General features: G+C 41.3%; 3 long non-coding RNA genes across 3 annotated transcripts; 1 reads left to right on the plus strand and 2 right to left on the minus strand.

Annotated features, from left to right (window-relative positions):
• Positions 1 to 2255: 2255 nt before the first annotated feature.
• Positions 2256 to 115182, minus strand: LOC308701504. Its single transcript, XR_014031456.1, has 4 exons — positions 114955 to 115182; positions 5850 to 5897; positions 4714 to 4951; positions 2256 to 3293 (listed from the first exon to the last, which is right to left on the minus strand). It is a non-coding gene; the product is annotated as an uncharacterized lncRNA (long non-coding RNA).
• On the minus strand, positions 45417 to 59606 carry LOC308701506. Its single transcript, XR_014031458.1, has 4 exons — positions 59473 to 59606; positions 59141 to 59242; positions 58690 to 58894; positions 45417 to 47463 (listed from the first exon to the last, which is right to left on the minus strand). It is a non-coding gene; the product is annotated as an uncharacterized lncRNA (long non-coding RNA).
• Positions 115183 to 116620: 1438 nt separating the features above from the next.
• LOC308701487 lies at positions 116621 to 117202 on the plus strand. Its single transcript, XR_014031450.1, has 3 exons — positions 116621 to 116724; positions 116826 to 116881; positions 117135 to 117202. It is a non-coding gene; the product is annotated as an uncharacterized lncRNA (long non-coding RNA).
• The last annotated feature ends 26977 nt before the right edge of the window (positions 117203 to 144179 follow it).

The following is a 144179-nucleotide window of genomic DNA, read 5'->3' on the forward strand; positions in this document are numbered from 1 at the left end:
CACTCCGCTTTTACACAAACTAAACCACGTGTAGCAAAGTCTATTTATTTGATCATTGTTTTTAAATGTTGGTGTTTTAGCAAGATAATAACAATATTTAGGAATGTGCAAAAACTGTATTAAGACATAGGCTATCCATAATTTTGGTAACATGGTTGCAGTAATTGTGAACCAGATGGAAAATAAACAGAAAAAAATCTCAGATAATACTAATATTGACTTACAGATAATAAACATCGTGGTAAAAAAAAAAAAATGCACTTGGTTCATATTATTTGCTGCTTTCATTATAATTCACAACTAGATTTGTCCTACTATAACAGAGCTAAATCTGATGAACTGCTTTATAACCTTAATGTTCTTCAGCCTCAGTAATGAAGAATCAGGAATAAACGCCAACCTCTTTGTTCTTCAGTGTGTTTCATTCTGCAGTGTTCTGGATCTCTCATGTTCTCACTGTCCTTCAATAAACTCTGTCTTTGCAGATTTCAGCTCTTCCTGATGGTTTGATGCTCGTCTTCACTTGTAGCTGATGGGAATATTCCAGCACTTATTGGTGAATTGCAGTGGGAGGAGCTTCACAGAAGGAGGAGGAGCAGATCTGACAAAATCAAGAAGAAATCATTTACTGAGTAAAAAAAAATAGTCCACCCACCCACAAGTATTTATGGTCACATTATAAAAAATTAAAACATAAAAATATATTTACAGGTTTGCAAGAAACAAATGGCGCACCAATACAGTTAAAGGTATAGCAGAGGATTTTCTTTTTCCGGGTGGGTAGTGTAAACTATTGGTCCACCTAAGTGTCAATCATTCTGGTGATATGCTTACGTAAGGCTGTCATACGTGCTCGTCCCTTAGTTTTCGCTTTCTGCGCATGCGCACTTTCAGGTGTTTATGTGTGGTGAGCTAGAGCTAAGCCATTCATTGAAGCTCGCCGTTTCACCGGGTCCTTTGAAAATGTCTGAGGGTCGCAAGAGAAAAAGTTTGAACGAACTGTATGAGAAGAAGAGAAAGGCCTCAGAAGAGAGAAACAACATCAGAGTGTTTTTGGGAGATTGTTTCACACGATGGCGTGCGCTGGAAACACAGGTTGGGCTTCCCACTGATGCCTCAGTCGCGAAGTTTCTACTCGACAGGTAAAGTTTGGCATGCTATTTGGAGAAAAAGTGCAAATCTTCTTTTGGAAAGTAATCTTGTATGAGCGATGCCGACAGCAACTTGTAAACAGAGCGTGCACGAGGAGAACCTCGCACACGTTTAATAGGCGTTCCCTCTCGGGAGCAGGTAGTGTTGCGCATGTGCATTTTTTCAAAAAGTGGAGAGGGCGGCTCTTATCTAAAATTCGGAAAGATCCTCTGCTATACCTTTAACTCAACTTTTTTTTGTTTATTGTGTTGCATATGAAACATGGTTCAACACAGATTATTGAAATAAAAGCCATTATAATACTTACCTATAGGCCTACATCAAATAAGTAAGCTTGACCAGAGTTCTTGTGGGGAGAAGAATTTATTGAAGGTTTGTCGTGTAGCAGTCCGTCAGCAGCGATGTTAGCATGTCGCCCTTCAACAATCTTAATCCAGCGTTCTGTGTCTTGAGACAGAACTTTATACTTGAAGACATAGACTATGGGCTACAAACAATAGAAACCTGTTAGGACCTCCCACAGGAGATCGATCTAACTTGCTAATCCACTCTGAGCAAAGCTGATTCTTTTTATTCATTCACACCAATCAGTTTCTATGGGCCATACATCTGAATGGGGCATTCATCTGTATGGGCCATTTGGCACACACCTTTGCAGACACAGACAGAGTTGATTAAATCTAATGCACAGTAACCATGTAAATGCATCTTACTAAAGTTAACTGAAAATACACATAATCTTTCAGAACACTCAGGTAAGATGAAGTAACATTAGAATGGTCTTCTATCTGTACCGTTTTGACTTTGCTCGCTGTTTTGCTATTATTCTCATGCACTGACTCGTTCACTAAGCTGAACAGCCAATCAGAGTTCCCTCTTTCACCGACGGCCCGACGCCGATTCAATAAGTCGAATCGGCCGAAAAAAAGCCGACGAAGACCAATTTCAGCCGACGGTGCAGAACACACTGAGGAAACATAGTTGGTCGACGCACAAAAACTGCCCGACAGCCGACCGCCGGCTTGGTGTGTTCCAGGCTTTAGATATCCTTAAAATTAAGAAATTATTTATTCTTAATGCAAGAAAGAGCAGACAATAAAAATGGACAATAAAAGTTTAATACTTGGTGCAGAAAATACAAAAAGTGGAAACAAATAAGACAGATATCTCTCTTTATTGACTAACAAGATAATAAAGCATCTCAATCAGCCTCTTCTTCAGCTTCCTGAGCAAGAACAGTTAGTAAAAAAATTTTAAAAAAACACTTGTACTTTTAAACATATATATTATATTAAGCAAAATGATATATGCGATATTGCTCTTTGGGTAATTTTTTTCTTTATTTTCTGGTTAAGACAAACTAATAGGAAAGAGAGGTGGCATCGCACTTGAAAGTAAACTGAAGATAAGCTACTTAATGTGAGTTTTTGTGTGACTGTGTAGATTAGATGAACGAGTGAAGCTCTTCCCACATGCAGTGCAGTGATACGGTTTCTCTCCAGTGTGGATCCTCTCGTGTTTTTTCAGATGTTCTGACCGATTAAATCTCTTGTCACAGTGTGAACACTTGTAAGGTTTCTCTCCAGTGTGGATCCTCTTGTGTGTTTTCAGATGTTCTGACCGATTAAATCTCTTGTCGCAGTGTGAACACTTGTAAGGTTTCTCTCCAGTGTGAATTCTCTGGTGCCGTTTCAAATCTTCAGCTGTGATAAAAGTCTTCTCACACTCAAAGCACATATGATTTCTTACACCAGTGTGTGTTTTCTGATGTCCTTTTAAATCCTGCAGACGTGAAAAACTCTTTCCACACAAAGAACATGAATGTGGTTTCTCCTGTGAATGAACTGTCATGTGTTTCTTCAGGACTGAAGCCCTCAAAAATGTTTTGCCACATTGATCACATTCATGCAGTTTCTCTCCAGTGTGAATGAGCATGTGTTCCTGAAGGTGTCCTTTATGTGTAAAACTCTTCCCACACTGATCACATGAGAACGGTTTCTTTCCAGTGTGGATCCTCATGTGAATCTCGAGACTATGTTTGCGTGTGAAACTCTTTCCACACTGAGTGCAAGTGAAAGATTTCTGAGATCTTCTCTGATGTTTCTCCACTTCATTCACTTCTTCATTCTCATCCATCGGGCCTGAAATTAAAGTTAAAAAGTGCTCAGTGAATCAATAAAAGAACAATTATGTAGTGAAAAAAAAAAACTAGATCACAAGTGGACGTTCTAAACACTGGTGTAAACAGGGTCTAAAACAGTTTGAGCTTGTCCACTTTTGACCACTTCCAGAGGTAGTCGAAAACACATTCAGCCGGATTGCTTTGGTAGTGTAGACGCTCATGTGGTCGAGTGTGTTCAAACAGACACAAATGCGTAAACATTATGGGAAGCGCTGTAGCCAGACGGCATTTAAACTTTGTTGGCTGAAGACCCAAGTTTGGTTTGAAGAAGGAAAACTCTGTATTTGACGTGGACTTGCAGCTTTAAGAGCAGAAACAAAACTCTTTGTATATTTTTCTGTCCGTCTCTGGTCATGCTCACATGCAAATTGCATGAGCTTATTTCCCCCATTATACTGAAAAACACGTACATTTACCAGCTCAAAGACCGTCCCCTCAAAGAAACAGAACAAAAGTGGAAAAAAGAGATGGATTTGAAACACCAGGTGTAAACGGGAATGGGCCCTTGTATACTTGTGATCAACTGACCAAAACGCATCTTAACACCAGCTGTAGACAAAGCCTCACAATCTTCTTTAATCCTTTTGAACATGTGATTGAAACCAAATGTGAGACATTTAAACGGACCAATCAGCAGATTACAGCTTTCCCACATCGTACTGAAGGTGTGACATTTAGCAAACCTCAGATGTACACACACATCTTGGCCGACAGACCTTTATCACTATCAGCACTTCTTTACGGGTCACTAATGGCCCTTGTGGTAAGAAAGAGGGGGTTGGAGCAGGAAAGCAAACGTCTTTGTTCATTTGCTACCCTAAAGATCGCAAAAACAATGAAATATAGTTTTTCCATCACCATGTCCCTTTAGGGGCTCTGAGTAAATCACATTTTTGTATTGAGAACTATTAAATATTTGATAAACTATGCAAATACCTAAAATATTAACATTATAAAAATACGCAATAATGCTATAATTTTAACACTCCCTGTTTTTACACAAACTAAACCACGTGTAGCAAAGTCTATTTATTTGATCATTGTTTTTAAATGTTGGTGTTTTAGCAAGATAATAACAATATTTTGGAATGCGTAAAAACTGTATTAACCATATCCATAATTTTGGTAACATGGTTGCAGTAATTGTGAACCAGATGTAAAATAAACAGAAAGAAATGATCAGATAATACTTATATTGACTTACAGATAACAAACATTCTTGTTAAAAAAATAAATAATTGTACCCGGTTCATATTATTTGCTGCTTTAATTATAATTCAACTATTTGTCCTACTAGAACAGATCTAAATCTGATAAACTGCTTTATAACCTTAATGTTCTTCAGCCTCACTAATGAAGAATCAGGAATAAACACCAACCTCTGTTCTTCAGTGTGTTTCATTCTGCAGTGTTCTGGATCTCTCATGATCTCACTGTCCTTCAATAAACTCTGTCTTTGCAGATTTCAGCTCTTCCTGATGGTTTGATGCTCGTCTTCACTTGTAGCTGATGGGAATATTCCAGCATTTATTGGTGAATTGCAGTGGGAGGAGCTTCACTGAAGGAGGAGGGCTTCACTGAAGGAGGAGGGGCTTCACTGAAGGAGGAGGAGCTTCACTGAAGGAGGAGGAGCAGATCCAACAAAATCAAGAAGAAATCACTTACTGAGTTAAAAAACAATAGTCCACACCAGGGGCGTCACTAGGCCCTTTTTAGGGGGGCTTCAGCCCAAATACCCGTGTCCGTGTGGACTAGGCCTTAGATCAATAATGAATGTGTACATATTGTGAATGAATTTAATAAACTTAGTTACCTAGCTTTCCTGGTAGCTTTGTCTGAGAAAATGATTCGTAAATCAACCTATCAGTTGACCCTATGTTTACTTTCTTCACTGACAGACAAAAATGAAAAGCCTATATCAGTCAAAGCTCAGCTTTAGGAGGGGTAAAGACAGAGCAAGAGAAAAATAAAGAGAAAAAGAGTGTGATGCTGATGAGGTGAGAAAAAAAACAGCTGCCCGCACATGGTTTTAAAGCTATTGTTATCCAATTTTTTTGGCCTTCAAAACATCTTAAAATGCACATATGTAGATCAGAGAAATCAAAATTTTCTCGGGGGAGCATACCCCCGAACCGCCCTAAATACCTTACATTTGGGACCTCAGTGATTATAAAACCCTGCCATATGCATGTTACTGGATGAATGAATGAAACTAGTTAATAATGAGCATTAGACCATAAACTAACTTTTTTTTTCTAAATCATACCCTCATTGGGGGCTGAGCCCCGCTAAAATGAAAATCCTACAATCGCCCCTGGTCCACACACTAAGTATTTATGGTCACATTGTAAAAAAATTAAGAATAAAAAAAGATTAAAACATAAAAATATATTTACAGATTTGCAAGAAACAAATGCCGCACCAACTGAGTTAACTCAACTTGTTTGTTTACTGTGTTGCATATGAAACATGGTTCATCACAGATTATTGAAATAAAAGGCATTATAAAACTTACCTATATCTTGTAGATGTCACAATAGCTGATCGTGTCGATTGCTCAAATCTGTTGGCAATAAAATGAGCTTAATGTGTCAATTTACAGATCTGAAGACATCAGCATAATGAATGAGGAGAAAACAGGATCTACTGACATGAAATAAAGAGGCTTTTCAGCTGCTCTGATAATAGTGATGAGCCATAAACTATCAATACTCATTCAACAAGCCATTCAGGATCAGCAGATCATCTCACTTTATTATAAGTATTTGCTGCTAGAAACGGATTGTTTGAGTCAGAATATCTGCTGAAAGACTATTAAAATGCTTTAAAATGACTATTATTTCTCAAATGACACAGAAAACATAGTAATATGTTTAATAATAATAAGTGAACACTTTTTATAATCGTTTTAATATTCATGATTTTAGTGAGGAGCTGTCAGTTTTTAATAACGTTGCCCCTGGGCAAGGTAAAGTCCAGGTTGACAGAAACAAGGTCCTGACACTCTTCAGAGGTATAAAGGAAAGGAAAAGTCCTGGCCCCGATGGCATTGGAGGCCGTATATTAAAGAACTGTGCTGAACAGCTGGTAGACATTTTTTGTTTTATTTTCAAAATGTCCATACATCTCCACACCGTTCCTCGCATTCGGAAAGACTCAATTATTGTCCCGGTGCCTAAAAATAAGTGGCGCTTACGTCCCTTACTATGAAGACTTTAGAGAAGATTGTGAAGGACGAACTTTTGAACTCTGTCCAGGATTTACTAGATCCGTTTCAGTTTGCCTACAGACCAAACCGGGGAGTGGAAGACACAGTATGTACTCTTTTTAACTTGATCTATTCACATCTTGAGGATGCAAAGAGCTTTGTGCGGCTGCGTTTTATTGACTTTTCTTCAGCTTTTAATTGCATCCAACCACATATTTTAGCAGGGATTTTAAAGAGTACTTTTAATACGATCCTTGTCTCATCTGCTAATTGGTTGATGAACTTTTTAACTAACAGGTCTCAACGCGTGAGAGTGAATAGTATTTTATCCGATGTCCTCCTTTCCTCCACTGGTTCCCCCCACAGGGTATATGCAGGAATCTTGAAGATAATTTTAATACCTTTTCAAGACCTTCTCAATATTTTTTAAAACCTCACCGCCACTTCAAGCGTGGCCACGAATTAATAATACCTCAGCAGGTTATACTAATTTGTTCCCTCGTTTTACTATATTGTGGCCACGTTGTAAATTTGTAAAACGTCCTGAGGTATTATTAATTCGTGGCCACGAAACAATTCACCTGAATATTCACCAATTCACAAAAAACAAGTAATAAAAACTCGGTGAGTGTTTTAGCGCAATTTTCTCACCTCATGGGATCACAACACTAAGAGATAGTAAATCTTTTCCTGGATTTTTTTTGTGCGTTCCCGAGATTAGACCTTCCTTAACATAATGCCGAAAACCGAAAGTCTCTAGGTGGTCTGGTTGAGGAGTAGATAGAAGTGCAAGATTGGTGCGCACAGAACAGAAATCATGAGTTAACAATCGCAATTTGTCCGGTGGAAAATTGCGCTAAAAAGCGAGCAGATCACACCGGCGTGATTGCTGACCCCAGGGGGTTAATTTCATGTAAGATGAATTGACTATTTTCACTGAGGGAATCCATCTATCTTAGTTCAATTTTTCTGCCTAGGGATTTGTCTTGAATGTGTGATGCACAATTAATACAAGGACAAACAGTAAAAAAAAAAAAAAAAAAAGAATTTAGCAACAGAGTAGCAAAGCATAAACTTGTTGAGTAGAATGTGAAATATCTGATATTCAGATTCTCAAATATATGCTAATAAATGTATTTTGTGTTTCAATAAGTTTATTGTGATCTTAGTTGATTGCTTGTGATCAGGGTCTTGTGTGGTGCTATGCTGTCAAAGCCTGTCAGATCTACAACACTTAAATTCATCCATTCCTCTCAAAGTGGCTGGTGAACAGATAAATAGAGTAACACATTGTCTACACCTGCCGCTAACGGCGAGACTAAAAACAAAAAAAACTTTTATAATATGATTCTGTCTGTAACCCTGTAAAATAAAAAATAATTACAAAAAGGAATTAATTAAAGAGTTGTTAAAATAATAAAATAACCAGAAATTAGTAAAGAGTGTAAGGAATTGTGTGCTACATAAAAAGTGGCGAGCCAGCCAGGAGGTGTAATTAATAGCTTTATTCATACTTTACATCCAAAAAAATAAATAAAATAAAATCGACGAAAGAGACATTCAAATCAGTTTATTAGTGTGGCAAGTAAATTGACATTGAGGACATGGAAATAGTACAGAGGGAAAGTGTCAAAATTGTAAATGCTCATCTAGTCAGTGGACCAATTAACACTCTTGAGGATGAAGAGGTCCTTGATCTTCTAAAACGTCATGGTTCCATCTCAAGAGTCCTTCCCATTAACGATCCTGAGTCCAAGTATCATGACCACACCATTGTAGATCAGACCACAACTTTGGATCAGCTATTAAATTAATAAGTCCCTTGCTACCCCTTAGCTACACAGATAAAGACGACCCAAGCTTAACTTACCAGATAAGAGCCCTGAGCAGTGTCTACTCTTGTGAGGAGAGTTTTGGTGCCACAACCTCTTATTTATCCACCCTGAAAACCTTTGCTAAGCAAAGTGGAAAATCCTTTAATGCTCTGCTACGAGAAGAACTCTCACAGATCTCAAGCTCCTTAATTCCAGATGATCTTGATGAGCTCAATTCCATTAAAGAGCAGAATGCATCCAAGAGGAATGTCCAGAGTCCTTGTTCCATTCTCAATGAGCCAACAATCAAGATTACTTACCAAGAACTGAAAAACGGTTGTCAGGCACCATGAGTCACGTTCAGCTCAATCCTGCTGAGGTGCAGAAAGTTATTGTAGAGCATATAGTTAAGAGCGAAGTCGCTGCAGCAATTCCATCTACTGCTGTAGTTAGGCTCCACCCTTTCTCAGGGAGAATTCCCCAGCCCAATAATGAATCAGATTACGACACTTGGCGTTGTAATGTTGAATTACTCTTTGATGACCCTTCTGTGTCTGACTTACAAAGAGTAAGGAGAATTATGGAGAGTCTCTTACCTCCTGCCACTGATATCGTCAAGTCTTTAGGGCCTCGTGCTTCTCCCAGAGCTTACCTTAATGTGCTTGATGCAGCTTATGGTGCAATCGATGATGGTGACGAGTTGTTCTCAATATTCATGAACACATTTCAGAATGATGGAGAGAAAGCATCTAGCTTTCTCCAAAGACTTTAAGTTGCTTTGAGCAAGGCAGTCAGGGGAGGTGGAATTAAATCGTGTGAGGCCAACCATCATCTTCTGCGACAGTTTTGCAGAGGCTGCTGGGATGACATCCTTATTTCTGAGCTTCATCTCGAAACTCGTAGAGAGGACCCTTTCGAGTTCCAAGACTTACTGCGTTCCCTTAGAACTAGAGAAGACAAGAGTGCACAGAAATGGTTGCGCATGAGAAGCCACACCAGTGCTTTTAAGCAGAAACCACAAGCATCACCTAGATCTGCTCATGCTTATAGCCAAGATACTATCATTTCAAGCAAATACCCTCATGAGTCAAAATTGTTGTCTGAGACTGCTGAGTTGAATAAGCAAATTGCTGAGTTAAAGGAACAGTTAACTGCGTTGACTCTTCTAAAGCCCAGAAAGACTGTCAAAACCAAGCATAAGACATCGCCCTCTTCCACCACTCCTGAGTTTGTTGCTAAACAACCGTCCAAGTCAAACGGTGATCCTGTCACAAAATCCAGACCACACCCGGGTTACTGCTTCAGATGCGGTGAAGATGACCATATCTGTAACCTGTGAAAATTCTCTGAACCCCAGGCTAGTTGAAAAGAGAAGAAACAAACAGCGGTTGAAGCAACAGGAGTGGGATAGAGAGAACAGTCATGTTGGTGCCGTTTCTTTAAACGCCTAACAGCTCCAGTTGCGAGACCAACTGGAACAAGGGAACCTAAAGGTTGTCCCCCCAGAATGAACTCAGGCCCACACAACAATTCTCCTTCACACCAGAAATTCCGTATTCAGCATCTGGTCGGATCCAAGTGTACAGCGCAAGTCAGAATCTCAGGGACTGAATGTCATTGCTTACTTGACACAGGGTCGCAAGTGACCACAGTTCCTTGGTCCTTTTACCAAGCTTGCTTGATTAATCATACCATCAAACCCCTCAATCTTCTGCTTGAGGTCAGTGGAGCAAATGGTCAGCCAGTTCCATACAAAGGCTATGTCAAAATTACAATAACTTTTCCAGAAGACATGGTTGGATCTGAGGTTGAAATTTCCACACTGGCACTAGTCGTTCCTGACTTCAACCCAGAAAAACAATCTCAAGTCTTAATCGGGATGAATACGCTTGATTCTTTGTATGCTGAATGTTCTAACTTGAATATCCTTGAACACCATTCTCCACGATACGGGTACAGTGCTGTGCTTAAAACGCTGGAATTACGTCATAAACAGAATGCCAATGGATGTCTTGGACTGGTGAGACTACAAAGCAAGGAGCCCGTAGTGATTCCAGCACAGCAGACAGTTGCTCTCTGTGGAAAAGCAAATATGAGTTGCTTACCCACTAAAGAATGTGTTCTTTTGGAGCCCCCATCAAACTCCTCCCTCTTTAGAGGTGTTCTTTTCCCAAGAGGTGTAGTTCAAGTGTCATCGTTTCCAACACAAAAGTTGACTGTCCAGCTACGGAACAGAAGTCGCATCGGGATGTAGTACTGCAGCCAAATGCTGTTGTTTCTGAAGTGCATGCCATCGAGAGTATCATCCCTCAAGAACGCGAGGTGGGATCTGTAACTGCTGGTCAGAGCTGTTCCGAAGCAGTGATTACTTTTGACTTTGGGGACTCCCCGTTGCCTAAAGAGTGGAGGGATAGGATCAGTAAGAAGCTCAGTGATATGTCTGATGTGTTTGCTCAACATGACCTTGACTTTGGTCGAACATCCCAAGTCAAGCATCACATCAAGCTTTTTGACGAAACCCCTTTTAAACAAAGAGCCTGTCCTATCCACCCCCATGATCTGGCTGCTGTCAGACGGCACTTGCAAGAGTTAAAAGAGTGAGGAGTCATCCGGGAATCTGAGTCTCCTTTTGCATCTCCAAACTAAATGAGCTGACAATGAAAACCTGTTCAGCACTAATTAATCTTAGTGTTAAGTTAAGTGCTCTTCCTCTAGTGGATTTAGCTATTCTTGGCACTGTGTGGTAGCCACAATCAACTCAAGACAATGAACAGAGTGAACCTACTGAGGTGATGGCATGATCGGTGAAGGTCTTGGCGGATTCCGTTGGGCAGAGAGACCAGGCGACACTAAAGGACTAGGAGACCAAGGTGGAGCCGGGACAAGTGAGGATCGAGGCGGAACTGGAGTGTCCGGTGGAAAATTGCGCTAAAAAGGAATAAAAAGCTGTACGAGAATAGTCGGCCTTCACTGAAGAGCTATCTTCACAGGTAAGAAAAAACTTTTAATAATCAGTTTAATAAGTGTCCACGAAATAATTCACCTGAATATTCACCAATTCACAAAAAATAGGTCTTTAGCATTCACTAATTAATAGTATCAAACTGTTTTTGGCCATGTTGTAATTCGTTAAATCAAATTGAGGGAGGGAATTAGTTCAACGTGTCCACGATTTATTAAAACGAGGGAACAAATAAGTCGTCGAGACAACTAATTATTTAGATCAGTGAACAGGGCGCAAGAACAAACCGAGAGAGAGAGAGCCCCGGCCGTGCGCGCGCACTCTCACCGCCTTCAAACAACACGAGCGCTGTATTGCTCTCTCTCCCTCGCACATATCAACACAATAGAAGGTCGGAAGACCAATTGTGTTTTATAGATTAGTAGTTTGTTCATATAAAGTGTTTGCTTAGCAAATACATGTTAAGGAAATGCATAATACAAATTGTATGGGTTAATGTAACGGTAAACGGACTCTGCGGGTAAAACTGTTGTGATGAAACTGCGCATGCGTGGGGTAAAACTGCTGGGGTAAAACTGTGGCTCTGTGGACAGCTATTATTGCATTCTGTTCATGCGTTCACCAACCTTCTCTTAAAACATTTCGGTGCGTTGTAATACGCACTGGGAACGCCAGAGCGTACATTGTGCTTTTGAACTTCCGCCCGCCCGCTCTGGTGCTCTCAGAGGCAATTTACGCACCCACAATAGCCTAGTTTTTTATGTACCTGTTCGTTTTTTTTAATAAAAATGACTAAATTCACACACTTTTACGATGTTTTTGGGACTCAAACTGTTGGACAGCTAATTCAGAAAAAATACTTTCAAAATTTAAGACTTTATAAAGCCGTGATAAGACTTTTTAATACTTTTTATGGGTCTTAATTTTCCCAAAATTGATTTATCACCTTTTAATACTTTTCAAGACCCCGCGGATACCCTGCCCCAGGGCTGCGTCCTCTCCACGATCTTATTTATTTTATATACAAACGCATGCCAAAGCCAGCACACTAGGCGTCATATCATTAGCCGCGTTTCCACTGTCGGGCCAGGGCCAGGCCGGGCCGTGCTAGTGCGTGCCAGGGCCAGTCGCGTTTCCACTGTCACTTCTGGGGCTTGATCGGGGCTTACTAGGGGTCAACGGCCAGGATTTCTGGCCCGTCGAATACCTTGGGCCAAAGCGGGCCAGCTCGGGCTAGAGGAGTGGTTACCAACAGAGGCGGAGTTTACCGTCGGGAGACGCCAGCGCCAGATGATTCTGTCAGCATTAAAGACTTTTAAAATAATTTAACTTGCGTTCATGTTTGAATGCCTTCTGTTTGTGATGCAAAAGACTATGCGCACTAACCGTTACCATAGTAATACGCATAGTAAAAAAAAACACAGTGAACGCTTGAAGAAATCAGACCAATATTAAAGGCTATCACAGTCATGGTTTTATTTTATCTGTCAGTAGCCTACATATCGTCTGTGTATAATGGACTATCATAAAATAAAGCAACTTTTTTTTCGGGAGCTTCCTCTGTTTCTGACTGAAAATATCTGTATGGGAGTCGAGAGAGTGCTAAAGCTCCTCAGGTCGTATGGCATATATTTCTAGAAATGATCATTCTTTCTAAATGTGATGTAAATATGTCCTGTATCTACCAGATAAAGAAACAGAAACTTACTTTGACTGAAGAAGTAAGTGTGTCCTCTTTCTTTTGTGAAATAGACCTAACGTTAACGGTAATTTATTTGAGTGACTAATGTGCAATTTTGACATAAACTAATTCATTATGATCAATGTATCACTTTTTATTGTAAACCTGTGGTAAAACATCAATGCTTGGGTTTTAAATATTCAAGTAAACAAAAAAGAAATGCCAGCAAGCAGCCGCATTTATCATGTTTGTTTTCAATGCTGTTTCCAGTGATATTTGATTAGTTTTCTCATAAAACTTCTATTTGTTGGTGAAATGATGGGTTAGTGTGACGTTGTTCCAGAGAGGGCCCGTTTAAAGCCCTGGCTCGCACTGGCCCGACAGTGGAAACGCGGCTATTAAGTTTGCTGACAACTCAGTAATAGTGTCGCTGCTGACACACAAGGACCCTGAGCATGGCGCTATTTTAAACGATTTTATAGAGTCGTGTAAGTCGTCTTTTATTAATATTAACGTGGCAAAAACTAAAGAAATGTTGATCGATTTTAGAAAGAATCCCCCGCCCACCCTATTTTCTACCCTTATTAATGATCAAGCTATAGAAGTGGTGAAGCAATATAAATACCTTGGTATAATAATCGATGACAAACTCACCTTCGAGCCACAAGTTGACGCTGTCTGTAAGAAATCACATCAATGCATGTTTTTGTATCGTAAACTTCGCAATTTTAATGTCGATAAGACTTTTATGAGGATGTTTTATTGCTGTTTTATTGAATCCATTCTTTCTTTTGCCCTTGTGAGTTGGTTTGGGTCCCTTACGCTTAAAAACAAGAATAGGCTGCGATGTATAGTGAAAGTGTGTGGCAAAATTTCCCACAATTCTCTGACTGACTTAAATTCTGTATATGAGACAAGGACCCTCGGCACAATCAGTCCTGCCTGACCCAAGTCTCCCCCTGAACAGCTGCTTCATTTTGTTGCCGTCGGGCCGCAGATTCAGTCTGCCTAAATGCAGGACAAACAGATATAAAAATTCCTTTGTCCCTGTTGCTTTAGGTTGTTTAAATGAGTAAATGTAAGTTGTGGACTTCTGTGTAGTATGTATTTATTTAGTTTTTTACTGATTGTATGGTTGTTGTTTTGTATAATCTGTGTGTTACTTATGTCACATGCTGCTGCACAACGAATTACCGTATTTTTCGGACTATAAGTCGCTCCGGAGTTTAAGTCGCATCAGTCAAAAAATGCGTCATGAAGAGGAAAAAAACATATATAAGTCGCACTGGACTATAAGTCGCATTTATTTAGAAATTTATTTCACAAAATCCAAGACCAGGAACAGACATTTTTACCAGGAAAGGCAAGTTATTCAACTAACGTTACACAGCAGCACACAGAACAACATGCTGAGTAGGTGTTCGGTGTGTTAACGCAACACATTAACAGTTATTCAGCTACACAATAGCAAAAAAGAACATATACCTGGGAGGCTTGAATAGGCTAAATTAACATAAGCCAGCGAGTCCAACAAGAAATTTACCAGTAAACAAGTTCACCAAGCTCCCGCGATCTCATTCCAAAACATCTTCTTCCTCCCTTGGTGTCGCTTCTGAACAACTCCGCCAACTAGAGCGCCCTCTCGCGGCTGTAGACGGTAATGTTTTCTCTTGGTTCATCTCAGTCTGAATTAATTTTGATATATAAGTTGCACCTGATTATAAGTTGCAGGACCAGCCAAACTATGAAAAAAAGTGTGACTTATAGTCCGGAAAATACGGTACCCCTCTGGGATAATAAAGACTCCTTGAACCTTGAATAACATAAAGACAGACACTATGACACCCATCTTTATCAACCATTGTAATTTGTCTACATGAATCTAAATAAAGTTTGATTTCCTAATAACAACAAAGTAGTTCGCTAACATCTTACTGTTTTGTATGTGAAGAGAAACCAAATCATGAAGACTGTATTTTAGTTAGCAGACACACGAATCGCGCAATGTTTTACTCTTCAGTTAATTCTTAGCAGTGTTCTTGTGAGTAATTCTCAGTGTTCTTGTGAGTAATTCTCAGAGGCTTGATAAATACGGCCCAGACCTTTATCACTATCAGCACTTCTACCTTTACCCAGGGCTCGACATTAACGCGTGTCCGGGACAAGTGGATCTTTTGAAGAGACAAGTAAAAGAGAATTTGACTTGCTCGACCTGACAAGTAGCCTGATTAAAACGTCAATGACGGCAAAAGCAAAACTAACTAACCAAGGAATCACTAAACGAGAGAATTCTGATTTTATTACATTTATAGTAAGTTGTGATTGATAGTGATCGGATAATAAATGTATTACTGAAGGTAACAATGTTGTGCTGTTGAGGTTCGCAGCCTCTCGAGGAGAAATCTGAACAAATGAGTGCAGCTCGCACAAAGAAACTCAGTGAACAACCAAAATGTGGAGTTTTTATATTTTTAACATATGATACTGTTAAGCAACCTTACGCGCCGAGTGCTGCTTCCCGAATACCTTCACGATTGAAAATATGACATTGATTTCATACGACAGTTCAGTTAAAATTAAGTCACTAAGAGGAACCATTCCCCTTGGCAACAACTTCTCCCTTCTTATAACACCAGTTACAGCCATGTTCCCCATTAAATTGTTTTATATTTTGGACAGTGCAGTGAGCAACACACAGACAAGATTAAACACATGAACATTCAAGCTTTGTGCATTACTGTTAGACATTACTGCTCTAGCTAAATGATGAATCTAACATCTTTTCTTCCAATTGTTTTCTAATTGATACTAATTGTCTTTGATAAAAATGTCACCCGATTTAACAAGTGAGTTCATATCCCCGGGTTCAGACCCACATGAGGCACAGCTGAGATTTCATTTCCGAAGTAATGATGACATTCAGGGCAGATTTACATAATCTCAAAAGAGTTGCAATTAGATTTTAAGAAACATATATAGGCTACTGCCTTGACTTTTGGCTTGCTTATATGTAAACAATGAGGTACGAGAGGCTGTGCTGTATCGTGAATAAGTAACGGCTGAAGGGAGTGCCTGCAACCCCTTCAGCCGTTACTTATTCACGATACAGCACTTGCCTCGAGTACCTTATTGCTTTTATAAAACGGTTACCACACAATATTAAAGTTAAAAAAAATATTAGTGCAACTTTCACGAAGTTAAATCAATAAAAGCATTCCTTCTGCTATAAAAAAATAGTCCCTGACCGTGAACAACAACGTTCCAATGTGTAATGTGCGTAAAAACTCAAATAAAAACAACAAACCGTTCTCAAACTTTGTCTCATTCTTTTTCATAGGGTGCAGTGATAAATAGAACCGTAGGGTGAAGCGGTCATTGCCGTGTTTTATCATGAATAAAGCACAGCTATTGACCAATCAGAATCATGAATTGGACCCATCCGTTTTATAATCAACAATATTATTGATCTTCCTTACTTACAGTGGACGATGACGCAATTTTTCTTCTAGAAACAATCTTTGTTGTATTATTTTCATGTTAACACTGTAAAGCTGCTTTGATCTAATCTGTATTGTAAAAAAAACGCTATATAAATAAAGGTGATTTGACTTGACTACTAAGCCAATAAAATGGCGTCTACTATCCAGTGAGACAACCTTTACTTGGAGAGAGCCTTTCCCTTCAGCTTCCCACCATAACAGACAAAGAGCTGGTCTGAGGTCCTGAAACACTGCATTCTGTCTACATAAGCATGGAGGGCGCATACTGGACAGAGCAGTGCCAAGGCTGGGTCTGCCTCCTCCGAGGGCATCGCTTGAATGTTCACCACCTAATCCCTGAAAGGAGTGGTAGGAACCTTGGGCATGTCTCCAGGCCGAGGTCTCAAGATAATGTGAGAGTTAGCCAGCCCGAAATCCAGGCATGCCTTACCAACCGAAAATGCCTGCAGGTCCCCTGCCCTCTTGATGGAGGCCAAAGTGACCAGAAGCGCTGTCTTCATAGACAGGAACTTAAGCTCCACTTATTGCAATGGCTTAAAGGGAGCTCTCTGCAGAGCTGATAAGACCACTGCGAGGTCTGAAGAGGGTATAAGAGGAGAGCGAGGATTTAATCTTCTCGCCCCCCTCAGGAACCTGATGACTGGGTCATCCTGTCCACCTGTTTTCGACTCCACAAGGTCGGGGTGCACAGAGATTGCAGCCACGTAAACCTTCAGGGTGGAAGGAGACAGCCTTCGTTCTAACCATTCTTGGAGGAAGGAGAGCACGGACCCGACCGTGCATTTTCTGGGGTCTTCTCTGTGAGAACACCAGGAGACGAGGAGGTTCCACTTCAACGCAGTTTACGCAGTCAACGCATAGGAGTGTCTCCTGGATAGGGCTCTAGCGGAATTGGTGGTAGCCACCACCTGAGGTACTCAAACCTGCTGCATCCCGTCCAGGACCCACGCATGCAGGTACCACAGATCGGGACGTTGGTGCCAGAGGGTGTCCAGTCTCTGAGAAAGGAGGTCCTTCCTCAGAGGGATAGACAGATAGATAGATGCCTTTATTCATCCCCACAGGGGAAATTCCTATGTCCAGCAGCATATAGTGTGTGTTGGCTAAATAACAAGCATTCTCACTACAATACACTCATAAAAACACAGATGATAACAATTAGTCACCGAACAAACTACTATCATTAGTAGTAAATAATTAAAACACTTCAAACAGATCCATTATGCAGTCTTATGGTGGCCGGAACAAATGACCTCCTAAACCTCTCAGTCCTACAACTCATGGAGAGGAATCGGTCTCTGTGGCTGCTTTGCTGGGCAACCATAGTGTCATGCATTGGGTGGCTCCTATTTGTGAGGATGGATTCATCATGCTCCTCATTCTTTTCTCCACCAAAACTCCTACGGAGTCCACACTCCATCCCAACATTGACACACACTTCCTGACCAGTTTGTCAAGTCGGTTCCCCTCCCTGGCTGTCATACAACTGCCCCAGCACACCACTGCAAAAAACACAGCAATGGCCACAACCGACTGATAGAAAAGGTGCAGCATCTCATTACAGACTTGGAAGGATTTTAGCTTCCTGAGAAAAAAAAAAAGAGTCTGCTCTGACCTTTCCTATATGCTGCATTTACATGTACTGACCAGTCCAGTTTTTGGTTAAGGTGGACTCCCAGATATTTGTACGTCTGGACCACCTCAATGTCCTCTCCCTCAATTACCACAGGTAAATGATGTGACCTACGCCTCCCAAAGTCCACTATCATCTCCTTGGTTTTTGATGTATTAAGAATGAGACCATTGCACCTGCTCCAGGTCGCAAACTCTGAGATGACCCTCCTGTACTCCTCCTCGTCTCTTCCCCTCACACAAGCCGCCACCACTGTATCAGAATATTTTTGTATGTGGCATGATGATGTTCTGTACGAAAAGTCTGATGTGTATAGGGAGAAGAGGAAAGGGGATAGTACTGTTCCCTGAGGGGCCCCAATACTTATCAGTGTGTCTGAGACCGTATTCCCCAGTCTGACGTACTGTGGCTGCTCTGTCAGATAACTGATGATCCACTCGATGAGAGCAGGCTCCATGCCCAGGTTCTCGAGTTTTCCTCTCAAGATCTGAGGCTGGATGGTATTGAATGCACTCGAGAAATCAAAGAAAATCAACCGCACATATCCCCCTGTCCCATCAAGGAAGGAGAGGGCTCGATGAAGCAAGTAGAGGACAGCATCCTCCACTCCCATGTTTGCTCGATAGGCAAACTGCAGGGGGTCAAGTGCCTGCTGTAGTTGTGGGCCCAGGAGCCGGAGAAGGAGCCTCTCGAGGGTCTTCATGATCACAGACGTCAAGGCCACTGGTCTGTAATCCTTGACCCCGGATGGTCTCCCACCCTTAGGCACTGGCACAATGCAGGATGTCTTCCACTGCTTCGGCACCTGACTCTTCTGGAGACTCCAGTTAAAAAGTGAGTGCAGAGGAACTGCCAACTCCACAGCACAGTCCTTCAGAAGCCTCGGTGGTATTCCATCCGATCCAGCTGACTTGCCAGGGCGCAATCTTCTAAGCTCCGTCCTCACCTCCTCCATGCTAAAAAAAACCACTGTTGGGTACTTCAGCTAAGCATGAGGCAGCAGCAGAGATGGAACAGCCACTGAGTGAAGCAGGGCCGGAGGCAGCAGCAGAGGAGGAACAGCCGCTGAGTGGAGCAGGGCAGGAGGCAGCAGCAGAGGAGGAACAGCCGCTAGGTGGAGCAGGGCAGGAGGCAGCAGCAGAGGAGGAACAGCCGCTAGGTGGAGCAAGGCAGGAGACAGCAGCAAAAGTGGAACAGCTGTTGGATAGAGCAGGGCAGGGGACAGCAGCAGAGGTGGAACAGCCTCTGGGTGGAGCAGGGCAGGAGACAGCCACAAAAGTGGAGGAGCTGTTTGATGGTGTGGCGCAGGAGGCAGCAGTAGAAATGGAACTGGCACTGGGTGGAGCAGGGGAGGAGGCAACAGCAGAGATGAAACAGCCAGTGAGTGGCGCAGGGCAGGAGTCAGCAGCAGAGGTGAAAAAAGCCGCTGAGTGGAACAGGGCAGGAGACATCAGCAGAGCTGAAACAGCCACTAGGTTGAGCAGGGCAAGAAGCAGCATCAGGGATGGAACAGCCGCTGAGCGGAGCAGGGCAGTAGGCAGCAGCAGAGATGGAACAGCCACTGGATGGAGCAGGGCAGTAGGCAGCAGCAGAGATAGAACAGCCACTGGGTGAAGCGGGGCAGGAGGCAGCAGCAGACGTGGAGCAACCTCTGAGTGGAGCAATGCAGTAGGCAGCAGCAGAGATGGAACAGCCACTGGATTTAGCAGAGCAGGAGGCAGCAGCAGAGACGGAACAGCTGCTAGATGGAGCAGGGCAGCAGGCGCAAGAGAAGGCAGCAGCAGAGATGGAACAGCCATTTGATTTAGCAGAGCAGGAGGCAGCAGCATAGGTAGAACAGCCACTGGGTAGAGCAAGGCAGGAGGCAGCAGCATAGATGGACCAACCGCTGGATGGAGCAGGGCAGGGGGTAGCAGCAGGAGTAAAACAAGCGCTGGATGGAGCAGGGCAGGAGGCAGCAGCATAGATGGAACAACCGCTGGGTGGAGCAGGGCAGGGGGTAGTAGCAGAAGTAAAACAACCGCTGGATGGAACAGGGCAGGAGGCAGCAGCAGAGGTAAAACAGCCACTCGGTGGGCATAGTGGAGAGTCACAAACAGGAGCAAACCTACTTTAAAAGTGGTTGAACTCGTTAGCCAACGAGACATCTCCTTGAGTCACCCTACCATTCTCCTTATAGACAGAAATCACTCTCATGGAAGGCCACACCTCTCTTCAGCTGTTATGCTGCAGTTTTTTCTCCAGCTTTTCCTTGTAGTCTTTTTTAGCTTGTCTTATGGCCTTCTTCAAGTCACGTTGGGCATCTCTGGTCCTTTTCCTGTCCCCAGCTTTGAAAGCCTCCCTCTTCTTGACCCTCCCTCACCACATCCATGCAAAAATTAACTTAATCAGTCACACATTCAACCGCCCCATCAATATTATTGTCTGACCTGTGGGTGTCCATAAGTGTGTTCCAATCAGTAGACTGGAAGCAGTCCCTCAGAGCTTCGCTAGTCTCCGGGGTCCACCTCCTGCAGGATCTGGTGGTTGCAGGCAGTCTCATTACACAAGGTCTGTAGGACGACCTGAGATGGATCAGGTTGTGGTCTGACTTGCCGAGCGGGGGCAGGGCGAATACACTATAAGCATTTTCCACATTGATGTAGCAGAGATCCAGAATGCTGTTATGCCTCGTGTGACAGTTGACATACTGTGTAAAGCCGGCCACAGATGAGCTAATGTCAACATGATTCTAATCTCCCGAAATGGCAATCAGCGCATCTGAGTGTTGTGACTGTATTCTTGCAACTGCGTCCTGGATGACATCACACGCTACTGAAGGATCTGCGCGCGGTGGAATGTAAACAGTGATGGCGACGATGTGAGAAAACTCCCGCGGCACATAGTAAGGTCTTAAACTCACCGCTAGTACCTCCACATCCCGGCATCAGATTTTTTTCTTAACAGTTATATGACTGGAGCGGCACCATCTGTCGTTCATGAGCAGCACCAGTCCTCCTCCTTTCGTCTTTCCACACTTCTCCGACTGTCTGTCCGCCCGCACCATGGTGAAACCAGGTACGTTGATAACTGAGTCAGGGACAGCATCGGTGAGCCACGTCTCCGTAATACAGTATAGACTGCATTCCCAATATATCCGATCAGTTTTTATCAGGGCCTCCACCTCCTCACACTTATTAGGCAGCGAGTTAACGTTGCCCATAATGATCGATGGCAAAAAAGGCTTATGAGCTCCAGCCCGGCATCCACGGAAGGTTTTTCGCAAAGCACGCGGGATCTGGTGAATAATCCCATTAGATTTTCCTTGTGGTCGCAGGTGAAGAAGTTTGTCACGTGAATATGTTATTTAACACATTTTATACCACAATCAAACACCATTTAAAGATGCATTTACTCAGCACAACACAGAGCTTTCCGAACTTGCTGCCAGCACAGTTGGCACATGCGCACGATAGAGATAGAGAAAGGCCAGGAAAGAGCTGTCATGAGGAGCACCAGTTTGGAGAACTAAGTCCGGGTGAGCCAATGAGGCGCAACCAAAAGGACCTGCTCTTCATTCTTCCTGATTTTGCACAGGACCTAGGCTCACTGGGGGAAACGCATACTTGCAGAGGCCCCGCGGCCAGCTGTGTGCCAGTGCATCCGTGCCGAGAGTCCCCTCAGTCAGGGTATAATACACGGGGCAGTGGGAAGAGTCTAGGGAGGCAAAGATATCAACCTGTGCATTTTCAAACTGTTCCCAAATCAGCTGAACTGTCTAGGGATGGAGTCTCCATTCTCCAGGAAGTGGCTGAACCCATGAGAGCTTGTGGGCCGCACGGTTCAGCTCTCCCGGAATGAGAATGGCTTGAAGCAACCTCAGATGCTTCTGACTCCATAGGAGGAGATGGCGGGCGAGTTGCGACATACAGCGGCAATGTAGACCACCTTGTCAGTTGATGTACGCTACTGTCGCCGTGTTGTCTGACCGGACTACTACGTGTTGGTCCTTGAGCTACGCCTAGAAGCGGTGCAGAGCCAAGCATACAAGCATAACTGAAGGCCCCAACGGGCGCCGTGCCAGAGCACCATGACCCTGTGTTCGCAAACCTGGTCTCGAGAGTGAACTAGGATCACCCTAGTTCACTGGAAAATTGGCTGTGTAACCACACAGATTAAAGCCTATATATCGACTCTAGAAACTAACTCTACAAACATTTGTAAAATAGTGATAGATGGGTCTCTTAACCTTTACGCTGAGGAGAAAATCCAATGAAAATCTCAACTTTGAAGGGACCAAGAGAAACATGATTATGTATTTCTACTCAGCATGACTTTTAGATGCAACTAAAGTGAAATTATGAAATTATTTATTCTTGATGCAAGGAGGAGCAGACAATAAAAATGGACAATAAAAGTTTAATACTTGGTGCAGAAAATACAAAAAGAAAGTAAAATTGGAAACAAATAAGACAGATCTTTCTTTATCGACTAACAAGATAGCAAAGCATCTTAATCAGCCTCTTCTTCAGCTTCCTGAGCAAGAACAGTTAGTAAAAAAAACACTTGTACTTTTAAACATATAGATTATATAAAGCAATATTATATATGCGATATTGCTCTTTAAGAAGGAACTTTATCTTTAAGTTGATATCATGAATATCACAGTTAAAACTGCTGTTCTTAAAGATAAACTATTTAATGTGACAAATTTTGACAATGTTTTGTTTATACTTTCGATTGCTGTGGCCAGGGCTGAAGAGTTTTAGAATCGCTCCCCCGAGAAAATTTTGATTTCTCTAATTTACATATGTGCATTTCAATACATATGAAGGCTAAACAAATTATAGTAATAGCTTTAAAATCATGTCAGAAGCAGTAGATTGTTTGTTAATATATGCTCTCTCTTCATCTCCATCACTCTCTTTTTCTCTCAGTCTCTCTACTATGGTCTGGCTCTTCCCCTCCTAAAGCTGAACATTCTCTGATATTCTTTTGATTTTTTTCTCTGTCAGTGAAGAAAGTAAACATAGGCTGAACTGATATTTATATACATCAGTTTTCCTGATTATTTTTGTCGGTTGTTTAACATTTCTATCCTAAAATAGCTGTCAAATATGAAATGTTTAGTTTAGCTATATTTGATCTCACACTTCATGACGGTTAACTGAAGCGCTAGATCATGCGCTCAGCAGCTTCTGTGAACATAAAGCCTGTCTACTTTAATTTGATTGGTCATCTCAATATTCTGATGTTGATGAGCGGCGACAGACCGCAGAGCTCAGATGAGAAGATCTTGGAGCTGTGCAATATCCTTGCAGCACTAAAGTAGAGTTAATACTATATTAGAGAATTATTTCACAACCTTTGTTATATACACCTCAGAAATATACTGAAGTCTGGAGCTCGGTGACTTCATAACTGGCTACAGCCGTGGTTGAGGCTGGTTTAGACAAACTAATAGTAAAGAGAGGTGGCATCACACTTGAAAGTGCTGGAACTGAAGATAAGCTACTTAATGTGAGTTTTTGTATGACTGTGTAGATTAGATGCATGAGTGAAGCTCTTCCCACATGCAGTGCAGTGATACGGTTTCTCTCCAGTGTGGATCCTCTCATGTGTTTTCAGATGTTCTGACTGACTGAATCTCTTGTCGCAGTGTGAACACTTGTAAGGTTTCTCTCCAGTGTGGATCCTCTCGTGTGTTTTCAGGAATTCTGACCGACTGAATGTCTTGTCGCAGTGTGAACACTTGTAAGGTTTCTCTCCAGTGTGGATCATCTTGTGTGTTTTCAGATGTCCTGACTGACTGAATCTCTTGTCGCAGTGTGAACACTTGTAAGGTTTCTCTCCAGTGTGAATTCTCTGGTGCCGTTTCAAACCAGCCGCTGTGATAAAAGTCTTCTCACACTCAAAGCACACATGATTTTTTACACCAGTGTGTATTTTCTGATGTTCTTTTAAATCCTGCGGACGTGAAAAACTCTTTCCACACAAAAAACATGAATGTGGTTTCTCCTGTGAATGAACATTCATGTGTTTCTTCAGGGCTGAAGCCGACAAAAATGTTTTACCACATTGATTACATTCATGCATTTTCTCTCCAGTGTGGATCCTCATGTGCTCCTGAAGGTTTCTTTGATGTCTAAAACTCTTCCCACACTGATCACATGTGAACGGTTTCTCTCCAGTGTGGATCCTCATGTGAATCTCAAGACCATGTTTGCGTGTGAAACTCTTTCCACACTGAGTGCAAGTGAAAGATTTCTGAGATCTTCTTTGATGTTTCTCCACTTCATTCACTTCTTCATTTTCATCCATCGGGTCTGAAACTAAAGTTAAAAAAAGCTCAGTAAATCAATAAAAGAACAATTATGTAGTGAAAAATAACAACAACAAAAAAAAAAACCCAGATGTAATAGCAGAAAGTATTGAGTTTTGTTCAAACAACAGTTATACAAGATAATGATGATTTTGATCCATTATGTCCCAGGAATTTTCCATGAAAGGGGTGCATTAATGTACTAGACATTATTTTTATTTATTCATTTATTCATTAAAGACACAAATCTATAGAGCCCCTAATAATTGGATATTATGATGGGAGGAAATAATATTTCAATACTTTTGTGTTCCCGCAAGAAACTTTTTGATACTCGCAAAACGTACTTGGTTACTTATGTAACCTCGGTTCCCTTAGAGATAAGGGAACGAGTACTGCGTTGCAAACGCTGTGGGAAAACTCCTTTTCTCGAGAATATTGAAGCCTTTATTTTAAAACTCATTGCTTGCAGCACAGGCGAGAGCATCATGCTCGCGCGAGCTTGCTGATAGGCTGTGCTGTAGGGCAGGCAACTGCACGAACCAATGGCGAGAGAGCAGAGGCGCGCAAACCAATCAGAGAGCTTGGCGCCCTGCCATACTCGAGCGTGCCAAATAGGGCGTGGCATGAGAGTATAAATACAGAGAAATCTCGCCATAAAACAGGTCTAATCGACTGAACGAAAAATACCTGATGTTAGAGAAATAGCACGGCAGGGCAACGCAGTACTCGTTCCCTTATCTCTAAGGGAACCGAGGTTACATAAGAAACCAAGTACGTTCCCTTACGAGAATGTTCTCTCGTACTGCGTTGCAAACGCTGTGGGAACACTTTTTAAAACGCTGTGCTATAAGTCTCATGGCTACTCTGAAATCCAGGAATCCCGGGATTAGGAAAGAGTAGCCAAAATACCACAGACCAGAACATCGGGCCTAGAGATATCATAGGGTGTACATAGACTGGAGCAAAGGGCCAGCCTATGTAAAGTTCCCTATAACTCAGAGAACAGCCGAGTATCTGAGCCAAAAATTAGCCTGGGTCCATAGAGCCAGGGCTAGATGGAGAGAACTCGTGCTTGTAAAGCAGGGACCTCTAAGTTATAAAATCTTGCAAATGTGGACAGAGCTGACCAGCCGGCCGCCGCACAAAATGTCTTCAATAGGGACACCACTGGTCCAAGCCCACGAGCAGGCGATGCCTCTCGTAGAGTGAGCCCTAACACCTATGGGACAAGAGAGGCCCAGTGAGGTGTATGCTAGAGCAATAGCGTCAACTATCCATCTGGATAGCGTGAGTTTCGTGACCGGAAGACCCTTGGTCCGGCCCCCGAAACAGAAAAAGAGCTGTTCAGACTGTCGAAACGAGGCCGAACGCTCCAAGTATATTTTCAGCGCTCTAACAGGGCAGAGCGTGTGAGCATCACTGTCTTCTCCCGATGTTGGGAGAGCTGACAGAGAAATTACCTGTGCTCTGAACGGAGTCGAGAGCACCTTAGGCACATAACCATGTCTTGGCTTCAAAAGGACTTTAGAGTCGTTTGGGCCAAACTCAAGACAGGAAGCGCTCGTAGAAAGCGCATGTAAGTCCCCTACTCTTTTAACTGACGCCAGTGCCAATAACAGAGCGGTTTTCAAGGAGAGGGGCTTTAGGTCCGCCGACTGAAGTGGTTCAAAGGGGGGTCCCTTAAGGGCTCGTAGAACCAGGGAAAGATCCCAGGCCAGCACTGAAGGTGGCCGCGGCGGGTTGAGCCTTCTAGCTCCTTTAAGGAAGCGAACAATAAGGTCGCTTTTTCCTAAAGAAGATCCAGCCACCATAACGTGAAAAGCCGCAATGGCTGCCACATATACTTTGAGCGTGGACGGGGAGCGTCCCGCGTCCAACATCTCCTGAAGGAAGGAAAGTACCATAGGCACTTCACAAGTATACGGGTCGAGGTCTCGAGCCAGACACCAGCTGGAGAACACTGACCACTTAAGGTGGTAGAGACGTCTAGTGGATGGAGCTCTAGCCTCCAGAATAGTATTTAGGAGTATTTAGGTCCTGGGGTACCCGTTGAGTGGCCATGCATGTAGGGCCCACAAGTCGAGACGGGGGTGCCAGATCGTTCTGTTCGCTTGAGCCAAGAGGTCGCTCCTCAGAGGAATTGGCCAAGGGTCTGAAACAGACAGCTGCATCAGCTCTGGGAACCAGGTTTGGGTCCGCCAAAGGGGAGCTATCAAGAGGATCGCACATCCCGTGTTCCTGATCCGTTCGATAACCTGAGGTAGCATCGAGACCGGAGGGAACGCGTAAAGGGGAAGGTTGGGCCAGTCGTGGGCCAGCGCGTCCTTCTTCTTTGAGAAGAAGATTGGGCAGTGACAGTTGTCTTCTGTGTCTCCTATTAGACTTCCCATAATAGGAGAACTGTCTGAGGGTGGAGTGACCATTCCTCTGGGGGAACGTTGCCCCGAGAGACCATGTCTGCTCCTGTGTTCGACATACCCGGCACGTGAGCTGCCCTGAGCGAGCGCAGATTGGTCTGAGCCCATAGTAGCAACTGAGTGGCTATGGCGAACAGATTGCGAGATCTGAGGCCGCCCTGGCGATTTATGTAGGAGACCACTGACATGTTGTCCGTCCGGACCAAGACATGGTGTCCCGCCAGGTATGGAAGGAAGGTTTTTAGGGCTAGAAAAACCGCTCTCATCTCGAGGCAGTTGATGTGTAGGCGTTTCTCCGAGCTCGACCAGAGGCCGGACGCAGGCCTGCCCTCGTACAGGGCTCCCCAACCTGAGTTGGAGGCATCTGTCGAAATGACCCTCCTTTCTGAGACCACTCCCATGCTTACACCCTGCTGGTACCAGGTGGCGTTCCTCCAGGGGGCCAGAGCCTGAATGCAGTGCTGGTCCACCCTGATATTTAAGAGGCCCGAACGCCAGGCGTGAGGTGGTACCTGAGGTGCTAGCCACAGCTGAAGAGGACGCATGCGCAGTATGCCTAGTTGGAGTACTGAAGATGCCGAAGCCATAAGGCCCAAAATCCTCTGATACGTTCGGAGGGGTACGGAAGCGCCCTTCGCGAACGACGCGGCGAGCCGCTGAATCGAGAGAGCACGGGCTGGTGTGGGCCATGCTCTCATAAGTACAGAGTTGAGAACTGTTCCCAGGAACGTGATACGTTGGCCAGAATACCAGAATACTCTTGGAGAGGTTTACTCTGAGCCCCAGGCATTCCAGATGACTGAGGAGCCAGGCTTTGTGAGTATGGGACTCCGCCTCTGACTGAGTCAGAATGAGCCAGTCGTCGAGGTAGTTCAGAATGCGCATTCCCCGCTGTCTTAGGGGGGAGAGAGCTGCATCCATGCATTTCGTAAACGTACGAGGTGCCAGTGCCAGTCCAAAAGGTAGAACTGTGTACTGGTATGTCTGCCCCTCGAAGGCGAATCTCAAGAATGGCCTGTGGTGGGGGTTCACTTGAATGTGAAAATACGCGTCTTTTAGATCCACTGAAAAGAACCAGTCGCCTGGGCGAATCTGCGCCAGGATGTGTCTGGTTGTAAGCATTCTGAATGGCCGTGACATGAGAGCCTTGTTCAGATGTCTGAAATCTAAAATGGGTCTTAGGCCGCCGTCCTTCTTCGGAACGAGGAAGTAACGGCTGTAAAACCCTGACTCGCTTTGTGAAGCGGGAACTATCTCGATAGCCCCCTTCGCCAGCAGACCTTGTACTTCGGTGCGGAGGACGTAAGACAACATGCTCCTTACCGAGGTTTGAATAACGGCTCGAAAGCGTGGGGGTCTGCGGGCGAACTGAAGCGAGTAACCGCGCTTTATTATGTTCATCACCCACTCTGAGACTCCGGGAATGGCCTGCCACGCTTGAGCCCGATGAGCCAGAGGTATGATCATATCTGAAGACTGAGCGCCCGGCGTCGGGGGTTCGACTAGACATGAGTTTAAGTGAGAAATTTTGCTCGATTTGTGCTTTTTGTGGGTCGCTGTTAAAACAGTGTTTGGGTGCAGCGGTGCGTGAAGAATAACAGGCCCTTTTTCTGCATGTAAAACTACTCCAGCCGCCTGAACTGAATAGGGGGCTGTGAGTAGCACTCGAGCGGTCTTCGGGGCTGGTCCGGCCGCGGCGGGACATGAACCCCTTTTCTTGTCGGTTAGGACGGCTTCTTAGGCTCGTGGTCGAGCGTGAGCTTCGGCCTGGGTCCCTGGTGCTTAGGGAACGGGTACCGTTTCGCCGGCTTTAGGTGCTGACTGGTTTCAGCCGCTGGGCGGGGCTGGTGAACCTGTGGCACTGACTTCTCTGGCCGCGGCGTGCTCTTGGGGTGCCGTGAAGCCGAGCTGGAGCGTTTAGGTAAAAAGTGCTTCATAGCACTTGAAGCCTTCTGCGCTTCGGTGAATCGCTCCGCGAAGCCGTTCACGGATGGGCCGAAAAGACCGGACGTGGAGATCGGAGAATCCAGGAAGGCGGTTCTGTCTGCATCCCTGATTTCTGTCAAATTGAGCCATAGATGGTGCTCAAGCACGATCAAACTGGCCATGCTGCGGCCGATGGCCTGTGCAGTGGTCTTCGTGGCCCGCAGGGCCAAATCTGAAGCACTACGGAGGTCCTTCAGGGCGTCTGGGTGAGGGCCTGACTCATCCAAGGAGCGGAGGAGCTTGGCTTGGAACGCCTGAAGTAAAGCCATGGCGTGAATCCCCGAAGCGGCTTGACCAGCGGCAGCATATGCACGGCTGGCTAAGGCCGAGGTAGCCCTGCATGGCTTGGAAGGGTGAGCCGACTTAGACCTCCAACCTACAGCAGTGGGAGGGCATAAATGAGCGGCGACCGCTTCCTCGATGGGGGGAAGAGACACGTAGCCCTTCTCTTCAGCGCCGTCGACAGAAGAGAGTGTGGCAGAGGCTGATGAGTGCGCTCGCGCTGAAAAGGGCGCGCGCCAGCTTTCATGCTGTGTTCACACCAAACGCGAATATGCGTCAAAATTCGCGACTGCCGCGTCTAGTTATACGCGTGACCACTTTGTGTGCATTCGCGCGTCAAGAGCAAAATTGACGCGCGTAAAATCAAAAGTTTGAAGCAAAATTTACGCGCGTCAAAGACGAAGTCCGGGGGCGAAAGTTTCAAAACCTGTTGGCGGCCATCTTTTTTTAGATGTTTATCGAGCATTAGCAATAGCATTAATCGAGAGAGTCACCGCTCGTATATGCTCTGGAGAGCAGAAACAGCTGCGTAGAGGACATCGTCGCAGTACTCGGGTCCACCAAACCCTCCGGTGGGTTTCAGGAGTTTCACAATTTGCTTCTAGAGGTAGGTTTGGTGGACCGAACGGTGAGGACGCTGACGAGGACAGCGTAGGCCGTATAAAGCCTCGGCCTCGAGTGGTCGCTGCATGACGAGCCCGCACTGTACAGCCCGGCGCGAGGTTCACCCTCACCCGCACCTAATCTGTCATTTATTTTTGTTTTGATAATAAATGGAGCCAGCCTCCAAAAGTGAAACCTGTCCTGTGATTTTTTTTTATAGAAATTGTGTTTGTTGTCTTTACATTAGATTAATAATGTTTCATATAATCTAGAATAGATATGGAATAAATAGCATTCAATACAAAATGAGTATCTCTCATATATTGAAATCGAGTTTTATGTTTTTATTTGCTTTATTGTGCATTTTAGTCATATTACAAAATAATTTATTGAGGCCAAACATAAAATAACATTATAAACTGTCACTTCACCACGTTACAGCAGCATGCAAGCAGGCTCCTGATTGGTTAACGCGGCGCGAATTGACGCAGAAGTTCAGATTTTTCAACTCGGGCGGCAGACGCGAATTCGCGTCAAACGCGTGAATGCACATATAGCACATAAAATCATTCGCGCGTACCGCGCTTAACGCGCCAGACGCTCAATTCGCGTCATTCGCGCGAACTTGACGCGCGAATGAGGCGAATTCGCGTCTACCGCGCCGCACTAAACGCCTCATTCGCGCCGCAGGAATTTTTTACGCGCGTAACGCGTCTTTGCATTGACTTAACATTGAAACCACTCGCGCCTGACGCGCTAAACGCGTCCGGTGTGAACGCACCATCAGTGAGCTCTTCGTGGACCTTAGGCAGAAAGGGAGCGGCGTGCTGGCGGGGGGCCGGTTGGCGGCCCGGCAGGTACCACTCATCGAGGCGGCCTCTAGCAGGTTCAGCTAGAGAAAGCCAGCTGAGGCCTAGCTCGTCGACAGCGCGAGACATGACGCGGAAGAGTTCGGCGTCAACATTAGCAAGTGTGTCAGGACGATCGCACAGAGAGGAGGGGGCGGGGTCCGCGGAGCCCGACCAGTCCTCGCTCTCAGATGCCGCCACAGAGACTGCATCATCCAGGTCCTCAGCGGATCCGCCGAAAGAAACGAGTCCAGCCGCTTCGAGAGAGGGGCGTTGATCGTTTCTCGCGAACAGAACCGGAAATGGGGGGGTGGGTGAAGCACGCGGGGAAGGACCCGGCGTGAACTCTCCAATCTCACCGCGTTCGGGGATCCTCTGATCTCACTGCTTTTTCCTGCGGGGCTCGCGGGGCGCCGAAGAAGGAAGCGAGGCGGGTTCGCCCTCTGAAGTAGCGAGGGCAAGGCGTGATCGGAGGACGGCCATAGTCATGCTGTCACAGTGTGGACAGCCGCCTTTAGTGAGCGCTGAATCGGTGTGCTCAGGACCGAGGCAGACAGCGCACAGAGTGTGTCTGTCAGACACATGCAGGGAAACCCCGCAGGACTCACAGACAGGCATTTGAAACAACGCCGTACGGTGTGAAAACAGCGATTTGCTTTTTTAGGAAATAGCAAAAAGGATACTCGTCGGATGCCACAGGGAAACGCTCAGCCGGCGATCTGCCAAGACGCAAAGCTGTTCCGATGAAGGGCTTTTCCACGGCGAGTAGCTTCTCTCTGGAGAATTCAGCGAAGAGGTGAGTCTTGAAGCTGAAGGAGATTAGATCTGTTTTATGGCGAGATTTCTCTGTATTTATACTCTCATGCCACGCCCTATTTGGCGCGCTCGAGTATGGCAGGGCGCCAAGCTCTCTGATTGGTTCGCGTGCCTCTGCTATCTCGCCATTGGTTCGTGCAGTTGCCTACAGCACAGCCTATCAGCAAGCTCGCGCGAGCATGATGCTCTCGCCTGTGCTGCAAGCAATGCGTTTTAAAATAAAGGCTTCAATATTCTTGAGAAAAGGAGTTTTCCCACAGCGTTTGCAACGCAGTACGAGAGAACGTTCTCGTAAGGGAACCTCAGAGATATTTGTGAGCAAAAGCAAAATTTCTTGTGGGAAGGCAAACGCTTTTGCGAGGGAGATGTACGGGCGTCCTCAGGCAGTGGTTCAGGCTTTAGGATTGTCCAATAAAGAAACATTATCAGCATGCTGGTGTAAAACTGTATATTTCTCATCTATTACCACCCATCGCTACCAGTTAGTACCAGTTAGTATAGTAAAAAATATGTGGGAGAGCATTGCCAGTTTGTGACTATATTCTAGGGGTGCAACAGTACATGTATTCACACAGAACCGTTCGGTACGGATGTCATGGTTCGCCGCATGCAGTTGTACGACAAATACATTAAGTCAAAGGCGATCCAGGCTTAAATCCAGAAGGTGGCGCATGCTCTAATACTGCTTGCTAACACTAAAAAGTGCAGAAGAATAAGAGACAATTGATTGGTATGTTTACGTCTCTCAACCAGTGTTTCAACTGCGGAAAAATATCAATAAAACAGCTTGAGAATAATTACCTCCAGCTTTTAGTGTTGCATTTAGAGAGGCATTTCATATATGCACTATATTAGTCTATTCATTATATTTACTTAACCTGTTAATAATGTTTTGATTATTTATTATATGTTTAAATAAATTTGTCATGAAAACAACAGCCACTGAGTGAATGATTCCATTTCTGTCCAATGACTTGGGACTAGAAAATGCACTTTATAATTAGATTTAGCAATCAAAACCGTATGTGCAATTTATAGTACATTTTTTTATTTGAGTGTTGATTATTATATCTAAAAATCAATAGCACATAGTTTGAGCTCTGTTGTTAATTGCAACATTGTAATTCTAACATTGGATTATAGAAGTCTATAATGTGTTATGTGAAAGCTAGGCCAAAGAGATGTGTTTTTAGTCTAGCTTTGAACTGACAGAGTGTGTCTGCTTCCTGGAAAATGGTAGGAAGATTTTTCCAGAGTTTTGGTGCTAAATAGGAAAAGGATCTACCGCCAGCAGTCGATTTTGAGATCGCAATAGAAGTGAAGGACTATAACAGGGTTCCTGCAGGTTTCAGTTAGTCAAATTTAAGACCTTTTTAAGACCTTTTAAGACCATAAAGATTGAAATTTAAGACCTACACGACGCATTGCCAAAACATATTCAAATCAAAGAATTTATTTTATTTCAATGAATTCAGTAATTGAAAAAGCATTAACTTAATTTACAGATAAAGCAATCACATTAGTAACCTTCCAGACCCAACAACGCGTCAGAGAAAATAACAGAATCAGATATTTTTTTTTAATAGAAAATTGTACTTTGCATATTATAGGCTAGGCCTAATGTAAAAAACACATAATAAGATGATTTTATCATAGTTGATCATAACTAGAGATGAAATGGCATGAACATTTCACTTAATTATTATAGTGCCAAAAATTATCACTGTTATCACAGAATCCTGTTCAAAAGTACTAATACTACACAATGAAATCAATTCACCAAGTTTTATGTCGAAAAACAGCAAATAACAAATAAAATTAGTATCAATACGCACTAACATAAACGTTAAAATAATACGATTAAAAATGATAGCCAGATTTTAAAAGTGTCTTGCAACATTATATACTAACATGTACAAGTTCAAATTAAGTTGACAAAAAAGGTTTTTATAAAAAGATAAACCTCACATATTTCAGACTTTAATTTATCTTTTTTGACTCATTCTTTTAATAAAAAAAAAATGAATTAGTGACATTTACAATACACTTTAGCTTATCTTTTATTATTAAAGCTCCAGTATGTGACTTTGGTATTTGACCACAAGAGGGCGCAGTTTCCAACAATAACAAAGGCGAAGCTTGATGACGCTATGAAGGAGGTGACGATGGGAGATGTCGTTTTTAATGCGTTTTCACAATCTAGCGATATATACACATGGAATTAATGAATCATGATCACGGATGAGGTAATTTATTCGTTTTTGTATTACCTGTATGTCTGATCGTATTATTTTATGTCATCATAATTAATGAACTGCAAGGAACGTGAAATGTTATGCTATATTATCCCGTTACAACATACAGCTATTTGTCAAATGATTTGTTTGGTTAATGTTGTGCAGTTTTACGTTTTTTATGGTTAATGCCGTGTTGCTTAACGTGTTCAAACCAATATCTAAAAGTAAATTTGAACGAACATTTGCAAGTAATGACTAAATATATTTTTTTAACATCATATCCGATTGTATTTAATTGTACTGCCATAATCTCGGTCACCACACGTGATAAAAAGCCTTACCAAAGTACAAAGAGCAAAATAACTGTTTATAAGTGCTATTATTGACAGTTGCATGTCTTACCTGTCTACAATACACTCGCGAGAGCAGATCGTCTCTGTCAAGTCCAAGATTGTCGCGCAGCTCTCTCCATCTCGAAAACGCCTGCCGATATTTATCCGGGTTTTATTCCTCCGTTTGTCACACAGTCCGCGACTCCGCGTGTATCCTAATATGGACGCTTTCGTTTTGTTGGCACTTTAATACTCGCCAAAGAGTTCGTGATCCATAACAGCTATAACCATAGACCAATTTCAAGCCGACGTCACAGTTACGTCACGGCGCTAGCTGGTGGCAAAAGGAAGGGAAAACTGAAGGCGGGCAATACAAACCAGCACAGATTCGGCTACATGATAAGGAGCTTAAATTATTATTATTGTTATTAAATGTAATCTTGTTGTGTTGTTGGGTGCAAGAATCAACGGAGTACAGGCTCCAATTTGAAATTTTATCGCATAATGTCTTCTAAATGATTGTGATTATTTGTGAATCATCTATGATTTTATACATAGTTTTGATTGATTGTGACTATACTTTTTGAAGAACCTGGTAAAAAACGGTAATCAAATACATAGTTAAAAAATGAATATGCTGTATCTGGAATTTTTATTTAATCACATCGTTAAAATTGCACGCACCGTAATGTCACTTACATCGTCTTTGTGTCTGGCCGTGGCGCTGGCTAGGCAGAACTGCGGATCATAGGCTACCACACAAGGCTTAAATTGTACGTTACCATTACAGTTATAGGCATCTAAAGATGTATATGCCCTCAGTTTCTCTTTACACTCAGTTTCTCTATCGGGTAGGTGTAGAAGTCAGGCCACTCAACCGGAGCTAGCGTTGACGTTAATCCTGTCAGATCGTCCATTCATTGACTGAGCGCTTACAGGTCAGCCAATCTGGGATGTACGTTAAAATAAAATTTTCCAAATAACAATCGCGGTCCTGGACAGTGAGTGACCTTGTACATCAAGATAAAATCGGATTTTCTCCAGTCATTATTAAAAAAACAAGCTTACAAAACTTGCAAACCAACGTTAGTAAAGCGGCCAGAGGGATCGTTCTGCCACCACCTAAGCTCAGCCCACACAAAAACGTCACCATGTTTACCAACTGAAAATTGGTCTATACAGTCTATGGCTATAACGCTTTAACCACCACTTCCGCATTTGACCATGCGATATTCCGGTGTGGTGGGGCATATTTTTTATTTTATTCTTTTTTTTATTCTTTGTCAGACGTCTTTATTGTTTATGGTGATAAGAAAAAAACCTCAATAAAGTTGTTGTAAAAAAAAAAAAAAAAAATCCGGTGTGGTGGAATATCCTATCACATGGTCCACACCGCAAAAATGAGCGAGCGGACATTGCGTCACTGAGGCGCGCCATTTCTTTTCCGGGACGGCCAGTTATTTAAAATCGGAATTTCTCTGAAATAAAAAATCTTTGGAGACTTTTGAGATATTGTAAGTACACAACTGGAGGAAATATATCACACTGTGCAAGTTATTTTTGAAAATTTCCTACAGATTGGAGCTTTAATAGTGAAATTCGGTCCGATTTTCCCGTGGTGTCTGTCGTTGCTATGCAACTCCACAATGACAAAAAAGTTTTAGTGGCACATGGATTTCCACCGCCGAAAAACACTCTCTGTTACAAAATTTATTCATGTTTTTTTTCATGTCTTTTTTCATGTTGCTGCGCCAGGAAATAAACGAGCGCGTCGCTTCAGTTAAGTGCGCTTACCGCGCGCCTACATTTGAATGAACTTGAGCGTGAAAAAGACGCGATATGTGAACTGCCTCTTGGCGAGCGACTTCAATACTTTTTTGCAACTTTGTAATAACTTTCTGCGGCCAGCGTTTCTGAAAATGAACGACGGTAAAACCTTTTTTAAGACCTGACTAAATTAAATTTAAGACGCGGATGAAGAAAGACGCTGGCTGTTTTTAAGACGTTTTAAGGCCTTAAATTTAAAGTTCAGAATTTAAGACTTTTTAAGACCCCGCGGGAACCCTGTATAATGCGTTAAGAGCTCGCTCAAGTACTGCGGAGCTAAACCATTCAGTGCTTTGTAAGTGATAAGCAATATTTTAAAATGTATGCGATGTTTAATAGGGAGCCAGTGCAGTTTTGCCAGAACTGGGCTAATATGGTCATACTTCCTGGCTCTGGTAAGAACTCGAACTGCTGCGTTTTGAACGAGCTGTAGTTTGTTTATTAAGCGTGCAGGGCAACCACCCAGTAGAGCATTCCAATAATCTAGCCTTGAGCTCATGAACGCATGAACTAATTGTTCCGCATTTGTCAATGAGAGCATCTGACGTAATTTAGATATATTTTTAAGATGGAAAAATGCAGTTTTACAGATACTAGACACATGACTTTCCAATGAAAGATTGGTATCAAAGAGCTAGGGATGTTAACCGATGACCGATCAAAGTTGTCAGCAGTCGGTAAAAAAAAAAAAAAAAGTGATCTCTAAATTAGGCTATTATAGACAGTGGACTTAACGCTTCTTCAGTTAGCCATCTAATTCCAAGATCTTTTCGTGTGAATTGAACAAAGTATCCCTCACACTCAATTTTTCATAACTCGCCTGTTTGTACGTAATAAACCAATAAAAACATTTTTCGCGCAGTCAGTGTTTGGGTTCGCAGCGCGCGCTCACAAAGTTTGTGAAAAATAAAAGCTACAAAACACTCGAGGTTAGAGCCAGGGCAGATGACAGGATGAAGCGTGCAAATTTGGAAATACATTACATCTACATTTGAGGAAGGATCATCAATGGTAGCAGATCAGGTGATGATGATATTTCTTTATTATTGTTAACTTAGCACTACCTCAAACTAAAGTGGCGTCTCTTGGGAGCTGTCATTTTCTTAAAGGTGCCGTAGAATGGATTATTTTATAATGTTTCCTGGGGTGCCCTTATAATGTTAGCATGTTTCATAGATCAAAATTTGTTATAATTTAGAAATAAAAGGCATATTTCCTAGCCTGATTTCATCCATTGATTTGAACACTCTGTTTGAGGGGGCGTGTCTGCTGTGAGACTGCAGTGTTGTTGCCCACTGCTGTGATTGGCTGACATGCTTGCATATGAAATATCTGGCATTACATGTAGAGCTATCTGAAAAACTTTTACTATTACAGATTTTATACGTTTTTACTATTACAGCTATCGGGATTAACGAATCATGAGAAAAAACAATATCACGCTGGATCTAGATAACACAGTGTAAATTATCGTTAATAGAATCACTACTTACCGCTTGCGGGAATATAACGTTAGTTGAAATTGCCCTCTTCGTCCGTTTGAGACGCCGAGAGATGCCTGGCTGCTTGATATTGTTCCAGGTTAGAAAAACAGTCCGTGGTGAAATGGCCAGAGCAACTAACAACTTCGAATTAAACTGTAGCGGTATCCGATTATAGATCTGCCATTTTCCCTATGATCCTCCTCCTGCTTGTTTCTTCACCTGCAGAACTTCTGATGATTCGGCTGCGCAGTTTCGCCTGGCACTGAGCATGGGCTGGCATATGCAAATTTTTGGAGGAGTACATATTAATGATCCCGACTGTTGCGTCACAGTCAGTGTTATGTGGAGATTCGCCTGTTTTTCAGGGGTGTTTTTCAAAAACGAGATTTAAATAAGAAAGAGAAAACTATGGTGTTTGAGACTCACTGTATGTCATGTCCATGTACTGAACTCTTGTTATTTAACTATGCCAAGATAAATTCAATTTCACATTCTTGGGCACCTTTAAATGAGCCGCGGCTTCTAACGCTAGACAAACGCATTTTGTACCCAAAACCATTTCGAAACTAAGGAGCCATTTATCCCCCGATTTCACACACAACTCCTCGGCTGAGTCAGTGCCACGTTTGCGCTGTAGGGGATTTTAAAAAAGTACCGTGAGTGGAAGGGCGGCACCGGGCAGTGTGTGCGTGAGTGGGAGGCAGGGATCATGCGACAGAGTAGCGAAATTGCAGGCGCGGCTCAAAATGGCTGTTATTTCAAATAGTGCGTAGTATATTTTAAACTAACCGGTTAACCGGTTTCAACCGGCTAATGAGCCTCGGTGGTCGGTCAAGAAAATGTTTAGTTTTCGCCATCCCTACAAAGAGCACACACAGGTTCCTAACCGACGACGAAGAATTGACAGAGCAGCCATCAAGTGTTAGACAGTATTCTAGGTTATTACGTGAGGAAGTTTTTTGTCCAATAATTAGAAACTCTGTTGTATGTAACCCTTTTCTTAACTCTAGGGGTTAATTTTAATGTTTCCCAATTAAGAAAAAAAACTGGATTCCCAGCAGTGAAGGGTGAATTTGGCCGGTATTTTTTCTTTAAATGAAAATTAACGTAAAGTATATTTTTCCCTATACCAATTACACAATACTTTTACTAAAATAATAAATTAAACAGTTCTTAATTCTAGTTTCCTAGAAATCAGTACCTTGTTAAATGAATGAACTTGCCAAACTCCAAAGAAATACCAGAATACAAATGTTAATGGTAAAAGAAAATAACAAATATTTATTTGTTTTACATTAATGTAATAAGAAAAAAAAAAAAAAAAACAAGGAACCACCTTTTTTATATGAAGACAGATAAACACTTATACCCAATGGTATGTAAATTACTTATTCTTTTTGTAAATAAAATGTACAAATCACCTGTTCAGTCTCAGAACTGTTCCTTGTCTCCCTTATGTTTGTTTTTACACTTGCATTTTACCTTTTTCCTTTTCTACTTTAAAACCCTGTCCTCAATCAGCATACAAGTGTGACTCTAATGAGAGCAGTCTCGGTACTATGGTACGGTCTAAATCCTGACTAGAAATCCTCACAGATATCATTTCTTTCTAAAAATGAACAGTTGTGAAGATACTGCCTTTTCTAGTATCTTTGACAGATAAGGTAGATTCGAGATCGGCCTGTAATTGACTAATTCTGTAGGATCAAGTTGTGTTTTTTTAACAAGCAGTTTAATCATAGCCAGCTTAAAATTTTTGGTACGTATCCCAGAGACAAAGATGAATTAATTATATTAAGAAGAGGATCTATGAAGCATCTCTTTCAGTATCTTAGTCGGTATAGGGTCTAACATACATGTTGTAGATTTAGATTATTTAACGAGTTTAGTAAATTCTTCCTCTCCTATAGCAACGAATGAATCAAATTTTTTTTGATTCATGCCAAATGCGGCCCGCCAATCATCTCCGTGCGGCCCGACGTCAGAACGGCACCAACCTCCCTCCTCCTCTTTTCCTGGCGGTGCGGCTAATTCAGTTTGATACTCGCTCCGATTGACCTAAGAAACGTTTTACGTGCGAATATTTCAGCAGTTATTATATGTGTCCCGAATTTATGTCGACTGAACCAGCGATAGGCTACCAATCATTCGTGAATGAAACATTCTTTTGGTTCGATTCTAAACTCGCTTCATGCATAACGGTCTAAAACTATTCGGATTCATTCGGACCGCTCCGTCACTGAATCATCTGAAGCGGTTTCTCGTTCAGTACAGTATAACAACAAATAGCGATGTTTTCAGTTGTTTCACTAATTGTTTCAACACAGCCCAGCACGGAGTTGCGTTTACTCCCGATCCCGGACACTATATTAAACTGCGTTGCGACAACCAGTGGGAAGTGTTTCAGTTCGACAGAAACCTCTCTGTTACAAATCACTCGATGATTTAATTAGTATTAAATCGGATGAAACAGCCTCAACATTCCCAAGACTGATGAGGAAAGCAGGAGAAACATTGTGGCATGAACGAAATTAGAAGACTTTAAATCCCCTAATCACCCTTACAAACATTTACCATGTACTGTAGTAATTTACCATGGTTGGCAGAAATGTGCAATATTTATATTGAATACTATGTATGTAGTAATAAATAAATATAGTAAATATATATATACTATAATATTATATAGTATAATAGTAAATGATTTATATTGCATTAGTTTTATTAGGTGGGTAGAGGAATATATAATGCTTGTTATGAAATTATGTCAGTTTCTTTGTAAAGGTGCATATAGTTTTTAACTTGTGTTTAGGCATTTTTTATACAGTGGGAACGAGTAGTCTGTGGTTAACAAGTCTCACTGTCAGAATATTTTCATTTAAGCAAAACAATTATAAATAAAATAATTATTATTTCTCACCAACAGCTATACGTTTGTATAAATAATTTATTTGTTCCAAGGAAAATAGTTGTACACAGCTGTAAATTATCAAGTTTTTTTTATTTATTATGGTTTTATATATTTGCATACTGTTGGGTACCACATTTCCAAGTAAATACCAAATTTTTTTTAGGGTTACTTTAACTTATTTATTGAAACTGTTATGTTTCAATAAATAAGCTAAACCCCCAAACCAACCCACCGGCCCACCTCAACTTTTTGATTTGAGAATGCGGCCCGCGAATGAAACTAATTGAATAGCCCTGACCTAGGGTTTTGTTTATTTTCTTCTAATAGGGTTGAAAAATAAGCAGATCTAGCAGCTTTTAAAGCCTCTCTGTATGCAATTGAGCTCTCTTTCCATGAAATGCGAAATACCTCTAGTTTTGTTTTCTTCCAGTTGCGCTCCATTTTTCTGGCTTGTGTTTTGAATATATGTTCCCCTGCACTTTAGGCATTTTGCACACATTTGCTCCTCATCTTGTGACTTGATTCTGATTTATTTCGTTTTGCATTTTTATTTATTAGAAAGGTATATTCTGTTCTAATTTAATTTAGTAAATTAATTGTTTATATTTTCGGTGCATTGATGTTGTGCTGTATAAATTCATCTGACACTCATGCACATTTTCATTATGTGTTAAAATTGTAATCTTAGTTCAAATGGAACATTATTATTATGTACAACTGTATACATTATTTAAAGAAGCATGATGTATTTATTGTCTAATGCCCAGGTGGTGTAGGATTACAAATGTATTTAATGTTTAATTTAGTTTTTCCACTGCAATAGTAGGCTATATAAACTGCAAGAGCAAGAGTCTCCTTTCCGGCCAGTCCTGTTTTCTCTATTGTGTTTTAAATGAGTCAGATCACTGAGATTCTCACCTTTCGGAGGCCAAATGGCTTTCGGAGCCCCTGGCCCGTTGAAGCGTTAGATTGATTGGATTAGCTGTAGGGGAGACTTTCACCTTTTGTCTAAAAAATCCTGAGCCTGAACTTTCTGTGGCTCAACCAGGACTTTTACCAAGCCCGTTTCAGGCATGAAAATGGGTCAGGGGTGAAAAAGGTGAGAAGGATATTACCCCTTTAGGGGGGTCCGGGGGCATGATCCCCCGGAAAGAATATTTTGAAAATTCCATATTTTAAAAGCATTAATCTGATGCATTTTGAGATGCATTTTTTTGCCAACCTTGGGAGAGCTGGAGAAACTTAACTTCAGCCATGAGTCAAAAATATTATGGCCTCCTTACTTAGTATTATGCAAGCCATTTATGCCAGCCTGTCACTGGGTCTAACATTTACAGTATATGAGGCACAATGTGGTAAGGGCACCACAAATGGCTTAATGCAAAACCCCCACAAGATATGGTGGACATGCTGTAACTCGTCTACTCTCCCATCGTGATTGATCTATCTATCTATCTATCTATCTATCTATCTATCTATCTATCTATCTATCTATCTATCTATCTAGGCTTATCTGATGTGTGTGTGTGTGTGAGAGAGAGGGAGAGGTAGATTTTTTTTCATTTCATTTTTTTCAAAAATTGTACTTTTGCATATTGTACTGTAAAAAAACAATTATTGTTAATTTTAGTTGATCATAGTTGATCATAACTAGAGAGGAAATGATGAGATGATTAAAGTGACCAAAGTTATCACAGTTATCACTGAATCCTGTTCAAAAAGTATTAATACTACAGTGTCTTGCAGCATGTTATCTACTAACATGTACAAGTTCAAAGAAAGTTTTGACAAAAAAGGTTTTATACAAAGATAAACCTCATATTTCAGCCTTTAAATAATTTTTTTATAAAAAGAATGAGTCAAAAAAGATACATTACTGACATTTACACATTAGCTTATATTTATTATTAGTGTTTGGGTGCACCCCCATCCTTCATGTTGACTGCGCTTTCAATGTTGTTATGGAAAGGGGTGATTGGTTGGTTCCTGTCACATGACCTGCGGTGCGTTTGCGGCATCCTGAAAAGTTGAGTTTTTTTCATCTCGTTACGCCTGGTAAAAAAATTACACCTACATTTGAACAAACTTGAGCGCGCAAAAGATCCGATATGTGAACGGCCTCTGGTGAGCTAGCTCATTTCAAGCCACGAGCGACTGGAGCACGCGAGCGACGTGTTGGAGACCCCTGATCCAGCGCTCCGCTTTGTAGGCTACAACTCCATACTTTTTTGCTACTTTGTAATAACTTTCTGCGGCCCGCGTTTCAGGAAGTGAACGAGGGTAAACACTTTTTTAGACCTGACTAAATGAAATTTAAGACCTAGGATGAAAATCTGGCCGTTTTTAAGAAAACCTGGTCCGACACCGTGCTCTCGTGTGGGGTACCAGGGATGGACAGATCCAATGCAGCGAATGAATTCATGAGAGCGACAGAGCCTTTTAGTGCTTATTTTAGCGCCGGTGATGAGCGCGGCGACGCAGCGACCCCGTTCACCCGACTTTATTCCACAGAATAAGCAAAACTCTACACTCACTGTGGATCAGTCGTAGAACTTGCTGCTCTTCGCCTCTTTATCCGATGACTCGTCTGGTCGATCATTAGCGTCCATTTTGCAAAACTTCTTTTGCATAATCCACAACAACAGGCCTGTCTTCCACCTGCCCTAGCCCATCGCCTCTTCTTTTAGATGTTTAAAGTTGTAAATAAGCCATTAACACTAGCTACAGCATCCACGTAGTCATTGTTTTGGTTTCCGAGAGAAGCACGTTAGAGCGAGGCTGCGTGTGAGATGCATTCAGGGACCTCAAGAAGTGCGGGAAAGGCGAGTTTTTTTTCACAAAAGCGCGGAAAATCGGGACAAATATATAACAGTCGAGTTCTCCACCGGGTGGCAATAGTGGTGACAGGTAGGTTGAAGGGGACCGGTGTGTTATTCAAGTCAGATTAAAGTGCCTCCGACTGTAATTTGCAGCCTGATAAATAAATTTTGCCTGCGCCGGAGGCCGGACCTGCCCTCATGCCGGAATACTTTAAGCCCTGAATTAGGCTGTGTAGTTGACATGGAGATAAGACGTCGGAGCGCAAAAATGTGGTTTCTCCTGTCCAACAACAACCAGACCGTTATTTCCGGCGTGATGATCGAGTCTGTCCCAAAAATACCTCTCAATGCGCCCTCGTGGACTCACGCCAAGGGCCCTATAGGTGTGCACTACATGACGTCACCAAAGTGTGGAGTCTGAGGAGGTCCACAAGTCCGGAGTGTGCCATTTGGGACAGGGCCATGATGTTTTCAAGTTTTCCCTGGTGTCTGCGCGCGCAGTGAATGGGCGCGGCCAATTTGATAATTTTTCATCTTGACGTCACAACAAAAAGGAAAATGACTCATTGGAAAAACGATTCATTAAATTGACTCAGAGTCGACTCCTACTTTTGAAAGACAATAACTTTTTTTACGGTGAACTTTCATATATAAAACTTTGCAGGATGTTTTTGTTCACTTAGATCTATGTTACACACTACATAATGTTCTTCAGCCTCACTAATGAAGAATCAGGAATAAACACCAACCTCTTTGTTCTTCAGTGTGTTTCATTCTGCAGTGTTCTGGATCTCTCATGTTCTCACTGTCCTTCAATAAACTCTGTCTTTGCAGATTTCAGCTCTTCCTGATGGTTTGATGCTCGTCTTCACTTGTAGCTGATGGGAAAATTCCAGCACTTATTGGTGAATTGCAGTGGGAGGAGCTTCACTGAAGGAGCAGGAGCTTCACTGAAGGAGGAGGAGCAGATCCAACTAAATCAAAAAGAAATCACTTACTGAGTAAAAAAAAAAAATAGTCCACACACTTTAAGTATTTATGGTCACATAAAAAATTAAGAATAAAAAAAAAAGATTAAAACATAAAAATAAGTTTACAGGTTTGCAAGAAACAAATGGCGCACCAATACAGTTAACTCAACTTTTTTTGTTTTGTTTATTGAGTTGCATATGAAACATGGTTCATCACAGATTATTGAAATAAAAGCCATTATGAAACTTACCTATATCTTGCAGATGTCACAATAGCTGATCGTGTCGTTTGCTCAAATCTGTTGACAATAAAAATTAGCTTAATGTGTGAATTTACAGATCTGAAGACATCAGCATAATGAATGAGGAGAAAACAGGATCTATTGACATGAAATAAAGAGGCTTTTCAGCTGCTCTGATAATAGTGATGAGCCACAGACTATCAATACTCATTCAACAAGAATATAGATAATACAATAATGATACAGTAAAATATAACAACAGTAATATAAATGTAAATATAAAGACAGCCGCTGATGACATTATTATCAACCCTTGTAATTTGTCCACATGAATCTGATTCCCTAAATTCATAACAACAAAGTAGTTCGCTAACATCTTACCGTTTTGTATGGGAAAAGAAAGACACACGATGAAAACCTTTCTGAATAGACCGCGTAAAATGTAGAGTAAACCGTGTAAACTTTATAGTAGTTACGTGATTTAACGTGTGAACTGTTTACCTCAAGACTCGGAAAGCGCGCGTCGGCGAAAGATGTGACGTCATCACCGCGAGACGAAATTCTTTTTCTCCACTCAACTCTGTGATTTGGAACAAAAAAATATATTACGTTTAAAAATAAATCTTTATTTTACAGAAACTGGTACAATAACGGTATAATTTTGGTCAGACAGTTATTTAAGAATAATGAACATCTCTTTACTGTGAATTCCTTAATCATTATAAGATCCCTGTAAACTAAAGAGTTTGTTGTAGTATTTGATGCCATTTCCAGTGGCCTTATTCAACTTTTCAGGCATGTTTTTAAAAGTCTCTTCTGCTCACAAAGGCTGCATTTAAAAAAACAGTAATGTTGTGAAATGTTATTAGGCTACAATAAAAAAAAAAAAAAGTATAATTTGTTCCTGAGACCAAAGCTGAATTTTAGCATCATTACTCCAGTCTTCAGTGTCACATGATCCTTTAGAAATCACTCTAATATGAGGATTTGATGCTAATTTTTTTTTCAGGATTCTTTGATTAATAGAAAGTTACAAAGAACAGAAATATAAATCTTTTGTAATATTAATCACTACCGTTCAAAAGTTTGGGATCAGTAAGAAATTGTATTTATGTTTTGGCTGGGGAAAGAAATAAAATAAATCAATGGGAAATCAATGAATCCCTAAAATGGGATCATCAACATGTGAAAAACTACTCAAACCCAAAATCGTATCAATTTATTTAGAGATTTCTGTAACTTATCCAACCATACACAGAACAGATCAGACATCCAAGAAATGCATGCTTACTCAAAATGACATTGCACTAAACATGATGCAAGTAGTTTTACATTTTGTTTACCCAGAAAACTAACATATCTAGCATGAAGTTTTGTTCTAGCATTAGCCTTACCTAAAGTTTTCATAGCCATACTTGCACCTCTTAAATCATTGTCAAGGACACAGCCAAGATAATTAACACTATTTCTGTTTGATATTACACAATCCCCTACCTTGACACACAGGTTAGGAACCTTGTTCAGTTTACTTTTAGACTCACATAACATGATCCCGTTTCTTACCTAAATGCAATAAGAGTTTATTTTCAGAGAGCCAGTCTCTTACTTTATAAAACTCCTCATATCACTTGTATTTTACCTCCATCAATCTGCTTCCTTATAAAATCTGTTAAAATACAAAAAGAAAGTAAAACTGGAAACAAATAAGACAGATCTCTCTCTTTATTGACTAACAAGATAATAAAGCATCTCAATCAGCCTCTTCTTCAGCTTCCTGAGCAAGAACAGTTAGTAAAAAAAGTAAAAAAAAAACACTTGTACTTTTAAGCAAAATGATATATGCGATATTGCTCTTTGGGGAGGAACTTTATCTTTGAGTTGATGTGAATCTCACAGTTAAATATAAACTATTTAATGTGACAAATGTTGACAATGTTTCTTTTATACTGTCGATGGTTGTGGCCAGGGCTGAAGAGTTCTAGAATCACCGGTGTCCCAGATATGAGGTAGTTCAGGGGGTTTGGGGTCATGAACATAAGCTCAACTGATATTTATATACATCAGTTTTCCTGATTATTTTTGTCGGTTGTTTATCATTTCTATCCTAAAATAGCTGTCAAATATGAAATGTTTAGTTTAGCTATATTTGATCTCACACTTCATGACGGTTAACTGAAGGCTAGATCATGCGCTCAGCAGCTTCTGTGAACATAAAGCCTGTCTACTTTAATTTGATTGGTCATCTCAATATTCTGATGTTGATGAGCGGCGACAGACCGCAGAGCTCAGACGAGAAGATCTTGGAGCTGTGCAATATCCTTGCAGCACTAAAGTAGAGTTAATACTATATTAGAGAATTATTTCACAACCTTTGTTATATACACCTCAGAAATATACTGAAGTCTGGAGCTCGGTGACTTCATAACTGGCTACAGCCGTGGTTGAGGCTGGTTTAGACAAACTAATAGGAAAGAGAGGTGGCATCGCACTTGAAAGTGCTGGAACTGAAGATAAGCTACTTAATGTGAGTTTCTGTATGTCTGTGTAGAGTAGATAATTGAGCGAAGCTCTTCCCACATGCAGTGCAGTGATACGGTTTCTCTCCAGTGTGGATCCTCTCATGTGATTTCAGATGTCCTGACCGATTGAATCTCTTGTCGCAGTGTGAACACTTGTAAGGTTTCTCTCCAGTGTGAATTCTCTGGTGCTGTTTCAAATCTCCAGCTGTGATAAAAGTCTTCTCACACTCAAAGCACATGTGATTTCTTACACCAGTGTGTATTTTCTGATGTCCTTGTAAATCCTGCAGACGTGAAAAACTCTTTCCACACAAAGAACATGAATGTGGTTTTTCCTGTGAATGAACTGTCATGTGGCTCTTCAGGCCTGAAGCCCTCAAAAATGTTTTACCACATTGATCACATTCATGCAGTTTCTCTCCAGTGTGGATGATCATGTGAGACTTAAGGTGTCCTTGTTGTGTAAAACTCTTCCCACACTGATCACATGAGAACGGTTTCTCTCCAGTGTGGATGATCATGTGTTTCTGAAGGGTTCCTTGTTGTGTAAAACTATTTCCACACTGCTCACATGTGAACGGTTTCTCTAAAGTGTGGATCCTCATGTGAACATTGAGATTACGTTTGTATGTGAAACTCTTTCCACACTGAGTGCAAGTGAAAGATTTCTGAGATCTTCTCTGATGTTTCTCCACTTTATTCACTTCTTCATTCTCATCCATCGGGCCTGAAACTAAAGTTAAAAAAGTGCTCAGTAAATCAATAAAAGAAAAATGACGTAGTGAAAAATATATATAAAACCCAGATGTAATGGCAGAAAGTACTGAGTTTTGTTCAAACAACTGTTATACAAGATTATGATGATTTTGATCCATTATGTCCCTGGAATTTTCCATGAAAGGGGTTCATTAATGTACTAGACATTATTTTTATTTATTCATCAAAGGCACAAATATATAGAGCCCCTAATAATTGGATATTATGATGGGAGGAAATAATATTTCAATGCTTTTGTGTTCCCGCAAGAAACTTTTTGATACTCGCAAAACCTCAGAGATATTTGTGAGTAAACGCAAAATTACACGTGGGAAGGCAAACGCTTTTGCGAGGGAGATGTGCGGGCGGCCTCAGGCAGTGGTTCAGGCTTTAGTGGCTTTGTCGAATATAGAAACATTATCAGCATGCTGGTGTAAAACTGTATATTTCTCATCTATTACCACTACCAACCACGGACAGTTAGTATTGTAAAAAAAATGTGGGAGCGCATTGCAAGTTTGTGACTATATTTTAGGGGTGCAACAGTACATGTATTCACACTGAACCGTACGATACGGATGTCATGGTTCGGCGCATGCAGTCGCTCGACGAATACATTAAGTCAAAGGCGATCCAGGCTCAAATCCAGAAGGGGGCATGACACTAGGCATGCTGTAATGCTGTTTGCTAACAGTAAAAAGTGCAGAAGAAGAAGAAACAATTGATCAATATGTTTACGTCTCTCAACCAGTGTTTCAACTGCGGAAAGATATCAATAAAACAGCTTGAGAATAATATCCCACATTTACCTCCAGCTTTTAGTGTTGCATTTAGAGAGGCATTTCATATATGCACTATATTAGTCTATTCATTATATTTACTTAACCTGTTAATAATGTTTTGATTATTTATTGTATGTTTAAATAAATTTGTCATGAAAAAAACAGCCACTGAGTAAATGATTCCATTTCTGTCCAATGACTTGGACCAGAAAATGTACTTTAAATTGCACATGTGGCAGGTTTTGCTTGCTAAATCTAATTATATAGTAATTTTTTTTATTTGAGTGTTGATTATTATATCTAAAAATAAATAGCACATAGTTTGAGCTCTGTTGTTAACTGCAACATTGTAATTCTAACATTGGATTATAGAAGTCTATAATGTGTTATGTGTATGCTAGGCCAAAGAGATGTGTTTTTAGTCTAGCTTTGAACTGACAGAGTGTGTCTGCTTCCCGGACAGTGTTAGGAAGACTGTTCCAAAGTTTTGGTGATAAATAGGAAAAGGATCTACCGCCAGCAGTCGATTTTGAGATCGCAATAGACGTGACAGACTATAATGCGTTAAGAGCTCGCTCAAGTACTGCGGAGCTAAACCATTTAGTGCTTTGTAAACAATCAGCAATATTTAAAAATGTATGCGATGTTTAATAGGGAGCCAGTGCAGTTTTGACAGAACCGGGCTAATATGGTCATACTTCCTGGTTCTGGTAAGAACTCGAGCTGCTGCGTTTTGAACCAGCTGTAGTTTGTTTATTAAGCGTGCAGGGCAACCACCCAGTAGAGCATTACAATAATCTAGCCTTGAGCTCATGAACACATGAACTAATTGTTCCGCATTTGTCAATTAGAGCATATGGCGTAATTTAGATATATTTTTTAAGATGGAAAAATGTGGTTTTACAGATACTAGACATGTGACTTTCAAATGAAAGATTGGTATCAATGAGAACACACACACCCAGGTTCCTAACCGACGACGAAGACTTGACTGAGCAGCCATCAAGTGTTAGACAGTATTCTAGATTATTACGTGAGGAAGTTTTTTGTCCAATAATTAGAATCTCTGTTGTATGTAACCCTTTTCTTAACTCTAGGGGTTAATTTTAATGTTTCCCAATTAAGAAAAAAACCTGGATTCCCGGCAGTGAAGGGTGAATTTGGCCAGTATTTTTTCTTTAAATGAAAATTAACGTAAAGTATCTTTTTCCCTATACCAATTACACAATACTTTTACTGCAGTTCATGCAGTACCTTGTTAAATGAATGAACTTGCCAAACTAAAAGAAATACCAGAATACACATGTTAATGGTAAAAGAAAATAACAAATATTTTTTTGTTTTACATTAATGTAATAAGGAAAAAAAACAAAAAAAACAAGGAACCACCTTTTTTATATGAAGACAGATAAATACTTATACCCAATGGTATGTAAATTACTTATTCTTTTTGTAAATAAAATGTACAAATCACCTGTTCAGTCTCAGAACTGTTCCTTGTCTCTCTTATGTTTGTTTTTACACTTGCATTTTACCTTTTTCCTTTTCTACTTTAAAACCCTGTCCTCAATCAGCATACAAGTGTGACTCTAATGAGAGCAGTCTCAGTACTATGGTACTGTCTAAATCCTGACTAGAAATCCTCACAGATATCATTTCTTTCAAAAAATGAACAGTTGTGAAGATAATGCCTTTTCTAGTATCTTTGACAGATAAGGTAGATTCGAGATCGGCCTGTAATTGACTAATTCTGTAGGATCAAGTTGTGTTTTTTTAACAAGCAGTTTAATCATAGCCAGCTTGAAATTTTTGGTACGTATCCTAGAGACAAAGATGAATTAATTATATTAAGAAGAGGATCTATGAAGCATCTCTTTCAGTATCTTAGTCGGTATAGGGTCTAACATACATGTTGTCGATTTAGATTATTTAACGAGTTTAGTAAATTCTTCCTCTCCTATAGCAACGAATGAATCAAATTTTTCCTCCGGGAGACTACAATGCACTGCCTGATGCGATACTGTAGTAGACGGTTGCGTTATAATTTTCTCCCTGATATTATCAATCTTATAAGTGAAGAAGTTCATAAAGTCATTACTGATGTGTTGCTTGAAACATCTGGGATTGAAGCTTTCTTTTTCGTTAATTTAGTCACTGTTTCAAATAAATACCTAGGGTTTTGTTTATTTTCTTCTAATAGGGTTGAAAAATAAGCAGATCTAGCAGCTTTTAAAGCCTCTCTGTATGCAATTGAGCTCTCCTTCCATGAAATGCGAAATACCTCTAGTTTTGTTTTCTTCCAGTTGCGCTCCATTTTTCTGGCTTGTGTTTTGGATATATGTTCCCCTGCACTTTAGGCATTTTGCACACATTTGCTCCTCATCTTGTGACTTGATTCTGATTTATTTCGTTTTGCATTTTTATTTATTAGAAAGGTATATTCTGTTCTAATTTAATTTAGTAAATTAATTGTTTATATTTTCGGTGCATCGATGTTGTGCTGTATAAATTCATCTGACACTCATACACATTTTCATTATGTGTTAAAATTGTAATCTTAGTTCAAATGGAACATTATTATTATGTACAACTGTATACATTATTTAAAGAAGCATGATGTATTTATTGTCTAATGCCCAGGTGGTGTAGGATTACAAATGTATTTAATGTTTAATTTAGTTTTTCCACTGCAATAGTAGGCTATATAAACTGATAAAGTTTAGTAGACTGATTTCAGATGATTATTGAGTCTCCAGCAAGAGTCTCCTTTCCGGCCAGTCCTGTTTTCTCTATTGTGTTTTAAATGAGTCAGATCACTGAGATTCTCACCTTTCGGAGGCCAAATGGCTTTCGGAGCCCCTGGCCCGTTGAATCGTTAGGTTGATTGGATTAGCTGTAGGGGAGACTTTCACCTTTAGTCTAAAAAATCCTGAGCCTGAACTTTCTGTGGCTCAACCAGGACTTTTACCAAGCCCGTTTCAGGCATGAAAATGGGTCAGGGGTGAAAAAGGTGAGAAGGATATTACCCCTTTAGGGGGGTCTGGGGGCATGATCCCCCGGGAAGAACATTTTGAAAATTCCATATTTTAAAAGCATCAATCTGATGCATTTTGAGATGCATTTTTTTGCCAACCTTGGGAGAGCTGGAGAAACTTAACTTCAGCCATGAGTCAAAAATATTATGGCCTCCTTACTTAGTATTATGCAAGCCATTTATGCCAGCCTGTCACTGGGTCTAACATTTACAGTATATGAGGCACAATGTGGTAAGGGCACCACAAATGGCTTAATGCAAAACCCCCACAAGATATGGTGGACATGCTGTAACTCTTTTACTCTCCCATCGTGATTGACAGCCAATACAATGTTATGTAATTCAGATTTGAATACATTTTATTGGCAAAGATAACCTAAAACACACAATACAGTGGTCATCCTCTATTGACGAGGTTTGCCAAATCGGGTTACACAAAGAGCAAGTCGAAGAGCCCATATACTGTAGAAGAGCAAGTTTTTCACAGTCTATAGGACTGTCACTCCAGTTCAACCCCAAACTAAGTATTATGATACTGTCACTGTTAGGGATGGGCATCGTTAAGTATTTATCGATACTCAAGGCTCGAAATTGCGACCATTTTGGTCGCATATGCTCCTGAAATTTAATCTGTGCGACCTAAAAATATATTTGGGAGCATTTGTGCGAGTGCAAATAATGGTTGTGGTGCGACCTGTTTTCATTTCTCTAAAAAACGTTTGCAAATTACTTCACAGTGTGTACCTTATGTCCGCTGATACGCGATGGCCGGACCGTCATTCTATCCAACGTTATATAACCAATCCCGGGTTTTTTCCTGCATTGATTTTTTTTGGCGGCCGCCAAAGCCTTATTTGATCGGTGCGTGAGTGACTGCTGCGCTTGACGAGAGAAAGCCCCGGCCGCGCGCGCGCGCCCACTCTCACGTCTTCAAACAACACGAGCGCTGTATTGCTCTCTCTCCCTCGCGCATATTAATCAAAATCATTTGACACGATAGAAAAAGGGCGGAAGACCGAAGTTTCACGTGGAGCATTCGGAGATTTTTTTCTCCTAAATTACCGTGGAGTGTCAATTGTGCTAAAAAATAAACTACTGGGATAATCACACAACGCTTGCCGTATGCTACACGTCCACTAATGACACGTCCGATTCGCGAACTAATGACTCATTTGAACCGATTCACTTTAATGAATGGTTAAAACCATAGATGTGATGTCTATGGTTAAAACAACTGATCTGTCCAACACACTCACGAGACGTCTGAATCGTTGTATAACAAATCGATAACACTTTACAATAATGTTCCACTTATTAAATTCTAGTTAACACAGTTAACATGTACTATTAATAAACTGCACTTTGTTAACCATTGTTAATGTTAATTTCAACATTTGGGCTACTAATAGCCTACATTAGTGAAATAATTTTTTTTATTTGTTAACATAGTTAATGCACTGTGAAGTAACATTAATGAACAATGAACAGCTGTATTTTTATTAACTAAGATTAACAAAGATTAATACAGCATATTAATAGCAATAGAGTGCCAAGCAAAAAATGCAGGGACAGGTGTGTGGCAAACAAATCAGGTTCATCAGGTTTGATTATTAATGCTTTTAATCGGCAGGATACGTCAAATATAACCATACTGTCTATGAATATAACACCGCATACACCATCGCCAAAGAAGAGCTTGCCTTCACTAAATTTATGTCAAATGACAGATCGTGTGTCATTATCATCGGGGTGAGATGATATAGAGCCAGAAGACCAAATTTCAAATCTTGGCCACAGGATGAAATAAAATCTGTTAATATATAATTTGTAGTTGTGGTGCTCCTTAATTTTTGGTGTGTGCTCCAAAATTTTTGCTGGTGCTCCTAACTTTTTGAAGTTGGGAGCACCAGTGCTACCAAGTAAAAAAGTTAATTTCGAGCCCTGATACTACTTCTCTTATCGATACTCCTTATCGATCCGGTACTTTAAAAGGAAAAAAAAACTTAGATAGACTACTGTTTATAGGTAATGTAGCCTACGCCTATATTTATTTTTTATTACACATTTACTCTACATTTGGACCCAATTTATCTCCAATTTGTGCAAACACTTAATATATGGGAGGTAAAATACAAGTATAGACCAAAATGTGAAGTTAATATTTTTCAAAATTATCTAGTAAATAAAGGATTAAGTCTCATACATGTTTTGTTAATCAGGGTTTCTGCAGGTTTCATTAAGTCAAATTTAAGACCTTTTTAAGACATTTTAAGACCATGAAGATTGAAATTTAAGACCTACAAGACGCATTATCCAAGTTAGATAGATAGTTAGTTTAGTTAGATAGCAAGTTAGATTAGTTAGACCTCGGGATCATTAGAGTATCTATCTATCTATCTATCTATCTATCTATGCTTATCTGATGTGTGTGTGAGAGAGAGAGGGAGAGGTAGATTTTTTTTTAATAGAAAATTGTACTTTTGCATATTATACTGTAAAAACACAATTATTGTTAATTTTAGTTGATCATAGTTGATCATAACTAGAGAGGAAATGATGAGATGATTAAAGTGACCAAAATTATCACGGTTATCACAGAATCCTGTTCAAAAAGTACTAATACTACATTTATACTACTAATACTACTTATCTACTAACATGTACAAGTTCAAATAAAGTTTTGACAAAAAAGGTTTTATACAAAGACAAACCTCATATTTCAGCCTTTAAATAATTTTTTATAAAAAGAATGAGTCAAAAAAGATAAATTACTGACATTTACACATTAGCTTATATTTATTAGTAGTGTTTGGGTGCACCCCCATCCTTCATGTTGACTGAGCTTTCAATGTGTTTCAATCAGTAGCGTAGCCAGAAAAGAGACTCTGGGTGTGCATCTGAAAATCTGGGTGTGCCACATTTATTGTCAGATTACTGTGCAAAAGTATTAACCATAACCACATAACCATGCCCAACACAACCATAAAACTATATCAAATATAACTATACATCAGGATCGGCAATAACTCAGTCATAACATAGTGGCTGAAAAAAATCTCGGGGGGGGGGGGGGGGGGGGGGGGTCGGTATTTTTTGTTGGTTTCAGCTTGTTACCTCTTGGGGGGTCCGGGGGCATGCCCCCCCGGAAGAAAATTTTGTACATTTTAAAGATAAATTCATTAATCTGGTGCACTTTGAGTCTCCCGAATCTGCTGTTAAAAATAAATAATCCACCCGCCAACCTCCCGAACCTATATGACAGGGGTCACCAAACTAAGGCCCGCGGGCCGACTCAGGCCCGCCACCCCCCTTTGACTGGCCCCCCAGCCCCTCTGCCCCCCACTACTTGAACCGGCCCTATGAGGCAAAGCCCAAAAGTCGTCATGGACGGTACGTCATGGTACGGGCGTCACAGTTTGGTGCATACATTTACATGGAGAATACTAAAAAATAAATAAAACTTGCGTGCAATTTAATTAATGTAATGCGGAACTACTGTTAGATACGCGGATTCTTAGGGACACCTAATCTGTAGCTCCGCCTTAGCTCTGAAGCTCTGAAGCAGGCTGCGGTGTAAAGATTGCAATGCTGGAATATGTTGAGAGAGAGGTGTGGGCTCGATCGGAAAGTCGTAAAGTGTTTACTTATATTTGTGTGTGTGTGTGTGTGTGTGTGTGTGTGTGTGGCGCGGCCGCGATCGAACAGTGGAAACATAAAAACATACTCCGTCATTTAGTTTATGCAGGACATCATTCAAACTGCAAAGTGTTTAAGTTACTGTTAATGACATTTTTAAGGAAAACAAATATATTAATCTGAAATGTAGCAGATTAATTTTCAATTAATTCAGGTACAATTACCAAACATATCAAGTTATTTTTATTAATTGAATTAATTAACTAATTATATAAAACTATTGTCAGTGCACTACAAATAAACTGGTTCTATGCCTTTACTTTATTAATAAAACTTATTCAAAAAAAAAATGAAATTTTTTCTTTTGGTGGTCCAGCCTGAGACATGCACAAGCCTTCTGCATTTTTGTTTTGCTTTTCCCTTCACTGTACCCAACCGTGATGTCTGAACCGAGGTATGAACCGAACCGTGACTTCTGTGTACCGTTCCACCCCTAAAAGAGAGTGCAGAGTTTTCAAAGAACAGTGGACCAACGATTATTTGTGAAGAATAACTTTAAATAAAACAAAGTGTGAAGACTCGATTACAACTTTTGCAAACCACTAGTAAAGATAAACAAATATGTGCCAGGAATCAAGTGTTGATATAGTGCGGATATAGTAGTGGGGATGGCTGTGCCAGGCTGGTAATCTCTACTACTACAATGAGGCCTGCTGGTGGTCATTTTGGTCTGGGTCATACAATTCTATGTTATATAGCTGACCCGGCCCCGGCCCCCCATCACAGTCAGGAACGATAATGTGGCCCCCAGAGAAAAAAGTTTGGTGACCCCTGCTATATGATATTCTCTGATTTAGATATCTGCATCTGATCATCACATTTCAATTATTCAAATTCTCAGGGTTAAGCATGATAATATGATAAAATATCACACTGAAGTAGGCTCATTTAAAAATACGATTTATTTAAAATAAGTTCTTCAGAATCTGATAAGAGTGTTTTCCAACAGTGATGTAATGAAACATTGACATTTAATTTTGATCAGAATAATTTTTTTTAGCTTTATAAAGGGCATTTCTTTCCCTAATTTTTACTCTCTATACTCTTTCCCTAGGCTACTCTCAGGGAACTGAGGTTACGTTAGTAACTGAGTAGGCTACATTATTTCTTATTTTATTTTTTTGATATTGAAAATTGTTTTAATCAGGGGTCCGGTTGGGCAAGTAGAATTCTCTTTCACTTGTCCTTTAAAAAAACACACACACGTCACGTGTCCCGGACACCAGCGTTATGGCACCATATTGGATTCTTATTTCTGTGCCCCTGAGTATGATCAGAGAATGTCTATGATTTAGAATGTTCAGTGACGTCACAGAACTGCCAGATTCAAACCTGATCCAAACTGCTTTCGCGCGTTGGCTGGCGCTGAGCCAGAGACGGACGCGCTCAGCGCTTGTCATGTATCACAACTAATACGCAGTGTTTTCAACCACATAATGTTTATTTTATGTTTCAGACATTTAAATACACATAAGTAGGCTACTAGTAAAACAATACATTTGCAGTTTGTAAAATACACACTGATGTCTATGGAAGCGGCAAGCCACTTACTTTCATGTATTTCGGGAGAAACTGTGGAATTCAGGTGCTGTAAATCCGGCTGACAGGACTCTCTGAACTGCAGCGCTCATCTCGTTATAGATCAAGATAATTTATAAAGTTTTTTAAACGAAGAATCGGAATATCAGATAGTTGACATGGTAATAGCAAATACGTCTGTTAGTTATTGTGGCTGCGGTGTGTCACGTGACATCACGCCATGGAAACAAGGGAGTTAAAATATTTTTAACTTACGCGTGAAAGGGTTGATTTAAAAAAAAGTATATTCTAAATAAACAACAATAGCCCAAGTTTAGTAAAATATTTTTTTATTGAGACTATAAAAAATAATTCTGCATCCATTTTTAGGTGTGCCAGCTGCCACTGTGGGTGGCACCGGCACACCCTGGCACACCCGTGGCTACGCCACTGGTTTCAATGTTTCAGGAAGTGAACAAGGGTAAACACTTTTTTAGACCTGACTAAATGAAATTTAAGACCTAGGATGAAAATCTGGCCGTTTTTAAGAAAACCTGGTCCGACACCGTGCTCTCGTGTGGGGTACCGGGGATGGACAGATCCGATGCAGCGAATGAATTCATGAGAGCGACAGAGCCTTTTAGTGCTTATTTTAGCGCCGGTGATAAGCGCGGCGATGCAGCGACCCCGTTCACCCGACTTTACTCCACAGAATAAGCAAAACTCTATACTCACTGTGGATCAGTCGTAGAACTTGCTGCTCTTCGCCTCTTTATCCGATGACTCGTCTGGTCGATCATTAGCGTCCATTTTGCAAAACTTCTTTTGCATAATCCACAACAACAGGCCTGTCTTCCACCTGCCCTGCGCCCATCGCCTCTTCTTTTAGATGTTTAAAGTTGTAAATAAGCCATTAACACTAGCTACAGCATCCACGTACCGTATTTTCCGGACTATAAGTCGCACTTTTTTTCATAGTTTGGCTGGTCCTGCGACTTATATTCAGGTGCGACTTATATATCAAAATTAATTCAGACTGAGATGAACCAAGAGAAAACATTACCGTCTACAGCCGCGAGAGGGCGCTCTAGTTGGCGGAGTTATTCAGAAGCGACACCATATGAAGAAAATTCAATGGATTCAGTGATGTGGAATGCATAGACAGTGGTGGAATGAGATCGCGGGAGCTTGGTGAACTTGTTTACTGGTAACTTGCTTGTTGGACTCCCTGGCTTATGTTAGCCTATTCCGCCTTCCATGTATATGTTCTTTATGCTATTGTGTAACTTAGCTGAATAACTGTTAATGTGTTGCGTTAACATACCGGACACCTACTCAGCCTGTTGTTCTGTGTGCTACTGTGTAACGTTAGTTAAATAACTTGCCTTTCCAGATTAAATGTCTGTTCTTGGTCTTGGATTTTGTGAAATAAATTTCTAAATAAATGCGACTTATACTCCAGTGCGACTTATATATGTTTTTTTCCTCTTCATGACGCATTTTTTGACTGATGCGACTTATACTCCGGAGCGACTTATAGTCCGGAAAATACGGTAGTCATTGTTTTGGTTTCCGAGAGAAGCACGTTAGAGCGAGGCTGCGTGTGAGATGTATTCAGGGACAGCAAGAAGTGCGGGAAAGGCGAGTTTTTTTTCACAAATGCGCGGAAAATCGGGACAAATATATAACAGTCGAGTTCTCCAGCGGGTGGCAATAGTGGTGACAGGTAGGTTGAAGGGGACCGGTGTGTTATTCAAGTCAGATTAAAGTGCCTCCGACTGTAATTTGCAGCCTGATAAATACATTTTGCCTGCGCCGGAGGCCGGACCTGCCCTCATGCCGGAATACTTTAAGCCCTGAATTAATAATGATAATAATAATAATAATAATTTTATTATTATTATTATTTTTTTATTATACTGATAATTTTTCGTCTTGATGTCACAACAAAAAGGAAAATGACTCATTGGAAAAACGATTCATTAAATTGACTCAGAGTCGACTCCTACTTTTGAGAGACAATAACTTTTTTTACGGTGAACTTTCATATATAAAACTTTGCAGGATGTTTTTGTTCACTTAGCTCTATGTTACACACTACATGAAATAACATAATAGGTGCCCTTTAATGTTCTTCAGCCTCACTAATGAAGAATCAGGAATAAACACCAACCTCTTTGTTCTTCAGTGTGTTTCATTCTGCAGTGTTCTGGATCTCTCAACTTCTCACTGTCCTTCAATAAACTCTGTCTTTGCAGATTTCAGCTCTTCCTGATGGTTTGATGCTCGTCTTCACTTGTAGCTGATGGGAATATTCCAGCATTTATTGGTGAATTGCAGTGGGAGGAGCTTCACTGAAGGAGGAGGAGCAGATCCAACTAAATCAAGAAGAAATCACTTGCTGAGCAAAAAAAAATAGTCCACCCACTTTAAGTATTATTATGGTCACATTATAAAAAAATAAGAATACAAAAAAAAGATTAAAACATACAAATATATTTACAGGTTTGCAAGAAACAAATGGCGCACCAATACAGTTAACTCAACTTTTGTTTGTTTATTGTGTTGCATATGAAACATGGTTCATCACAGATTATTGAAATAAAAGCCATTATAAAACTTACCTATATCTTGTAGATGTCACAATAGCTGATCGTATCGTTTGCTCAAATCTGTAATTTACAGATCTGAAGACATCAGCATAATGAATGAGGAGAAAACAGGATCTATTGACATGAAATAAAGAGGCTTTTCAGCTGCTCTGATAATAGTGATGAGCCACAGACTATCAATACTCATTCAACAATAATATAGAGAATACAAGAATGATTCAACAGTAATATAAATGTAAATATAAAGACAGCCGCTGATGACATTATCAATCCTTGTAATTTGTCCATATGAATCCGATTCCCTAATAACTTCTTAACAACAAAGTAGTTCGCTAACATCTTACCGTTTTGTATGGGAAAAGAAAGACACACGATGAAAACCTTTCTGAATAGACCCCGTAATATGTTGAGTAAACTTTATTGTGCAGTTACGAGATTTAACGTGAGAACTGTTTACCTCAAAAGCCTCAGGAGACACGCGACCGCGAAAGTCAAGTGGTGACGTCATCACCGCGAGACGAAATAAATGATATCAAAAACACAGTTTTAAGCATAACTTTTCTCCACTCAACTCTGTGATTTGGAACAAAAAATATATATATTACGTTTAAAAATTAATCTTTATTTTACAGAAACTGGTACAATAACGGTATAATTTTGGTCAGACAGTTATTTAAGAATAATGAACATATCTTTACTGTGAATTCCTTAATCATTATAAGATCCCTGTAACTACTAAAGAGTTTGATGTAGTATTCGATGCCATTCCCAGTAGCAACTTTTATCAGGCATGTTTTTAAAAGTCTCTTCTGCTCACAAAGGCTGCATTAAAAAAACAGTAATGTTGTGAAATGTTATTACAATTAAAAATAATAATAATTATATGTAAATATATAGTAAAGTATCATTTGTTCCTGAGACCAAAGCTGAATTTTAGCATCATTACTCCTTCTGAAATCATTCTAATATGAGGATTTGATGCTCAAATTTTTTTCAGGATTCTTTGATTAATAGAAAGTTACAAAGAACAGAAATATAAATATTTTGTAATATTAATCACTACCGTTCAAAAGTTTAGGATCAGAAAGAAATTGTATTAATATTTTGGCTGGGGAAAGAAATAAAATAAATCAATTGGAAATCAGTGAATCCCTAAAATGGGATCATCAACATGTGAAAAACTACTCAAACCCAAAATCATATAAATTTATTTAGAGATTTCTGTAACTTATCCAACCATACACAGAACAGATCAGACATCCAAGAAATGCATGCTTACTCAAAATGACATTGCACTAAACATGATGCAAGTAGTTCTCTTACGAGAGGTTCTCTCGTATTTGCGTAAGCTAGCTTACGCTACGGGAAAAGTCATCTTTTTCTCGAGATACTGAAGCCAAAAATTATCCTCATTTTTCATATATTGTCAACGCAGTGCAGCAGGCAGCTCAGCAGAGGTAGAGCGGGCAATACTGCGCGCTCATAGTCTGCCGCGCGGCAACTGCTTAAGCCTACCAGTGAGCCCGCGTGACGTCACGCCCAATGAGTATATAAGGAGGGCTCGGAGGCTAAAATCTCTGATTTCTGTCTCTTCGCATCGCTGTTCTCCGAGAGAAGCCGCCACCGTCGAAAAAGCACCGAGCCAGGACAGCACCCGAGGAAGCCGGACGATCTCTCGCCGCCTTCAGCCTGCCGTGCCAGCTCAGCTATCCGGCGACACATATCCTTTTCTCGCTGTGTGTGTGTGTGTGTGTGTGGTCGTTCACGCGACACTACTAAAAGAGCAGAGGCGTTTGTTTCAAAATGCCTCACAATTCCTGCGGCTCCAGTCTCTGGGCCGCGCAAGAAGAAGCGCCGCTCTCAGAGACCACCGGAGACCGAGACGCGAGCCAGGCTTTTGCCGGAGGCCCTCCCGCGAGCCTCGCTCTCTCCCTCTCCGCCCCCACTTCCCGACGCGCAGCCGCCGGCTTTCGCCCGCGATGCCGTCGCCTCAGGGGATGAAGCGGAAGACGACGCTTTACTGGACAGCTGCTCTCTAATGGTGTCAGATAGCGAAGGGTTGTCCGGCTCTCACCGCTCCGCCTCTTCTTCTACACGCGAGTCTGGTAGGACCCATGCCAGTGTGGACGCTGAGCTTCTCCGCCTCCTCACTATGGCCGTCGACAACCTGGGCCTCGAATGGTCCCCGCCTGCGGCGCCCGCGACGAACAGGCTCGACGGGTTCTTCTTGCCCAGCCGCCGCCAGTCGCCAACGTCCAGATCAGCGCCCTTTCTACCAGAGCTCCACGCAGAGCTCTCTAAGTCGTGGGACGCTCCAGTTTCAGCCAGGCTTTGCTCTCCAGCCTCGGCGACCCTCTCGCACATGGACGATATATCAACATCCCTCCGGTTGAACAGGCGGTCGCAGCGCACCTTTGCCCCCCATCCGCGAGATGGCACTCAAAGTCTGCCCTCCCGTCTAAAGCCTGCAGGACCACTTCAGCCCTTGTCAGCCGCGCTTTCTCCGCCGCTGGTCAAGCCGCTTCAGCCCTGCATACCATGGCGGTCCTACAAATTTTCCAGGCCGATCTCCTCCGTCAGCTGGATGAAAAGGGCCCGGATCAGACCGCTTTGACGGACCTGCGCAGCGCGACGGACCTCTCCCTTCACGCTACGAAGAGCGCAGCCCCGCGGGGTCCCCGGCCTAGAGTTTCTCTGAAACCGGAGCCTGCGAAGTCCTCCTAGCACGCGCTGGGAGGAAGAGACGGCTGAGTCCCGCCGCAGCCGGACCACCGTCCAAACTCTTCTGCCTTCCTCTGCCAGTCCCCTTAGTCAAGGCTACTGCAGTAGTGCTTTCCGCAGCCAACGAGCCAGTTCTTCAACTCGCTCGCCTGCACCCAAACGCCGTTTTTACGGCGACCCAGATAATTCGCAAAGAGAGCTCAATGTCTGGTCATCCGGCCCACGCCGGCAGTGTTATGAGTGTAGTGAATATGCCCACGTCCCAGTGTTCATGTCTACACACAAGCACGATCTCCCCTGTGTGTCCCACAGAGCACACTCACATAAAGCGTGCGGTTGCCGCTCGAGTGTTAAACGTAGGAAATGTGCCCACTCCCCAGTGCTCATGCCTACACACTGCCCGCTCTGTCTCACATACTCAGGGTCTAGATCTCATAAAGCCCCATTCCAACGGCCGTGTGTTAATGAAGAGTCCTGTGCCCACTCCTCAGCGCTCACACTCGCTTGTAAACACCCCCATGCCAGAGACTGTGTCTGTGAGCACTGCTCAGCCGGTCGTCGCTATCAGCGAGCCCCCGCTCCCCAACACCGACAGCGCACTCGCTTCGAGTCTCCTGCCCCGCGCAGAGCAGCGGGCGAGACCCAGAGGCCATTCGACCCCTAGCTATGAGTGCAGATGCATGGAAAGCTATTCCGGGCGTGTCGAAATGGGTACTGATCACAGTAATACGGGGCTATTCGCTTCAGTTCCTTCGCCGTCCTCTGAAGCCCATCTGCTTCATACAGAAATAGCGAAACTGTTGCGCAAAGGGGCGATAGAGAGAGTTCACCCTTCTTTAACCGAGGCAGGCTTTTACAGCCGTTATTTCCTCGTTCCCAAGAAGGACGGAGCGCTCAGACCTATATTAGATCTGAGATATTTGAACAAAGCTCTCATGAGCCGGCCGTTCAAGATGCTCACGACGAGACAAATCCTCGCGCATATTCGCCCGAGGGACTGGTTTATCTCTCTCGATCTGAAAGACGCATATTTTCAGATTCAGATTATACCCCGTCACATGCCATTCTTGAGATTCGCCTTCGACGGCCAGGTATATCAATACACCGTCCTTCCGTTCGGCTTATCCCTGGCACCCCGTACATTTACGAAGTGCATGGATACGGCTCTCGCTCCCCTGAGAACACAGGGGATGCGAATTCTGAATTATCTGGACGATTGGCTCATTCTAGCGCAATCAGAGGAAGAGCTCGCTTCCCACAAGATGACGCTTCTCAGTCATTTAGAAAGCCTGGGTCTTTCGGTGAACTGGGCCAAGAGCACGTTAACCCCCAGCCAGTCAATATCCTTTCTGGGAATAGAACTGGACTCGGTGGCCATGACGGCCAGGCTGTCAACACAGCGCGTGCGCTGTGGTCAACACCTCGCCGCGTCTTTTCAAAAAGACAGGTGTTTCCCCTTGAAAACATTTCAGAGGATGTTGGGCCATATGACATCAGCTGCAGCAGTTCTGCAGCTGGGCTTACTACGAATGCGCCCGCTCCAATGCTGACTGAATTCGAAAGCGCCCCGCAGAGCGTGGGTCTCAGGCTGCGCCCGAATCAGAGTGACTCAGGGCTGTGTTTCAGCCCAGCAGCCCTGGTTGGCAGCCGATTGGTACCAACAGGGAGTTACGTTGGGAGCGATCTCACACCGCAAACTGATCTCGACAGACACGTCCAACACGGGTTGGGGAGCGCTTCACGAGGGCAGACCGGTCTACGGCCGCTGGTCGGACCAGGAGAAAAGCCTTCACATAAACTGTCTGGAGATGTTAGTGGTCGAGAAGGCGCTGAAACACTTTCTCCCTCACCTGCACGGGCACCATGTGCTAGTCCACACGGACAACATGTCAGTGGTGTCTTATGTGAACCGTCAGGGCGGAACCAGATCCAGAACTCTATGCGCTCTGGCAGAGCGTCTTCTGATCTGGGCTCAGGGCTTGCTGCGCTCTCTGAGAGCCGCGCACGTGCCCGGTCGCCTGAACGACGGACCGGACAGGCTGTCCAGAGATAACGTTCCCCCCGGGGGATGGGCTCTACACGGCCAGACAGTCCAGACGCTTTGGCGTCGCTTTGGCTAAGCGGAAGTCGACCTTTTTGCCACGAGCGAGAATGCTCAGTGCCAGAGGTTCTTCTCAAAGAGCGAGGACGCGCTGGCCCAAGTTTGGCCCAGCGTCCCGTTGTACGCTTTTCCCCCGATCTCGATGCTGCCGCAAGTGATAGCGAAGATCAGGGAGACGCGCTGCACGGTGCTGCTCATAGCCCCGCGCTGGGAGAACCAGTTTTGGTTCCCAGAGCTGACGGCGCTGTCAGAAACAGCCCCGTGGCCGATCCCGGTGAGGAGAGACCTTCTCTCTCAAGCCCGAGGCTCAATTCTACATCCCCATCCAGAGCATTGGTCTCTGCATGCGTGGGTAATCAACAGATATTCGTTGATCTGTCAGAAGGGGTAGTTAACACAATCACGCAGTCCAGAGCCCCCTCGACGAGGCGGCTTTATGCGTCTAAATGGTCAGTGTTTAACAAATGGTGCGCGGGAAAGAGTCTGAATGCTCAATCTTGTGGAGTTCCACAGGTCCTGAACTTCCTCCAAGAACTCCTGGATGTGGGCAGGTCCCCCTCCACGCTCAAGGTTTATGTTGCGGCGATTGCTGACTCGGCGCGCGGCCGCGCATTGGGAAGAAATGAACTCATCACCCGCTTCCTCCAAGGGGCCAGGAGGTTGAATCCTCCTCGGCCGCTTTCGGTACCCATTTGGGATCTGTCTTTGGTCCTAGAGGCCCTAAAAGCTCATCCCTTCGAACCCCTAGACTCGGCGGAGTTGAAATACCTGACGTTCAAAACCGTTTTTCTGTTAGCCCTGGCTTCAGTAAAACGCGTGGGCGACTTACACGCGCTTTCAGTGAGCGCTACGTGTCTTGAGTTTGAACCTAATGACTCGTTAGTCATTCTCAAACCAAAGAACGGTTATGTCCCCAAGGTGTTGGGTACTCAGTTTAGAGCTCAAGTTATCTCCCTTTCAGCCCTTCCATCAGGCAGTGGGGATGGCAGCAGCCTTCTTTGCCCTGTCAGGGCTCTAAGGCGTTACGTCACACGCTCCGCCACCTTCATGCTTTCGGAGCAGCTCTTTGTTTTGTTTGGTGGGCGCACCAAGGGTCTCGCCGCTTCGAAACAGACGCTATCCAGATGGATAGTGGACGCTATTGCAACAGCTTATGCGTCCAAAGACCTGCAGTGCCCTTTGGGCATACGGGCTCATTCCACCAGAGGCATGGCCTCGTCGTGGGCATGGTCCAGAGGAATTTCTATTCATGACATTTGTATGGCGGCGGGCTGGGCCTCCCCCTCTACATTTGTTAGGTTCTATAACCTGGAAGTTCCCGCCTTGCAGGCTAAACTTTTGTCAGTCTAGTCGGGTATATGCCCTGTTTATGTGTGCAACAGGCTAGCCACTTGATTTAGCTCTCCTGGTTGAGCTGCACTTGGGTATGTCAGTTATATATAGACCGGCCGCGCCGCTCTATTTTTCCCTATGGGTGCCTATGAACGTGTGTTGGCCCGCCCCGCTGGCCACCCGTTCTTCCACTTCTATGCTTCCCGGGCTTCCGGGAATGTTGTGTGGATATAAGACACGCACGGCGTTGACAATGGGGTTCCCGTAGCGTAAGCTAGCTTACGCAAATACGAGAGAACCTCTCGTGAGAGAACGATACTAGGTTACTCACGTAACCTCGGTTCTCTCTAGAAGAGGGAATGAGTATTTGCGTTCCCTGCCGTGCTCATGCCTCGAGCTCATGTCGCTTCATTCGACAGAAACCAGAGATTTTAGCCTCCGAGCCCTCCTTATATACGCTCTGACTCCGCCCATTCTGGCGGGATGTGACACGCTCATTGGGCGTGACGTCATGCGGGGCTCACTGGTAGCCTTAAGCAGTTGCCGCGCGGCAGACTATGAGCGCAGTATTGCCCGCTCTAGCTCTGCTGAGCTGCCTGCTGCACTGCGTTGACAATATATGAAAAATTTGGATAATTTTTGGCTTCAGTATCTCGAGAAAAAGATGACTTTTCCCGTAGCGTAAGCTAGCTTACGCAAATACTCGTTCCCTCTTCTAGAGAGAACCGAGGTTACGTGAGTAACCTAGTATCGTTTTACATTTTGTTTAGCCAGAAAACTAACATATCTAGCATGAAGTTTTGTTCTAGCATTAGCCTTACCTAAAGTTTTCATAGCCATACTTGCACAACTTAAATCATTGTCAAGGACACAGCCAAGATAATTAACACTATTTCTGTTTGATATTACACAATCCCCTACCTTGACACACAGTTTAGGAACCTTGTTCAGTTTACTTTTAGACTCACATAACATGGATCCCGTTTCTTACCTAAATGCAATAAGAGTTTATTTTCAGAGAGTCTCTTACTTTATTTAACTCCTCATATCACTTGTATTTTACCTCCATCAATCTGCTTCCTTATAAAATCTGTTAAATACAATACATTTACATCTGATCATATAGCAGACGCTTTTATCTAAAGCGACATACAAATGAGGAGAGCAATAGAAGCAATCAAACTAACAACAGGAAAACATTAGAATCAACTATTTTTTTTTCTTGATGCAAGAAGGAGCAGACAATAAAAATGGACAACAAAAGTTTAATACTTGGTACAGCAAATACAAAAAGAAAGTAAAACTGGAAGCAAATAAGACAGATCTCTCTCTCTTTATTGACTAACAAGATAATAAAGCATCTCAATCAGCCTCTTCTTCAGCTTCCTGAGCAAGAACAGTTAGTAAAAAAAGTAAAAAAAAAACACTTGTACTTTTAAGCAAAATGATATATGCGATATTGCTCTTTGGGGAGGAACTTTATCTTTGAGTTGATGTGAATCTCACAGTTACATATAAACTATTTAATGTGACAAATGTTGACAATGTTTCTTTTATACTGTCGATGGTTGTGGCCAGGGCTGTAGAGTTCTAGAATCGCCGGTGTCCCAGATATGAGGTAGTTCAGGGAGTTTGGGGTCATGAACATAGGCTCAACTGATATTTATATACATCAGTTTTCCTGATTATTTTTGTCGGTCACTTATCACTTACCCGTCCTTCGGACGAGACGTTAAACCGAGGTCCTGACTCTCTGTGGTCATTAAAAATCCCATGGCATTTCTCGTAAAGAGTAGGGGTGTAACCCCGGTGTCATGGCCACACACCATTGGCCCTTACCAATCATGGCCGCCTAATAATCCCCTTACATTGAATTGGCTCTATCACTCTCTCTCCTCTCTCCACCTATATCCGGTGTGTGGTGAGCGCACTGGCGCCGTTGTTCTGTGGCTGCCGTCGCATCATCCAAGTGGATGCTGCACACTGGTGGTGGTTGAGGAGAGATCCCCTGACATGATTGTAAAGCGCTTTGGGTGTACAGTTGTACATATGAAAGCGCTATATAAATGCCCGATTCTATTCTATTCTATTCTATCATTTCTATCCTAAAATAGCTGTCAAATATGAAATGTTTAGTTTAGCTATATTTGATCTCACACTTCATGACGGTTAACTGAAGGCTAGATCATGCGCTCAGCAGCTTCTGTGAACATAAAGCCTGTCTACTTTAATTTGATTGGTCATCTCAATATTCTGATGTTGATGAGCGGCGACAGACCGCAGAGCTCAGACGAGAAGATCTTGGAGCTGTGCAATATCCTTGCAGCACTAAAGTAGAGTTAATACTATATTAGCATATTATTTCACAACCTTTGTTATATACACCTCGGAAATATACTGAAGTCTGGACCTCGTGACTTCATAACTGGCTACAGCCGTGGTTGAGTCTGGTTTAGACAAACTAATAGGAAAGAGAGGTGGCATCGCACTTGAAAGTGCTGGAACTGAAGATAAGCTACTTAATGTGAGTTTTTGTATGACTGTGTAGATTAGATGAATGAGTGAAGCTCTTCCCACATGCAGTGCAGTGATACGGTTTCTCTCCAGTGTGGATCCTCTCGTGTTTTTTCAGGGATCCTGATTGATTGAATCTCTTGTCGCAGTGTGAACACTTGTAAGGTTTCTCTCCAGTGTGGATCCTCTGGTGCCGTTTCAAATCTTCAGCTCTAACAAAAGTCTTCTCACACTCAAAGCACACATGATTTTTTTACACCAGTGTGTATTTTCTGATGAACTTGTAAATCCTGCAGACGTGAAAAACTCTTTCCACACAAAGAACATGAATGTGGTTTCTCCTGTGAATGAACTGTCATGTGTCTCCTCAGGGCTGAAGCCGACAAAAATGTTTTCCCACATTGATCACATTCATGCAGTTTCTCTCCAGTGTGGATGACCATGTGTTCCTTAAGGTGTCCTTGTCGTGCAAAACTCTTCCCACACTGATCACATGAGAACGGTTTCTCTCCAGTGTGGATCCTCATGTGAACCTTGAGATATGGTTTGAATGTGAAACTCTTTCCACACTGAGTGCAAGTGAAAGATTTCTGAGATCTTCTTTGATGTTTCTCCACTTCATTCACTTCTTTATTCTCATCCATCGGGCCTGAAATTAAAGTTAAAAAGGTGCTCAGTAAATCAATAAAATAATTATGTAGTGAAAAACACTAGATCACAAGTGGACGTGCTAAACACTGGTGTAAACAGGGTCTAAAACAATTTGAGCTTGTCCACTTTTGACCACTTCCAGAGGTAGTCAAAAACACATTCAGCCGGATTGCTTTGGTAGTGTAGACGCTCATGTGGTCGAGTGAGTTCAAACAAACACAAATGCGTAAACATTATGGGAAGCGCTGTAGCCAGACGGCATTTAAACTTGGTTGGCTGAAGACCCAAGTTTGGTTTGAAGAAGGAAAACTCTGTGTTTGACGTGGACTTTCAGCTTTAAGAGCAGAAACAAAACTCTTCGTCTATTTTTCTGTCCGTCTCTGGTCATGCTCACATGCAAATTGCATGAGCTTATTTCACCCATTATATTGAAAGCTCGTACATTTACCAGCTCAAAGACCGTCCCCTCAAAGAAACAGAACAAAAATGGATAAAAGAGATGGATTTGAAACACCAGGTGTAAACGGGAATGGGCCCTTGTATACTTGTGATCAACTGACCAAAACGCATCTTAACACCAGCTGTAGACAAAGCCTCACAATCTTCTTTAATCCTTTTGAACATGTGATTGAAACCAAATGTGAGACATTTAACTGACCAATCAGCAGATTACAGCTTTCCCACATCGTACTGAAGGTGTGACATTTAGCAAACCTCAGATGTACACACACATCTTGGCCGACAGACCTTTATCACTATCAGCACTTCTTTACGGGTCACTAATGGCCCTTGTGGTAAGAAAGAGGGGGTTGGAGCAGGAAAGCAAACGTCTTTGTTCATTTGCAACCCTAAAGAACGCAGAAACAATTAAATACAGTTTTTCCATCACCATGTCCCTTTAGGGGCTCTGAGTAAATCACATTTTTGAAGTGAGAACTATTAAATATTTGATAAACTATGCAACTACCTAAAATATTAACATTTTAAAAATACGCAATAATGCTATAATTTTAAAGGAACTGTATGTAAGAAATGTATTTCAATTAATCATAAAATGGCCCTGATATGTCACTAGACATTAAGAAATCATGTTCATTTCAAATACTGATATCACTGACAACAGTAGTCCGGCCAGGATATTGTCATTTAAAAAGTGAAGTTGCAGCCCTCAACTGATGTTGATGTCGTCATGTTGTGTTTTGGTCTGATGCGCCGCCCTCCACCAATCTACCAATCACGAAGTCAGTAGTGTTTCGGCCTCCGTGTTTCCAGCTCTGCTCTAGTTAGCACAGCTGCAGCTACAAACGTTCCTGGTGGATCCTGCAGCCTATCTGGCAACCTCGAGTCGGGGGGAGGGGGAGGGGACACACCGCTCTACGGTGATTTGAAAGTGATTACAGTACCAGTTTTGGCCACAATCTTACATAGCTCCTTTAACACGCCCTGTTTTTACACAAACTAAACCACATGTAGCAAAGTCTATTTATTTGATAATTTTTTTAAAATGTTGCAGTTTTAGCAAGATAATAACAATATTTTGGAATGCGCAAAAACTAGACATATCCATAATTTGGTTGCAGTAATTGTGAACCAAATGTAAAATAAACAGAAAAAAATGCTCAGATAAAACTTATATTGACTTAAAGCCACACTAGGTAGGAATTCCGTTTTGGTCAAACAACGACCCCTAGAGTCGCTGTGGACTACTTGTATTTAACGTTACTGTCGTAAATACCACTCACGCAGAGCAGTCTCTTCACTCACGGCCTGATCCCCTCCCCCCTGTATACCGGTCCCAGTTCAGTCGGATGGAAGCTGTAACGGGTGGCAATAAGGTGTGTCCCCTTTAAGAGCTGCGCGCGCCCTGTTTAACTTTCGGCAGTCTGTATTGTATGTGAGCCTCGAACATTCCGTAAGCGGATTGTTTCTGTTTGATGTTCATTCTTGTCCTATTTTTGTCTATCAAGTAATGCTGTGGACCGTAAAACGTGTGACAGACAGTTACATGAGTTTGATTAGGTAATAAAAACAACGCGTTACAAATCGTCGGACATCGAACGTTGAGCTAGCCTCCGAAGATGTCTTTACTAATCCATCAACAAGAACGCCAGGTGCTTTTTAGCTCACACCAACGAGTGAAAGCTTGTCCGAGTGATATACAATAAGCCATATACAAGTCCAACAGCATGTGAGGACGTGTTGGGGGAAGTGAGGTAGCCTATGCCGTAAAGCAGTCGAATTTTGTAGTTCTTTTTGTGTGCGGGGGTTACTACCCGAACCCCCAAGTTTAAAAGTACGATTAAAAACTATACAGACCACGTCAGGCTATGGCAGACATTTCATTCAACCTATTGTAAGTCGATGTACCATCACAAGAGTCTTGGAAATATATTATGAAGGTTGAAAAGTTACCTATGCTGCTTTAAAGGGGGGGTGAAATGCTCATTTTCACTCAATCTCCTGTTAATCTTGAGTACCTATAGAGTAGTATAGCATCCTTCATATCTCCAAAAAGTCTTTAGTTTTCTTATATTTATAAAAGAAAGATAGGCTGTACCGAGTCTTTCCGGAAAAACCCGAGCGTCTGGAGGCGGGCTGTGTGGGCGAAGCCAGAGCCATAGAGCTGGTAAGTCCCGCCCCTTCCGTAAAACCCCGCTGGACCTCAAAGTTGAAAAACCGTCAATGCAAGTGAATGGGAGAAAATAATTATTTTCTGATCCCGTTTGAATTGTGCCATGAATTGAACATATGTTGTCTGTGAATTTTTTATATAACTTTTCATGTTACGAGTTTGACAGTATATGGTATGATTCTTCGGCTAGCAGTTGTGGAAAAGACATAACGAGAAAGACTACATGTCGCCTATGTGACGTCACCCCATAAAGTTGACTTACCCGTGGTTTTAAAGGGACACTTCACCCATTTGCATTAAGCTTTGTATTGTTAGAAACCCAGTCATATATTATAATAAACGTGGATTTTTCGTTCATTTTTCCCTGAGATGGGAGAAATAAGGTTTTAAGTGTTTTACTTCCTGCTTATTATGACGTAAAAATCATCATTTTGCGTCATAATAAGCAGGAAGTCACATTTCATTGAAAAATTTAGAGACTACAAACACTAGCTCCTCATTATTCCAGGGGGCGGGACCCGCTCACGCTACAGGCCTATTACAGATCAGTGGGTGGGACTTCACTTTCTGAAACTAAAAGCAATATCCTCCATCTTGTTTGGAAGCTAAGCTAACAGGCGCTGTGGAGACAGATGTAAAGTTATGACAATAGCGGAGGGTAACGTTACTTAATATAATGTAGAAGAAGAGGATTTCGGAAGTCTGATGCTTGAATCAGGTGTTTGTGGCCATCTTTACAAGCCGCATAGCGAAGAGCAGCCGAGGCAGAAGACCTGCCTGTCGCGGACGAGAAGCCCAGACTGGCTCGAGCTGGGGGCGGACTGGTGGCGCCGGTGATCTCACTATGCAACTACGGACACGGAGATAGAGTCCGTCTGCTGCAAAGAATTTAAACGATGCCAATTTCTCCTGGATGAAATCTCTGAATCAGACGAGGACACGGACGTTTGTGTTGAGAACCATCCTAGTTTCGCACCGCATCTGACTGAACATCCCGGTAACGTTACCATGCAATAATTCACCATTTCGAAAGAAATACAAATGAGGAGTAATGCACTAATGAGTTCGCCAACTAACTAACGTTAGACATTTTGTGTGAAATGAATTTCAAGCTCCGGTGGTAGCTAGCCTTATGGACGGATGAGTGATTCATATGCACAGTGCACACCTTTCAATCTAACTGAATTCATTCCGATTGGTGAATTTGATTGTAGTGTTTACATGAACGCTAAACAACTGATCGTTTGATGTGCGTTTTACCATTGCTAAGAAAAATTCCCGCTCCTCCGTGAGAGATGCGAGACCCGGCCATAGACTGTAGGACCCGGCGCGTCTCAGTAATCGGGCCACCGGCCTCGCGCTGTTCTCCCGCGGCCGTCAGTCTCGTCCTGCTCGCCACAGTAAACATGGTGAATGAATGGCGACTGTAGAACGCTAAAGCCGAATCCCGGACATTTTGGACGATCTCTAAATCCCTCGCAAACTCATCACGTAGGCTAGCTTTGTTGTTTTAAACTGCGCACTCTTACCGGTAGGCGTGGCCTCCTAAGGCAGCGAAGCAAGTGCATTCTGGGAGTTGTTGTCTTTCATCCACATAAGCCAAAAATACATTTTCTGGCTTTTCTCAGTCTAGAAAGCTCCAAATTCAAAAATTTCTTCACATTTCTTCTACTTAAACGACGTATTTTAAATACACATTCATCTTCCCAGAGGTGAAGTATCCCTTTAACCAACCTCAACGATTTTGTTCTCTCCCTGAAAGAAGGCGATGAAGTGCATCAAAGACACAGCCATGTTTAGCGGGATCCGTGAGCTAGTGTCCGTGTGCTAGTGGTGTTGACGTTTCAAACGCGTCGAAAGCAGCGAGAGTTGTAGTCCACAAAGTGCTCTCACACAAAGTCTAACCGTATCAAACTTCTACCCGCTAAATTCTAGCATTCTTTACACGAAAAGTTATATAAAAAATTCACAGACAACATATGTTCAAGTCATGGCACAATTCAAACGGGATCAGAAAATAATTATTTTCTCCCATTCACTTGCATTGACGATTTTTCAACCTAGAGGTCCAGCGGGGTTAGCGGAAGGGGCGGGACTTACCAGCTCTATTGTATGTGAGCCTCGAACATTCCGTAAGCGGATTGTTTCTGTTTGATGTTCATTCTTGTCCTATTTTTGTCTATCAAGTAATGCTGTGGACCGTAAAACGTGTGACAGACAGTTACATGAGTTTGATTAGGTAATAAAAACAACGCGTTACAAATCGTCGGACATCGAACGTTGAGCTAGCCTCCGAAGATGTCTTTACTAATCCATCAACAAGAACGCCAGGTGCTTTTTAGCTCACACCAACGAGTGAAAGCTTGTCCGAGTGATATACAATAAGCCATATACAAGTCCAACAGCATGTGAGGACGTGTTGGGGGAAGTGAGGTAGCCTATGCCGTAAAGCAGTCGAATTTTGTAGTTCTTTTTGTGTGCGGGGGTTACTACCCGAACCCCGAAGTTTAAAAGTACGATTAAAAACGATACAGACCCCGTCAGGCTATGGTACACATGTCATTCAACCTATTGTAAGTCTATGTACCATCACAAGAGTCTTGGAAATATATTATGAAGGTTGAAAAGTTACCTATGCTGCTTTAAAGATAACAAACATCCTTGTTTTTTTGTGTGTTTTTTAATTGCACCCGGTTCATATTATTTGCTGCTTTAATTCTAATTCACAACTAGATTTGTCCTACTATAACAGAGCTAAATCTGATGAACTGCTTTATAACCTTAATGTTCTTCAGCCTCACTAATGAAGAATCAGGAATAAACACCAACCTCTTTGTTCTTCAGCGTGTTTCATTCTGCAGTGTTCTGGATCTCTCATGTTCTCACTGTCCTTCAATAAACTCTGTCTTTGCAGATTTCAGCTCTTCCTGATGGTTTGATGCTCGTCTTCACTTGTAGCTGATGGGAATATTCTGGCATTTATTGGGGAATTGCAGTGGGAGGAGCTTCACTGAAGGAGGAGGAGCTTCACTTAATGAGGAGGAGCAGATATGTAAGCTTAGCGTCAAGTTCTGCCAGGAAGACTCAATCAGCGCGTCATGAATTAGCTCTCTTCTTACCAATCATGTGTTAACACTCTCAGTATAAAAGAATAGTAATTACATCCGTCTGAGTTCGCAGATACTGACGGCGCCAATTACCTCCATCCTCCCCAACCACCTCCAAGATGGTCCTTTCCCTTCCTCCATCCTCCCAACCACCACCAGGATGGTCCCTTCCTTTACCTCCGGGGGTCGGCTGCGCCCCCGCCTTCATCTTCAGGCGGGATTTGCAGATTGCGTTACCCTCGCTTTGCTTGCTAAGGACGGGGCCTACGCCAAAGACTATGCTTGCTGAGCTTTTAATAAATTTACTCTTGTTATATCATTTTATCTCCCGAGTCTTTCTGGTAGAACTGGCAAAATCAAGGAGAAATCACTTACTGAGTTAAAAAAATAGTCCTCCCACTTTAAGTATTTATAGTCACATTGTAAAAAAAATAAGAATAAAAAAAGATTAAAACATATAAATATATTTACAGATTTGCAAGAAACAAATGGCACAGCAATTGAGTTAACTCAACTTTTTTTTGTTTATTATGTTGCACATGAAACATAGTTCATCACAGATTATTGAAATAAAAGTCATTATAAAACTTACCTATGTCTTGCAGATGTCACAATAGCTGATCGTGTCGTTTGCTCAAATCTGTTGGCAATAAAATGAGCTTAATGTGTGAATTTACAGATCTGAAGACATCAGCATAATGAATGAGGAGAAAACAGGATCTATTGACATGAAATAAAGAGGCTTTTCAGCTGCTCTGATAATAGTGATGAGCCATAGACTATCAATACTCATTCAACAAGCCATTCAGGATCAGCAGATCATCTCACTTTATTATAAGTATTTGCTGCTAGAAACAGATTAAGTCAGAATATAAATGTAACAAATTATTATTATTTTACTGTCACTTTTGATCAATTTAATGCAATAAAAGTATTAATTTCTTTCCCAACATTTTTTTTTATAAATTCTTACTAACCGCAAGCTTTTGAATGGTATTGTATAATTCTACAAAAGTTTCTATTTCAGTTAAATTTAGTTATTTTGAAGTCTCCATTCTCCAGGAAGTGGCTGAACCCATGAGAGCTCATTGGCCGCATGGTTCAGCTCTCCCGGAATGGCTTGAAGCGACCTGAGATGCTTCTGACTCCATAGGAGATGACGGGCAAGTTGCGACATACGACAGGGATGTAGACCACCTTGTCAGTTGATTTTTGGAGATCCAAGAGTACCATTGCACACATTTTACCTCCATCAATCTGCTTCCTTATAAAATCTGTTAAATACAATACATTTATATTTCATCATTTAGCAGACGCTTTTATCTAAAGCGACTTACAAATGCAGAGAGCAATATAAGCATTTAAGTCAAGTCAAGTCAAGTCACCTTTATTTATATAGTGCTTTTTACAGATTGCATCAAAGCAGCTTCACAGTGATAACAGGAAATAATACAACAATGTTTGTTTCTAGAAGCAAATTGCGTCATCGACCACCTTAAGTAAGGCAGACCAATAATATTGTTGAATATTAAATGTCCCCAACTAAGCAAGCCAAAAGCCAAGGCAACGGTGGCAAGGAACTAAAACTCCATCAGTGACAGAATGGAGAAAAAAAAACCTCGGGAGAACCCAGGCTCAGTCGCTCAGTTCTCCTCTGGCCAACGAGCGAACAGTGTATGATTATGATCCAGGCAGCATTACAGGTCAGAAGTCAGATTGGATCAGAACATTCAGAATATTTATCCAGTTCCATCTGGTTGGAAGTCGGAGTCATCACGCCGGTATGGAGACGAGTTTGTTGAGGATCAGTGCCGATGGCTGTCGTGTCGATGAGGCCTTCACAGGGCTGATGAGGCTGGCACTTCAGGGATGCGTCATGGATGGGTCCAGGTGCAAGTCCACCATCTGATCTGGATACGGCCGGGATCCAGCTGACTTCAGGAAACAGGGGAGGGACTGGCTGACACTTCAGGACTGCTTTGTCATCATGTCCAGGCGCAGGTCCTTCATAAACAGAGAGATTAATATTAGCGTAGACGCCATCCTTCTTATGATGTAACAAGTACATCAGGAATTATGGGGAGTGTTCCCGGTTCCAGATTGTTCCAAAGTTTTGGTGCTACATAGGAAAAGGATCTACCGCCAGCAGTCGATTTTGAGATCGCAATAGACGCGAAGGACTATAATGCGTTAAGAGCTCGCTCAAGCACTGCGGAGCAAAACCATTTAGTGCTTTGTAAACAATCAGCAATATTTTTAAATTGTTGCAATGTTTAATAGGGAGCCAGTGCAGTGTTGACAGAACCGGGCTAATATGGTCATACTTCCTGGTTCTGGTAAGAACTCGAGCTGCTGCGTTTTGAACCAGCTGTAGTTTGTTTATTAAGCGTGCAGGGCAACCACCCAGTAGGGCATTACAATAATCTAGCCTTGAGCTCATGAACGCATGAACTAATTGTTCCGCATTTGTCAATGAGAGCATATGACGTAATTTAGATACATTTTTAAGATGAAAAAATGCGGTTTTACAGATGCTAAACACGTGACTTTCAAATGAAAGATTGGTATCAAAGAGCACACCCACACACACACACACACACACACACACACACACACCCAGGTTCCTAACCGATGGCGAAGACTTGACAGAGCAGCCATCAAGTGTTAGACCGTATTCTAGATTATTATGTGAGGAAGTTTTTTGTCCAATAATTAGAATCTCTGTTTTTTTCAGAGTGAAGTAGTAGGAAGTTGCTACTCATCAAATTTTTTATATCCGCTATGCATTTCCGTTAATTTTGTGAATTGGTAAGTTTCGTCTGGGCGTGAAGAAATATAGAGCTGAGTATCGTCAACATAACAGTGAAAACTAATGCCATGCTTCCTAATGATATCTCCTAATGGTAGCATCTACAGAGTAAAACAGCAGCGGTCCTAGTACTGAGCCTTGTGGTACGCCATACTGAACTTGTGATCTCATTTACTGCTACAAACTGATAACGGTCAGATAAGTGTGATTTAAACCATGCTAATGCAATTTCACTAATACCAACATAATTTTCAAGTCTATTTAAAAGAATGTTGTGGTCGATAGTGTCAAATGCAGCACTAAGATCGAGTAACACTAATAGAGAGACACAACCACGATTTATGGCAAAATTCAACTGAATATATTCAGACATAATACAAAACTATGAATAAGTGCAAGATTAATTCACTTCACAGAAATATTACTGGAGTGTGAGAACCATTTTCTTATGCTGCAGTGTAGCAAGACAATTAAAGGTCAGAGCAACTTTTTTTTAGGTCAGAGCAACTGCCCCTCAAAATTCCTGTGCACGTCCCTGACGCTGCAGATACACGAACCGTAAACAAAGCAGTGCATGCTTACCGTTTTGAATATCAATCCTGCTAAACACTTTCTCTATTCCACTCCTCTCGTGTTAATATTGAAATATTCGCCAAGGAACTGTTAGATTTTGGTGTATTTGGCCGAGCAGTGGTTTAGGTGGTTCGCCAATGTATTAGATTTCTCCAATACATAAAATAAGTAAGCTTGACCTGAGTTCTTGTGGGGAGAAGAATTTATTGAATGTTTGTCGTGTAGCAGTCCTTCAGCAGCGATGTTAGCATGTCGCCCTTCAACAATCTTAACCCAAAGTTCTGTGTCTTGAGACAGAACTTTATACATGAAGACATACGTCTCATTTCATAGGGGTATGTTTTCAACCCTAGCACTTACCACTCGGTTTTGAGGGACAAGGGCTAGGGGTAAGACGAAGGGGAAGGGGTAAGACAGAGAATTGGGATTCAGCCATAGCCTATGGGCTACAAACAATAGAAACCTGTTAGGACCTCCCACAGGAGATCGATCTAACTTGCTAATCCACTCTGAGCAAAGCTGATTCTTTTTATTCATTCACACCAATCAGTTTCTATGGGCCATACATCTGAATGGGGCATTCATCTGTATGGGCCATTTGGCACACACCTTTGCAGACACAGACAGAGTTGATTAAATCTAATGCACAGTAACCATGTAAATGCATCTTAATAAAGTTAACTGAAAATACACATAATCTTTCAGAAAACTCAGGTAAGATGAAGTAACATTAGAATGGTCTTCTATCTGTACCGTTTTGACTTTGCTCGCTGTTTTGCTATTATTCTCATGCACTGACTCATTCACTAAGCTGAACAGCCAATCAGAATTCCCTCTTTCACCGACGGCTCGACGCCGATTCAATAAGTCGAATCGGCCGAAAAAAAGCAGACGAAGACCAATTTCAGCCGACGGTGCAGAACACACTGAGGAAACATAGTTGGTCGACGCACAAAAACTGCCCGATGGCCGACCGTTTGCTTGGTGTGTTCCAGGCTTTAGATATCCTTTTCTTTATTTTCTGGTTAAGACAAGCTAATAGGAAAGAGAGGTGGCATCGCACTTGAAAGTGAACTGAAGATAAGCTACTTAATGTGAGTTTTTTGTATGACTGTGTAGAGTAGATGAATGAGTGAAGCTCTTCCCACATGCAGTGCAGTGATACGGTTTCTCTCCAGTGTGGATCCTCTCGTGTCTTTTCAGGGATCCTGACTGACTGAATCTCTTGTCGCAGTGTGAACACTTGTAAGGTTTCTCTCCAGTGTGAATTCTCTGGTGCCGTTTCAACTCTTTAGCTGTAATAAAAGTCTTATCACACTCAAAGCACATGTGATTTCTTACACCAGTGTGTATTTTCTGATGTTCTTTTAAACTCTGCAGACGTGAAAAACTCTTTCCACACAAAGAACATGAATGTGGTTTCTCATGTGAATGAACAGTCATGTGTCTCTTGTAGCCACAACGACATCTGTTTCTAGTTAAGTGTATCATGTTGATCGAAAAACACATCGTTTTTGTTCTGCTGGTTAATGTTTACCACGACTTAATGAAATAAACGAACAGGTCTATATTGTTTCTCAAGCTGTCACGGGGTGCTACGACAATTCCCTTACTATATCTAACATTAGTTCTTTGTGTACGGAAGGCAAATTTAAAAGACTGACTCCTTTCAGTTTCAGTTCTCCAGGACCATAGCAGCATCAATTCTAAAACACCTCAGGCTGGTCCACAGAACTGCCATTGTCTTTGCTGAATGCCATCTTCCAATCGAACACCCCCCCCCCCCATGCCTTGGGATCCCGTGACAAGCCATAGAGACACACACACCACACACACACATGGAATTTTCCATGAAACTCTTCAGAGTAAACTCTTTAAATGTTGATATGTATTCCTATGTTCCTCAAGGTGTTCTAATCCTCGTCGCGAGACGAAGGAGATTTTTGGTAAGGGACTGTGATAAACGTTATGGTTCCATGCATTTTTAATTCCCCGAGCATAATATCATATTTTGCCCCTCGTGATTCCACACGTGGGTCGAGCTGCATTAACACACATAGGCAAGAGAGCAAAAGTTCAGCGGCAGCATGAACTCTCAGTCCTGGTCACACACACATGCACACACACACAGAAACCCACATGGATCCTACCACGCGTGATCGAAATCATTTGGTACAATGTTTAAAATGTATTTTCTTGATGTGTGCATGATCCCTTGTCCCAAATATTATGTCTATATAACTTTATTGGTTTGTAATCAATGTGATGTGACTATAATCGTGTATCTGTGTGTAATTATGTCATAGCAGTGCCATTCATGGTATCGTCTTGTTCCAGATATCCCAACGGTCTCGAATGTTTAACGCAACATATCAGAGGATGCATTGTTTTATTAATACCAGTGTTACGAACGAATCTATCGTTCCAATTTCTAAGAGGAAGGGGGGTATAGATCTCGAAACGTCAGGAGGTGTGCCCGATCCGTTGTTAAAGACGGTTGGCCCACGTCCGTGAGAGGGCGTGAGTTTTGGCCCTTCAAAATATCATGCTTCCCTTCTCTCTAGTGCTTTTTGTGTTTTTTACTTTGGCTCCTACTCTCCTCTCCTCCCCTGGCAACGCTTCTCCAGGACCCTCGGGAAAGGCTTTGGACCTTCTCCTCTGACCAACACATGGTCGAGTAGCTGCCTTGTCTTTGCAACTAAGATTTCCGGCCTCTCCCATCCCAGGAGACGAACTTTCTCTGTAATATTACATTTCAGTGAGCCTTTTCAAGCTTCGCGCGACACCGGAAGACGCAGCAGAACAGGACACGCGCGCGCCCCTTTTCTTCAGCCTGACCAGAAAGAGCACAGAAACTTGCAAGTAAAGCTACATTGTCTGATAAAAGCTGTTTTTTTTCCCGGTGTCTCGTAACTTTAGGTTTCTGTATGTAACAATTACTAGCTTTCATGTCATTTTATTCTTATCACGTATGTTATTATTGTTTAAATGTTTGTTGTGTTTATTGTTTGCATTTTTACGTACGTTTCTATTCGTAGCTCATATAATCTAGTTACACTTATTAAAATCCATTTATACTTTTCACTGTCTCTGTGTTTCAAAAACCCACCATTCTAAAGTCACTGAAATAAAAGGTCTTAAGCTACAAGCTCAATATTAGACTACATTCCGTAGTTTTAATTAATAAACTCATAAAGTTTACTGTTCGTGGTCAGAACGTAAACTTTATTGGAGTTTGTTCTTGACTGTGATGATCTTACAGTCTTCGCTGGACGAATAACTGATGATTAGACCAGTCATAGAACGAGGTAATCTCGATAATTGATAAAATAAATGTACATGCGACTTTTCCCTATATCCTTGAGCTAATTCAAATTAACCCAGAGTCGTATTCGTTACACTCTTCAGGGCTGAAGCCCTCAAAAATGTTTTGCCACATTGATCACATTCGTGCAGTTTCTTTCCAGTGTGGATCCTCATGTGAGACTTAAGGTGTCCTTGATGTCTAAAACTCCTCCCACACTGATCACATGTGAATGGTTTATCTCCAGTGTGGATCCTCATGTGTTCCTGAAGGTTTCCTTGTTGAGTAAAACTCTTCCCACACTGATCACATGAGAACGGTTTCTCTCCAGTGTGGATCCTCATGTGAATCTTGAGATATGGTTTGCGTGTGAAACTCTTTCCACACTGAGTGCAAGTGAAAGATTTCTGAGATCTTCTTTGATGTTTCTCCACTTCATTCACTTCTTCATTCTCATCCATCGGGCCTGAAATTAAAGTTAAAAAAGTGCTCAGTAAATCAATAAAATAACAATTATGTAGTAAAAAAAAAAAAAAAACTAGATCACAAGTGGACGTGCTAAACACAGGTGTAAACAGGGTCTAAAACAATTTGAGCTTGTCCACTTTTGACCACTTCCAGAGGTAGTGAAAACACATTGAACCGGATTGCTTTGGTAGTGTAGACGCTCATGTGGTCGAGTGTGTTCAAACAGACACAAATGCGTAAACATTATGGGAAGCGCTGTAGCCAGACGGCATTTAAACTTTGTTGGCTGAAGACCCAAGTTTGGTTTGAAGAAGGAAAACTCTGTGTTTGATGTGGACTTTCAGCTTTAAGAGCAGAAACAAAACTCTTCGTCTATTTTTCTGTCCATCTCTGGTCATGCTCACATGCAAATTGCATGAGCTTACTTCACCCATTATATTGAAAGCTCGTACATTTACCAGCCTCTTTCTTTTACACTATTGGAGATGCGGAGAACTTGATGGAAAGTGCTGTCTGTCGTGTCATTCTGAGTTTACCTGGCGCTTTTAGGTTTAAAAAACAGTTTTAAGGTTTTTTTGTGGCATTTCCAAGCCACTTAAGACCCAATGTTGTAAAGCAGTTTTTAGCGCAATTTTCCACCGGAAAAAATTGCGCTTGTTAACTCATGATTTCTGTTCTGTCTGTGTGCACCAATCTTGCACTTCTATCTACTCCTCAACCAGACCACCTACACTGTAAAAAATGATCGTAATTTTAATGGTAAAAGACTGTAAAAATGCTACAGTGAAAAACTGTTAATTGGTTAACAGAAAGTTTCCGTACTATATACGGTAAATAACTGTGATAGATCTAACGGTACATTTAATGTAATTTTACTGTAACATACCGTTAAATTTACAGTTTTTGAAAGTGAAATAACAACTCATTGTATAATTTACAGTTAAAAACGGTAAATTGACATTCCCACAATTCCCTGTGACACTTCACATTTGATGTATTTTTGTTGAAATAACTATTTTTGTTTCTTCATAGTTTTCTTCGTTTTTTCTAATCAGTTATAGGGGTTTATGTTACATTTAATGTTGTTAAATGAATGTTTATTGCATTTTTAAAATTTCATGTGTTACCATAATGGTGTTTAATGTTTGTGTGAATGACACTGTGCAGCTTTTATAAATATTGGTATTAACTCTCTTGTGGAAGAACTGCTTGTGTTGAGCTTTGATTGATCATGTGTCTATCATCACTGCTGTGATTGGTGGTTATCAGTGTACAAAACAGATATTAATACTTCAATAGAACGGTAAATTAACATTATATCATATTACTGAAATCCAATGTTAAATATACAGCCTTTTTCCGTAAAAACAACGGGAAGAAATAACAATTTTTTTACAGTATTTTTCCATTTTTTAACAGAAATTTTCTGGCGCCCCTGCTGCCAGAAAATTGCCGTTTTTTTCCGTTTTTTTTTTTTTACTGTGTAGAGACTTCGGGTTTTCGGCATTATGTTAAGGAAGGTCTAATCTCGGGAACGCACAAAAAAAATCAAGGAACAGATTTACTATCTCTTAGTGTTGTGATCCCATGAGGTGAGAAAATTGCGCTAAAACACTCACCGAGTTTTTATTACTTGTTTTTTCTAGGCTATCATAATTTTTTATGAAGATCATGCAATCATGACCATGCCGATTACAGATATGTCACTCAGGCTTCACTAACATGATTGGTACCATAGACTATAGACTGACCATAGGCTGGCATCAAGGCCTCAATGAAGGGGATTATGTGAACAGAAAGGGGGTTCACAATGTAAATGTGCAGCCCAGTTACTACTGTGATTCTTAATATTCCAGATTAGTAATATTATATCAAACATAAAAAAGGCAGTTGACTAAAATCTTCCATATCACAAATGTGAAAGCATGGCCAGGATCTGTGCATGACTTAAGCATTTTCAGAGATTCACATTTATGCACATTATTTTAAAGTGGTAAGGAAAGTTCCACAATTAAATATCAAGCTCACTGTATTACATACACTTATGCTGATCCTAACAGAACTGCATTTTTTCACTGGTGATTATGACATGTTCCTGCAGACAGGTGTTTTATGACCCCATTCCCTGACCCAAACCAGTTACAATGCAGCTCTAGCCAGGACAAGGGCACACAATGAAATGCACTTTGGCTAACTAAAGGGAAGATTTCAGTGTCTGAGAAGTGTGAAAAGTCTCAAGATTTAACCGTTGAAATTACTATACGGCCTTAATTTAATGCAGCAAAAATCCAGCGATACTAATCATATCCGGCAAGTGTGTTCGAAGAACCTAATTAGCCAGATCATGATTAGCACAATGATATCATCTTGGATGTCTCATTTGATCTCGGATGTTTTAAACAACGTACGAAGAACAGGCCCCTGCTGTAGACAAAGCCTCACAATCTTTAATCCTTTTAAACATGTGATTGAAACCAAATGTGAGACATTTAAACTGACCAATCAGCAGATTACAGCTTTCCCACATCGTACTGAAGGTGTGACATTTAGCAAACCTCAGATGTACACACATCTTGGCCGACAGACCTTTATCACTATCAGCACTTCTTTACGGGTCACTAATGGCCCTTGTGGTAAGAAAGAGGGGGTTGGAGCAGGAAAGCAAACGTCTTTGTTCATTTGCAACCCTAAAGAACGCAAAAACAATGAAATATAGTTTTTCCATCACCATGTCCCTTTAGGGGCTCTGAGTAAATCACATTTTTGAAGTGAGAACTATTAAATATTTGATAAACTATGCAACTACCTAAAATATTAACATTTTAAGAATACGCAATAATGCTATAATTTTAACACTCCCTGTTTTTACACAAACTAAACCATGTGTAGCAAAGTCTATTTATTTGATCACTGTTTTTAAATGTTGGTGTTTTAGCAAGATAATAACAATATTTTGGAATGTGCAAAAACTGTATTAAGACATATCCATAATTTTGGTAACATGGTTGCAGTAATTGTGAACCAGATGTAAAATAAACAGGAAAAAAATGCTCAGGTAATACATATATTGACTTACAGATAACAAACATCCTTGTTAAAAAAAATGTTTGTACCGGGTTCATATTATTTGCTGCTTTAATTATAATTCACAACTAGATTTGTCATACTATAACAGAGCTAAATCTGATGAACTGCTTTATAACCTTAATGTTCTTCAGCCTCACTAATGAAGAATCATGAATAAACACCAACCTCTTTGTTCTTCAGTGTGTTTCATTCTGCAGTGTTCTGGATCTCTCATGTTCTCACTGTCCTTCAATAAACTCTGTCTTTGCAGATTTCAGCTCTTCCTGATGGTTTAATGCTCGTCTTCACTTGTAGCTGATGGGAATATCCCAGCATTTATTGGGGAATTGCAGTGGGAGGAGCTTCACTGAAGGAGGAGGAGCTTCACTTAAGGAGGAGGAGCTTCACTTAAGGAGGAGGAGAAGATCTGGCAAAATCAAGAAGGAATCACTTACTGAGTAAAAAAAAAAAAAAAGTCCATCTACTTTAAGTATTTATTACGGAGCCTTTGCAAAAAAAAAAAAAAAAAAAAAAAATACGGAAACTATTGCGTGCGCACGAGAAACTCATGCATTACAATTTCCGGTTTGTGTTCAATTTGCGTCACTGCCATCTATATAAGAAAAAGAGCATGGATGTGGATGCACATGAATTAATCGAAATCTATTTTAAATTAGGGCTTCAATATAAAGACATATATAAGATAAGATATAATATAAGATATAAGGCCCACTACCCAATCACAACTTTTCTGACATGTTTTGTAAACATAATAAACATTATAAAATACATTAAAATCAGCACATTTACTCAAAGGCTAAAATTTGTTGTTGTTTTGAAGTGTCTTTTTTAGCAAGCAAGGTGTTACTAAAGACAAGACTTAGAGACATATGTTAGTCACAATTCAAATAATTGTATTAACTTTGAATAGACTTTTAATAAACTTTGTATGTGTAATGATAAAAATAAATAAATAAATAAACAAGTAATAATCTTCAGCTACTGAGATGAAGGAAATTTTTTTTTAAGAAGTTCAGAAGATTGCTATTTATCTTGATCAAACTGTTCCGTCATCAGCTCTTCCTCAGTTCCGCACTGCAGAATAAAATAGTCATCCTCTGCTGCAGTTGTACGGATTCTTAACGCATTTATTGCAACTACATTTCATCGTTTTCTCATCAAACAACCAGACTCACGAATGGTTTGACACAACCCGTACCGAAGAGCCTAGACAGGGCTTTCTTCTGTATAGATATACTGTAAATACATGGTAAAAGACGACTGTTGGCCTGCCATGGTCGCCCTCGTCCAGTAAGTTTAAAATAATAATAATAATGATAATGATAATAATAATAATAATAAATTAAGATATAAATGAATATAATTTGTTGTAAATTAAATATTTTAAACACTAATACCAAAAGGTAATAATTGACTATATAAGCAACCCGATTACACTAAATGCGTCTCTATAGCGCACATTGTGTTTATCGTGCAATTTATACGCCAAAATGAGTTTTTACGTGCATATGAAAAATACATACTCTTTTATGATGTAGGCCTTTTTTTTATTAAATACTATACTATATTATACTATAATATACTATATTATACTATACTATACTATAATTTATATCTCAAGGATGCGCGCTTGTGCGTGGCGCACTCGGTCATGTTGAGAGGGAAACATGCATTATATTATTAGGCTAGTCTATTCAGAAATAGTGTGTAAAAGGCCTGTAAATAAAATACAACATTAACATTATAAACACTATTAATAACATAGGCTATGCGTATTTTACTTCCCCTTACTGGCTAGCCAAATCCTTATATAGTAATCCTTATATATTGATATAAATGAATTGTATCAGAAAACAAGAAATGAAAAATAAGTAACCACTTACAATAATAAAAAAAAAAAAAATACACAGTAGCCTATAAAAATAGCCCATTGTGCCTTTTATTACAAACAACCTTTAGCCTATTTTAAACGCCAAGCCTAAACAAATTTATTTCAATCGAAACTGAAAATATAGGCTACCGCAAAGTTGGGTTCGCGCATCTTTCGTTCGGTCCAAAGTTAACAGGAGTTAATAATAATTTAATAATGAACCGGCTGCGATGTCAAGTTAATACCAGAAGTGAACCGATGTTGTTAATAGCGCGATACACCGGCGCCATCACTTGGATTTGTTCCTCAGTTGGGGAAACAACTTAATACTTTACTGTTTCATACTCTGTCATTCGAAACAGAAAAATGTATATTTTTATTTGTGTACATTCAGAATGACTACAAAATGTCATGCCTTTGAAAAAGAAAGAAAACAACATGATGCAGACGTGTAGAACTTTATCCAAGAGCTGTTGTAAAGCCTATAAACAATCTGTTACAGTAATTTCCTATTATCTATGCAAAAGCTGCTTTGCAACCATATTGTTAAAAGCGCTATATAAATGAAGGCGACTTGACTTGACTACAAATCAAATATTCAAGCTGTTTATTCAATTTTCTACCTCAGAATGAAAAATGTTTTAGAAATATTGTTTATAAAACGAAAAAGGAACTCTTTTTTTAAATTTTCTACTTTAAATATTAAATCAAAAAATGACTGAACGAAAGATACACTGATTCAATTACACTACTAATTGCAGTTTGAATAAAAAAATTCAAACCTTTATCTAAAATTTATATTTTTATATTTTATATAAATTTAAAACATTCTGTCTTTTTCAGACTTGATGATGAACACAAAAATCTTTTGCAGAATGTTCATTGAACAGTCATCTGCTTTCTCTGTCATCATTTGCTTTCATATTTTTCATACAATGGTTGTAAATGGATACTGAGGCTGCCAATGCCTATTATTCTGCGTAACATTGTTTGTGTTCCTCAGAAGAATATTTTCACTTTCTTGTTAACTATCTCTTTAATATTTTGTACTTTTTTTATGGTAATATTTTGTTGCCCCATGTTGGCAATGTAGTACATAAATTATATATACACCATCCATATTTCCACATTTGGAACAAGTGTGAATATTTTCACTTTCTTGTTAACTATCCCTTTAATATTTTGTAGCCTACTTTTTTATGTTAATATTTTGTTTCCCCCATGTTGGCAATGTAATACATACATAAATGACACATCATCCAAACCGGAAATTGTAACGCGTGCGCACGCGAAAGTCCGTATTATTATATTTTAATTTAAAAATTAAAAATTAAGAATAAAAAAAAAAGATTAAACCTTATAAAAACATATTTGCAGATTTGCAATTGAGTTAACTGAACTTTTTTTCGTGTATTGTGTTGCATATGAAACATGGTTCATCACAGATTATTGAAATAAAAGCCATTATAAAACTTACCTATATCTTGTGATGTCACAATAGCTGATCGTGTCGTTTGCTCAAATCTGTTGACAGTAAAAAGAGCTTAATGTGTCAATTTACAGATGTGAAGACATCAGCATAATGAATGAGGAGAAAACAGGATCTATTGACATGAAATAAAGAGGCTTTTCAGCTGCTCTGATAATAGTGATGAGCCATAGACTATCAATACTCATTCAACAAGCCATTAAGGATCAGCAGATCATCTCACTTTATTATAAGTATTTGCTGCTAGAAACGGATTGTTTGAGTCAGAATATCTGCTGAAAGACTATTAAAATGCTTTAAAATGACTATTATTTCTCAAATGACACAGAAAACATAGTAATATGTTTAATAATAATAAGTGAACACTTTTTATAATCGTTTTAATATTCATGATTTTAGTGAGGAGCTGTCAGTTTTTAATAACGTTGCCCCTGGGCAAGGTAAAGTCCAGGTTGACAGAAACAAGGTCCTGACACTCTTCAGAGGTATAAAGGAAAGGAAAAGTCCTGGCCCCGATGGCATTGGAGGCCGTATATTAAAGAACTGTGCTGAACAGCTGGTAGACATTTTTTGTTTTATTTTCAAAATGTCCATACATCTCCACACGGTTCCTCTCATTTGGAAAGACTCAATTATTGTCCCGGTGCCTAAAAATAAGTGGCGCTTACGTCCCTTACTATGAAGACTTTAGAGAAGATTGTGAAGGACGAACTTTTGAACTCTGTCCAGGATCTACTAGATCCGTTTCAGTTTGCCTACAGACCAAACCGGGGAGTGGAAGACACCGTATGTACTCTTTTTAACTTGATCTATTCACATCTTGAGGGTGCAAAGAGCTTTGTGCGGCTGCTTTTTATTGACTTTTCTTCAGCTTTTAATTGCATCCAACCACATTTTTTAGCAGGGATTTTAAAGAGTACTTTTAATATCGATCCTTGTCTCATCTGTTAATTGGTTGATGAACTTTTTAACTAACAGGTCTCAAGGCGTGAGAGTGAATAGTATTTTACCCGATGTCCTCCTTTCCTCCACTGGTTTCCCCACAGGGTATATGCAGGAATCTTAAATTTAATTTTAATACCTTTTCAAGACCTTCTCAATATTTTTTAAAACCTCACTGCCACTTCAAGCGTGGCCACGAATTAATAATACCTCAGCAGGTTATACTAATTTGTTCCCCCGTTTTACTATATTGTGGCCACTTTGTAAATTTGTAAAACGTTCTGAGGTATTATTAATTCGTGGCCATGAAACAATTCACCTGAATATTCACCAATTCACAAAAAACAAGTAATAAAAACTCGGTGAGTGTTTTAGCGCAATTTTCTCACCTCATGGGATCACAACACTAAGAGATAGTAAATCTTTTCCTGGATTTTTTTTGTGCGTTCCCGAGATTAGACCTTCCTTAAAATAATGCCGAAAACCCGAAGTCTCTAGGTGGTCTGGTTGAGGAGTAGATAGAAGTGCAAGATTGGTGCGCACAGACGCACAGAACAGAAATCATGAGTTAACAATCTCATGAAATCGCTAAAAAGCGAGCAGATCACACCGGTGTGATTGCTGACCCCAGGGGGTTAATTTCATGTAAGATGAATTGACTATTTTCACTGAGGGAATCCATCTATCTCAGTTAAATTTTTCTGCCTAGGGATTTGTCTTGAATGTGTGATGTACAATTAATACAAGGACAAACAGTTAAAAAAAAAAAAAGAATTTGGTAACAGAGTAACAAAGCATAAACTTGTTGAGTAGAATGTGAAATATCTGATATTCAGATTCTCAAATATATGCTAATAAATGTATTTTGTGTTTTAATAAGTTTATTGTGATCTTAGTTGATTGCTTGTGATCAGGGTCTTGTGTGGTGCTATGCTGTCAAAGCCTGTCAGATCTACAACACTTAAATTCATCCATTCCTCTCAAAGTGGCTGGTGAACAGATAAATAGAGTAACACATTGTCTACACCTGCCGTTAACGGCGAGACTAAAAAAAAAAAAAAAAAATTATAATATGATTCTGTCTGTAACCCTGTAAAATAAAAATTAATTACAAAAAGGAATTAATTAAAGAGTTGTTAAAATAATAAAATAACCAGAAATTAGTAAAGAGTGTAAGGAATTGTGTGCTACATAAAAAGTGGCGAGCCAGCCAGGAGGTGTAATTAATAGCTTTATTTATACTTTACATCCAAAAAAAAAAAAAAAAAAATCGACGAAAGAGACATTCAAATCAGTTTATTAGTGTGGCAAGTAAATTGACATTGAGGACATGGAAATAGTACAGAGGGAAAGTGTCAAAATTGTAAATGCTCATCTAGTCAGTGGACCAATTAACACTCTTGAGGATGAAGAGGTCCTTGATCTTCTAAAACGTCATGGTTCCATCTCAAGAGTCCTTCCAATTAACGATCCTGAGTCCAAGTATCATGACCACACCATTGTAGATCAGACCACAACTTTGGATCAGCTATTAAATTAATAACTCCCTTGCTACCCCTTAGCTACACAGATAAAGACGGCCAAAGCTTAACTTACCAGATAAGAGCCCTGAGCAGTGTCTACTCTTGTGAGGAGAGTTTTGGTGCCACAACCTCTTATTTATCCACCCTGAAAACCTTTGCTAAGCAAAGTCGAAAATCCTTTAATTCTCTGCTACGAGAAGAACTCTTTTAGATCTCAAGCTCCTTAATTCCAGATGAACTTGATGAGCTCAATTCCATTAAAGAGCAGAATGCATCCAAGAGGAATGTCCAGAGTCCTTGTTCCATTCTCAATGAGCCAACAATCAAGATGAATTACCAAGAACTGAAAAACGGTTGTCAGGCACCATGAGTCACGTTCAGCTCAATCCTGCTGAGGTGCAGAAAGTTATTGTAGAGCATATAGTTAAGAGCGAAGTCGCTGCAGCAATTCCATCTACTGCTGTAGTTAGGCTCCGCCCTTTCTCAGGGAGAATTCCCTAGCCCAATAATGAATCCGATTACGACACTTGGCGTTGTAATGTTGAATTACTCTTTTTGTTGACCCTTCTGTGTCTGACTTACAAAGAGTAAGGAGAATTATGGAGAGTCTCTTACCTCCTGCCACTGATATCGTCAAGTCTTTAGGGCCTCGTGCTTCTCCCAGAGCTTACCTTAATGTGCTTGATGCAGCTTATGGTGCAATCGATGATGGTGACGAGTTGTTCTCAATATTCATGAACACATTTCAGAATGATGGAGAGAAAGCATCTAGCTATCTCCAAAGGCTTCAAGTTGCTCTGAGCAAGGCAGTCAGGGGAGGTGGAATTAAATCGTCTGAGGCCAACCATCATCTTCTGCGACAGTTTTGCAGAGGCTGCTGGGATGACATCCTTATTTCTGAGCTTCATCTCGAAACTCGTAGAGAGGACCCTATCGAGTTCCAAGACTTACTGCGTTCCCTTAGAACTAGAGAAGACGAGTGCACAGAAATGGTTGCGCATGAGAAGCCACACCAGTGCTTTTAAGCAGAAACCACAAGCATCACCTAGATCTGCTCATGCTTATAGCCAAGATACTATCATTTCAAGCAAATCCCCTCATGAGTCAAAATTGTTGTCTGAGACTGCTGAGTTGAATAAGCAAATTGCTGAGTTAAAGGAACAGTTAACTGCATTAACTCTTCTAAAGCCCAGAAAGACTGTCAAAACCAAGTATAAGACATCGCCCTCTTCCACCATGAGTTTGTTGCTAGACAACCGTCCAAGTCAAACGGTTATCCTGTCACAAAATCCAGACCACACCCTGGTTACTGCTTCAGATGCGGTGAAGATGACCACATATCTGTAACCTGTGAAAATTCTCCGAACCCCAGGCTAGTTAAAAAGAGAAGAAACAAACAGCGGTTGAAGCAACAGGAGTGGGATAGAGAGAACAGTCATGTTGGTGCCGTTTCTTTAAACGCCTAAAGGCTGATTTATACTTCTGCGTCGGACCTACGCCGGAGCCTCTACGCTGTAGGCAACGCGTTGGTTTTCATTTATACTTCTGCGTCGTTGTCCGTGTTGACGCGCGCAGAGGGAGCATGTGAAACCCGAGTGAGCGGTCCTAGCAGACCAATCACAGCGCTTGCGTCCGCGTAGAGTTGACGCGTTGTTACATTTTTGGAGAGGTGCACGTCAGGGTACGCCGGAGGGTACGCGCGCTACACACAGCCTACGGCGTATGCTACGGCGTAAGTTCGACGCAGAAGTATAAATTGGGCTTAACAGCTCCAGTTGCGAGACAAACTGGAACAAGGGAACCTAAAGGTTGTCCCCCCAGAATGAACTCAGGCCCCAACATGACATCATGACTTTGCGTAAAAATACACGCCACTTTCAAGTCAAAAGTGGCGTGTTATTTATACGCATTTTGAGCTATTCGCGTGCATGTTCACGCCGAAACAAACCGTCATCTTCCGCGTGTATGTCTACGCCATTAAATGTCCGAGCGAAACGGAGCAAAATGTATGTGAAATAATCATGTTGGTCCCCTTTGGAAAACGTGTCGATGTCACAGTTTAACAGCCTCAGACGTGAATCTTACACGTACCATTATCCCCGGACATTTGCTAATCCTACCATCTAACCATAACCATTTCTTAAAACTACGTAGGCTACAATTATAAAGAAAAACAACAGACAGACAAATATAATCACAATAATTTATTTAATAAGAAAATGTCAAAATCGGTACCAAAAGTTGTTCACGTGACGATGTGTCGCAGTCCTTTCTGGCAGTGGTTTTGTATAAGGTAACAGAGCAGAATTTAAGTTATTAATTCAAATCCATCATGAAAATGTTAATATTAACATTTTCATGATGGATTTGAAATGATATCCGTCTTCGGTTCGGTTCGCTCTGAGAGCTGCGCGGCAGTGGTGCACGCTTCATTTCAAATGTGAATGACGCAATCTGTGACGAAGTAGGCGAGGCGAGAGCCAATGAGCGTTTGATATTACTGCCGTAACCATAGTAACCTGTCGTAACGCTTCTTGACGGTGCAATTTTTGAATTTGAATTCATAACAAGCGCGGGGTTTGACGTTTAACGGTCAAGATGACGATTACTGGATAAAGGGCTGAGTTTGGATCTTTTTCTGGCAAATGTGGATTCTGAAGGTTTGGATTACATCAAGCTAATAAAATTGGTGTATTTTGTGAATCGATGTTGTGTTGTTAGGTTAATTATTGTGATTATACTCGTCTGTCTGTTGTTTTTCTTTATAATCGTTGCCTAGGTAGAAATGGTTATGGTTAGGTTTAGGGGTAGGATTCGTGGCTCAAACTATATTTTAACGGCATATTGTTCATAAAAATGCCATTTTCCTATATCTGTCCATTACGTTTTATAATTTTAATATTATCCATAAAATGGGTATGTTTAGGTGTGGGAGTAGAGGTAAGGGATCTTACATTTATAATCTATGGTATTAACCCCAGTGACGGGTAGGTTTAGGGATGGAGTTGGGATAGGTCATATTTATAATGTAACGTTAAGTCAACGGCGTTGATAAACACGCTGAAAAGCGATTATCCGTGTTGATAGCACGCCAAAAATGGAAATCGCATTGCTGTGTCATACATACGCCATTTCATGAGATCAGTCTGCAGGCCCACACAACAATTCTCCTTCACACCACAAATTCCGTATTCAGCATCTGGTCGGATCCAAGTGTACAGCGCAAGTCAGAATCTCGGGGACTGAATGTCATTGCTTACTTGACACAGGGTCGCAAGTGACCACAGTTCCTTGGTCCTTTTACCAAGCTTGCTTGATTAATCATACCATCAAACCCCTCAATCTTCTGCTTGAGGTCAGTGGAGCAAATGGTCAGCCAGTTCCATACAAAGGCTATGTCAAAATTACAATAACTTTTCCAGAAGACATGGTTGGATCTGAGGTTAAAATTTCCACACTGGCACTAGTCGTTCCTGACTTCAACCCAGAAAAACAATCTCAAGTCTTAATCGGGATGAATACGCTTGATTCTTTGTATGCTGAATGTTCTAACTTGAATATCCTTGAACACCATTCTCCACGATACGGGTACAGTGCTGTGCTTAAAACGCTGGAATTACGTCATAAACAGAATGCCAATGGATGCCTTGGACTGGTGAGACTACAAAGCAAGGAGCCCGTAGTGATTCCAGCACAGCAGACAGTTGCTCTCTGTGGAAAAGCAAATATGAGTTGCTTACCCACTAAAGAATGTGTTCAAACTCCTCCCTCTTTAGAGGTGTTCTTTTCCCAAGTGGTGTAGTTCAAGTGTCATCGTTTCCAACACAAAAGTTGACTGTCCAGCTACGGAACAGAAGTCGCATCGGGATGTAGTACTGCAGCCAAATGCTGTGGTTGCTGAAGTGCATGCCATCAAGAGTATCATCCCTCAAGAACGCGAGGTGGGATCTGTAACTGCTGGTCAGTGCTGTTCCGAAGCAGTGATTACTTTTGACTTTAGGGACTCCCCGTTGCCTAAAGAGTGGAGGGATAGGATCAGTAAGAAGCTCAGTGATATGTCTGATGTGTTTGCTCAACATGACCTTGACATTGGTCGAACATCCCAAGTCAAGCATCACATCAAGCTTTTTGACGAAACCCCTTTTAAACAAAGAGCCTTTCCTATCCACCCCCATGATCTGGCTGCTGTCAGACGGCATTTGCAAGAGTTAAAAGAGTGAGGAGTCATCCGGGAATCTGAGTCTCATTTTGCATCTTCAAACTAAATGAGCTGACAATGAAAACCTGTTCAGCACTAATTAATCTTAGTGTTAAGTTAAGTGCTCTTCCTCTAGTGGATTTAGCTATTCTTGGCACTGTGTGGTAGCCACAATCAACTCAAGACAATGAACAGAGTGAACCTACTGAGCTGATGGCATGATCGGTGAAGGTCTTGGCGGAGTCCGTTGGGCAGAGAGACCAGGCGACACTAAAGGACTAGGAGACCAAGGTGGAGCCGGGGCAAGTGAGGATCGAGGCGGAACTGGAGTGTCCGGTGGAAAATTGCGCTAAAAAGGAATAAAAAGCTGTACGAGAATTGTCGGCCTTCACTGAAGAGCTATCTTCACAGGTAAGAAAAACCGTTTAATAATCAGTTTAATAAGTGTCCACGAAATAATTCACCTGAATATTCACCAATTCACAAAAAATAGGTCTTTAGCAATCACTAATTAATAGTATCAAACTGTTTTTGGCCACGTTGTAATTCGTTAAATCAAATTGAGGGAGGGAATTAGTTCAACGTGTCCACGATTTATTAAAACGAGGGAACAAATTAGTCGTCGTGACAACTAATTATTTAGATCAGTGGACAGGGCGCAAGAACAAACAGAGAGAGAGAGAGCCCCGGCCGTGCACGCGCACTCTCACCGCCTTCAAACAACACGAGCGCTGTATTGCTCTCTCTCCCTCGCGCATATCAACACAATAGAAGGTCGGAAGACCGATTGTGTTTTATGGATTAGTAGTTTGTTCATATAAAGTGTTTGATTAGCAAATACATGTTAAGGAAATGCATAATACAAATTGTATGAGTTAATGTAACGGTAAACGGACTCTGCGGGTAAAACTGTTGTGATGAAACTGCGCATGCATGGGGTAAAACTGCTGGGGTAAAACTGTGGCTCTGCGGACAGATATTATTGCATTCTGTTCATGCGTTCACCAACCTTCTCTTAAAACATTTCGGTGCATTGTAATACGCACTACTGGGAACGCCAGAGCGTACATTGTGCTTTTAAACTTCCACCCGCCCGCTCTGGTGCTCTCAGAGGCAATTTACGCACCCACAATAGCCTAGTTCCCTTTCGTGGTCACTCCGAGTTACGTCGGATGACGACGATTGGGGTTTCGCTTAGAAGCCTATCACCTTCAAGTATTAGAAAACGAGCCAATGGCAATGAAATGCCATGGGTCTGCGGAATTTGCCTAGCGCAACTCCGCCCGCCGCAGGGGGTATATAAGGAAGTACGCTAGCACAATGCAGACATGCTTTCGCTTCAGAGCCGAGAACTTCTCCACTCCTGTAAGCCAAATATTCTGAGTTATTCTTCTCTTACCTTCGAGACGAGCGAGCTCTCCGGTGTTGGTGTGATGGCGATTTTCAGCGAGTGCACACTTCCCTGCTAATCTTGTCAGTGATCTGACAGTTAGTGTGATTTCTCCCTGTTCGCTTCAACATCCGCGGAGTTTCCTCTCACAAAAAGAGCATTGCATGTGGCACGTCTTTTTAAAGATGTCTCGCCCGTGCACTTCTGGTTGTGGTCGCGATGTATTTTCTCCTGATGGGCACAATCTCTGCTTAGCGTGTTTGGGCGTTGATCACGCTGAAGCAGCGTTTGTGGATGACTCATGTTCTCATTGCGGGAACATGACCATCTCCTTGCTGCGGTCGAGACTCAATGAGCTCATCAGAGCGAGAGTCCCCTCATTCACACCCCGATCTACGGTCTCCCCGAGAGGCTGTACTTCGGCTGGTGGCCAGGGTGACCTGAGGGTATCTGTGTGGGACAAACCGCCGATACGTCCACGGTCCACACGCCCCTCTTCAGCATTGGTACCCGCGAGCGTGCAAACCGAAACCGCCGGTCTCTCTACGGAAGCCCCGCGCGTTTCGTTTCGCGTTTCACAGGAGGATGCAATGACGATCACTGCATCACAAGGTGGGTATGAGTCCTCGGGAAGTGAGGATTCGGCTGTGTTGCCACCCTCGGGCGCGCCAGCATTGCCCGAGTCTGATCCCAAGCTGACTGCCATGCTTTCCCGGGCAGCCGCGGCCATTGGGCTCGGGTGGTCCCCGCCGCCCGATCCAGTGCGCTCGCGGCTGGATGATTGGTTTTTGGGAGCGGCCGCTGACATTCGTCGCCGCCCAACCCCAATACCATTCTTCCCGGAAGTGCATGAGGAAGTCACGCGGTCCTGGAAGGCTCCCATGTCTTCCCGCGATCGTTCGTCGGCTTTCTCCGCCTTTCCTCCCCTCGATAGAGCTGATGCTTGTGGGTACACTGGGATTCCCACGGTTGAACGTTCTGTCGCGATGCAGCTGTGTCCGGCAGGCGCTTCATCACGTGGTGATCCTAAACACCCGTCCAAAGCCTGTGGATTCTCGTCCACTCTCGTGGCGAAGTCTTACAGTGCGGCGGGACAGGCAGCTGCCTCTTTGCATGCCATGGCCATCCTGCAGGTCTACCAGGCCCAGATGCTTCGTGACATGCACGAGGGCAGGACAGACCCAGGGCTCGTTGATGAGCTGCGCGCCGCCACCGACCTCGCTCTCCGAGCGACGAAGGTGACCGCGCGCTCCCTGGGTTTGGTGATGTCCACAGCTGTGGTCCAGGAGAGACATCTCTGGCTGAACCTGGCTGATATGTGTGAGCTCGACCGGACTCGTCTGCTTGACGCTCCCATATCCCAGGCCGGCCTTTTCGGCGGTGCCGTCGAGGATTTTGCCCAACAGTTCTCGACCGCCCAGAAGCAGACTGAGACTATACACGTTCTGCCCCGACGCTCCGCTGCTCAGCCGTCGGCTCAGAATTCTCAGCCTGCTCGCCGCCGAGGGCGCCCTCCCGCGGCCGCCCCTCCCGCACGGCCCCAGCAGCAACCTTCACCCGGGCCGCGTTGTGGTGGGAGCCGCAGGCAGGCGCCACAGCCCTCTCCAGCCCCGCCGCCCGCTAAACGCCAGGCCAAGCGGCGCTCCTGAGACGGGCTGCTCAGGGTTGGCTTCAATTCTGTCCCAGGAGCTGGTAGCAGGGCCACTCCTTCCCCCGGTGGAGGGCCGGGGGAGAATCTTTTGTTCTCCACTCCCCGCTGTTCGTCCAACGACGAGCAGTACTTTGATGTGGTTGAAGACAGAATTGAATTCCCCAATCCTGAGCCGACAGAGTCTGAGGGCCGCAGTGCGCGCCACCCTCGGGTCCCGCCACTGCCGCCCTCCTCTGTCCCAGAGGTGCGGGATGACAGCACGCGCCGCCCACGGGCCTCGCTCCTCTCATCCCCCTCTGTCGCCAGACCCCTGCCAGAGCACGCCCCCGTGGGACGCGCGCCCTCCCCTGGCCTCCTCTGGCAGGACGCGGTTAATGACCGTGCCCCCGCACAGGGCCGCTATGCCACCCTCGCCGGTGCCGGTCATTCCGCCTCGCTGCCCCACCGACGGTACGTCTGTAGTTCGTATGACCCCGCTGGTGCACTTTCTGGAAGCCTGGCTAGAGCTTCCCAGACTGTCCCGCTGGGTCGCGAGAACCATCAGGCTCGGCTACGCGATTCAGTTCGCGAGATCTCCTCCCCGCTTCAGGGGAGTCCGCTTCACTATGGTCGGTGGCAATGGCCCTGTCATGAGAGCGGAGGTCGCCACCCTACTGGCGAAGGGTGCGATCGAGATTGTCCCTCCAGCCGAAATGAAGTCCGGCTTCTACAGCCCTTACTTCATTGTACCCAAGAAGTCCGGTGGGTTACGGCCAATCCTCGACCTGCGCGTCTTGAACCGCTCCCTTCACAGGCTGCCGTTCAAGATGCTAACGGCCAAACACATCCTCCAGTGTGTGCGGCCGCAGGATTGGTTTGCAGCGATCGACCTGAAGGACGCCTACTTCCATGTCTCCATTTTACCTCGACACAGACCGTTTCTACGGTTTGCTTTCGAGGGGCAGGCATACCAGTACGCGGTTCTCCCTTTCGGACTAGCCCTGTCTCCTCGCGTCTTTACGAAGGTCGTCGAGGCAGCCCTTGTTCCCCTCCGGGAACACGGGGTTCGCATCCTGAACTATCTCGACGACTGGCTGATCCTAGCTCACTCTCGAGACCAGGTTTGCGAACACAGGGACCTAGTGCTCCGGCACCTAGTTCGTCTGGGCCTTCGGGTCAACTGGGAGAAGAGCAAACTCTGCCCCGTGCAGAGGATCTCTTTTCTCGGTATGGAGATCGACTCGGTCGCCATGTGCGCGCAGCTTACGAGCGAGCGCGCGCAGTCACTGCTGACTTGTCTTCGTCAGTTCGAGGGCAAGAGTGCGGTTCCACTGAAACTTTTTCAGAGGCTCCTGGGGCATATGGCATCCGCAGCCGCAGTAACGCCGCTGGGATTGCTTCATATGAGACCGCTTCAGCTTTGGCTTCGCGATCGAGTCCCGAGGTGGGCATGGCAACACGGCAACGCTCCAAGTCCCAGTGACTCCAGCCTGCCGTCAGACCTTCACCCCGTGGGCGAACCTCAATTTTCTACAGGCCGGAGTGCCCTTAGAACGAGTTTCCCGGCATGTTGTTGTATCAACAGATGCCTCCAACACGGGCTGGGGCGCCATGTGCAATGGTCATGCTGCCACGGGCTCCTGGACAGGACCCCAGCGCCTTTGGCATGTCAATTGCCTCGAGTTGCTGGCTGTACGTCTCGCCCTGCACCGCTTCCGGGCGTTGCTCAGGGGTCAGCACGTACTAGTCCGATCAGACAATACCGCAACAGTAGCGTACATCAACCAACAAGGTGGTCTACGCTCCCGCCGTATGTCGCAACTCGCTCGCCACCTCCTCATATGGAGTCAGAAGCATCTGAGGTCGCTTCGAGCCATTTATATCCCGGGACACCTGAACCAGGCGGCCGACGAGCTGTCTCGAGTTCGGCCTCTCGCTGGAGATTGGCGACTCCATCCCCGGACGGTCCAGCTGATTTGGGATCAGTTCGGCGACGCACAGGTAGACCTGTTTGCCTCCCACGACTCGTCCCACTGCGACCTGTTTTATTCCCTGACCGAGGGCACGCTCGGCACGGATGCACTGGCGCACAGCTGGCCGCGGGGCCTACGCAAGTATGCGTTTCCCCCAGTGAGCCTCCTTGCGCAGACCTTGCGCAAGATCAGGGAGGACGAGGAGCAGGTCATTCTGGTTGCCCCATATTGGCCCAACCGGACCTGGTTCTCCGAACTAGTACTCCTCGCGACAGCACCTCCCTGGTCAATTCCTCTGAGGAAGGACCTCCTTTCTCAGGGACGGGGCACCTTATGGCACCCTCGTCCCGATCTTTGGAACCTCCACGTGTGGCTCCTGGACGGGACGAGGCAGGTTTGAGTACCCTACCACCTGCGGTGGTGGCTACCATCACTTCCGCTAGAGCATCGTCCACGAGACATGCCTATGCGTTGAAGTGGAACCTCTTCGTCAACTGGTGTTCTTCTAAACATCAAGAACCCACGAAATGCCCCATCAGTGTCGTGCTTTCCTTCCTGCAAGAAGGGTTGGAGCGAAGGCTGTCTCCCTCCACCCTGAAAGTGTATGTTGCCGCCATTGCCGCACATCACGAAGCAGTCGATGGTAAGTCTCTGGGAAAGCACGACCTGATCGTCAGGTTCCTGAGGGGAGCGAGGAGACTAAATCCTCCTCGTCCTCCCCTCGTTCCCTCTTGGGACCTCTCAGTGGTTCTAACTGCCCTGCAGAGCGCTCCATTTGAGCCTTTGCAATCAGTGGAGCTTAAGTTCCTGTCAATGAAGACAGCGCTCCTGGTTGCATTGGCCTCCATCAAGAGGGTAGGGGACCTGCAGGCATTTTCGGTTGACGAAGCGTGCCTGGAATTCGGGCCGGCTGACTCTCACGTGATCCTGAGACCCCGGCTTGGATATGTGCCCAAGGTTCCTACCACACCCTTTCGAGACCAGGTAGTGAACCTGCAAGCGCTGCCCTCGGAGGAGGCAGACCCAGCCTTGGCACTGCTCTGTCCAGTACGCGCCCTCCGTGCTTATGTAGACAGAATGCAGTGTTTTAGGACCTCAGACCAGCTCTTTGTCTGTCATGGTGGGAAGCTGAAGGGAAAGGCTCTCTCAAAGCAAAGGTTGTCTCACTGGATAGTGGATACCATTGCTTTGGCATACCAGCAGCAAGGTCGTCCGTGCCCCCTTGGTGTGAAAGCTCACTCCACACGTAGTGTGGCTTCCTCTTGGGCTCTAGCGCATGGCGCCTCGCTAACAGACATTTGTAGAGCTGCAGGCTGGGCGACACCCAACACATTCGCGAGATTCTATAATCTCCGAGTAGAGCCAGTTTCTTCTCATGTACTCGCTTCAACCAGCCGGTGCTAGATTCTGCTCAGGTGTCTTCGCTTGCTCGCCATTCCTCTCCACGGACGGGATACGTGCGATATTTTCCTCAGGTGAGTCTGATAAGCTCTGAGTTTCCTCCAGCACTGCTGACGTCAACGCCTGAGTTATGCCAAATTCCATGCTCAGCTTTTGCGCTTGACTAGGTGCCACCATGTGCATGGTCCCCCCTCTGGGCGACCCCCACATGTGTATTCCGCTGTAAGTCTCCTTGTGAGCGTGTGTCTTTCCCTTGGCAAGCCACCCTTGCCACCCCTGGGGTTTAAAAATTCCACCTGCGGCTGGACACCCCAGTGATCTTCCATATGCAGCCTCTGGCCATATGTGTATTCTAAGTCCCCCCCATCAATGGCTGGGCGTAATTGCATACTTCTCTCTGAGATATGCTCCCCAGTTTACCTTGGTATCCCTGTGTTAAGTAGGACTCCTTCGTTCGTGCTAGTCTCACAACAGGGAGCTCAGACTTACGCAGGGCACTGGAAGACAGCCGAGGTGGCGTGATTAGACTGGAACCCCAATCGTCGTCATCCGACGTAACTCGGAGTGACCACGAAAGGGAACGTCTCGGTTACGGATGTAACCCTCGTTCCCTGAGTGGGAACGGAGACGTTACGTCTTCCTGCCACTTCCGCTGTACCGCTGAAAAACGCCTGGGGCCAGTCTCGGCTCCTCAGCGAAGGCATGTCTGCATTGTGCTAGCGTACTTCCTTATATACCCCCTGCGGCGGGCGGAGTTGCGCTAGGCAAATTCCGCAGACCCATGGCATTTCATTGCCATTGGCTCGTTTTCTAATACTTGAAGGTGATAGGCTTCTAAGCGAAACCCCAATCGTCGTCATCCGACGTAACGTCTCCGTTCCCACTCAGGGAACGAGGGTTACATCCGTAACCGAGACGTTTTTTATGTACCTGTTGGTTTTTTTAATAAAAATGACTAAATTCACACACTTGGGACTCAAACTGTTGGACAGCTAATTCAGAAAAAAAAAAATCAAAATTTAAGACTTTATAAAGCCGTGATAAGACTTTTTAATACTTTTTAAGGGTCTTAATTTTCCCAAAATTGATTTATCACCTTTTAATACTTTTCAAGACCCCGCGGATACCCTGCCCCAGGGCTGCGTCCTCTCCACGATCTTATTTATTTTATATACAAACGCATGCCAAAGCCAGCACACTAGGCGTCATATCATTATCCGCGCTTCGACCGTCGGGCCAGGGCCGGGCCGGGCCGGGCCGTGCTAGTGCGTGCCAGGGCCAGTCGCATTTCCACTGTCACTTTCGGGGCTTGATCGGGGCTTACCCGGGGCCTACTCGGGGCCAACGGCCAGGATTTCTGGCCCGTCGAATACCTTGGGCCAAAGCGGGCCAGCTCGGGCTAGAGGAGTGGTTACCAACAGAGGCGGAGTTTACCGTCAGGAGACGCCAGCGCCAGATGATTCTGTCAGCATTAAAGACATTTAAAATGATTTAACTCGCGTTCATGTTTGAATGCCTTCTGTTTGTGATGCAAAAGACTATGCGCACTAATCGTTACCATAGTAATACGCTTAGTAAAAAAAAGGTTTTTTTTTTTATCTGTCAGTAGCCTACGTATCGTCTGTGTATAATGGACTATCATAAAATAAAGCAACTTTTTTTTCGGGAGCTTCCTCTGTTTCTGACTGAAAATATCTGTCTGGGAGTCGAGAGAGTGCTAAAGCTCCTCAGGTCGTATGGCATATATTTCTAGAAATGATCATTCTTTCTAAATGTGATGTAAATATGTCCTGTATCTACCAGATAAAGAAACAGACGTGACTGAAGTAAGTGTGTCCTCTTTCTTTTGTGAAATAGACCTAACGGTAATTTATTTCTGAGTGACCAATTTTGACAAACGAATTCATTATGATCAATGTATCACTTTTTATTGTAAACCTGTGGTAAAACATCGATGCTTGGGTTTTAAATATTCAAGTAAACAAAAAGAAATGCCAGCAAACGGCCGCTTTTATCATGTTTGTTTTCAATGCTGTTTCCAGTGATATTTGATTAGTTTTCTCATAAAACTTCTATTTGTTGGTGAAATGATGGGTTAGTGTGACATTGTTCCAGTGAGGCGTGTTACGGGCGTGTTTTAGTGAAGCGCTGTGGAGCTTCCGGGCCGACAGTGGAAACGCAGGCCCGGTGCTATTAGCCCGGCACGGCCCGTTTAAAGCCCTGGCTCGCACTGGCCCGACATTGGAAACTCGGCTATTAAAGGGTTAGTTCACCCAAAAAAGAAAATTCTGTCAGTAATTACTCACCCTCATGTTGTTCCAACCATGTAAGTCTTTCGTTCATCTTCGGAACACAAATTAAGATATTTTTGATGAAATCTGACGGCTGTCTCACTTCTCCATAGGCTTTCAGAGGGACCGAAACTCGTCGGCCCAGAAAAGTTATTAAAAACATCGTTAAAATAGTCAAAGTGACTACAGTGGCTCTACATTACGTTTATCATGCGACGACAATACTTTTTGTGCGGAAAAACAACAAAAATAATGACTTTATCCAACTATTAGTGTTCTTCAATGTGGGCCTCTGACGAGAGTTCACGGGAGCGCCACGACGCATGCGCGAGAACTGAGCTTACGGCGTTCTTCTTCTATTGTTACTGGCTGCTCACTCCTTAGGAGTTTTACCGCCATTTACTGTACAAGATCATAGATATCATATAATAATATGATATCTATGTACAAGATGACGTCCCGACATTGCCGGAAGCGCAAAACGGTCTGTTTATAAGCAGAGGAAGACGCACGCTGTAGAGCGAAGAAGAAGAACGCCGTAATCTCAGTTCTCACGCATGCGTCGTGGCGCTCCCGTGAACTCTCGTCAGAGGCCCACATTGAAGAACACTAATAGTTGGATAAAGTCGTTATTTTCGTTACTACAGCACACGCAGCCAACCTCACTATATCACGCACAGCGTCGACGTGTCTACTACTACTACTACTACTTTCATTCAGAAAATTTAGACGCTGCCACTTTAAGACCGAATGCAGATCTAATAATACACATTTTCTCCCAACTATTCCACAACTAACTCCCATTTAAGACATAAACTGTGCTAAAATGAATCTCCAAACCGGTCATTTAGCCATATTTTTATCTGTATTTGATCGTTTAGACGCGCACATGAAACCCAAAGTATAGTTTGCTTGTCTAGTTGCAGTCCGTTTCCGAACGCGCGCCAGTTTTTAATAGTTTTACCTCACATCTTCTTTTTATAATCCTTGGAAGCCAAAATCGAAAATAAAATTAGATGAACTACCCAGATCAGATGTATATTTAACATGTATCATGCTTATTTGCGAAAATATTTCTACAATTCAATTGTTCCTTTCCAGCAGTATCCGCCATCTTTTTTAAAAATATGTACCGGCTTGCTGAGTCTGCAAGGTATCCTGCGTAATTTCATCTTCCACTTCGTTTTAACTATGTTTTGAGGGTTGATTTTAAGGGGAGAATAGCACTCCCCCTTGCTCTTTAGAGTATTGGGACACCCTACCCCTACACAAGAACGCGCAAAAACAAGGGTTAGGGCAGAAATCAAGGGTAAGGGGAGGTATTGGGACAGGCCCTTAGTCTTCTCGCCCCCCTCAGGAACCTGATGACTGGGTTATGCTGTCCCACCGTTTTCGACTCCACAAGGTCGTGGTGCGCAGAGATCGCAGCCACGTAAACCTTCAGGGTGGAAGGAGACAGCCTTCGTTCTAACCATTCTTGAGGAAGGAGAGCACGGACCCGACTGTGCATTTTCTGGGGTCTTCTCTGCGAGAAGAACACCAGGAGACGAAGAGGTTCCATTTCAACGCAGTCTACACAGACATGCAGTCATAGGTGTGTCTCGTGGACAGGGCCCTAGCGGAATTGATGGTAACCACCACCTGAGGTGGTAGGGTACTCAAACCTGACGCGTCCCATCCAGGACCCACACATGCAGGTTCCACAGATCGGGACGTGGGTGCCAGAGGGTGTCCCGTCTCTGAGGGATTGGCTAGGAAGGGTCTGTCACGAGAAGCACCAGTTCAGAGAACCAAGTCTGGGTGGGCCAATAAGGCGCAACCAAAAGGAATGTTGTTGGTATCCCCATTATTAAAGCGTCTCCTTTCCACATTTGGCTTCCCCCAGACATGAGAAGCAGATGTGCTGCTTGCTGGTTAGTGGTTTGGTGCTTCTAAGCCCAAAATGAATTATTTTATACCATTTGTCGATAAATGCATTCAACTAGAGCAGGAAAGTCTAACAGTAATGCACAAAGCTTGAATGTTCGTGTGTTTAATCTTGTCTGTGTGTTGATCACTGCACTGTCCAAAATATAAAACAATTTAATGGGGAACATGGATGTCACTGGTGATATAAGAAGGGAGAAGTTGTTGCCAAGGGGAATGGTTCCACTAAGTGACTTAATTTTAACTGTTTATTGAACTGTTGTATGAAATCAATGTCATATTTTCAATCGTGATGGTATTCGGGAAACAGCACTTGGCGCGTGAGGTTGCTTAACAGTATCATGTTAAAAATATAAAAGATTTTATAGGCAGTGTGTTGTTCACTGAGTTTCTTTGTGCGAGCTGCGCTCATTCATCCTCCCTGATTTTGCACATCACAGGGGGAAACGCATATTTGCAGAGGCCCCGCGGCCAGCTGTGCGCTAGTGCATCCATGCCGAGGGTCCCCTCTGTCAGGGAATAAAACAAGGGGCAGTGAGAAGAGTCTAGGGAGGCAAAGAGATCAACCTGTGCACCGCCAAACTGTTCCCAAATCAGCTGAACCGTCTGGGGATGGAGTCTCCATTCTCCAGGAAGTGGCTGAACCCATGAGAGCTTGTCGGCCGCACGGTTCAGCTCTCCTGGAATGAGAATGGCTTGAAGCAACCTCAGATGCTTCTGACTCCATAGGAGGAGATGGCGGGCGAGTTGCGACATACGGCGGGAATGTAGACCACCTTGTTGGTTGATATACACTACTGTCGCCATGTTGTCTGAACGGACTACTACGTGTTGGTCCTTGAGCAACGCCTAGAAACGGTGCAGAGCCAAGCATACAAGCATACCCGAAGGCCCAAACGGGCGCCGTGCCAGAGCACCATGTCCCTGTGTTCGCAAACCTGGTCTCGAGAGTGAACTAGGATCAACCAGTCGTTGAGATAGTTCAGGATGCGAACCCCGTGTTGCCGGAGTGGCACAAGGGCTGCCTCGACGACTTTCGTGAAGATGCGAGATACAGATTAAAGCCTATATATTTACTCTAGAAACTAACTCTACAAACATTTGTAAACCAGTGATAGATGGGTCTCTTAACCTTTACGCTGAGGAGAAAATCCAATGCAACTTTGAAGGGACCAAGAGAAACATGATTATGTATTTCTACTCAGCATGACTTTAAGATGTAACTAAAGTAAAATTATCAAATTATTTATTCTTGATGCAAGAAGGAGGAGCAGACAATAAAAATGGACAATAAAAGTTTAATACTTGGTGCAGAAAATACAAAAAGAAAGTCAAATTGGAAGCAAATCAGACAGATCTCTCTCTTTATTGACTAACAAGATCAATCAGCCTCTTCTTCAGCTTCCGGAGCAAGTACAGTTAGTAAAAAAAAAAACAGTTGTACTTTTAAACATATAGATTATATTAAGCAACATTAATATGCGATATTGCTTGAAGGAACTACATCTTCGAGTTGATGTGAATCTCACAGTAGAAACTGCTGTTCTTAAAGATAAACTATTTAATGTGACAAATTTTGACAATGTTTTGTTTATACTTTCGATCGTTGTGGCCAGGGCTGTAGAGTTATAGAATCGCTCCCCCGAGAAAATTTTGATTTCTCTGATTTACATATGTGCATTTCAAGACATATGAAGGCTAAACAATGTAATAGCTTAGTAATAGCTTTAAATAGTAATAGCTTTAAAATCATGTCAGTGGGCAGTGGATTGTTTGTCAATATCTGCTCTCTCTTCATCTCCATCACTCTTTCTTATTTTCTCAGTCTCTTTACTATGGTCTGTCTCTTCCCCTCCTAAAGCTGAGCTTTCTCTGATATTCTTTTGATTTGTTTCTGTGTCAGTGAAGAAAGTAAACATAGGCTCAACTGATATTTATATACATCAGTTTTCTTGATTATTTTCGTAATCGTATTTTCGTTATGGTCACTTATCATTTGAAAGTGCTGGAACTGAAGATAAGCTACTTAATGTGAGTTTTTGTATGACTGTGTAGAGCAGATAATTGAGTGAAGCTCTTCCCACATGCAGTGCAGTGATACGGTTTCTCTCCAGTGTGGATCCTCTCGTGTTGTTTCAGATGTCCTGACCGATTGAATCTCTTGTCGCAGTGTGAACACTTGTAAGGTTTCTCTCCAGTGTGAATTCTCTGGTGCTTTTTCAAATCTTCAGCTGTAATAAAAGTCTTCTCACACTCAAAGCACATATGATTTCTTACACCAGTGTGTATTTTATGATGTCCTTTTAAATCCTGCAGACGTGAAAAACTCTTTCCACACAAAGAACATGAATGTGGTTTCTCCTGTGAATGAACTATCAGGTGTCTCTTCAGGTTTGAAGCCCACAAAAATGTTTTACCACATTGATCACATTCATACAGTTTCTCTCCAGTGTGGATGATCATGTGAGACTTAAGGTGTCCTTGTTGTGTAAAACTCTTCCCACACTGATCACATGAGAATGGTTTCTCTCCAGTGTGGATGATCATGTGAGACTTAAGGGTTCCTTTATGTGCAAAACTCTTCCCACACTGATCACATGTGAACGGTTTCTCTCCAGTGTGGATCCTCATGTGAATCTTGAGATTCGGTTTGCACGTGAAACTCTTCCCACACTGATCACATGTGAACGGTTTCTCTCCAGTGTGGATCCTCATGTGAACATTGAGCTTCTGTTTGCGTGTGAAACTCTTTCCACACTGAGTGCAAGTGAAAGATTTCTGAGATCTTCTCTGATGTTTCTCCACTTCATTCACTTCTTCATTCTCATCCATCGGGCCTGAAATTAAAGTTAAAAAAGTGCTCAGTAAATCAATAAAAGAAAAATGATCTAGTGAAAAAAAATTATATAAAACCCAGATGTAATGGCAGAAAGTACTGAGTTTTGTTCAAACAACTGTTATACAAGATTATGATGATTTTGATCCATTATGTCCCTGGAATTTTCCATGAAAGGGGTTCATTAATGTACTAGACATTATTTTTATTTATTCATTAAAGGCACAAATATAGCCCTAATAATTGGATATTATGATGGGAGGAAATAATATTTCAATGCTTTTGTGTTCCCGCAAGAAACTTTTTGATACTCGCAAAACCTCAGAGATATTTGCGAGTAAACGCAAAATTTCTCGTGGGAAGGCAAACGCTTTTGCGAGGGAGATGTAAGGGCGGCCTCAGGCAGTGGTTCAGGCTTTAGTGGCTTTGTCGAATAAAGAAACATTATCAGTATGCTGGTGTAAAACTGTATATTTCTCATCTATTATCACTACCAACCACGGACAGTTAGTATTGTAAAAAATATGTGGGAGACCATTACAAGTTTGTGACTATATTTTAGGGGTGCAACAGTACATGTATTCACACAGAACCGTACGATACGGATGTCATGGTTCGGCGCATGCAGTCGCTCGACGAATACATTAAGTCAAAGGCGATCCAGGCTCAAATCCAGAAGGGGGCATGACACTAGGCATGCTGTAATGCTGTTTGCTAACAGTAAAAAGTGCAGAAGAAGAAGAGACAATTGATCGATATGTTTACGTCTCTCAACCAGTGTTTCAACTGCGGAAAGATATCAATAAAACAGCTTGAGAATAATATCTCACATTTACCTCCAGCTTTTAGTGTTGCATTTAGAGAGGCATTTCATATATGCGCTATATTAGTCTATTCATTATATTTACTTAACCTGTTAATAATTGTATTATTTATTGTATGTTTAAATAAATTTGTCATGAAAAAAACAGCCACTGAGTAAATGATTCCATTTCTGTCCAATGACTTGGACCAGAAAATGTACTTTATAATTAGATTTAGCTAGCAAAACCTGCCACATGTGCAATTTATAGTAATTTTTTTTATCTGAGTGTTGATTATTATATCTAAAAATAAATAGCACATAGTTTGAGCTCTGTTGTTAACTGCAACATTGTAATTCTAACATTGAATTATAGAAGTCTATAATGTGTTATGTGTATGCTAGGCCAAAGAGATGTGTCTTTAATCTGGCTTTGAACTGACAGAGTGTGTCTGCTTCCCGGACAATGTTAGGAAGACTGTTCCAAAGTTTTGGTGCTAAATAGGAAAAGGATCTACCGCCAGCAGTCGACTTTGATATTCTAGGTATTATCAACTGGCCGGAATTTTGAGATCGCAATAGACGTGAAGGACTATAATGCGTTAAGAGCTCGCTCAAGTACTGCGGAGCTAAACCATTTAGTGCTTTGTAAGTAATCAGCAATATTTAAAAATGTATGCGATGTTTAATAGGGAGCCAGTGCAGTTTTGACAGAACAATAACAATTAAACAAAATAACAAAAAACAAAAGCATTACAATAATCTAGCCTTGAGGTCATGAATGCATGAACTAATTGTTCCGCATTTGTCAATTAGAGCATATGGCGTAATTTAGAGATATTTTTTAAGATGGAAAAATGCGGTTTTACAGATACTAGACATGTGACTTTCAAATGAAAGATTGGTATCAATGAGAACACACACACACACACCCAGGTTCCTAACCGACGACGAAGACTTGACTGAGCAGCCATCAAGTGTTAGACAGTATTCTAGATTATTACGTGAGGAAGTTTTTTGTCCAATAATTAGAATCTCTGTTGTATGTAACCCTTTTCTTAACTCTAGGGGTTAATTTTAATGTTTCCCAATTAAGAAAAAAACCTGGATTCCCGGCAGTGAAGGGTGAATTTGGCCAGTATTTTTTCTTTAAATGAAAATTAACGTAAAGTATCTTTTTCCCTATACCAATTACACAATACTTTTACTGCAGTTCATGCAGTACCTTGTTAAATGAATGAACTTGCCAAACTCCAAAGAAATACCAGAATACACATGTTAATGGTAAAAGAAAATAACAAATATTTTTTTGTTTTACATTAATGTAATAAGGAAAAAAAAACAAAAAAAACAAGGAACCACCTTTTTTATATGAAGACAGATAAACACTTATACCCAATGGTATGTAAATTACTTATTCTTTTTGTAAATAAAATGTACAAATCACCTGTTCAGTCTCAGAACTGTTCCTTGTCTCTCTTATGTTTGTTTTTACACTTGCATTTTACCTTTTTCCTTTTCTACTTTAAAACCCTGTCCTCAATCAGCATACAAGTGCTGTGACTCTAATGAGAGCAGTCTCAGTACTATGGTACGGTCTAAATCCTGACTAGAAATCCTCACAGATATCATTTCTTTCAAAAAATGAACAGTTGTGAAGATATAGCCTTTTCTAGTATCTTTGACAGATAAGGTAGATTCGAGATCGGCCTGTAATTGACTAATTCTGTAGGATCAAGTTGTGTTTTTTTAACAAGCAGTTTAATCATAGCCAGCTTAAAATTTTTGGTACGTATCCTAGAGACAAAGATGAATTAATTATATTAAGAAGAGGATCTATGAAGCATCTCTTTCAGTATCTTAGTCGGTATAGGGTCTAACACACATGTTGTAGATTTAGATTATTTAACGAGTTTAGTAAATTCTTCCTCTCCTATAGCAACGAATGAATCAAATTTTTCCTCCGGGAGACTACAATGCACTGCCTGATGCGATACTGTAGTAGACGGTTGCGTTATAATTTTCTCCCTGATATTATCAATCTTATAAGTGAAGAAGTTCATAAAGTCATTACTGCTGTGTTGCTTGAAACGTCTGGGATTGAAGCTTTCTTTTTCGTTAATTTAGTCACTGTTTCAAATAAATACCTAGGGTTTTGTTTATTTTCTTCTAATAGGGTTGAAAAATAAGCAGATCTAGCAGCTTTTAAAGCCTCTCTGTATGCAATTGAGCTCTCCTTCCATGAAATGCGAAATACCTCTAGTTTTGTTTTCTTCCAGTTGCGCTCCATTTTTCTGGCTTGTGTTTTGAATATATGTTCCCCTGCACTTTAGGCATTTTGCACACATTTGCTCCTCATCTTGTGACTTGATTCTGATTTATTTCGTTTTGCATTTTTATTTATTAGAAAGGTATATTCTGTTCTAATTTAATTTAGTAAATTAATTGTTTATATTTTCGGTGCATCGATGTTGTGCTGTATAAATTCATCTGACACTCATGCACATTTTCATTATGTGTTAAAATTGTAATCTTAGTTCAAATGGAACATTATTATTATGTACAACTGTATACATTATTTAAAGAAGCATGATGTATTTATTGTCTAATGCCCAGGTGGTGTAGGATTACAAATGTATTTAATGTTTAATTTAGTTTTTCCACTGCAATAGTAGGCTATATAAACTGATAAAGTTTAGTAGACTGATTTCAGATGATTATTGAGTCTCCAGCAAGAGTCTCCTTTCTGGCCAGTCCTGTTTTCTCTATTGTGTTTTAAATGAGTCAGATCACTGAGATTCTCACCTTTCGGAGGCCAAATGGCTTTCGGAGCCCCTGGCCCGTTGAATCGTTAGGTTGATTGGATTAGCTGTAGGGGAGACTTTCACCTTTAGTCTAAAAAATCCTGAGCCTGAACTTTCTGTGGCTCAACCAGGACTTTTACCAAGCCCGTTTCAGGCATGAAAATGGGTCAGGGGTGAAAAAGGTGAGAAGGATATTACCCCTTTAGGGGGGTCTGGGGGCATGATCCCCCGGGAAGAACATTTTGAAAATTCCATATTTTAAAAGCATCAATCTGATGCATTTTGAGATGCATTTTTTTGCCAACCTTGGGAGAGCTGGAGAAACTTAACTTCAGCCATGAGTCAAAAATATTATGGCCTCCTTACTTAGTATTATGCAAGCCATTTATGCCAGCCTGTCACTGGGTCTAACATTTACAGTATATGAGGCACAATGTGGTAAGGGCACCACAAATGGCTTAATGCAAAACCCCCACAAGATATGGTGGACATGCTGTAACTCGTCTACTCTCCCATCATGATTGACAGCCAATACAATGTTATGTAATTCAGATTTGAATACATTTTATTGGCAAAGATAACCTAAAACACACAATACAGTGGTCATCCTCTATTGACGAGGTTTGCCAAATCGGGTTACACAAGAGCAAGTCGAAGAGCCCATATACTGTAGAAGAGCAAGTTTTTCACAGTCTATAGGACTGTCACTCCAGTTCAACCCCAAACTAAGTATTATGATACTGTCACTGTTAGGGATGGGCATCGTTAAGTATTTATCGATACTACTCCTCTTATCGATACTCCTTATCGATCCGGTACTTTAAAAGGAAAAAGAAAACTTAGAGACTACTGTTTATAGGTAATGTAGCCTACGCCTATATTTATTTTTTATTACACATTTACTCTACATTTGGACCCAATTTATCTCCAATTTGTGCAAACACTTAATATATGGGAGGTAAAATACAAGTATAGACCAAAATGTGAAGTTAATGTTTTTCAAAATTATCTAGTAAATAAAGGATTAAGTCTCATACATGTTTTGTTAATCAGGGTTTCTGCAGGTTTCATTAAGTCAAATTTAAGACCTTTTTAAGACATTTTAAGACCATGAAGATTGAAATTTAAGACCTACAAGACGCATTATCCAAGTTAGATAGATAGTTAGTTTAGTTAGATAGCAAGTTAGATTAGTTAGACCTCGGGATCATTAGAGTATCTATCTATCTATCTATCTATCTATCTATCTATCTATCTATCTATCTATCTATCTATCTATCTATGCTTATCTGATGTGTGCGTGTGTGAGAGAGAGGGAGAGGTAGATTTTTTTTTAATAGAAAATTGTACTTTTGCATATTGTACTGTAAAAACACAATTATTGTTAATTTCAGTTGATCATAGTTGATCATAACTAGAGAGGAAATGATGAGATGATTAAAGTGACCAAAATTATCACGGTTATCACAGAATCCTGTTCAAAAAGTACTAATACTACATTTATACTACTAATACTACTTATCTACTAACATGTACAAGTTCAAATAAAGTTTTGACAAAAAAGGTTTTATACAAAGACAAACCTCATATTTCAGCCTTTAAATAATTTTTTATAAAAAGAATGAGTCAAAAAAGATAAATTACTGACATTTACACATTAGCTTATATTTATTAGTAGTGTTTGGGTGCACCCCCATCCTTCATGTTGACTGAGCTTTCAATGTGTTTCAATGTTTCAGGAAGTGAACAAGGGTAAACACTTTTTTAGACCTGACTAAATGAAATTTAAGACCTAGGATGAAAATCTGGCCGTTTTTAAGAAAATCTGGCACGGCACGTAGCGGAGCGGGGATGGTCCGACACCGTGCTCTCGTGTGGGGTACCGGGGATGGACAGATCCAATGCAGCGAATGAATTCATGAGAGCGACAGAGCCTTTTAGTGCTTATTTTAGCGCCGGTGATAAGCGCGGCGACGCAGCGACCCCGTTCACCCGACTTTATTCCACAGAATAAGCATATAAACTCTACACTCACTGTGGATCAGTCGTAGAACTTGCTGCTCTTCGCCTCTTTATCCGATGACTCCTCTGGTCGATCATTAGCGTCCATTTTGCAAAACTTCTTTTGCATAATCCACAACAACAGGCCTGTCTTCCACCTGCCCTAGCCCATCGCCTCTTCTTTTAGATGTTTAAAGTTGTAAATAAGCCATTAACACTAGCTACAGCATCCACGTACCGTATTTTCCGGACTATAAGTCGCACTTTTTTTCATAGTTTGGCTGGTCCTGCGACTTATATTCAGGTGCGACTTATATATCAAAATTAATTCAGACTGAGATGAACCAAGAGAAAACATTACTGCTACAGCCGCGAGAGGGCGCTCTAGTTGGCGGAGTTATTCAGAAGCGACACCATATGAAGAAAATTCAATGGATTCAGTGATGTGGAATGAGATCGCGGGAGCTTGGTGAACTTGTTTACTGGTAACTTGCTTGTTGGACTCCCTGGCTTATGTTAGCCTATTCCGCCTTCCATGTATATGTTCTTTATGCTATTGTGTAACTTAGCTGAATAACTGTTAATGTGTTGCGTTAACATACCGGACACCTACTCAGCCTGTTGTTCTGTGTGCTACTGTGTAACGTTAGTTAAATAACTTGCCTTTCCAGATTAAATGTCTGTTCTTGGTCTTGGATTTTGTGAAATAAATTTCTAAATAAATGCGACTTATACTCCAGTGCGACTTATATATGTTTTTTTCCTCTTCATGACGCATTTTTTGACTGATGCGACTTATACTCCGGAGCGACTTCTAGTCCGGAAAATACGGTAGTCATTGTTTTGGTTTCCGAGAGAAGCACGTTAGAGCGAGGCTGCGTGTGAGATGTATTCAGGGACAGCAAGAAGTGCGGGAAAGGCTAGTTTTTTTTCACAAATGCACGGAAAATCGGGACAAATATATAACAGTCGAGTTCTCCAGCGGGTGGCAATAGTGGTGACAGGTAGGTTGAAGGGGACCGGTGTGTTATTCAAGTCAGATTAAAGTGCCTCCGACTGTAATTTGCAGCCTGATAAATACATTTTGCCTGCGCCGGAGGCCGGACCTGCCCTCATGCCGGAATACTTTAAGCCCTGAATTAATAATGATAATAATAATAATAATAATTTTATTATTATTTTTTTTTTTTTATTATACTGATAATTTTTCGTCTTGATGTCACAACAAAAAGCAAAATGACTCATTGGAAAAACGATTCATTAAATTGACTCAGAGTCGACTCCTACTTTTGAGAGACAATAACTTTTTTTACGGTGAACTTTCATATATAAAACTTTGCAGGATGTTTTTGTTCACTTAGCTCTATGTTACACACTACATGAAATAACATAATAGGTGCCCTTTAATGTTCTTCAGCCTCACTAATGAAGAATCAGGAATAAACACCAACCTCTTTGTTCTTCAGTGTGTTTCATTCTGCAGTGTTCTGGATCTCTCCTGTTCTCACTGTCCTTCAATAAACTCTGTCTTTGCAGATTTCAGCTCTTCCTGATGGTTTGATGCTCGTCTTCACTTGTAGCTGATGGGAATATTCCAGCATTTATTGGTGAATTGCAGTGGGAGGAGCTTCACTGAAGGAGGAGGAGCAGATCCAACTAAATCAAGAAGAAATCACTTGCTGAGCAAAAAAAAATAGTCCACCCACTTTAAGTATTATTATGGTCACATTATAAAAAAAAAAGAATAAAAAAAAAAGATTAAAACATACAAATATATTTACAGGTTTGCAAGAAACAAATGGCGCACCAATACAGTTAACTCAACTTTTGTTTGTTTGTTGTGTTGCATATGAAACTAACAATGACCTGGCGGTCCACCAGCGTTTTTTGGGCGGCACAAAGTCAGCGGCTTGACACGGTCGGACCTCCGGCGGCACACCATCGGCCACCCGACCAATCTGAAAACCCCGTCGGTCTGCCAGCGTTTTTTGGGTGGCACGCCACCAGCGGTTTTCCGCGGCTGGGCCACCGTCGGCACACCAGTGGCAAGCCGATAGTCGGTCCACGTGTTTCTGAGTGCTTACAGGACATCTTTAATTTATAAAGTTATATTTGTTTTTACAGTTAAAAAGAATCTGAAAGCACAGAATAAAAAAATAAAAAAATGATGACCTAAATAGCTGTAGCAATATCAGAAGCAAAGTGCAGTGGTATAAAAAAATACTGCATTTTTAGCACGCGTTCAAATGAAATATGGGGCTTGAGTGTTCGTAAAAACAATTAAAAAAATCTGAAATTACAAAAAAGCCACAATTGTCCCACTATCACGTGCAGGAATGGTAATTTGCACCTGGGTCATAGAACTTCAAAATGAGTTTTAAATTCATGATTTAATAATGAGATTTTTATTCAAGTAAGGTTCTGATTCTAGATGTTTATGTTTGTAAGGCCGTGTGTCCACCAAAGCGTTATTAGCCAGCTGAAAACGCTAGGCGCTCTGCTAAAAACGCTCAGCTGTGGGCGCTTGAGAGCGTTTTGGCAGCGCAGCGTTTTTTCAGTTGAGACGGTTGAGACCGAGACACTTTGCTTGTTATGATACGGAATATCCGCGAAAGTCTTACTAGTATCTCATTTCACACATATTTTGTTTCTGTGTTGATTCTATATTAAAATGTCAATACAATGTAATGTATTTTATCTGGCTCTTGATTTTGTTCCGTTATTATGCTCCTTGTCATCTGTTGACGTTGTACAAGCAGAATCATGTGGCGGACGCGGTTGGTCGGTGTGGTATTAGTCCCGCCCCTCCTCCACTGTGATTGGACGGTTGGGTAAAAAGTGACACTGATGAGCGCTGCGTTTTACCAAAAGTTGAACATTCTTCAACTCTCGGCGACCAGTAAAAAACGCCGAACGCTCAGCGCTTCAGCGTGAAAAAGACGCTCAGCGCCTCGTTACGCTCATGGCGTTTTAAAAACGCGGCGCTCCCATTGAAAACAATTGAAAAAACACGCCAGCCGCGAGTAAAAACGCTTTGGTGGACACACGGCCTTATGCTGTGTGACTTTGACGCGTTTTAATGTGCGTGCGCGTGAACACTCGAGTCGCCTTCAAACACTGGAGCGGAGATGAGTTGCCATGGAAACGGCACTGGACCGCACTAACGTTACTGCAACTGTCAGCAAAACTCCGTCTCTTGCTGTTGTTTTCACTGCTTTCAGGTGAGTTTAGCCTCTAAAATTACACAAATAATACACACAACTTTTCTTGACACTGCTCTTACTTGTAATTTACACGCTTCTGTTGAATATTTACTTTATAGAAATGGTTTAGTGTCTTCGAAAAAGTCCGTTAGCATCTCAACCGTTTTCAGAAGAGGTAAGTTAAGTTAACGTTAGGCTAACTTAATAGCTTGCTTTTGTTTATGAAAGTTTGGGCCTTTAATCACATCTTATGTGTAGATGAGAGGTTTTGATAGTTTTGTAAAGATTTTGCTTGGAAGTGAGCTAATTTATTTAACATAAACGTACTGTTAATTGGTGACGTCACTTAAGTTACATGGAGTGCTAAAATTAGCTGAAACTAGCTCAATGGTTAACAAATATTGATAAAAATTGTTCTGTGATTTCAGCAGCAACAAAATAATCCCTCTACAACAGAGGGAAGCTCCACGACTTCAACATTTCTGAAGAAAGCTGCTGCCAGAGAAGTGGGAGACACAGGTGAAGTGAGGAAGCTCTTTAAATAACTTCATCCATTTTCATATCTGGAGAAGATGTTATTTTTCCTAAAAATACTAGTTAATGTTATCACATTGGACCGAAACTTAGTGACTTTTTGTTCACAAAGGGTATAACTACTCAAATATTTGACCATTTTTGTTCTTTTTTTTTTACTACACATGGTGTTCCTGGTCAAAAATGACTGGCCTCATTTATCTGAGAGAAGGCTTTTATGAATCATTTTGGAAATATTAAATAAAATATGAAAACATTTGCACTGTTATATCAAACTATTCTACTTTAATGTTTCACAAGGAAGTTTGATTTGTTTTGTGTGTGTATGAATGTCAGATGGATGAATTAATATTAGATGCAGGTCAGGGTAGGATCAAGTTTCTCTCGTGAAAAAGTGTAATACTCAAAATAGTTTGTGTGTTTTAATGTGTGTGTGTGTGTGTGTGTGTGTGTGTGTGTGTGTGTGTGTGTGTGTGTGTGTGTGTTTGGGTAGCGTCTGTATGCATTTGGGTAGTGTGTGTATGCATGTGTGTATCGACACATGCACAGGTCCAAGGGCTCGATGTTTGCAAGCACACATGCACATAATGTGTACATGAACATAATAAACATGTTCATATTTTACTTAATATTTCCAAAATTATTCATAAATGCCTACTCTCAGATAAATGAGGCCTACGATTAATCAGATGCAAATAGAAATATAAAACCAGTCCTAACTGCAAGAGAACAAGTTGACCAAAGATTGAATCCAAAATTTGGTGATAATATAGCATAACAAGTGATTTATAAGCAATTTTTTGTAGGCCGGTCATTTTTGACCGGGAACACCACAAGTGTTATTGGGTTTTGAACACACCACAATGAATAAGTAAACCTAAAAACCTAAATTCTGTTAGCCTAATTAAGAAATCATTTTCTGTATATTCTTTCTCTTTTCTGCATTTCACCTCTGCTGTAGCTTCTTTCCTTTTTAAAAAAAAACTGTCATTGTATAGCCTAATAATATTGTAGGCTCTGTGACAAATAGTTTGTTGTGTTTCTAGATCCGTCCATGCTGATGTCCTTCACCGTGGCAGAGCTGATCATCATCTATGAGGCGCTATCAACCAGATGACTAGTGAGTAGTGTTCACGATACCAAAATTATTGTTTCGATACCGATACCAAGTCAAGAATTGCGATTTCGATAGTTTTTCGATACTTTTCCTGAAAAGCGAGAAACACTCAAATATCACTGCTGTGCTTTATTTTAAAACCGGGACAACATTCTAATCATATAACACACTAATAAATTAACATATGAACAGCAGATATATTAAACATTTGAACAAAATATGAAATATCAAAATATAAAAAATAAATTAGAGCAATGACATTCAAGGTAAAAAATAAATAAATTTAGCAGCATTATCTCATTTATCATAAGAAACATAAGAGTTACTGGTAATAACTTTATCTTGATTCTGAACTTTGAATAAAAATATGAACAGCGATTATATTAAACAATGTTTAATATTGGTAACATATGATAAGCCTCATTGGTGATATATTTGACACATGGGGAATATTTGAAAATCGATAATATTTTTTTAAATTACATTTATATCTGCATTTATGTCAAAACCTAGAGACTAATAAATTTACGAATCGTGCCGTTTTTAATTTCCGAGTATGGCAATACTTTTTACGTGCAACACTACTAGTGAGTAAAACCAAGCCAAAGACAAATTTCCACTTGTGGATAATAACGGAACTAAACTAAAACTTCAAACATGCACTAATGTTGTTGGTAAAAAGAAAACATGTTTTGTAAGTATCTTATGCTCACCAAGACTGCATTTAATTAAAATACAGTAAAATCAATAATATTGTGAAATAATATTAAAACATTTAAATAACTGTTTTCTATGGAGAAGCATCACATTATCCTTCAGAAATCATTCTAATATGATGATTAGATGAAACATTTATGATGATTATTATCAGTGTTGAAATCAGTTGTGCTGCTTCATATTTTTGTTTTCAGGATTATTTGATGAATAGAAAGGGGGAAAAAGCATTTATTTGAAACAGAAATCTTTAATCTCTCTGGTCAATTTAATGCATCCTTGCTGAATAAAAATATGAATTTTTTTACAAAAAAAATAATTATATTGAAACCAAACTTTTGAATAGTAGTGTAAAATACCATTTATATATGTTGGGTCTATTTAACAATTGATCCTGGAGAGGGGAAAAGAAAATGGATTAAACTGTCACACTGGTTTACACAAAAATATTAATCAGCACAACTGTTTTCAACATTGATAATACTCAGAAATGTTTAGGACGTTTGCATTGTGAGAATGTATAGTATTCAAATTAAACATCTCAAATTAATCGCAAAGATTAACGCGTTAATTCCCCCAGCCCTAAATATAAAAATGCTGACTCTTTCTTTCTAAATGTCTTTTGAGTAAAACTCAGTAACAGTCTTTCTCATACTGCTTCCTGAAGTAAGCAGAGTTTAGTTATTGGCCTCTCAAGTTCATTCATCTTTGTCTTTACTCGAACCTTGCGGACCACTCCATACTCGTCCTCCATAGTCTTAACGTTTCTTCCCATCAACCATGATCCCCTGGGGGCTGATTCGTCGACAATCAAGACTACATCCCCAGGATGAAATTCCGTGATGGATGGTTCCATTTCTGTCTCTTCTGGAGTTGAGGCATATATTACTTGATCCAGCGCTTCCAGAATAGATCGCTCATATACTGGACTTGCCTTCATCTTTTACACGCATTAATATCATCCTTATGGAAGAGTCCTGGTGGTAAGTTGGGGTTAGTCTTGAGCAGGAGTAAGTGCTGTGGGGTAAGAGCTTCCAGATCATTAATATCATTGGTAGGCATGGTAATAGGCCTACTATTCAGAATGGCTTCACATTCACAGAAGAACGTCTGAAGACCTTCCTCATCCAAGTTTTTTTCTCTCAGTGTAGCACCCATGATTTTCCTGATGGACCGGATGATTCTCTCCCACACCCTTCCATGGTGGGATCCGGATGGTGGATTAAATAACCATCTGATGTCACATTGGAGCAAGCTGTTCTCGATTTGTGAAGTATTCCACTCCTTTATTGCCTTTCTGAGCTCATGATCAGCTCCAACAAAGTTGGTCCCATTATCAGATCTCATCTCCTTCACCTGACCTCTTCTCGCAATGAAGCGACGCAGAGCTTGAATAAAGGAGTCTGTTTCCAATGATGTTGCCATTTCTATGTGGACCGCACGACAAGCAAGGCAAGTAAATATCACCCCATATCTTTTTACAGATGATCTTCCACGTTTAATGTTGAATGGCCCAAATAGATCCACTCCAGTTCTGGTGAAGGGTGGCTCGTCTGGTACAACTCTGTTTCTTGGTAAGTCCACCATCATTTGTGTGCCTGATGCACCATGTATGCACCATAGTACACCATGACAGCATTCTTCTGATTGATGAGGGAGCAGCGATAATCCAGCACTTTTGACGTACATGAGACAAGACATGATTATGTCCACTGTCCCAGCCGCTTATGCGAATCCTGGAGAATCAGATCAGCCACACGATGGTTCTTAGGGCAGGATCATCGGGTGCTTGGCTTCGGCTGGCATGGATGCTCGACTGAGCCTCCCTCCAACACGAAGGATTCCCTCTTCAAGTTGTGGATTCAGTCTGAAGATTTGACTATTCTTCTTGATGGAGTCCTTTCTCCGAAGAGCAGATATCTCTTCCTGAAACCTACTTTGCTGACAATGGCTGATAATATCCGTCTCAGCTTGTTGCAGATTGTCCACGGTCAGGTAAGTCTGTTTGAGACTCTTTTTGTAGCTCAACATCTCCCTGTTCACCCGTTGTTGCTCACTGTACAATCCATTCATCTCCTTTCTCTTCCTTGACAGGTTTACCAGGGTTCCCTTGAGTCGTGTGAGCCACGCCACAGCCTTCTTGAGGTTTATCCATGAAGAATAGTATTGAATTAGTTGTTGCATTGCATCAGTGCTTTCTTTTGCTGTTGTAGCATTGACAAGTATGCCTTTCTTGACCTCAGGATCTTCAGCTGTAAGCTCTTCTATGTGATCGTGCTTGTCTGGCCATTCCCTTTCAGGTTTACTGAGGAAGACAGGCCCTGCAATCCAAACTTCGTTCTTCATGAAGACACTACCCTTTTGTCCCCTGGAGGCCCAATCAGCAGGATTCAACTGAGTGTTGACGTAGCTCCATTACTGCACTTTTGATGCTTGCAAAATTATGGCAATCCTGTTCGCCACAAATTTCTTAAATCTGATGTTCTCATTTGCTAAGTACTTGAGTACGGCAGTACTGTCCGTCCAAAACCTGGAATCTGACAGTGGCAACTGTAGTTCTTTCTTCAGCATAACATCCACCTTCACAGCTAAGGCAGCCGCCGTCAGCTCCATCCGCGGGATAGTTGGTGGTTTGAGAGGGGCAACCCTTGACTTTCCCAAGACAAATGAGCAGCATATTTGGTTGCTACTGTTCTTCTGGACTAAGTAAGTAACAGTACCATAGCCTGTTTCGCACGCGTCACAAAAGTGATGCAGCCGAGCTTGCACTGTTTTCCCAAACTCAGGTGGTTTAACCTGTTAACCTTTGCCAGTGTGCCCGCGCACTGAAGCGTTTTTTTTTTATTTAGTTCAAATTTACTATCAGATTTAATGTTATGCCTTGACAAACTATACATCATTAAAAAGATATAATACTCAAGTTTCAGTATTTGACCACTATTGTATTCTGAGAAACTTATAGCGACAGTTATTTCTAAATTTCTGTCAGGAGTTATGAAATGAAAAAATGAGTCGATACCTTTAATATGAATTATGCGCGTCAGCCGCTTTCATTCATAAAAAAACTCCCGTGCTGTCGTCATGACAGCGATACACAAAACAACGTCCCTCAGGGCTTTAGCTAAAAAATGTGCAGATTTGGAGAAATATTGATAGATTCTCATAGGTTTACATCAGATTTCTATTGACAGGAATAATATTTATTGAATTTATACCCAAATGCGTCGATGTAATCTTTATGAGCGTTTGGCACTCTCATTTACTGGGTTTTCAAGTCATACCAGAAGCCTGAGGGCGCTATAAGCACAATAATAACCCATATATGGGACATGAAGAAGAGCCATAATCATGTGACATTCCAGGACGTCACTGATACCAGAGATACACACAAAGCTAACAAGAGATAGCGCTGTATCATGCAGATACAGATATTTTGAAGACAATAAACATGATTGCAATGATATTCGAGTTACCTGTGTTTTTCAAGCCATGCCAGGTATTTTAATAATAATAGATTATATGTATAATGTAATGCTAATCTATAGACCATCATTGTGCAGAATATGATCAAATAGTATATTTTCTGTCAGATTTTTTTTATCTGATGTCAAATTAGATCACAGAAGATTATTTAAAACACTTCACTTGCGTTTTAAAGTAAGTTTGAAGCACAAACATGGTTTTAATCTCATAAATTGTCATGTATTGATGGTGTGCTAAGCTAACATGCTAGCTAGCTCTTGGTGCTTCTATCTTGAAAAAAATGAACTAAATACAGAGTTTTAGACTTATCATCTTCAGATTTTAAACATAAAATGTTTAGACATGTGGCTTTAGCTGTAGTGCATTTCTAGATTGCTACAGGGTCAACTTCAATTTTATTTTCATGAAGATGTTTCATAAAAATAAATTTCTAATAACTTTACAAAACTTTAAAGCTATTTATAAAAAAAAAATTCATTATGACAATAATTAATTCTACATTTACAATAAACTGCCAGGTGTCAGCTTTCAAATGAGATCATACTTGTGCTTTTAGTGCAAAGGGTTCATGAACTGTATCTGTTTCAGTGTGGGTATGTCATTTCTGGGGATTTTTCAAAAGTGGGCTTGCAGCTTAACAGGTTAAAGCACCGATCCACTTCAAAGTCATTGAGCTGTTGAAGTTCTTCAGTCCACTCTGTCCATTGTTGTGCGAAATGTTCTGGCACAGTGTCATCCCAGCCTGTTCTTAGTCTACACAATTCTTGCAGGATGTTTCTAGCAGGCAGTATGACTGGCGACAACATTCCCAGTGGGTCGTAGACTGAACTCATCGTAGACAGGATTCCTCTCCTAGTAAGAGGCTTCTGCTCTATGTGCACGTGAAACTTGAACTGATTTGACCGGATACACCACTGTACTCCCAAAGCTCTCTTGATGGCGAGGGAATCCTGGTCAAGATCGAGATCTTTGACTTCTGTTGCCCGGTCCTCAAGTGGAATGTTTAACAACACATTTCGATTGTTCGTCGTCCATTTTGTCAGTCTAAAACCTCCTGTTTGACAGATGGCCTTCAAGTCTTGGAGTAGTCTGACTGCTTCTTGTTCAGTGGCAACTGATCTCAAACAATCATCTACATAAAAATTATTTAAGACTGTATCCACTACTGCTGCACAAAACATGTTCTTCTTGTCCTCGGCACACCTTCTCAATGCATTACAAAACACCTGTAAACTCGATAAAGTCATCACCTTCTAGGCTACTCACTTCTAGGTCTGATACAGCTTTACATGAGACTGTCTTTTGGTCTCCCATAGTAGTGAGTAGGATGTTCACATTTTTTCCTTGCAGGTGAAGGTCGTTTGCCAGCTTGTTAGTGCAGAAGGAGGCATTACTCCCTGGATCCATGAATGCATAAGTCAACACCTTGTTGCCTTTCTTTGCCTTAACTCTCACAGGAACGATGGCGAGGACACTATCTGTACCCCTGACCCCAGTCTGAGAGCATGCTTCCCCTGCATCCACGAATCCACTGACAACGGTTTGCTCTTTCTTTGGAGACTCCTCTTATTGCTCCTCCTGTGAAGCCTCTTCCTTTGGTAAGTCTTTAAATTGGTGTGTGTCGCTGAACATATCTGACAGCTCTTCTTTTCTTCACAGCCATTACTAATGTGTCCTCCTATAAGACAACTGAAACAAAGTCCTTTGCTCTTAAGGAATTCAAGCTTTTCTTTGTGCAACTTTCTTTGGAGTTTCTTGCACTGTTCCATGGTATGATCTCCCAGACCCTTCTCCTGAGCTTTCTTGTTTCCGGCATCAGCAGCATCTTTCTCAGCTTTTTGTTCTTTTACTTCAGTGGTTAGTGTTGTGATATTTTTCTTTCCACTTGACCTTTCAGTCTGACGCTTTGTTTGTCCTGAGATTTCACCAAACACAGGGTGTGCTGCCATTTCAGCCTGTGTGTTGACAAGTAACACTACGTCTTTGAACTTTGTCCACCGATCTTACTTTTTCTGAATGTCTATGGCGACGCTCCTGAATCTCTCTCTCAGCCTGTATGGGAGCTTTGAGATGATCGTGCACATGTTAGCAGCATTTTCCATCACTTCTAAGTACTCCAGGGGCCGGTTTCACAAAGATAGACTTTGACTATGGCTTAGATATAGTAGATAGTCAGACTTCAGATAGACATCTAAATCAGACCGTTGCACAAAGCACTTAAGACTCTGACTATCTTAAGTAGGACTACACTGCAATGCATTTTGGGTAAAATAAGACACTTTTCAAAACAAAAAACATGGCGGATCGAGTAAGTGCATTCAACCACTCAGTGCAGTTTACCCCAGTGGGAAATATGTGTTTGTTGGAGGAGTATAAATGACGGAGTATGTTTTTATGTTTCCACTGTTCGATCGCGCCCGTGCCTCTCTCTCTCTGACACACACACACACACACACATTCAAGCGTTACAATCTTGACATCGCAGACTGTTATTATGCAGCATTCACACCAAACGCGAGCGTCAAATTCTTGTCTATCGCGTCTAGCTCGACGCTTGAACATTTTGAATCCATTCGCGCGTCCAAGGCGAATAGGACGCGCGTATAAAGCGAGCGTTTGAAGCGAAATAGACGGGCGTTCGGAGCTATGACTCCACTATGACTCTACTACCCCCTGTTGCGTCCACTGTTTAGACTATGAAAGGGAGCGCGTCGATCGTTGCTCGCGTTGACTATGTAACGGCCCTAACAGTAACAAGGACATTTTACTTGGGAATGTAGAGGTAGAAACAAGAAGAAATGTTTAAATTATGAGCCATTTTCCCTTTTCTTTTGGCTGTTTGTAATGTAACTGATTGTTACTGCTGGTTGCCAAGGTAACACAGAGTCTTAGACCTAAGTTAGCCTGGGGGTAAGGTGTCTAATTTTTTTGGTCTAAATTAAGTCAGTCTTTATTTTTGTGAAACAGTCTAACTTGCAATAGACTAGTCTATGAGCCAATTTTAGACTTGTCTAACACTATAGACTGTCTAAAATAGCTTTGTGAAACCGGCCCCAGATCTGACATTGCATTATTAGTCTAGACGGATTTTTGAAAAATGGCCTTCTATAAGAAGTGAGGAGCATTTATGGGTACAAGTCGGGAACCGGCTTACCTTACATATTTCAAGGGTGCTGAATCCGAAAAAACTGGTTCCCAAGCGAAATTTTTAGTTTTTGACCTTCTAATTTGCATATCAAAATGGCCGCCAAATTGCCTATCTTGCTCAGTCGTTGGACCATTTTCCCCTAGTTTTTTTGTAAGTAGGCAATCAAGATGAGGAAATTAAGTTTCTAGATCGATAGTCAAGGGTCTGAGCAAAGATATAATGGAGGCTCACTGCCTTTTTTATGTATATATATATGCAAAATACCAACTTTAAGGTGAAATTAAGCATTATTTGTGTAATTTTTTAAGGCCGACATACCAATATCACTCTTAAATGTTCCCATTGTATATATGATATGTGATTATTCCATATTACATAATAACTAAGAAAAACACCATTGCAAGTTGTCTGAGATTTCATTTTTTATGCAAACAAAGCATTTATGCTCTTAATTCAAACATCGAAAAACCCAAGTGAACAGAGAAAAAAAACACCATGAAACTTCCCTTGAACAGATCTACAGATCACATCTTGTTTCTGTATATTTTCTTTCATATTTGTAGCTTAATTGCTTTGCTTTGGAGGCCGCACACACACACATACACACACCCCTCCCCCTCCATGCACACCGCGTCTCCATGAGAACGAGTGATCAACGTTGAAAGCAAGTTTGCAAAAGGTTGGTATCTCATGAACACCTTTACATAATCACGCATTAAAAAGTGGTTTAATCTTTTAAATTCTGAATATAATTTTGTCAGTGTGTTAATATCGACCCGAGAAGCGATTAACTTTTAGAAAGTTAACTAGTCGCAAGTTTGAGATAAAGATGCACTTGGGCTGTCAATGTCAAAACACTAGCCTAAGCTGTGATTCAAATGTTAAATAATGTTATGTCATTTTTACTTTTACACTGAATGCCTGCTGCTTCCAGATGAGTAGGCAGTAACGATTAATTTAATTTAGTAATTTAGTATAACAATAGGGTGTGAAACTTGTACTGCTGTGGTATTTGTATAGAGTGTGAATTCTGTATAGAAGATGTGTAGATTGTAGAATCAGTGTATGATGATTCATGGTGATCACAGGTTTTGAGTGCTAACGTAACGGATCTGTGCCTTGCTCCAAATATAGGCTACATATCATAACACAATTACCCCTAAATAATATAGATCTTCTAAAGTAAATTTAATGTTATTTTTCTTTGATTTTGCTTTTCAGCTTCAAATGGATCCAATAACAAACCTGAGACCGGTAGATTACAGCATTGTCTGCTTTTTTTGTTTAAGCAACAAGGGGAGTCTTAGTAATGCATCTGACCAAGGATTGGCAAAAGCTAGGCATGCCGCCAGAACCAGGAGAAATCTAAATGACTCAAAGAACAGTGTTTTGATTGATCGTGTTGAAGATGTATTGGACTCCGCTGCAGCCCAGCGTGTTGTATGGCATAAAAGGTGCTATTCACACTTCACTGACAAAAGCAAATTAGAACGTTTGCAAAAGACAGTGGGTTCTGAACATGCAGGTAGCAGCAGACAAACTGCAGAAGCACAACCTTGCAGTAGCAGGTTTTCACTGCGAATGCAAATGGATCCAGTAGATTGGAGTTTATGCCTGTTCTGCCAAACAGATGTTTTGAAGAAACCATTGAGATCAGTAATGACAACAAAACTGAGTGATCAAATTATTCAAGCTTCGTCTTTAGACCATAACATTTATGTTCGGCTGGCTGGAGTGATTGATCTAATTGCAGCTGAGGCAAAATATCACTTAACATGTTAAAGAGCATTCATCAGATCTACGGACAAGACAAAGAAGGCAATACAAGAACACTCTGAAAGCTCAGACTACCCAGACCTTGCGATGACATGGCTATGCAAAGAGCTGCAAGGGGCAGCAGATAAAGGACATGTACTTCTTCTTGATGATGTCTGGGAACGGTATAAGGTACTCAGTGAAAAATCATCAACCACAATTCCACTCTCTTACTGCAGTAGAAGGGCAACATTTCGTGAAAAGTTGCAGTCACAGCTAGGTGACATCTTCAACTTTTTTCAACCTCTTGATAGGTGTTCATCCGAGCGAAAAACCATACTAATTCCGACAAAGTACACAAATCAGGTGGCAAATACGGCAGTGTTGGAAATGATGGATGAGGATGAGAGTGAGGAAACATTGCCTCAATATGTGCCTACAGATGACAGTTTCTTATCACTTGTACATGTAGCACTGAAAATTCGTCAAGAGTTGATAGAAACCCCAGGCCATAAAGGTTTCTCTGTAAGTGAGGATGACGCCATTGCATGTGTCCCAGATAGTTTATATATGCTACTGAGACTAATCGTTGGTGGTCAAGAGGCACTTGAAAATGACAATTCTGAAAAGAATGAAGACCTTCTCCGTAGAAGAGTACTGAGCATAGCACAAGACCTGGTTTACTGTGTCAGTCGCGGCAGAAAATGGACACCCAAACATATCGGACTAGCTACTACACTACATCAGGCTACACGATCAAAACAGCTTGTAGAGTTATTCAACAAGGCCGGCCACTGTTTGAACTATGAGCAGGTGATGAAGGTAGACAATGCCTTAGCTGAGAGTACCTTAAAATCTATGGACCCAGCAACCGGTGCCATTATTCCATCAAACATGGTAGCAAATCGATTCATCCACTACACTGCTGACAACATTGACATCCTTGATGAGTCCTTAGATGGAAAGAACACCTTTCATGCAACCCAAATGGCAGCCTGGCAACGGGGAAAAAAATATATAGAACTTGACATGCTGAAGCCCTCCACTAGCCATACACTGGTTGTGCCAGATGTCCTGGAGAACTTGCACCACATCAATGTACATTCTGCCACAAGCAAGCCAGTATTCACATCACATGTTAACAAGACCTGGTTTACAAAACCTAAAGGAGACAGTGAGTGTGTGAAACAAGCAAAAGCAACAGACATGGCTTTCTTCCTGTGACGTCAGGATTCTGAACCCAAACCTTCTTGGACTGTATTCAATCAGTCAGTCACATCAAAGGAACCAGAGCAGACAGCAGTAGGATATTTGCCAATAGTCCTTGCTCCAGCTCATGAGTATGATACGCTCAATACAGTTGTGAAGAGGTGCATGGCAATATCATCACATTTTGGCCAGGAGCATACTGTCATAACAGTGGACCAAGCTCTTTACTGCAAGCTCATGGAATTGAAGTGGTGTGTTGAGGAATATCAGTGCAAGTTAATCCCTCGGCTTGGTGGACTTCATATTGCAATGAACTTCCTGAAGACTATCGGAGATCACATGGCTGGGTCTGGTCTAGCTGAAGTGTGGCTGGAGAGTGGATTGCTGGGGGAGGGTGCTGTGCAGCTTGTCATGTCAGGGAAAGCATACAACAAGGGTATGAGAGCTCACAAACTGACCTTGCAGGCCCTATGGCAGCTTTTGTTGCCAACATTCCTCGCGTTTGCTGCAGAATCAAACAAGGAATGCCATGATGAGATCTCTGCTATGGCTGCTGATGACAATCCTGAAACTATTCCTCAGTTGATAACATATCTGAAGCAGGAACAGTTTGACAGTCTCCTCAAAGATTTCATCGCAAGTAAATCTAAAGATGTCAACTTTGTTTTCTGGTGGAACTACATGGATATGGTCTCAACACTGTTGCAGTTTACACGAGCTCAGCGTGATGGACTCTGGGAGCTTCATATTCACTCCTTCAGCTGGATGTTGCCGTACTTCATGCGATATGACCACCTGAACTACGCAAGATGGGGGCCAGTGTATATTGCTGAGATGCACCAACTCCCAGAACCTGTACTATCGGAGTTCCAAAGGGGCAACTTTGTTGTGAAGCGGTCCGATCAACGATTTAACCAGGTCGATCCTGACCAAGCAATGGAGTGGATCAATGGAACAGGGAAAAAAGGAGGGGGGATCATTGGCATTACTAAGACACTTTCAGCCCTTTCCAGATGGACACTCTCCTACAACATGAGGTCCCATGTAGCAGAAGAGACACATTTGATGTTCAGCAACACATCTGAGAAAACCTACGTCCACAATGAAGCTACCAAATCCCGTGAAAAGAGAGACAACAGAGACGAAATGGCATTGGTTTTAGTCTTCAAAGGATTCAAGGTGTTTGGTTCAGTCTCACCAGGCTCATTGCAAAATCTCGCCACGAAAGATGTTGCCACAGAGGCTATCCAAAGCTCATTACTTTCTGCCAAAGACCTAGGACAAGAAAAAGTGAAATCATTCATTGAGAAAAGGATGATTGTTCCTGAGGACAAAGATAAACCAGAGGTCCCAATCCATGCAACCCTACATAAGAGCAAAGCTAAAACATTTGCATCTCTGTATGAAGTGGCCAAAAATCCTAAAATCAAAGACAACAGAACCGTCTTAAAGGCTGACCGAAACGTCCTCAAACGCCTTGTTACGGCCTATGAGGCAGGTCGTCCAGTTGACTTACCAGCTGTCCTAAAATACGAGCTTCTGCCAGTTCCCATATCCCTTGCTGAAATGAATGGGACCCTTCGCACTGGAAACAAGTCTGTATTGGTAAATAAGTTAACAGAAGACATAGTCTGTCCTGAGGCTATTGAACTTCCCGACATGTCATCTTGCCTCATCATAGATGGACAGGCACTGGTGGTTGCCCTAGGAAAGCCAGACAAAGCAGTAACATTTGGAGATTTGGCTGACACATTTGTCAGAGCAGTATTGAAAGCTGGATGTTCCTATAAACGGATAGACGTTGTGTTTGACAGATACAGAGAAGAGACCATCAAGGGTGCTACCAGGACACGATGCACAAAAGCAGCTCAACCAATCAGACGACTTGTTGAGGGTCGTGATGTGCATCTTCCGAAAAACTGGACCAACTTCCTGTCCCTCCCTGACAACAAAGCTGATCTTGCCAATCTACTTTCTGAAGAACTATGTGCTCAGGCACCAGATGATAAAGAGATAGTTGTTGCTGGTGGGTTCAGAGACAAAGAAACGGAGATTAGGTCATCGAAAGCAACAACCAACCTGAGTCATCTGAGAGCCACACACGAAGAGGCAGATACCCGATTGGTATTACATGCAGTGCACTGCCAGTCAGACACAGTAGTCGTGTCATCTAGAGACACTGATGTGCTTGTGATTCTGGTTTCCCATTTCCCGCACATAGCATGTAAAAAACTCTGGCTGTTGTCTGGTACCACAAGGAAGCCACAATATATACCCATTGATGCTGTTTTTAACAAACTGCCAAAGGATTCAGCACCAAGCCTTGTAGCATTTCATGCACTAACTGGTTGTGATACCACATCATACATTGCAAGTCACACCAAAAGTACATCGTGGAAAGTCTGGAAAATGCATCATCAGTTGCTCAGCAACCTCGGAATTGGTGATCTCACGGAGGAGACTCAAAGATCTTCAGAGGCTTTTGTCTGCAGAATATATGATGTGCATAAAACAGACTCTGTTGATGCAGCAAGGCATATACTTTTCTCCAGGACAGGTAAACCAGAAGCAATGCCGGCGACAAGCGATGCGCTCCACTTCCATCTGCTGAGAGTACACTACCAGGCAATGGTTTGGAGAAATGCTCACTATGCCACACCTGAGCTTCCTTCACCCTTGGACATGGGATGGAAACATGGCAGTTCAGGACTACAGCCCATTCTTATGTCACAGAATCCAATACCTGAAAGTTGCCTGGAAATGATCCTGTGTACCTGTAAAAAACAATGCACAACACGCCAGTGCAAATGCCGAAAATCAGGGCTGTTATGCACTGCAATGTGTGCATGTCAGAGTGATGACCAATGTCCTTGTTTAAATGTGGAGTTGTAGTCCTCAAGTATACCAAGGTAAGAGGTAACCAAAGAACTTAGAAAAGGACTGCAGAAAGAAATACTAATCAAAATGAAATTCCAAAGACAAATGGCACACAAGCAAACTAGAAAGGTATAAAAACAATTTACCAAAAACAATTTACAAAGGGAGTGAACTACAGAAATAAAAATCTAACAGGAAAGAGCAAAGCAATTAAGCTACAAATATGAAAGAAAATATACAGAAACAAGATGTGATCTGTTGATCTGTTCAAGGGAAGTTTCATGGTGTTTTTTTTCTCTGTTCACTTGGGTTTTTCGATGTTTGACAACATTTTCGATGTTTTCGATGTTCTACAAATATGAAAGAAAATATACAGAAACAAGATGTGATCTGTTGATCTGTTCAAGGGAAGTTTCATGGTGTTTTTTTTTCTCTGTTCACTTGGGTTTTTCGATGTTTGAATTAAGAGCATAAATGCTTTGTTTGCATAAAAAAATGAAATCTCAGACAACTTGCAATGGTGTTTTTCTTAGTTATTATGTAATATGGAATACATCACATATCATATATACACTGGGAACATTTAAGAGTGATATTGATTGAATATGTATGTTGGCCTTAAAAAACACACACAAATAATGCTTAATTTCACCTTAAAAGATGGTATTTTGCATTTATATACATAAAAAAGGCAGTCAGCCTCCATTATATCTTTGCTCTGACCCTTGACTATCGATCTAGAAACTTAATTTCCTCATCTTGATTGCCTACTTACAAAAAAACTAGGGGAAAATGGTCCAACGACTGAGCAAGATAGGCAATTTGGCGGCCATTTTGATATGCAAATTAGAAGGTCAAAAACTCAAAATTTCGCTTGGGAACCAGTTTTTTTTGGATTCAGCACCCTTGAAATATGTAAAGTAGGCCGGTTCCCGACTTGTACCCATAAATGCTCCTCACTTTCACTTTTTGGGCACTTCCCATCTAGACTATATTGCAGTTTGTCAAAAAGAGGGTGTATGCTTCAAGTGCTTTGGTGTCATCTGCTTTAATGGCAGGCCAGTTTAAAGCCTTGTCTAGATATGCCATGGATATCTTATATTTATCACCAAAGCGTTCCTTTAGCAGTCTCTGAAATTATTTACCTTTTTAGCATTAACTCTTATTCACATTACTATGAATTGTACTTTGGCCTCTACCATAATTAAGAAATCATTTTCTGTATATTCTTTCTCTTTTCTGCATTTCACCTCTGCTGTAGCTTCTTTCCTTTTAATAAAACCTGTCATTGTATAATAATATGGTTTGCTCTGTGACAAATGGTTTGTTGTGTTCCTAGATCCTTCCTTCCTGATGTCCTGAACCGTAGCAGAGTTGAGCTGATCATCATCTCTAAGGCGCTATCAACCATATGAATAGTAAGTAAAAACAAGCCAAAGAAAAATGTACACTTGTGGACAATAAAGGAACTAAACTAAAACTTCAAACATACTCTAATGTTGTTGGTAAAAAATATATTTGTTTTGTAAGAAGTATCTTATGTTCACCAAGACTGCATTTATTTAATTAAAAATACAGTAAAAACAATAATATTGTGAAATAATATTAAAACATTTAAATAACTGTTTTCTATGGAGAAGCATCACATTATCCTTCAGAAATCATTCTAATATGATGATTTGATGAAACATTTATGATGATTATTATCAGTGTTGAAATCAGTTGTGCTGCTTCATATTTTTTTGTTAAAAAATGGAAAAATAATAAAAATAAAAATAATTTCTTAAAAAAAAAAATTCTATTGAACCAAAACTTTTGAATAGTAGTGTAAACTTCCATTTATATATGTTGGGTCTATTTAACAATTAATCCTGGAGAGAGAAAAAAGAAAATGGATTAAACTGTTACACTGGTTTACACAAAAAGATTAATCAGCACAACTGTTTTCAACATTGATAATACTGAAATGTTTAGGACGTTTGCATTGTGAGAATGTATAGTATTCAAATATAAAAATGCTGACTTGTTAGGTCATGTCTTCTTCATTAAAATCAGATGATTTTCTATTAATTCAATAGAATGTAAGGGAATAACTCTAGAATAACCTTCCTGATAATGTTTGGGACCCAGAAACATGATCCTAATTTAAATCTAGATTAAAGACACATCTCTGTAGCCAAGCATTCAATTAACACATCTCATAATCTTGCACTACAGTATATGTGATGAAATAGTAAAAAGTGCACATGATCATCTTTTGCCTGAAATAATATGACAGCAGCAATGCTAATCTTGCTCCTGTTGCTTCCCTGTTTCTATCTCAGGATGCTCAGCAAGTTCACTAGAGATTACAGCAGCTCCAGTGTGGATCCAGCCTCACTTGTGAAGACTTCTAATGACACCAACACTCACAAAGACTTCAGATGATGGCAACTATAGATGGACACAAAACTGCCAGATATTATCCTTATATTGCATTGGCCCGGTTTCACACACAGGGCTTAGATTAAGCCAGGATTAGGCCTTAGTGAAATTAGGATATTTAAGTAGCTTTTTAAAATGTACTTTAGAAAAAAAAAGAAGGAAAAAAAAAACATTACTGGTGTGCATCTTGAACCAAAACAATGGCACTGAAATATTCTAAGATATGTCAATGCAAGTTGCTTCCAGTTAAGACAGTTCAAACATGCATTTTAGTCTGGGACTATCTTAAGCCTTTTCTGTGAAACTGGGGAAGGTTTGCATGACAGTTTTGCTGACAAATAAACAGGAATATCTCAGTACACGTAACTCAGAGAAACATTGTTCTAACATATTACCAACATTGTAAGAATAGCGGGTTGAAAATCTGCAAACTTACCCTATAAAAATGTTGAAGGATAGCAATTAGGACTTTAAACTCATGATTTGTATTATCTTATGGACATTACTTTGTTGCCAGAAGATGCTCTCCAGTGAGTAGCAGTCACCTCTGGCTGATTAAAGGATATTTTGCGATTGTATAACCTTGAACATGCATTTTTTGTAAAGCTGCTATGAAACGATTTGTATTGTGAAAAACACTATATGGTTTTACTATGGTACAACTGTACCAACCATGTTATTATTTTTATTTTTTTTTAAACCATGGTTCAAGTAGTAATATACATATGGTTATAGTCATGATTACCATAATTTTACTGCAATTATTACAGCAATATAATATTGCTGTAATAATTGCAGTAAAATTATGGTAATCATGACTATAACCATATGTTTTTAAACCTTTTTGTTGTGAAACCATGGTTCATTTTGTTAGCAACTATGGTTTTACTGCAAATGCTGTGGTAAAACCATGGTTCATTTTTATAAGGGTACAAATTATCCTACAATGTACTTGACTAATAATCACATTGGATAAAATAATCTGATAAATGTTATGCAAATGTATCCATTTCATCTGTTCACTGAAAATTAATTTAATAAAAACAAATTTGCAACTGCCATTGAGACTGGTGTACATTGCTTTTTTTTTTTTTTTATCCATTATAGTGTAAGGGAATTTTGGTAAGCATGAGTAAACTGATTATTATAAACCGTGGACCGACCGTGGTCCGCCAGAAAACACTTATTATAAACCAGCGGCACGATAGCGGACCACCGTCGGGAAAGCGGCGGCGGCCGCTGGAGGTCCGCTAGAATAACGATGAGCAAAACGCCAGTGATCCGCCGGCGGCGTCCGCCGGTGGGCCGCCAACTTTGCCACCGGTGGTCCGCCACTGGCCCGCTGGACTCATGTTAGCTGGGGTTTCATATGCAACACAACAAACAAACAAAAGTTGAGTTAACTGTATTGGTGCGCCATTTGTTTCTTGCAAACCTGTAAATATATTTGTATGTTTTAATCTTTTTTTTTTATTCTTATTTTTTTATAATGTGACCATAATAATACTTAAAGTGGGTGGACTATTTTTTTTTGCTCAGCAAGTGATTTCTTCTTGATTTAGTTGGATCTGCTCCTCCTCCTTCAGTGAAGCTCCTCCCACTGCAATTCACCAATAAATGCTGGAATATTCCCATCAGCTACAAGTGAAGACGAGCATCAAACCATCAGGAAGAGCTGAAATCTGCAAAGACAGAGTTTATTGAAGGACAGTGAGAACAGGAGAGATCCAGAACACTGCAGAATGAAACACACTGAAGAACAAAGAGGTTGGTGTTTATTCCTGATTCTTCATTAGTGAGGCTGAAGAACATTAAAGGGCACCTATTATGTTATTTCATGTAGTGTGTAACATAGAGCTAAGTGAACAAAAACATCCTGCAAAGTTTTATATATGAAAGTTCACCGTAAAAAAAGTTATTGTCTCTCAAAAGTAGGAGTCGACTCTGAGTCAATTTAATGAATCGTTTTTCCAATGAGTCATTTTGCTTTTTGTTGTGACATCAAGACGAAAAATTATCAGTATAATAAAAAAAAATAATAATAATAAAATTATTATTATTATTATTATCATTATTAATTCAGGGCTTAAAGTATTCCGGCATGAGGGCAGGTCCGGCCTCCGGCGCAGGCAAAATGTATTTATCAGGCTGCAAATTACAGTCGGAGGCACTTTAATCTGACTTGAATAACACACCGGTCCCCTTCAACCTACCTGTCACCACTATTGCCACCCGCTGGAGAACTCGACTGTTATATATTTGTCCCGATTTTCCGTGCATTTGTGAAAAAAAACTAGCCTTTCCCGCACTTCTTGCTGTCCCTGAATACATCTCACACGCAGCCTCGCTCTAACGTGCTTCTCTCGGAAACCAAAACAATGACTACCGTATTTTCCGGACTAGAAGTCGCTCCGGAGTATAAGTCGCATCAGTCAAAAAATGCGTCATGAAGAGGAAAAAAACATATATAAGTCGCACTGGAGTATAAGTCGCATTTATTTAGAAATTTATTTCACAAAATCCAAGACCAAGAACAGACATTTAATCTGGAAAGGCAAGTTATTTAACTAACGTTACACAGTAGCACACAGAACAACAGGCTGAGTAGGTGTCCGGTATGTTAACGCAACACATTAACAGTTATTCAGCTAAGTTACACAATAGCATAAAGAACATATACATGGAAGGCGGAATAGGCTAACATAAGCCAGGGAGTCCAACAAGCAAGTTACCAGTAAACAAGTTCACCAAGCTCCCGCGATCTCATTCCACATCACTGAATCCATTGAATTTTCTTCATATGGTATCGCTTCTGAATAACTCCGCCAACTAGAGCGCCCTCTCGCGGCTGTAGCAGTAATGTTTTCTCTTGGTTCATCTCAGTCTGAATTAATTTTGATATATAAGTCGCACCTGAATATAAGTCGCAGGACCAGCCAAACTATGAAAAAAAGTGCGACTTATAGTCCGGAAAATACGGTACGTGGATGCTGTAGCTAGTGTTAATGGCTTATTTACAACTTTAAACATCTAAAAGAAGAGGCGATGGGCTAGGGCAGGTGGAAGACAGGCCTGTTGTTGTGGATTATGCAAAAGAAGTTTTGCAAAATGGACGCTAATGATCGACCAGAGGAGTCATCGGATAAAGAGGCGAAGAGCAGCAAGTTCTACGACTGATCCACAGTGAGTGTAGAGTTTATATGCTTATTCTGTGGAATAAAGTCGGGTGAACGGGGTCGCTGCGTTGTCGCGCTTATCACCGGCGCTAAAATAAGCACTAAAAGGCTCTGTCGCTCTCATGAATTCATTCGCTGCATTGGATCTGTCCATCCCCGGTACCCCACACGAGAGCACGGTGTCGGACCATCCCCGCTCCGCTACGTGCCGTGCCAGATTTTCTTAAAAACGGCCAGATTTTCATCCTAGGTCTTAAATTTCATTTAGTCAGGTCTAAAAAAGTGTTTACCCTTGTTCACTTCCTGAAACATTGAAACACATTGAAAGCTCAGTCAACATGAAGGATGGGGGTGCACCCAAACACTACTAATAAATATAAGCTAATGTGTAAATGTCAGTAATTTATCTTTTTTGACTCATTCTTTTTATAAAAAATTATTTAAAGGCTGAAATATGAGGTTTGTCTTTGTATAAAACCTTTTTTGTCAAAACTTTATTTGAACTTGTACATGTTAGTAGATAAGTAGTATTAGTAGTATAAATGTAGTATTAGTACTTTTTGAACAGGATTCTGTGATAACCGTGATAATTTTGGTCACTTTAATCATCTCATCATTTCCTCTCTAGTTATGATCAACTATGATCAACTGAAATTAACAATAATTGTGTTTTTACAGTACAATATGCAAAAGTACAATTTTCTATTAAAAAAAAATCTACCTCTCCCTCTCTCTCACACACGCACACATCAGATAAGCATAGATAGATAGATAGATAGATAGATAGATAGATAGATAGATAGATAGATAGATACTCTAATGATCCCGAGGTCTAACTAATCTAACTTGCTATCTAACTAAACTAACTATCTATCTAACTTGGATAATGCGTCTTGTAGGTCTTAAATTTCAATCTTCATGGTCTTAAAATGTCTTAAAAAGGTCTTAAATTTGACTTAATGAAACCTGCAGAAACCCTGATTAACAAAACATGTATGAGACTTAATCCTTTATTTACTAGATAATTTTGAAAAATATTAACTTCACATTTTGGTCTATACTTGTATTTTACCTCCCATATATTTAGTGTTTGCACAAATTGGAGATAAATTGGGTCCAAATGTAGAGTAAATGTGTAATAAAAAATAAATATAGGCGTAGGCTACATTACCTATAAACAGTAGTCTCTAAGTTTTCTTTTTCCTTTTAAAGTACCGGATCGATAAGGAGTATCGATAAGAGGAGTAGTATCGATAAATACTTAACGATGCCCATCCCTAACAGTGACAGTATCATAATACTTAGTTTGGGGTTGAACTGGAGTGACAGTCCTATAGACTGTGAAAAACTTGCTCTTCTACAGTATATGGGCTCTTCGACTTGCTCTTGTGTAACCCGATTTGGCAAACCTCGTCAATAGAGGATGACCACTGTATTGTGTGTTTTAGGTTATCTTTGCCAATAAAATGTATTCAAATCTGAATTACATAACATTGTATTGGCTGTCAATCACGATGGGAGAGTAGACGAGTTACAGCATGTCCACCATATCTTGTGGGGGTTTTGCATTAAGCCATTTGTGGTGCCCTTACCACATTGTGCCTCATATACTGTAAATGTTAGACCCAGTGACAGGCTGGCATAAATGGCTTGCATAATACTAAGTAAGGAGGCCATAATATTTTTGACTCATGGCTGAAGTTAAGTTTCTCCAGCTCTCCCAAGGTTGGCAAAAAAATGCATCTCAAAATGCATCAGATTGATGCTTTTAAAATATGGAATTTTCAAAATGTTCTTCCCGGGGGATCATGCCCCCAGACCCCCCTAAAGGGGTAATATCCTTCTCACCTTTTTCACCCCTGACCCATTTTCATGCCTGAAACGGGCTTGGTAAAAGTCCTGGTTGAGCCACAGAAAGTTCAGGCTCAGGATTTTTTAGACTAAAGGTGAAAGTCTCCCCTACAGCTAATCCAATCAATCTAACGCTTCAACGGGCCAGGGGCTCCGAAAGCCATTTGGCCTCCGAAAGGTGAGAATCTCAGTGATCTGACTCATTTAAAACACAATAGAGAAAACAGGACTGGCCGGAAAGGAGACTCTTGCTGGAGACTCAATAATCATCTGAAATCAGTCTACTAAACTTTATCAGTTTATATAGCCTACTATTGCAGTGGAAAAACTAAATTAAACATTAAATACATTTGTAATCCTACACCACCTGGGCATTAGACAATAAATACATCATGCTTCTTTAAATAATGTATACAGTTGTACATAATAATAATGTTCCATTTGAACTAAGATTACAATTTTAACACATAATGAAAATGTGCATGAGTGTCAGATGAATTTATACAGCACAACATCGATGCACCGAAAATATAAACAATTAATTTACTAAATTAAATTAGAACAGAATATACCTTTCTAATAAATAAAAATGCAAAACGAAATAAATCAGAATCAAGTCACAAGATGAGGAGCAAATGTGTGCAAAATGCCTAAAGTGCAGGGGAACATATATTCAAAACACAAGCCAGAAAAATGGAGCGCAACTGGAAGAAAACAAAACTAGAGGTATTTCGCATTTCATGGAAGGAGAGCTCAATTGCATACAGAGAGGCTTTAAAAGCTGCTAGATCTGCTTATTTTTCAACCCTATTAGAAGAAAATAAACAAAACCCTAGGTATTTATTTGAAACAGTGACTAAATTAACGAAAAAGAAAGCTTCAATCCCAGACGTTTCAAGCAGCACAGCAGTAATGACTTTATGAACTTCTTCACTTATAAGATTGATAATATCAGGGAGAAAATTATAACGCAACCGTCTACTACAGTATCGCATCAGGCAGTGCATCGTAGTCTCCCGGAGGAAAAATTTGATTCATTCGTTGCTATAGGAGAGGAAGAATTTACTAAACTCGTTAAATAATCTAAATCTACAACATGTGTGTTAGACCCTATACCGACTAAGATACTGAAAGAGATGCTTCATAGATCCTCTTCTTAATATAATTAATTCATCTTTGTCTCTAGGATACGTACCAAAAATTTTAAGCTGGCTATGATTAAACTGCTTGTTAAAAAAACACAACTTGATCCTACAGAATTAGTCAATTACAGGCCGATCTCGAATCTACCTTATCTGTCAAAGATACTAGAAAAGGCTATATCTTCACAACTGTTCATTTTTTGAAAGAAATGATATCTGTGAGGATTTCTAGTCAGGATTTAGACAGTACCATAGTACTGAGACTGCTCTCATTAGAGTCACAGCACTTGTATGCTGATTGAGGACAGGGTTTTAAAGTAGAAAAGGAAAAAGGTAAAATGCAAGTGTAAAAACAAACATAAGAGAGACAAGGAACAGTTCTGAGACTGAACAGGTGATTTGTACATTTTATTTACAAAAAGAATAAGTAATTTACATACCATTGGGTATAAGTGTTTATCTGTCTTCATATAAAAAAGGTGGTTCCTTGTTTTTTTTGTTTTTTTTTCCTTATTACATTAATGTAAAACAAAAAAATATTTGTTATTTTCTTTTACCATTAACATGTGTATTCTGGTATTTCTTTGGAGTTTGGCAAGTTCATTCATTTAACAAGGTACTGCATGATTTCTAGGAAACTAGAATTAAGAATTGTTTAATTTATTATTTTAGTAAAAGTATTGTGTAATTGGTATAGGGAAAAAGATACTTTACGTTAATTTTCATTTAAAGAAAAAATACCGGACAAATTCACCCTTCACTGCCGGGAATCCAGGTTTCTTTCTTAATTGGGAAACATTAAAATTAACCCCTAGAGTTAAGAAAAGGGTTACATGCAACAGAGATTCTAATTATTGGACAAAAAACTTCCTCACGTAATAATCTAGAATACTGTCTAACACTTGATGGCTGCTCTGTCAATTCTTCGTCGTCGGTTAGGAACCTGGGTGTGTGTGTGTGTGTTCTCATTGATACCAATCTTTCATTTGAAAGTCACATGTCTAGTATCTGTAAAACCACATTTTTCCATCTTAAAAAATATATCTAAATTACGCCATATGCTCTCATTGACAAATGCGGAACAATTAGTTCATGCATCCATGACCTCAAGGCTAGATTATTGTAATGCTCTACTGGGTGGTTGCCCTGCACGCTTAATAAACAAACTACAGCTGGTCCAAAACGCAGCAGCTCGAGTTCTTACCAGAACCAGGAAGTGTGACCATATTAGCCCGGTTCTGTCATCACTGCACTGGCTCCCTATTAAACATCGCATACATTTTAAAATATTGCTGATCACTTACAAAGCACTAAATGGTTTAGCTCCGCAGTACTTGAGTGAGCTCTTAACGCATTATAGTCCTTCGCGTCTATTGCGATCTCAAAATTCCGGCCAGTTGATAATACCTAGAATATCAAAGTCGACTGCTGGCGGTAGATCCTTTTCCTATTTAGCACCAAAACTTTGGAACAGTCTTCTTAACATTGTCCGGGAAGCAGACACACTCTGTCAGTTCAAAGCCAGATTAAAGAGACATCTCTTTGGCCTAGCATACACATAACACATTATAGACTTCTATAATTCAATGTTAGAATTACAATGTTGCAGTTAACAACAGAGCTCAAACTATGTGCTATTTATTTTTAGATATAATAATCAACACTCAAATAAAAAAAATTACTATAAATTGCACATGTGGCAGGTTTTGCTTGCTAAATCTAATTATAAAGTACATTTTCTGGTCCAAGTCATTGGACAGAAATGGAATCATTTACTCAGTGGCTGTTTTTTTCATGACAAATTTATTTAAACATACAATAAATAATACAATTATTAACAGGTTAAGTAAATATAATGAATAGACTAATATAGTGCATATATGAAATGCCTCTCTAAATGCAACACTAAAAGCTGGAGGTAAATGTGAGATATTATTCTCAAGCTGTTTTATTGATATCTTTCCGCAGTTGAAACACTGGTTGAGAGACGTAAACATATCGATCAATTGTCTCTTCTTCTTCTGCACTTTTTACTGTTAGCAAACAGCATTACAGCATGCCTAGTGTCATGCCCCCTTCTGGATTTGAGCCTGGATCGCCTTTGACTTAATGTATTCGTCGAGCGACTGCATGCGCCGAACCATGACATCCGTACCGAACGGTTCTGTGTGAATACATGTACTGTTGCACCCCTAAAATATAGTCACAAACTTGCAATGCGCTCCCACATTTTTTTTACAATACTAACTGTCCGTGGTTGGTAGTGATAATAGATGAGAAATATACAGTTTTACACCAGCATGCTGATAATGTTTCTATATTCGACAAAGCCACTAAAGCCTGAACCACTGCCTGAGGACGCCCTTACATCTCCCTCGCAAAAGCGTTTGCCTTCCCACGTGTAATTTTGCGTTTACTCACAAATATCTCTGAGGTTTTGCGAGTATCAAAAAGTTTCTTGCGGGAACACAAAAGCATTGAAATATTATTTCCTCCCATCATAATATCCAATTATTAGGGGCTCTATATATTTGTGCCTTTGATGAATAAATAAAAATAATGTCTAGTACATTAATGAACCCCTTTCATGGAAAATTCCAGGGACATAATGGATCAAAATCATCATAATCTTGTATAACAGTTGTTTGAACAAAACTCAGTACTTTCTGCCATTACATCTGGGTTTTATATATATTTTTCACTACGTCATTTTTCTTTTATTGATTTACTGAGCACTTTTTTAACTTTAGTTTCAGGCCCGATGGATGAGAATGAAGAAGTGAATGAAGTGGAGAAACATCAAAGAAGATCTCAGAAATCTTTCACTTGCACTCAGTGTGGAAAGAGTTTCACATGCAAACGTAATCTCAATGTTCACATGAGGATCCACACTGGAGAGAAACCGTTCACATGTGAGCAATGTGGAAATAGTTTTACACAACAAGGAACCCTTCAGAAACACATGATCATCCACACTGGAGAGAAACCGTTCTCATGTGATCAGTGTGGGAAGGGTTTTACACAACAAGGACACCTTAAGTCTCACATGATCATCCACACTGGAGAGAAACTGCATGAATGTGATCAATGTGGTAAAACATTTTTGAGGGCTTCAGGCCTGAAGAGCCACATGACAGTTCATTCACAGGAGAAACCACATTCATGTTCTTTGTGTGGAAAGAGTTTTTCACGTCTGCAGGATTTACAAGGACATCAGAAAATACACACTGGTGTAAAAAATCATATGTGCTTTGAGTGTGGGAAGACTTTTATCACAGCTGGAGATTTGAAACAGCACCAGAGAATTCACACTGGAGAGAAACCTTACAAGTGTTCGCACTGCGACAAGAGATTCAATCGGTCAGGACATCTGAAATCACATGAGAGGATCCACACTGGAGAGAAACCGTATCACTGCACTGCATGTGGGAAGAGCTTCGCTCAATTATCTACTCTACACACTCATACAAAAACTCACATTAAGTAGCTTATCTTCAGTTCCAGCACTTTCAAGTGTGATGCCACCTCTCTTTCCTATTAGTTTGTCTAAACCAGCCTCAACCACGGCTGTAGCCAGTTATGAAGTCACCGAGCTCCAGACTTCAGTATATTTCTGAGGTGTATATAACAAAGGTTGTGAAATAATTCTCTAATATAGTATTAACTCTACTTTAGTGCTGCAAGGATATTGCACAGCTCCAAGATCTTCTCGTCTGAGCTCTGCGGTCTGTCGCCGCTCATCAACATCAGAATATTGAGATGACCAATCAAATTAAAGTAGACAGGCTTTATGTTCACAGAAGCTGCTGAGCGCATGATCTAGCCTTCAGTTAACCGTCATGAAGTGTGAGATCAAATATAGCTAAACTAAACATTTCATATTTGACAGCTATTTTAGGATAGAAATGATAAACAACCGACAAAAATAATCAGGAAAACTGATGTATATAAATATCAGTTGAGCTTATGTTTATGACCCCAAACCCCCTGAACTACCTCATATCTGGGACACCGGTGATTCTAGAACTCTACAGCCCTGGCCA

This window comes from Scardinius erythrophthalmus (genome assembly GCF_964197995.2).
Source record: "Scardinius erythrophthalmus genome assembly, chromosome: 14".
Lineage (NCBI taxonomy): Eukaryota > Metazoa > Chordata > Actinopteri > Cypriniformes > Leuciscidae > Scardinius > Scardinius erythrophthalmus.